This window comes from Somniosus microcephalus, unplaced genomic scaffold (genome assembly GCF_052327205.1).
Source record: "Somniosus microcephalus isolate GS21.2 unplaced genomic scaffold, FLI_Smic_1.0 unresolved_chr1, whole genome shotgun sequence".
Lineage (NCBI taxonomy): Eukaryota > Metazoa > Chordata > Chondrichthyes > Squaliformes > Somniosidae > Somniosus > Somniosus microcephalus.
In genome coordinates, this window is record NW_028225179.1 from 140,273,906 (window position 1) to 140,418,084 (window position 144,179).

General features: G+C 48.1%; 2 protein-coding genes across 8 annotated transcripts; one reads left to right on the forward strand and one right to left on the reverse strand.

Annotated features, from left to right (window-relative positions):
- Positions 1 to 5,491: 5,491 nt before the first annotated feature.
- On the reverse strand, positions 5,492 to 34,954 carry nfkbil1 (nuclear factor of kappa light polypeptide gene enhancer in B-cells inhibitor-like 1). 2 transcript variants are annotated; one of them, XM_085974992.1, is made up of 5 exons: positions 34,817 to 34,954; positions 31,013 to 31,299; positions 29,508 to 29,620; positions 22,577 to 22,700; positions 5,492 to 7,381 (listed from the first exon to the last, which is right to left on the reverse strand). In XM_085974992.1, exons 2-5 carry the CDS (start codon positions 31,281 to 31,283, stop codon positions 6,804 to 6,806), a joined length of 1,086 nt encoding a protein of 361 aa, XP_085831118.1. In that variant the 5' UTR covers positions 31,284 to 31,299; positions 34,817 to 34,954; the 3' UTR covers positions 5,492 to 6,803. The 2 variants fall into 2 exon arrangements, with proteins under 2 accessions (XP_085831118.1, XP_085831117.1); XM_085974991.1 differs by having other exon boundaries at positions 22,577 to 22,703; positions 34,817 to 34,953.
- Positions 34,955 to 38,971: 4,017 nt separating this feature from the next.
- Positions 38,972 to 97,690, forward strand: csnk2b (casein kinase 2, beta polypeptide). Of its 6 annotated transcripts, XM_085974995.1 has the most exons (8): positions 38,972 to 39,162; positions 58,576 to 58,682; positions 61,765 to 61,847; positions 63,786 to 63,888; positions 67,040 to 67,155; positions 71,771 to 71,846; positions 80,342 to 80,531; positions 96,391 to 97,690. In XM_085974995.1, the coding sequence occupies exons 2-8, from the start codon at positions 58,673 to 58,675 to the stop codon at positions 96,479 to 96,481; spliced, it is 669 nt and encodes a 222-aa protein (XP_085831121.1). In that variant the 5' UTR covers positions 38,972 to 39,162; positions 58,576 to 58,672; the 3' UTR covers positions 96,482 to 97,690. The 6 variants fall into 6 exon arrangements, with proteins under 6 accessions (XP_085831121.1, XP_085831123.1, XP_085831120.1 ...); XM_085974997.1 differs by lacking the exon at positions 58,576 to 58,682; XM_085974994.1 differs by lacking the exons at positions 38,972 to 39,162; positions 58,576 to 58,682 and adding an exon at positions 39,169 to 39,269.
- Positions 97,691 to 144,179: the final 46,489 nt, after the last annotated feature.

Below are 144,179 nucleotides of genomic sequence, written 5' to 3' on the forward strand. Positions count from 1 at the left end.
CCAAGTGTCCTCCCACCCAGCAAAAAAAGAGGACACGTTGTGAATCGGATGAGTTGTCGAGCGATGGATTTTCGGAGTCGATACTGCCGCCACAGTGCCAGCCAATCGGTTGGAGGCAGGGGCGGAGCATTTGGTTTTAATTTACGAACTCATGACCGAAACGACAGCACACAGATCCTCCCGACTACAGCAGTGTTATTTCTCCAGCAAAGTGCAGTGAGTGGAGGATAGTTACAGAATACAAATGATGCGCGTAAAATCACTCCCAGTCATTTGCCACAGGCGTGATTGACGGGGGTTTTACGCAATCATCTCCATTGTGGCCAGGACTAACGGAGTTATTATACGCCGCCTTTATTTTTCTAATTTAACAAACATTGCTTTGATGTTATTGTTTGAATATGTCGATCTTTACACAATTGAAACACTAAATGTAAACAGTTGTTTATTTAATCCCGAAGAAGTTAACTGCTTTATTTTACGTACGGATCCATAATAAAAGGAAAAAGAAAGAAAGAGTTGCATTTGTCCTTTCACAGCCTCAGGACGTCCCAAAGCGCCTTACAGCCAATGAAGTCATTTTTTGGAAGTGTCGTCACCGTTGTAATGTAGGGAAACGCAGCAGGCAATTTGCGCTCAGCAAGCTCCCACAAACAGCAATGTGATAATGACCAGATCATCTGTTTTTGTTGTGTGGATTGAGGGAGAGAATTGCAGGGTTCAGGGCCTCAGAGGCTGAACAGTGCAGCAAACATCACAGTTAAGCCGTGACGTCTGTGCCTTGTCCAATTGTGTTTCAGCTTCTGTACATATTTACTCTGGCGTCAGTTATTACACAGTGCGCACTCAAACAGCAATGAGCTCCGTCGGGTTAAAAGGGAAGTGTGACTATTGCCACCTGTTCGCTGCCTGCTCACCGACTGTTGCTAAGCGATCAGCAGAAGCGCTTACTGTTTAAAGGAGAAAAAAAAATGGCCGATAATTGCCTCAGTATTCGAATACTTTGCTTTCACACAAAGGGTAGTGGCAACCTGGAACTCTGTCCCCCAAATGGCTGTGGATGCTGCGGGACAATTGGAGCTTTCAAGACTGCGAGCGACAGATTTCTGTTCGGTAAGGGCATCAAGGGATATGGAGCAATGGCAGGTAAATAGAGTTGAGGTGCAGAGCAGTCACAGCAAAACTGAATGGCAGAGCAGGCTTGAGGGGCTGATGGCCTCCTGTTCTTGTCACGGAGGACAGTAAACTTCTGTAATGAAGGGTTTTGATAGAGTAAATAAGGAGAAACTGTTTCCACTGGCAGGAGGGTCGGTAACCACAGGACACAGATTTAAGATAATTGGCAAAAGAAACAGAGGGGTGAGGAGCATTTTTTTATGCAGCGAGTTGTTGTGATCTGGAACGCACGACCAGCAAGAGCGGTGGAAGCAGATTCAACAGTAACTTTCAAAAGGGAATTGGATATATACTTGAAAAGGAAAAAAATTGCAGAGCTATGGGGAAAGAGCAGGGGGTGGGAAGAAAAGAGTGGGATGAATTGGATCACATGTTAGAGGCCAATAATTTTAATGTTGTCCTTTTTTTAAACACAGCAAGTTGTTGTGATCTGGAACGCACTGCCTGACAGGGAGGTGGAAACAGATTCAATAGTAACTTTCAAAAGGGAATGGGATATAAACTTGAAAAGGAAAAAAAAATTGCAGGGCTGTGGGGAAAAGACTGGATCGCTTTCAAAGAGCCAGCACACAGGGCCAAATGGCTGCCTTCTGTGCTGTATTAGCCAATGATTCTGAAATTACACTCTTGCTGTGACCAGTAATTCTGCAACAGTCTACGGAATCATGCGGGGCACCAACATCATACTATTGCCTGGGAGAAAAAGAAATAAACATTTCAGCTCACTGACACGGGTCAGCTGTCAGCTTAGAACAGAAACCCATTCTTGAGGGTTTAGTCCAGGCAAAGCTTTGTTCTCTCGCTGCCACCTGAGCCCCTTAACTGTAGCGCGGCCGCGCAAGGGAGTTACACCGAGTCTACCGCATGGAAACAGGCCATTCGGCCCAACTGGTCCTCGTCGGCGTGTATGCTCCACATGAGCCTTCTCCCTCTTCCGACTTCATCTCGCCCTATCAGCATATCATTCTGTTCCTTCCTCCCTAATGTCATTATCCAGCTTCCCCTTAAACGCATCCATGCTATTTGCCTCAACCACTCCCTGTGGTAGCGGGCTTCACATTCTCACCACTCTCTGGGTAAAGAAGTTTCTCCTGAATTCCCGACTGGATTTACTAGTGACTAGCTTCTATTTATGGCCCCTGGTTTTTGAATCCCCTTGCTGTTTGTGGTCTACATTAATGACTTGGATATGAATGTAAAAGGTATGATCAGTATGTTCGCGGATGATACAAAAATTGGTAGGGTGGTAAATAGCGAGGAGGGTAGTCTCAGTCTGCAGGACGATATAGATGGGTTGGTCAGATGGGCGGAACAGTGGCAAATGCAATTTAACCCGGAAAAGTGCGAGGTGATGCACTTTGGGGGGACTAACAAGGCAAGGGAATACACAATGAATGGTAAGACCCTAGGCAAGACGGAGGGTCAGAGGGATCTGGGTGTGCAAGTACACAGATCCCTGAAGGCGGCAGAACAGGTGGATAAGGTGGTAAAAAAGGCATATGGGATACTTGCCTTCATTAGCCGAGGCATAGAATATAAGAGCAAGGAGGTTATGATGGAGCTGTATAAAACACTGGTTAGGCCACAGCTGGAATACTGTGTGCAGTTCTGGTCGCCACACTACAGGAAGGATGTGATAGCTTTGGAGAGGGTGCAGAGGAGATTCACCAGGATGTTACCAGGGCTGGAGCGTTTCAGCTATGAAGAGAGACTGGGCAGATTGGGTTTGTTTTCCTTGGAGCAGAGGAGGCTGAGGGGGGACATGATTGAGGTGTACAAAATTATGAGGGGCATAGATAGGATGGATACTAAGGAGCTTTTTCCCTTAGTAGAAGGGTCAATAACTAGGGGGCATAGATTCAAGGTAAAGGGCAGGAGGTTTAGAGGGGATTTGAGAAAGAACTTTTTCACCCAGAGGGTGGTTGGAGTCTGGAACTCACTGCCTGAAAGGGTTGTGGAGGCTGGAACCCTCAACATTCAAGAAGCATTTGGATGAGCACTTGAAATGCCATAGCATACAAGGCTACGGACCAAATGCTGGAATATGGGATTAGATCAGACAGGGCTTGATGGCCGGCGCGGACACGATGGGCCGAAGGGCCTCTATCCGTGCTGTATAACTCTATGACTCTAAGTGGAAACATCTTCCGTCGACCCAATCACACCCCTTCATTGTTTTAAAGACCCTTATCGGTAGCATCGTGGTTATGTTACTCGACTAGTAATCCAGTGGTCCTGGATTAATAATTCCGGAGACGGGAGTTCAAATCCCACCATGGCAGCTGGGGAATTTAAATTCAATTAGTTATATAAATCTGTAATTCAAACCTAGTATCAGTAATGGTGCTCATGAAACGACCGTAAAAACCCACCTGCTTCACTAATGTCCTTTAGGGAAGGAAATCTGCCGTCCTTACCTGGTCTGGCCTATATGTGACTCTAGACCCACAGCAATAGGGTTGACTCTTAACTGCCCGCTGCAGTTCAAGAAGGCGGCTCACCACCACCTTCTCAAGGGCAATTAGGGATGGGCAATAAATGCCAGCCTTGCCAGCGACGCCCACATCCCATAAACGAATAAGAGAAAAAAAAACCCCAATGGGCAACTGCAGTATTTAAAGACATTTGATATCACTGTATTAAAATTAATAATTAAAAAAAAAATCATTTGAATTTATCCATTATTCACCCTGGAAATCTTTTGCAGTAATATTATGTCGATTGAGACAAGTCTTGGACAATGAAAGTAGTGATTTAAATAGCTACATTCCAAATGATTATTTGCTGTCCACCCATGAGAATATGGGCGACATCACAACCATTAATAGTCCCAAAAAAGTGTCAGACTTTTTGGGTAAAGAAGTTTCTCCTGAATACCCTAATGCCTACTGCAAGCACCAGTCGGAAACTAGTATCCAGATCGAGCAATACCAAGGGGGGGCCAGACCGGCGCTGCATATCCGGCTTAAAGGTCAAAATAAAAGGTGGTTAAAAAGGCATATGGGATACTTGCCTTCATTAGCCGAGGCATAGAATATAAGAGCAGGGAGGTTATGATGGAGCTGTACAAAACGCTAGTTAGGCCACAGCTGGAATACTGTGTGCAGTTCTGGTCGCCACACTATAGGAAGGATGTGATTGCATTGGAGAGGGTGCAGAGGAGATTCACCAGGATGTTACCTGGGCTGGAGCGCTTCAGCTGTGAAGAGAGACTGGACAGGCTGGGGTTGTGCAGAGAAGGCTGAGGGGGGACCTGATTGAGGTGTACAAAATTATGAGGGGCATAGATAGGGAAGATAGAAAGGAACTTTTCCCCTTAGTAGAGGGGTCAATAACCAGGGGGCATAGTTTCAAGGTAAGGGGCAGGAGGTTTAGAGGGGATTTAAGGAAAAACTTTTTCACCCAGAGGGTGGTTGGAATCTGGAACTCACTGCCTGAAAGGGTGGTAGAGGCAGGAACCCTCACAACATTCAAGAAGCATTTAGATGAGCACTTGAAACGCCATAGCATACAAGGCTACGGACAAAATGCTGGAAAATGGGATTAGAATAGACAGGGCTTGATGGCTGGCGCGGACATGATGGGCCGAAGGGCCTCTTTATGTGCTGTAAAACTCTATGGCCTAGAAATTGGGTTGGGGCGCCAAAGTGGCGCAAAAGTCGCCTGAGCGCAGGATTTAGCGCAGCGTTCGAGGCTTTAGCGATCGTCAGATATTCAGTTTCATTGCTCGTCGAGGGACACGGGGCGAGGCGCTCCGCGTCCCTCTTAGGGCGCTGAAACTGAGTATCGCAGCGCAACGTGCCGCAGCGCCACACGCTGCGGTACTGCAGGCCTTCCTCCCACTGTTAAGGGGGAGGGGCCTGCAACAGCGCGATCCCCGCTCGCGAGTGCCGGCAAATGAGCCCGGCACCAAGGAGAAGTGCCGGGCTCTCGGGAAACAGCCGGCAATGCCGCGGGGGGATGGTTAGGAGGGCGGGGACGGAGGTGCTGGCAGGCGGCCGCCCCGCACCTCCACCTTAACTTGTGCCGCTGCCGGCACAGTAAGGCCCCGTGAACCGGGCGCGGGTAGCGAACAGCGCAACTGCAGCGTTCGCTACCAAATATCGCGAACGGGGCGCTGCGCACACCGATGACGTCATCGGTGGCGGAGCAGCGCAAATGGCTAACGCCACCATTAGCACCCCTGCTGAATATCGCGGGAGACGCAGCCAGTGGCGCTACAGCCACTGACTGCATCTTTAGGCGCTAACAGGTGGCGCTACTCACCCAATTTCTCCCCCAAAGACTATAAAACAAAACACAAGCAAGATCCAAATGCTGAGGATAAAGTTTAATTTCACTAAACATAGTGCACAGATTAAAATCTCTCCCTGTTGGAACAGTGTGGTGTCATATTAATCTCAACCGATATGAAAACCCGCAGCCATTCCAGACTGCTCCATTTAGTTAAGAACAGGTTGATCTTGTTTTTTTGTCGACAGTAAACTCACAGTTCAAACAACCTGCAGGCAATCCACGTCACACTCGGCTTTGCAACTCCTTCAGCTCGAATGACACTGCTGTGTGGGGGCTGCTCCCTGGAGAAAGAATGAATACCACGCCTTTCACAATCTCAGCACGTCCCAAAGCTCTTTACAGTCAATGAAGTACTTTGCTTGAAATGCGGTCACTGTTGTACTGTGGGAAACGTGGCAGCCAATTTTCACACAGCAAGCTCCCACAAACAGCAATGAGATAATGAGAGAGTGACGTTGGTTGAGCGATAAATATTGGCCCGGGACGCCGGGGAGAACTCCCCCCCTGCTCTTCCTCGGAATAGTGCCACGGGATCTTTTACATCCAGGGCAGACGGGGTCTCGGTTCACCGTCTCATCCGAAAGACGGCAGCTTCAGCAGGGCAGCGCTCGCTCGCTGCTGCACCACCAGTGTCAACCTGGATTATGAGCTCAGGCCTCTGGAGTGGGGACTCGAACCGCAACCTTCTGACTCACAGAGGCGAGAGTGGCTACCCAGTGAGCCACGGCCGATGGAGGTAGTCTAAAACTTTATGTCTCCGTGTGCTTTGCTTTGACTGCCCAATGGCGAGTCCCCATCCAGAGGGCATCCTGTGCCTTTCCTTCCAACTCCAGTTTGAAGCAAGTGGCTCCTGGTTTCTCCAGAGACTTCGGCGCCGAGCGGCCTCGCTCACCCTGGCTGGGGTTGCCAACCCCCCAGGACTGCCCTGGAGTCTCCACAAATGAACGATTAAACCGCCTGGACACTGCTGCGAGCAAACCCAGGGCGACAAATCATAGGGGCATGAAAAAAAAAGTGCGTTTTCTTCATTTTCCTTCAACAGTTTTTGTTTCTTAGTCGTAAAAATATTGGAGGCGGGGTGGGGGAAAAAGATGGCTGTTTGACTAGGTGAGACGGTTGGAAGTGGCAGGTCAGGTGATGAAACGCCCAGGAATACGGCCAACCAGAGTTGGAGCCGCCTCCGACGTGTTGAAGCCCACATCCCTCGACACACTGGCCGATGAAAGCACGTTAGCAGAGGAAGATCCCAAACCCCGCCCTCCCCACCAACGACATCAGAGAACCTTCGAGACGGGACAGAGCCTTAACTTGCCTCCGAGGCAGACGAGACATTAGCGGACGCTTTCGGACAACTTGTTCAAAGCCTGCGAGAGGGCCATCACCGTGTCCAGGATCCTCTGGCGGTCGGCCTCCGCCAGGCGCTCCCCGCAGCGCTGGGCGAAGCGGTCGGGGTGCCAGACCGCTTGCTGCTGCCGCAGGTACCGGCGGTAAGCCGCCCGCTCGCTCCGGTCCACCCCGTGGAGGATGACAGCCACCATTTCCTCCGCCGTGCCCTTGGGGGCGGGCCAGGGGATGTCGGCGTAGGCCAGCCGGTCGCCGCCAGCAACCGCGGCGGAGCCCCGGCCGAAGACGTCAGCGCAGCCGCGCTCGTAGCGCTGCTTGCGGCTATGCGTCAGCTCCTTCTCTTTCCGCCCGGCGCGCTCCAGGTATTGCCGGTGTTTCGCCTCCAGCCGCTCCTGGAACTCCCGCCGTTCCTTTTCCTTGCGCTCCTGCTCTTCTGCCGCCCTTGGGGCCTTCCCCCGCCAGCTGCTGCCCGCCGCCCGGGCCCGCTTGCCCGCGTACTCCTTCGCCAGGCGGTCGGCCCAGTCATCGTACGTCTGCGGCTCAGGATCGGGCAGGAAGAAATCCTCTGATTGAAATGAAAGCAAAGAAAATGAGAATCAGTGAAATCCAATGAACTTGCAGCCCTCATCAACATCAAGGCCGCCTCCAATGAAACCTCGCCGTGTCAGCCTCTGGTTCAGCGGGTAGCACTCTCACCTCTGAATCAGAAAGTTATGGGTTCAAGTCCCACTCCAGAGACTTGAGCACCAAAATCTAGGCTGACACTCCAGTGAAGTGCTGAGGGAGTGCTGCACTGCCGGAGGTGCCGTCTCTCAGACGAGACGTTAAACTGAGGACCCCGTCTGCCCTCCCAGGTGGATGTAAAAGACCCCACGGCACTACTACAAAGAAGAGCAGGGGAGTTATCCCCGGTGTTCTGACCAATATTTATCCCTCAATTAACAGAACAAAAACAGATTATCTGGGTGTTATCACATTGCTGTTTGTGGGAGCTTGCTCCCCAGCTCTTCTCCGAAATAGTGGCCGTGGGATCTTCCACGTCCACCTGAGTGAGCAGGTTTAATGTCCAATCCGAAAGGCGGCACCTCTGACAGCGCAGCGCTCCCTCAGCACTGCAGTGGGGGTGTTAGTTTGGATTTTTGTGCTCAAGTCTCTGGAGTGGGGAATTCAACCCACGACCTTCTGACTCAGAGGCGAGAGTGCTGCCCACTGAACTGTGGCTGCCAGCTCTCGCTAACTTTCAGAATTTCTATCTATGCTTCCATAGTGGGGTGGGGGAATACCCTGGTGAATAATATGTTAAAAATGCTACAACTGAGCTAAGCTTAGCTCTCAAGGGGATAAATTCACAGGGCTGCAGGGACGGGAGATGCAGATTAGAATTTCGAAAAGGCACCCGAACCAGTGTGCGGGCCACAATGAAAAGGTTGTTTCACACTGCAGTGGTTGTTTCTATCTGTTGCTGGGACAACGACATTCCTTTGAACTCAGCTACTTTTGGACTGGCAGATTCTGCTCTTCAGTGGTGGCAATTGGTTTTGACTAAAGCTGAGGGGAAAAGCACTTCTCTGGCGTGGTACAAACTTCTACAATCGGTGGAAGAAGTTTGGAGCTCTCTTCCACAAACGGCAATTGATGCTAGGTCAATTGATAATTTTAAATCGGAGATTGATAGATTTTTGTTAACCAAAGGTATAGAGGGATATGGAGTTAGGTCACAGATCAGCTGGGGGAGGGAGTGAGAGGGAGAGGAGAGTGAGGGGATGGGGGGGTGAGAGGGAGGGGGTGGGGGTGAGTGAGAGGGAGGGAGGGAGGGGGTGGGGGGTAAGGGGGGAGTGAGAGGGAGGGAGGGAGGGGGTGGGGGAGTGAGAGGGAGGGGGAGTGAGAGGGGGGAGCGAGAGCGGGGGGGTTGGGGAGCGAGAGCGGGGGGGTTGGGGAGCGAGAGCGGGGGGGTTGGGGAGCGAGAGCGAGGGGGTTGGGGAGCGAGAGCGAGGGGGTTGGGGAGCGAGAGCGAGGGGGTTGGGGAGCGAGAGCGAGGGGGTTGGGGAGCGAGAGCGAGGGGGTTGGGGAGCGAGAGCGAGGGGGTTGGGGAGCGAGAGCGAGGGGGTTGGGGAGCGAGAGCGAGGGGGTTGGGGAGCGAGAGCGAGGGGGTTGGGGAGCGAGAGCGAGGGGGTTGGGGAGCGAGAGCGAGGGGGTTGGGGAGCGAGAGCGAGGGGGTTGGGGAGCGAGAGCGAGGGGGTTGGGGAGCGAGAGCGAGGGGGTTGGGGAGCGAGAGCGAGGGGGTTGGGGAGCGAGAGCGAGGGGGTTGGGGAGCGAGAGCGAGGGGGTTGGGGAGCGAGAGCGAGGGGGTTGGGGAGCGAGAGCGAGGGGGTTGGGGAGCGAGAGCGAGGGGGTTGGGGAGCGAGAGCGAGGGGGTTGGGGAGCGAGAGCGAGGGGGTTGGGGAGCGAGAGCGAGGGGGTTGGGGAGCGAGAGCGAGGGGGTTGGGGAGCGAGAGCGAGGGGGTTGGGGAGCGAGAGCGAGGGGTGGGAGAGCGAGAGCGAGGGGGTTGGGGAGCGAGAGCGAGGGGGTTGGGGAGCGAGGGGGTTGGGGAGCGAGAGCGAGGGGGTTGGGGAGCGAGAGCGAGAGCGAGGGGTGGGAGAGCGAGAGCGAGGGGTGGGAGAGCGAGAGCGAGGGGTGGGAGAGCGAGAGCGAGGGGTGGGAGAGCGAGAGCGAGGGGTGGGAGAGCGAGAGCGAGGGGTGGGAGAGCGAGAGCGAGGGGTGGGAGAGCGAGAGCGAGGGGTGGGAGAGCGAGAGCGAGGGGTGGGAGAGCGAGAGCGAGGGGTGGGAGAGCGAGAGCGAGGGGTGGGAGAGCGAGAGCGAGGGGTGGGAGAGCGAGAGCGAGGGGTGGGAGAGCGAGAGCGAGGGGTGGGAGAGCGAGAGCGAGGGGTGGGAGAGCGAGAGCGAGGGGTGGGAGAGCGAGAGCGAGGGGTGGGAGAGCGAGAGCGAGGGGTGGGAGAGCGAGAGCGAGGGGTGGGAGAGCGAGAGCGAGGGGTGGGAGAGCGAGAGCGAGGGGTGGGAGAGCGAGAGCGAGGGGTGGGAGAGCGAGGGGTGGGAGAGCGAGGGTGAGGGGTGGGGGAGTGAGGGGGAGAGTGTGGTGGAGTGAGAGGGAGGGGTGGGGGAGTGATGGGAAAGGAGGGGGTGGGGGAGTGAGAGGGAGGGGGTGGGGGAGTGAGGGAGAGGGGGTGTGGTAGTGAGGGGGAGGGGGTGGGGAGTGAGGGGGAGGGGGTGGGGAGGGAGAGGGAGTGGGTGGGGAGGGAGGGGGAGTGAGAGGGAGGGGGAGTGAGAGGGAGGGGTGTGAGAGGGAGGGGGAGGGAGGGGGAGAGGGAGGGGGAGGGGGAGGGAGTGAGAGGGAGGGGAGCGAGGGGGAGTGAGAGGGAGGGAGGGGGGAAGTGAGAGGGAGGGGGAGTGAGGGGGTGGGGGAGGGAGTGGGAGGGTTGGTGGAGGGAGGGGGTGGGTGTGAGAGAGGGAGGGAGGGGGAGAGGGAGGGGGTGGGAGAGGAGGGGGTGGGAGAGGGAGGGAGGGGGAGAGGGAGGGGGAGGGAGGGGGAGTGAGAGGGGGAGGGAGAGTGAAATGATGGGGGCGCAGGGGCTAGCAGTGAGAGGAAAAAAGGGGTGCCGAGAGTGAGGGTGGAAATGTCTAGTCACAATGCGCTGGTCATCATGAGTGCGTGGGGCAGGTTGATGGACAAGCTCATCTTTTCCTGTCCGTCAATTTTGAATAAGAACATAAGAAAAAGGAGCAGGAGTCGGCCATCTGTCCCTTTTTAGCCTTCTCCGCCAGTCAATAAGATCATGGCTGATCTTTGACCTGAACTCCACCTTCCCGCACTATTCCCATATCCCTTGATTCCCTTAGAATCCAAAAATCTCTGTCCTAAATATACTCAACGACTGAGCCTCCACAGCCCTCTGGGGTAGAGAATTCCAAAGATTCACCACCCTCTGAGTGAAGTAATTTCTCCTCATCTCAGTCCTGAATGGCCGACCCCTTATTCCGAGACTGTGACCCCTGGTTCTAGATTCCCCAGCCAGGAGAAACATGAGGGTAAGTCGGTCAGTAGGGACTTTCTGTTGATGAGTAAGTCTCTCCGCGTGCTGGAAATGAGTGGCTTGTTTTCTCTCTATTTTAAGATTTTTAAGTGTTGACGACAGAGGTTGCCCTCGGCTACATCTGGCAGCTGAAGTACGAGGCCGCATCGCAAAACTTCGAGATCACCCTCCTCCTGCACACGTGGCAGCTCCTGCTGTGTACAAAAGCAACGGGAGTTGTGCTAAATCTTTACAAATCACTGGTTAGACCTCAGCTGGAGTATTGTGCTCAAATCTGGGCATCGCACTTTAGGAAGGATGTCAAGGCCTTGGAGAGGGAGCAGAGATTTACTGGAACAGTATCAGGGATGAGAGACTTCAGTTCTGTGGAGAGACTGGAGAAGCTGGGACTGTTCTCCTTGGAGCAGAGAAGGTTAAGAGGTGATTTGATGGAGGTGTTCAAAGTTATGAAGGATTTTGATAAAGTAAACAGTGGCAGGAAGACACAGCGAGTTATTGTGATCGGGAATGAACTGCCTGTAAAGGGTGGTGGAAGCAGATTTGAAGGGGGTAAAATTTACAGGGCTATGGGGAAAGGGCAGGAGTAGTGGGACCAATTGGATCGCTCTTTCAAAGAGCCGGCATGGGCACGATGGGCCGAATGGCCTCCTTCTGTGCTGCATCATTCTATGGCTTCAAAAATTAGCATAAGATATAGTACGGAGTCCAGTTCGACGTAGTACTGCTTCCACGGAGTACTAAACTCGGAATTTGGTGAGTGAGGGAATTTGGTGTATTGAGGTAAGTGGTGCTGTTCTGGTATTTTAAAAAACAAGGAGCGGTCAGAGAGAGGGAGCATGAGACAGCGATACCGGAGAGCTGAGGTCTAGAGATATTCATTCAAATTAATAGATTAAACAAGATACTAATTAGCTTCTGAAAGAGGGAAGAGACGTTTTTTAGATTATGAATGGGCAGCTGATGCCTACTGCTTGCAATTCCTGCGGCATGTGGGAACTTCAGGACACTCCATGGGGGTGATTTTCATTCAGAAGTCGGGAAGGAGGCGGGACTACAACTTTCGGGGTTGTCGTCCCGCCTCCATCGAGATGCGGCCAATCCACGCGATTTTAACTTGATTGACATTGGCCAATTAAGGGCCACCCGGCAACAGGTGACGTCACAGACTGACATTTCATCTGTCAAGACGTTTTGACAGATGAAATATCAGTGTTTCACAGCTGTTTGAAGCTGTCAAACACTGACAGTCTTACTTCTAACCTGAGTCCTTCTACACAGACTCAGTTAGAAATCTCTCGGGCACAGAAAGCTGCAGGCTGTCACTTTTGACAGATCGCAGCCGTTCTGCTTTCTGTGCCAGTTAGATGATGGACTCCCGAAATCTAGAGGAAGGAAGGCTGAAAAGGTAAGTACAGGTCATTTAAACTTCTTTACACATTTTAGACACACCAAACACACTTACCTTTGCACTCATGCACACATCACTCACCTGAACACCGACGTCTCGATCCCTCCAAGTCCTTCAAACCCGACTCCTCTAACTTGGCGTGCTTTGGAGCCGTCGGGAATCCCACACTTCAACCTTAAAAATAGGGATTAGGCTAAAAACTGCCTGTTAACTACCTGTTAACAGGCAGTTAATTGGTACTAATCCCTTCCCGCCTCGGGTAGGCGGGTCCCAGTCCGGGGCTGTTACCCACCTCCTTTGAAACTTACATGGAGGCGGGTTGGGGGCGGGATGGTGTCGGGACCCCTGAATTCGGGACTTTAACCCCCCGCACGCCTCCAATCCCGACTCCACGGGTAAATGAAAATCGACCCCCATGTGTCTCGGGGGACCATGTGTGTAGGAAGTGTTTCCAGCTGCTTGAGCTCGAGCTCAGGGTTTCTGAACTTGAGGGGATGCTGGAGTCACTGCGGAGCATCAGGGAGGCTGAGCGTTTCCTCAAGGGTGGCCACCCCACAGGCAGAGGGAGTTCAGGCTAGTAAATGGGCGGCCATCCGGAAGAGTAGGAAGAGGCAGGAAGTGCAGGAGTCTTCGGGGTGTGTGTGTGTCACTCTCAAACTGGTACTCAGCATTGGAGGCTGCTGGGAGTGACGACCATGGCACCAATGGGCAAGGGACTGCACTGGGTGGGTGGGGTGGGGGGGGGGTGGGGGTGGACAGCAAAGCGTAGAAATGCAGTCGTTATAGGAGATTCCATAGTTAGGGGGACAGACAGGCGTTTCTGTAACTGTCATTGTGAGTCCCGCATGGTGTATTGCCTCCCTGGTGCCAGGGTAAAGGACATCACGGAGAATATTCTGCAGGGGGGAAGGGAGTGAGCCAGAAGTTGTGGTACACGTCGGTGCCAACGACATAAAGAGGGCAGGTATTGAGGTCCTACAGTCAGCCTTTCAGGAGCTAGGGAGGAAGTTTAAAAAGTAGGACCTCAAAAGGTAGTAATCTCTGGATTACTCCCAGTGCCACGCGCCAGCGAGAGTAGAAATAGGAAGACAGGGAGGATCAATGCGTGGCTTGAGGCATGGTGCAGGAGGGAGGGCTTGAGATTCTTGGGGCATTGGGGCCAGTTCTGGGGCAGGAGGCACCTATTCAAAAGGGACGGGTTGCACCTCAACAGGACTGGGACCAATGTCCTCACTGGGAGGTTCACTAGTGTGGTTGGGAAGGGTTTAAATTAAATTGGCAGGGGGGGTGGGTACCAGCATATAGAAGTAGAAAAGAGGAATAAGGTGCATAAAGGAGGGGGAGTGTTGGATAGTACTAGAGAAGGAAGTAGTACCATATTCAATAGGAGCAGACTAAGGACTGTGAGGAATACAAAGACAGGTTTGGAATGTATGTATGTAAACGCTCAAAGTGTGGTGAATAAGGTTGGTGAGCTACAAGCACAATTAGCCATGTGGGAATACGATGTAGTAGCAATAAAGGAAACGTGGCTTAAAAACTGTGAGGACTGGGCACTTAATATTCAAGGGTACAAGGAGTTCAGAAAAGATAGGGAATGAAAAAAGGGAGGTGGGGTGGCAGTATTGATTAGGGAAGACATTGTAGTGTTGGAAAGAGAGGATGTCCTTGATGGGGCAAGGATGGAATCGATTTGGTTAGAGTTGAGAAGCAAAAAGGGTATGATCACGCTATTGGTATTCTACAGGCCTCCAAATAGTGAGAAGATAGAGGAGCAAATCGGCAGGGAAATTGCAGAGGTGTGCAAGAAGTATAGAGTGGTGTAATTGAGGGACTTTAATTACCCAAATATCGATTGGGATAATGTTAGAGTAAAGGGAAAGGAGGGGGAGGAATTTCTGAAATGTGTTCAGGAGAACTTCCTTGACCAGTATGTTCTTGGCCCAACTAGGAAGGAGGCATTGCCAGATCTGGTGCTGGGGAATGAGGTGGGCCAGGTCGACCAAGTGTCTGAGGGAGAACACTTGGGTACGAGTGATCATCGTATTTAGATTAGTAATGGAGAAGAGCAAGGAACAATCTAGAGTGGAACTTCTAAATTGGAATAGGGCTAACTTCAATGGGATGCGAAAGGATCTAGCCAGGGTAAAATGGAACCAAAGACTGACAGGAAAAACTGTAACAGAAAAATGGGTGAACTTTAAGGAGGAGATGATTCAGGTACAGGCTAGGTACATTCCAATAAGAGGGAAAGGTAAGGGAACCAAAGCAAAGGCTCCTTGGATGACGAGGGAGATAGAGAAGATGATGAAACAAAAAAGAGGGTGTATGATGTATGTCAGGTGAATTCTTCAAGTGAGAACCAGGCCAAATACAATAAGTTGAGAGGGGAAGTGAAGAGGAAAATAAGATTGGCAAAGAGAGAATATGAGAGTAGAATGGCAGTTAACATAAAAGGGAACCCAAAAATCTTCTCCCAGCATGTAAATAGTAAGCAGGTAGTAAGAGGTGGGGTGGGGCCTATTAGAGACAAAGAAGGTGATATATGTTTAGAGGCGCAGGGCAAGGCTAGAATACTCAATGAGTACTTTGTATCGGTGTTTACTAAGGAGGTGGATGCTGACAAAATATCGGTAGAAGCGAAGATGGTAGAGGTAATGGAAGGGGTGAAAATTGATAGGCAGGATGTACTGGAAAGGCTGGGTGTGCTTAGAGTGGATAAGTCACCTGGTCCAGATGGCTTGAATCCCAGGTTGCTAAGGGAATTCGGGGAGGAGATAGCGGAAGGGCTTGCCATAGTCTTCCAATCTTTCCTAGATGCGGGGGAGGTGCCAGAGGATTAGAAAGTGGCAAATGTGACACCCTTGATCAAGAAAGGGTGCAAGGACAATCCTAGTAACTACAGGCCGGTCAGTTTAACATCAGTAAGGTTTTAGAAACAATAATCAGGGAAAAAATTAACAGGCACTTGGAGGTTTTAAGTTAATTAAGGAGAGCCAACACGGATTTGTAAAAGGCAGATCAAATTTGACTAATCTAATTGAATTTTTTGATGAAGTAACAGAGAGGATTGATGCAGGGAATGCAGTGGATGTAGTCTACATGGATTTTAAGAAAGCGTTTGACAAAGTACCACATAAAAGGCTGGTTAACAAAATTGAGGCTCATGGAATAGGTGGGTCAGTGGCAGCTTGGATAAGAAATTGGCTTCAGGACAGAAAACAGTGAGTTTAATGAGGCAGGATTAATAAAAAATGTCCTAGTAAAGGATCCCCTTGGAATGAGTGACCATAACATGGTTGAATTCCAAATTCAGTTGGAGGGTGAGAGAGTTGGATCTCAAACCAGTGTACTAAGCTTAAATAAAGGAGACTATGAAGGTATGAGAGCAGAGTTGACTAACGTGGACTGGGAAAATAGATTAAAGTGTAAGACGGTACATGAGCAGTGGTGTACATTCAAGGAGATATTTCACAACTTTCAAGAAAAATATATTCCACTGAGGAAAAAGGGGCGTAAAAGAAAAGACAGCCATCCGTGGCTAAGTAAAGTAATAAAGGATAGTATCCAACTAAAAACAAGGGCATATAAAGTAGCCAAATCTAGTGGGAGGATAGAAGATTGGGAAGCATTTAAAAGCCAGCAAAGAATAACTAAAAGATTAATTAAGAAAGGGAAGATAGATTCTGAAAGTAAACTGGCAAAAAATATAAAAACAGATAGCAAGAGTTTCTACAGTTATATAAAAAGAAAAAGGGTGGCGAAAGCGAATGTTGGTCCCTTAGAGGACGAGACCGGGAAATTAGTGGTGGGGAACATGGAGATGGTAAAAACGCTGAACAAATATTTTGTATCAGTCTTTACAGTAGAGGACATTAAAAATATCCCAACACTGGACAAACAGGGGGCTAAACACGATTAAAATCACTAAGGAGGTGGTACTCGGTAAGATAATGGGACTAAAGGCAGATAAATCCCCTGGACCTGATGGGTTACATCCTAGGGTCTTGAGAGAAGTGGCGGTGGGGATTGCGGATGCATTAGTGGTAATTTTCCAGAACTCCCTGGATTCAGGTAAGGTCCCAGCAGATTGGAAAACTGCTAATGTAATGCCCTTATTTAAAAAGGGAAGTAGACAAAAGGCTGGAAACTATAGACCAGTTAGCCTAACATCTGTGGTTGGTAAAATAAGGAAGCAGTAACAGGACATTTGGATAAGCATAATTTAATCGGACAGAGTCAGCATGGTTTTATGAAGGGGAAGTCATGTTTGACAAATTTGCTCAAATTCTTTGAGGACGTAACAAACAGGGTAGGTAAAGGGAAGCCAGTGGATGTGGTGTATTTGGACTTCCAAAAGGCATTTGACAAGGTGCCACACAAAAGATTACTGCACAAGATAAAAAATCACGGGATTGGGGGTAATATACTGGCATGGGTGGAAGATTGGCTATCTAACAGAAAACAGAGAGTTGGGATAAATGGTTCATTCTCGGGTTGGCAATCTGTGACTAGTGGTGTTCTGCAGGGGTCAGTGCTGGGACCCCAACTCTTTACAATCTATATTAACGATTTGGAGGAAGGGACCGAGTGCAACATATTCAAGTTTGCCGACGATACAAAGATGGGAGGGAAAGCAGTGAGTGAGGAGGACATAAAAAACCTGCAAAAGGACATAGACAGGCTAAGTGAGTGGGCAGAAATTTGGCAGATGGAATATAATGTTGGAAAGTGTGAGGTTATGCACTTTGGCAGAAAAAATCAAAGAGCAAGTTATTATCTAAATGGAGAGAAACTGCAAAGTGCTACAGTACAAAGGGATCTGGGGGTCCTGGTGCATGAAACACAGAAGGTTAGTATGCAGGTACAGCAGGTGATCAGGAAGGCCAATGGAATCTTGGCTTTTATTGCAAAAGGGATGGAGTATAAAAGCAGGGAAGTCTTGCTTCAGTTATACAGGGTACTGGTGAGGCCACACCTGGAATACTGCGTACAGTTTTGGTTTCCATATTTAAGAAAAGATATACTTGCTCTCGAGGCAGTTCAGAGAAGGTTCACTCGGTTGATTCCAGAGATGAGGGGGTTGACTTATGAGGAAAGGTTGAGTAGGTTGGGCCTCTACTCATTGGAATTCAGAAGAATGAGAGGTGATCTTATCGAAACATATAAGATTGTGAGGGGGCTTGATCGGGTGGATGCAGGGAGGATGTTTCCATTGATGGGTAAGACTAGAACTAGGGGGCACAATCTTAGAATAAGGGGCTGCCCTTTCAAAACTGAAATGAGGAGAAACTTCTTCACTCAGAGGGTAGTAAATCTATGGAATTTGCTTCCTCAGAGAGCTGTGGAAGCTGCGACATTAAATAAAATTAAAACGGAGATAGACAGTTTCCTAGCTGATAAGGGAACTAGGGGTTACGGGGAGCGGGCAGGGAAGTGGACGCGAGTCTAGGTTCGGATCAGCCATGATCCTACTGAATGGCAGAGCAGGCCCGAGGGGCCGTATGGCCTACTTCTGCTCCTACTTATGTTCTTATGTGGTAAATGCTTGTTTTTTCAGACTGGAGGATGGTAGACAGTGGTGTTCCCCAAGGGTCAGTGCTGGGACCATTGCTTTTTTTTTGATATATATAAATGGCTTGGATATTGGAACACAAAGTAAAATTTCAAAATTTGCCTATGATACCAAACTTGGAGGTGTGGCAAACAGTGAGGAGGATACCAATCGACAGGACATAGATAGGCTAGCAGAATGGGCAGACAAGTGGCAGATGGAATTTAATACAGAGAAGTGTGAAGTGATGCATTTTGGCAGAAGGGACAGGGAGAGGCAATATATACTTAATGGCACAGTTTTAAAGAGTGTGCAGGGACAGAGGGACCTGGGGATTCATGTGCATAGATCTTTGAAGGTGGCAGGACATATTGAGAGAGTAGGTAGCAAAACATATGAGATCTTGGGCTTCATAAATTGAGGCATTGAGTAAAAAAGCAGAGATGTTATGCTGAACCTTTATAAAGCGCTGGTTAGGGCACAACTAGAGTATTGCATCCAGATCTGGTCGCCACACTTTAGGAAGGATGTGAAGGTCCTCGAGAGGGTGCAGAGGAGATTTACCAGAATGGTTTCGGGAATAGGGAATTTTAGCTACAAGATTAGGATGGAGAAGATGGAGTTGTTCTCCTTGGAGCAAAGGGGAGATTTGATAGAGGAGTACAAGATTATGACGGGTTTGGATAAGGTAGATAGGCTGTTCCCATTAGCTGATGGTACAAGGACTAGGGGACACAGATTTAAGGTTTTGGGCAAGAGATACAGGGGGGATGTGAGGAAGAGCTTTTTTACACAGCGAGTGGTGATGACCTGGAATTCACTGCCGACGGAAGTAGTGGAGGCAGAGACACTCAATGATTTTAAGGGGAGACTGGATAGGCACTTGAGGGAAATAAACCTGCAGGGCTACGGGGATAGAGCGGGAGGAATGGGACTGACTGGATTGCACCACAGAGAGCCGGCACGGACTCGATGGGCCGAATGTGCTGTTATGACTCTAAGAAATAACAGTGAATCTCAAATTGTCACAATCTTCAGTTAACAATACACATATTAGAATTCAGAACGTCAAAACTTTCAACAAACACCACTTATATAAAAATAAACAAGAGTCCAAGGGGGAAAAAATGAGTCGCGCCTCCTTTAGGGTGCTAACTTCAGCGGGGCGCTACTTCTAGCACCCCCGAACAAATTAGCACCCCTGCAGCCAAAATTCACCGGTAGCGCCCCAAGATGGAAGCGGGGTGCTACTGGAAACACCCCGCCTCCCTCTTGGGGCGCTGCGAGTGAATATCCCGGCGCTGCGGCGCCTACTGCAGGCCTTCCTCCCCTTCTTAAAGGGCAGTGTGACCCAAGGCCCAGCTGGGCCACCAGGGATCGGGAGTGCCGGCACAAAAGCCCGGCACTCAAGAGAAGTGCTGGGGTCATGGAGCGCAGCCGGCACTCAGCAAGGGGTGGGGGGGGAGGGGGGGAGGAGTGCTGGCTGCAGAGGAGGCGGAGGCCGGGGACGGCAGGGGGGGACAGGTGCTGGCAGGCGGCCAGCAACAAAAATGGCTGCCCGGCACCTCGCCTTTAATTTGCGCTGCACCGGCCGCAGGTAGGCCCCCCTAACCCTGTCGGGCGTAGCGTCCAGCGGTAAGTCAGGGGGCGCTACCGAAGATCGCGGCCGGGGCGTTTCACTTGGTGATGAAGTCATCGGCGGCTGCACTACACCGCGGGGAGCTACGGTTACCGCCGCCGCTAACCTCCCGCTGTATTTCGCGGGAGGCGTTGGCGGCGCTGCGTCCAGGCGCTAATTGCTTTGCGCCCCATTAGCGCCCTCTTAGGGTGCTAACGGGGAGGCGCAAAGCAACCGAATTTTTAGGCCCAAGTCTGTCACATTAGTAGGGCAAGTGATTTATTATCGGTCAGCAGCTGCCTCATTCATTGCCTCTGGGACATTTTATGCATACATGGAGTTCAGGCGCTGCAAATCTTGCTATGTGCGGTGCTCAGTGTAGAAAAAGGTTTGCTTTAATCATTAATCCGAACCGATCAGGCTCCACCTTTATCAGAACACACCTGAGCTATAGGGGAGGGTGTATGTGCATTGTATGCTAAACAAAAGGAATGAGGAGTGAGTGATGACTGGTGTCCAAGGGACCTGTGATTTACAAAGAATTTTCTAAGAAATGTGCTCAGAAGGAAGTGCTTGGTACAAATTTCCCAGGAAACAGACAAAGAAAGACAGATTTTTGTTTCCCCCGTCCTAGGGACAAGTTCAAAATGTGACGCAAGGCCTGAACTAGGATCCATAAATATAAGATAGTCGCTAATAAATCCAATAGGGAATTCAGGGGAAACTTCTTTGCCCAGAGAGTGGTGATTACATGGAGTGGTTGAGGCAAATAGCATAGAAGCATTTAAGGGGAAGCTAGATAAACACATGAGGGAGAAAGGAATAGATGGATATGCTGATAGGCATAGATTTAAAGTGATTTCCGTTCTTGGATCCCTAAATCTCTCTGCTCCGCCACCGTTCCCAACTTCTCGCCTTTTAGAAAATACTCCTTTCTATCTTTATTAGTTCCAAACTGGATGACCTTACACATCCCCACCTTGAACTCCATCTGCCACAGGTTTTTCCCAATCACTTAATCAATGTCCCAGTGCAACTTTCTGCTCCCATCCACTCCATTTACTGTGCCACCGAACTTGGTGTTGTCAGCAAACATATTGCATTCAATTGGTTCATCCAAGTCATTTATAAACATACTAGCACGGGGTGCCCGGCGTTGCCAGGGCAATTTTGGGCCGCGCGGTCTGCCTGCCCCTGTCTGTCCCCCCTCTCTCTCCCTCTCCCCCTCTCCCTGTGCTGTCCTCTCCCTCCCTCCCCTCCCCCTGCCTAGCACCTGAGGCCCGGTGCCATTGTGATACCTGCCGTGCGGGGCCTAGCGCTTCAGGGCCGAGACGGACCCGAGCTGAGCTCCCCTGCGGATCGCGCGGCTGACGGCCGGCCGCTGCCCCGACCGCTGTGTGTGTCGGGCCGAGCGGTTGCGAGGCACGGCCCGAGTGAGCCCAACTTACCTGCCGCTCCAGCGGGGCGGGAGCGGGATCGGGAGCCGCAATGTGGGGGTTTCTTTTGCTGCTGCTGTCCCTGTGGGGATGGAAAAAATGGCGATGAAGTTTAGGGAGACTGGAGGATTAGGACCCGCCCGTGACGCACTGATTAGTCAACCATCAGGTGAGTGAACTGTAGGATTGGTCAAGCAGCACGTCACTCAACGCTAATGAGAGGTAGGATTGGTCAACCGCTAATGAGTGGATTTTTGAACGTTTTTTGTATACTGTCCAAACAATTTTTGTCTGACAAAAAAGTAAATACGCCTACGAGAGTCCCCTAACGATAAGGTTTCTTTCGATATAACATACGTGTAGGTACGCTCTATAACTTTTGATTGTATAGCTGGACAGACAGAAAGACAGAGACAGGCAGGGAGACATACCGGTTTATATATATATAGTTAAAAACGGAGCACACAGTACTTGGTCGAAGGATTAGAGGGGAGTTGAGGAGAACCTTTTTCTATCCAGAGGGTGGCGGGGGTCTGGAACGCACTGCCTGAAAGGATGGTAGAGGCAGAGACCCTCATCACATTTAAAAAGTACTTGGATATGCACTTGACCTACAATGTACGGAACAAGTGCTGGAAAGTGGGATTGGGCTGGACAGCTCTTTATCGGCCGGCACAGACACAATGGGCTGAATGGCCTCCTTCAGTGCTTTAAATTGCTATGATTCTATGAAGCAGGGTGGGAGGAGACTTGTGTGCAGCATAAACACTGGCATGAACCTGTGCTGTAAATGCTATGTACAGGAAACTTTTTTTATCCGGCACCGACGGGACCGGCGTGGTGCCGGTTGATCAAAAAGTCCGGATTACAGAGAGGTATACTTACCAAGGTACGAGAGCCCCGGTTACACGGCCACAGGTGCAGGAGCCCCGGTTACACGACACTTGTGCACGAGTCCTGGTTACACGGCCACAGATCCAGGAGTCCCTGTTGCACGGCCACAGGGGCAGGAACCCCGGTTACATGGCCACAGATCCAGGAGTCCCTGTTGCACGACCACAGGTCCAGGAACCCCGGTTACACGGCCACAGATCCAGGAGTCCCTGTTGCACCGCCACAGGTGCAGGAACCCCAGTTACACGGCCACAGATCCAGGAGTCCCTGTTGCACGGCCACAGGTGCAGGAACCCCGGTTACACGGCCACAGATCCAGGAGTCCCTGTTGCATGGCCACAGGTGCAGGAACCCCGGTTACACGGCCACAGATCCAGGAGTCCCTGTTCCACGGCCACAGGTGCAGGAACCCCGGTTACACGGCCACAGATCCAGGAGTCCCTGTTGCACGACCACAGGTGCAGGAACCCCGGTTACACGGCCATAGATCCAGGAACCCCGGTTACACGGCCACTAATATAAAGTAAAACTTACCTGAACCTACTCCTGAATTTTGCCGGTTAAGAGAGATTTCCGGATATTAGGTGCTGGTTAAAAGAGAGTTTCCTGTATTTGGGGATTGGGGGGGGGGTGGGTGGGTGGGGGGGAGGGGGCCTCGTATTTTTTATGGTGTTTACATTACTTCACGTCGCCGACCATGCACTCGACCCAATATGTAGCACCGCCCTGAACCATTCCTACAACCTCTCCATTCTTCTCACCTTCGTATCGTCCACACTTCTGGTAGAATTCATCCTCGCATTCCCCGAAGAGCTTGTGATACCACTCCCTGTCGGCGTGATCCTTCCTTGTGTCGTTCCCCTCCTCCGCTACGGCTCCCCGATACTGCTGATCGGTTTAAAAGGAAACAAGCTTTGTAGTGGAGCTGTTTTATTTTTGTACACGATGCACATTTTCGCTGTCACTGTAAATATTTTCACATGCGACGCGGACCCTAGATTTTGTGTTCCTTTCCCAGTGTGAAGCAGTGCGCGTGGAGTGTGAAATTCACTCCGAGGTGAATTAAACACTCCAAGGGTCTGTAAAAAATACCCGTTAATCTATAAATAACATGTGCGAGACGGTATGATCAAACATGAAACGTGTGTCACACTTCAGCCATCACACTTTGTTACTTGCTTAAGTTTGCACTTCTAGAAGAGCGTTCAATCAGAAATAACTATAAGCAGTGTGAAGACTCACCCAATTAAAAAAAAACTCATTGGCAGACCTCCTCAAATTAGCTCAATTTAGTCAAAACTCCCTCCCGCCCAAAATCCTTTTGGTTCCCTTTATCTCAATGACTGAAATCTTATAATATGTTCAAAATAAGGCTTGTGACGTTAAGAATTTAAAAAGTCGTATTCCACAATAACACAATTACCTACAAAATTTATTGCTGCACACCGGCACGGTAGCATGGTGGTTATGTTACTGGACTAGTCATCAAGAGGCATAGGCTAATGATCCGGAGACACGAGTTCAAATCCCACCACGGCAGCTGGGGAATTTAAATTCATTAAATAAAACTTCTATGAAGAGAGACTGGACAGACTGGGGTTGTTTTCCCTAGAGCAGAGAATGCTGAGGGGGGACCTGATTGAGGTGTACAAAATTATGAGGGGCATAGATAGGGTAGATAGAAAGGAACTTTTCCCCTTAGTAGAGGGGTCAATAACCAGGGGGCATAGTTTCAAGGTAAGGGGCAGGAGGTTTAGAGGGGATTTGAGGAAAAACTTTTTCACCCAGAGGGTGGTTGGAATCTGGAACTCACTGCCTGAAAGGGTGGTAGAGGCAGGAACCCTCACAACATTCTAGAAGCATTTAGATGAGCAATTGAAACGCCAAAGCATACAAGGCTACGGACCAAGTGCTGGAAAGTGGGATTTGAATAGACAGGGCTTGATGGCCGGCGCGGACACGATGGGCCAAAGGGCCTCTTTCTGTGCTGTATAAATCTATGACTCTAGTACCTAGTATCAGTAATGGTGACCATGAAACTATCGGATTGTCGTAAAAACCCAGCTGGTTCACTAATGTCCCTTTTAGGGAAGGAAATCTGTCGTCTGGCCTATATGTGGCCCACAGCAATGTAGTTGACTCTTAACTGCCCTGTGCCACTCAGTTGTATTCTAGAAGGCGGCTCACCACAAACTTCTCAAGGGCAATCAGGGATGGGCAATAAGTGCCGGCCTTGCCAGCACCGCCCACATCCCGTGAATGGAAAATAAAACTTTGATTAATGCTTTAGCCAGAGGTTTCAGCCTTTCCAAAATGAACAACTTCTTCAAAGATCCATCAATCTGTCAGCTGAAGACGACAACAACAACAACATGCATTTATATAGCGCCTTGAACAGAGTAAAACGTCCCAAGGCGCTTCACAGGAGCGATTAACAGACAAAATTTGACACCAAGCCACAGGAGGCAATATTAGGACAGATGACCAAAAGGTCAGAGAGGTAGGTTTTAAGGGGCGTTTTAAAGGAGGGAGAGGCAGAGAGGTGGCGAGGTTTAGGAAGGGGAATTCCAGAGCTTGGGGCCTTGGCAACTGAAGGCACGGCCGCCGATGGCGGAGCGGCGTAACATAAGAACATAAGAAATAGGAGCAGGAGTAGGCCAATCGGCCCCTCGAGCCTGCTCCGCCATTCAATAAGATCATGGCTGATCTGATCCTAACTGCCAATCCACTATCACAGAATCGGGAATGCGCAAGAGGACAGAATTAGAGAGCAGCGATCTCTGGGGGGGGGGGGGGTGGGGGGGCTGGAGGAGGTTACAGAGATAGGGAGAGGGATTTGAAAACAAAAGAATTTTAAAATGGAGGCGTTTATGCTAAACTTGTATCGAACCTTGGTTAGACCACACTTGGAGTAATGCGTACAATTCTGGTCGCCATATTATAAAAAGGATATAGAGGCACTGGAGAGGGTGCAGAGAAGATTTACAAGGATAATACCAGAAATGAGAGGGTAAACCTATCAGGAAAGGATGGACAGGCTGGGTCTCTTTTCTCTTGAAAAAAGAAGGCTGAGTGGTGACCTAATAGAGGTCTTTAAAATTATGAACGGTTTTGATAGAGTGGATACAGAGAGAGTATTTCCACTTGTGGGGAAGAGCATAATTAGAGGCCATCAATATAAGATAGTCACCAAGAAATCCAATAGGGAATTCAGGAGAAACTTCTTTACCCAGAGAGTGGTGAGAATCTGAGGAAGGATGTTCTTGCATGGAGGGAGTGCAGCGAAGATTCACCAGACTGATACCTGGGATGCCAGGAATGACGTATGAAGAGAGATTGGGTCGATTAGGCTTATATTCGCTACAGTTTAGAAGAATGAGAGGGGATCTCATTGAAACTTATAAAATTCCAACAGAGCTAGACAGACTAGATGCAGGAAGGATGTTCCCGATGGCGGGGGAATCCAGAACCAGGGGTCACAGTCTAAAGATAAGGGTGAGAATGCGCCGCCGGGCCCCGCTCCCGAGGATGAGCCGCTACTGCGCCTGTACAGGGCCTCGCATTCCGGGTCGGCCCGGGCAACCGTGAGAGTCCAGATCACCGGCAGAAATCCAACACCGGCATCTCCACATCATGGCTACTATCGACACCACAAACTGCCGGCTCAAAGTGGAGAGGATCTCCAAGAAGATCGTGCATATCGACACAGACATCAAGTTTCTACAGAGATGCAAGAAAGCAGCCAAGATCCCGAAAGGACTACAGATCACGAACCCACTCAAGTCGACCTACAACACAGACTACGCTGAGAGACTCTGCCATCGTACCTCTCGCACACTCCTCAACCATCTCATACATCAGCTCTACAGCAGACGCCGCAACTTCGAAACCAAGATAGAGTCCATGTTCTCAGCCTGTGCTCAGGACACAGCAGACCAGCTATGAGACACCGCCAAACAGACGAGGCAATGGAACTACGCTGCATAAATGCACACCAAGAACAGGAAGCTTGAGAAACTCGGCATCACCACCAGCAGCAACCAAGCCTCCCCCGGTACCACGGTTGAAACCACAGGGAAGTCCATCGTCAACTTGTCTGACCACACCCTTCAACCAGACGAAATCGAAGTTCTCAGCGAGGGCTCAATTTCTGCCCCACCACCAAAATGGACCCCATCGGTCTCGCAGCAGACACAGAGGAATTCATCAGGAGAATGAGGCTCCGGGAATTCTTCCACAAATCCCAAGATGTCAGCAGCGAACCCAATGAGACAATCAATGATCCGGAACAGCAGACAGAGGGATCCGCAGTGCAGCAACCGAAGAAGAAAGAGTCAAATTGGACCCCTCCGGAGGGTCGCTGCCCTAAGCTCGACATGTATGCTCAAGCTGTCAGGAGATGCATCAACGCCAGATTCATCAGCCGCACTCACAAGACAGTCCAGAATGTCACCCGAGCACAACACAACGCCATCCACGCTCTCAAGACCAACCACAACATCATCATCAAACCAGCAGACAAAGGAGGAGCCATCGTCATACAGAACAGAATGGGCTATTGCAAAGAAGCATACTGGACAACCAGGAACACTACAGACAGTTACCCGCAGATCCGACCAAAGAACACACCCGCCAACTCAACAGACTGATCAAGACCTTCGATCCAGACCTTCAAAGCATCCTATGCGCTCTCATCCCACGTACTCCCCACGTGGGAGACTTCTACTGCCTCCCAACGGTACACAAAGCCAACACACCCGGACGTCCTATCGTATCAGGCAACGGAACCCTGTGTGAGAACCTCTCTGGATACGTCGAGGGCATCCTGAAACCCATTGTACAGGGAACCCCCAGCTTCTGTCGCGACACTGCAGACTTCTTACAGAAACTCAGCACCCACGGACCAGTTGAACCAGGAACACTCCTCGCCACGATGGACGTCTCGGCACTCTGCACCAGTATCCCCCACGATGACGGCATCGCTGCGACAGCCTCAGTACTCAATACCAACAACAGCCAATCTCCAGATGCCATCCTACAACTCATCCGCTTCATCCTTGACCACAATGTCTTCACCTTCGACAACCAGTTCTTTACCCAAACACACGTAACAGCCATAGGGACCAAATTCGCACCCCAATACGCCAACAAGTTCGAGCAAGACTTCTTTGCTGCACAGGACCTCCAACCAACGCTATACACCAGATACATTGAAGACATTTTCTTCCTATGGACCCACGGCGAAGAATCACTGAAAAGACTACACGATAACATCAACAAGTTCCATCCCACCATCAAACTCACCATGGACTACTCCTCAGAATCGGTTTCATTCTTGGACACACGAATCTCCATCAAAGACGGACACCTCAGCACTTCACTCTACCGCAAGCCCACGGACAACCTCACGATGCTCCACTTCTCCAGCTCCCACCCTAACCACGTTAAAGAAGCCATCCCCTGTGGACAAGCCCTACGAATACACAGGATCTGCTCAGACGAGGAGGAACACGATGGACACTTACAGACGCTGAAAGACACCCTCGTAAGAGCGGGATATGACGCTCGACTCATCGATCGACAGTTCCGACGGGCCACAGCGAAAAATCGCATAGACCTCCTCAGAAGACAAACACGGGACACAACCAACAGAGTACCCTTCGTCATCCAGTACTTCCCCGGAGCGGAGAAACTACGCCATGTTCTTCGCAGCCTTCAACATGTCATTGATGACAACAAACACCTCGCTAAGGCCATCCCCACGCCTCCACTACTCGCCTTCAAACAGCCGCCTAACCTCAAACAGACCATCGTTCGCAGCAAATGACCCAGCTTTCAGGAGAACAGCGACCACGGCACCACACAACCCTGCCATGGCAACCTCTGCAAGACATGCCAGATCATCAATACAGATACCATCATCACACGTGAGGACACCACCCACCAGGTACATGGTACATACTCATGTGACTCGGCCAACGTTGTCTACCTCATACGTTGCAGGAAAGGATGCCCCGGAGCATGGTACATCGGCGAGACCATGCAGACACTGCGACAACGGATGAACAGACACCGCGCAACAATCACCAGGCAGGAGTGTTCCCTCCCAGTCGGGGAACACTTCAGCAGTCAAGGACATTCAGCCTCCGATCTTCGGGTAAGCATTCTCCAAGGCGGCCTTCGAGACACACGACAATGCAAAATCTTCGAGCAGAAACTGATAGCCAAGTTCCGCACTCATGAGGGCAGCCTCAACTGGGATCTTGGGTTCATGTCATGCTACATGTAACCCCACCTGACGTAGAGTCACCCAGACTCGAGTCATCGTTGGCTTGTTCTCTCTACACAGATGCGGCCGGACCTGCTGTGATTTCCAGCAAAATTTTTTTTTAATTTTTTTTATTGTTTTTTGTTTGTTTTTTGTTTTTCATACAGACCCCAGCATCTGCAACATTCGACCCCTTGTGACCCCACCTCATTGTTCTTTGACGTAATGTTTTCCTGACTGACCTGTTTGGACACCATTCACACCTTTGATTACTGTGATTATCTCTCTGCCGAGGTGTGATAAAGGGCAGTTAGAAAGATTACCTGTAATCATCTGGCAGTGTTCTCTGACTATATATGCTGTGCCTATATGCATCCCTTCACTTCACCTGACGAAGGAGCAGCGCTCCGAAAGCTTGTGATTTCAAATAAAGCTGTTGGACTACAACCTGGTGTGTGACTTCTCACATTTGTCCACCCCAGTCCAACACCAGCATCTCCACATTAAAGATAAGGGGTAAGCCATTTAGGACTGAGATGAGGAGGAATTTCTTCACCCAGAGAGTGGTGAACCTGTGGAATTCTCTACCACAAAAGGCAGTTGAGGTATATTCATTAAATATATTCAAGAAGGAGTTCGATCTATTTCTTAAGGCTAAAGGGATCAAGGGATATGGGGAGAAAGCAGGGACAGGGTACTGAATTTGAATGATCAGCCATGATCTCATTAAATGGCGGAGCAGGCTCGAGGGGCCGAATGGCCTACTCCTGCTCCTATCTCCTATGTTTCTATGTTGACAGACCAGGAGCCAATGTAGGTCAGCGAGCGCAGGGGCGATGGGTGAACGGGACTAGGTACGAGTTAGGATACGGGCGGCAAAATTTTGGATGAGCTCGAGTTTCCAGCCCCATCATTCTGTCAGCTGATGACAGTTAAGAACGCTACCCTTGCCTGCAAGTCCCAGGATGCAGGAGTCTATGATTGTACCATGTGGAGCATAATGAGGTGAATCTTGCAATGCTCGTTATAAAATCCGTGCAGACTTCCCTCGCAGAACAGCAACCAGCGTGATGTTAAGATCTTCACAGGTTGCGTCACGTGGCTGGGTTAAGCGCTGCTGTTATCACTGCCCACTGGGGAAATGTTTGCAGCCTGAAGCAAGAAGGCGTTCCCCATTGGCTCAGCGTGTGAATCAACCAATGTGCCATACAGGCCCAGAAGGTCACGGGTTCCATCCCTGGAGCTGGCTCATCTCATCCCAGGCAGCAGCGAGGCCTTTACAACTGGCCTCGGCACCAGCTCCTCCCGAGAAACAATAGGCGCGCCCAAAATCCAAAAGCTGGTTAAAATGTTAACATTGGAAAGCCAGCAACGTCAAAAGGAGGAGGAGGCCAGCCGGGATCACTTTCAAAAACAGCGGTTACCTGGTGCTGCTTCATTGACCTGAGCATGTCTCTTGGAGTGACTCCATCCTCATTGAGCACATCCATAGCAGCCGGGCAACGCTTCCTCAGAGGCACCACGAGGTCCTCGTAGACTGGAAAGAATGAGACGGCGTACAGTTAGACAATAGAGCTCGTTGGAATGTTATAGGTGTCAGCCGCGGCTCAGTGGGCAGCGCCCTCGCCTCCGAGTCAGAAGGTCGTGGGTTCAAGTCCCCACTCCAGAGACCTAAGCACAAAATCCAGGCTGACACTCCCAGTGCCGTACTGAGGGAGTGCTGCACTGTCAGAGGTGCCGTCTTTCGGATGAGAAGTTAAACCGAGTTAATCCTGCGGCTCTATTTTGTCGGAGAGCTGGGGAGTTCTCACCGGTGTCCTGGGCTGATATTTATCCCTCACCCAACAGCACTAAAAAACAGATTATCTGGTCACCATCACATTGCTGTTTGTGGGAGCTTGCTGTGCGCAAACTGGCTGCCGCGTTACCCGACATTCAACACTTCAACAAGTATTTCAGTGGGTGTAAGGCACTTTGCGCTGTCCTGAGGTGGTGAAAGGCGCTGTATAAATGCAAGCCTTTTTTAATTGCTGAATTTCTCTCTCCTCCCCGAACCCTTGCTTCAGTTTGTGGTCCAAGTCGCAGAATCAAGCCCAAAGGCCTGCTGTCACTTTCCGCCACGGCGTCCGCTGATAGCTTCTTACTGCTATGTAAAAGTGGAAGAATCGCACGGCGCCACCTATTGAATGTCAGGCAAACGTACATTTCAAAGGATGGACCACAGTACAGGGTGGCTCAATGGGTAACTGCTCTGTCTGGTGTGACACTGAGCCAGGTTGGACCTCCCTCCCCAGGTGCATTCCTTAGTGTGTGCTGAGTTAACTGGTCTCTTACCAGTGCAATCCGTCAGGTCGGCAAAGGCTCGTGTTCCCAACAGCGAACCGGTGCCCCCTGCTGGGAAAAACAGACCAGACATTCAAGACACAGAATCAGGCTTGGTTGATGGCTGGTGTGGGAAACAGAAAAATGTCACCCAAGGGGGTGTGCTTCCAAGGTTTAAGATACATTATTGGTGCAGAGTGAAGCTTAAATCTGCAGCCAGCCATGAAGTACCTGACCTGCTTAATGGGACAGTGTAGAGGGAGCATTACTCTATCTCTAACCCATGCTGTACCTGCCCTGGGAGTGTTCGATGGGACAGTGTAGAGGGAGCTTTACTCTGTATCGTACCTGCCCTGGGAATGTTTGATGGGGCAGTGTAGAGGGAGCTTTACTCTGTATCTAACCCGTGTTGGACCTGCCCTGGGAGTGCAGTGCCTTATGCTGACAGTGGGTGGTTGAAGTGGGAAGCATTCCATTCCCCAGCTCCTGCATCCCTTGCTTTGATAAGCGCAATATTCAGGGCCAAAAATCTGGGCCTTTCCCCAGCTTGGGTTCTACCCCCCACCCCCCCAGATTCCCACACCTTTAAGTCCACATGTCACATTACCTCTCTCTCCTTTCTTCACTGCCTCCCTAGCTGCCAGGTGCAGTGAGGTATTTCCCTTCTGGTCCTGAATTAAAGGGTTGGCTCCATGTTTCAGCAGCAGCCGGACGACGGTGTCGTCTCTCCGCGCACAGGCCACGTGGAGCAGGGTGCGGCCCTTCCGCCCGGCGAACGTCAGCGGCAGCTCGCGGTGCTTGCGGAGGTAGGACTTCAACTTCAGCACGCTTCCATCCTCCACGTAACGCAGCAGCTTCTTCTGCTTCCGGGAAACCATGGTAATGGTCAAAGGCCTGATGTATGTTTTTAAAAAAAAAAGAGGTAAATAGCCTTGTTCAGGAATAACCAAGATCATGAGAACAACCAGCAAACGACTTCAAGAGCAACTGGGTGTGAGATACAGACTGTAATTGATTACATCGAAATTAGGACTCGGAAATGGGTCCGTTCAGCCCAACCAGTCCATACTCTTAATCGTCCACACGATCAGCAGTCCTAGTCCCATACAACCGTGGCTCAGTTGGTAGCACACTCACCTCGGGGTCAGAAGGTTGTGGGTTCAAATCCCACGCCAGGGACTTGAGTACATAAAGTTAGGCTAACACTCCAGTGCAGTGCTCAGGGAGTGCCGAACTGTCGGAGATGCTGTCATTCGGATGAGACCTTAAACCGAGGCCCTGTCTGCTCTCTCAGGTAAACATAAAAGATCCTGCGGCACTATTTCGAAGAAAAGCAGGGGAGTTCCCCCCGGTGTCCTGGTCAATATTTATCCCTCAACCGACATAACAAAAACAGATTATCTGGTCATTATCACTATGCCGTTTGTGGGAGCTTGCTGTACACAAATTGGCTGCCGTGTTTCCCACATTACAACAGTGATTCCACTTCAAAAAGTACTTCATTGGCTGTAAAGCGCTTTGAGACATCCGGTGGTCATGAAAGGCGCTGTATAAATGCAAGTCTTTCTTTCTGTTATTGCCGTTTCCTTCAACCACCTATCTAACCTGTTCTTAAAATGATATAAATCGATGCTTCACTCACAAAGTGCATTCCAAAGCGTCACAGCCCTCGGTGTATAAAAAAGTTTCTTCCAATTAATCTTATACCTATGTCGAGACCTCCCCCCGCACCCCCACCTCCAATCACTGGAAAAGACTGTTTCAATCTACACTGTCCCATTCCTTCATAATTTTAAATGCCTCGATCAAATCACCCCTTATTCCCCCCTATCATGAAGAAAACAGCCCCAATTCAGATGTGTTTGTATATCCTCATATCAGGCAGCATCCTGGTGAAATAAAAACAGAAAATGCTGGAATCATTCAGCAGGTCAGGTAGCATCTGTGGCGAGAAATAAAGTTACCATTTCAGGTCGATGACCTTTCATCAGACCCGAAACGTGAACTCTGTTTCTCTCTCCACAGATGCCGCCTGACCAGCTGAGTATTTTCAGCATTTTCTGTTTTATTTCAGATTTCCAGCATCCGCAGTATTTTGCTTTAGCATCCTGGTGAATCTGTGCTGTAACCTCTCCATTGCCTCAGCATCCTTCATCTAGTGTGGAGCCCAAAACTGCAAATGGCTGCTTCTTTTTCATCATTTCCTTCAATTCAGACACACGCTTCCCCTATTGTGTGCAATTTCCTGACACTCTTGGTCACAGCAAGTTGCTCATCAGCTGCTCTCGTCACTCCGACCGTTGCATACGAGTTGGGCAGTGCAAGGAAGAGGGTTTATTTTCTGGGAGCACGATGACTCACCTTTGGGAAGTGGTGGATAATTATTACCCCTTCAGATAATGTTTGCTGACTCGAGTGGCATTTCTGATTCAGTCTTGTCCAGGCTCAGTTACTTTTTTCTGCATCAAGTCCTCTTGTCGTTTACTGTGCATTCAGTAAAATGACAAGAGGACTTGATACAGATTCACCAGGATGTTTTAAGGGGATCAAGGGATATGGGGAGAAAGCAGGGACAGGGTACTGAGTTTGGATGATCAGCCATGATCGCATTAAATGGCGAATCAGGCTCGAGGGGCCGAATGGCCTACTCCTGCTCCTATCTTCTATGTTTCTAAGTAGTGTCAGAAAATAATGCATTAAGTGGGCTTCAACAGCAACATCGGAGCAATAACACTTGACATGCTGCTGATGTCTTGATTTCAGTCAATGGGAGTGGGGATAGAACAGCACTGAGTGCAACCAACAGACCCTCCGCTTTGTTCTTTCATCCCCCACCCCCTTTTTTCCCCCTAGCTCTGCACTTGCTTATAAATTGTTAAATCTCTAACTTCTTCCAGTGCTGATGAAAAGTCATCGACCTGTAATGTTAACTCTGTTTCTCTCTCGCTCCACAGATGCTGCCTTACTTGGTTGAGCGTTTCCAGCATTTTCTGTTTTATTCCAGTTACCTCCCAGACAGGGAAAGGAGAGAGGAAGTAAATACAAAAATCAGATCAAGTGTTACCCAGGTCAGATCTCACAAACTGCCTACCAGCCTAAACAATACTGATAGGGCCCAATAACTACATAGGAGTTTACAGCACAGGGTGTCTGATCAGCCTATTATGTATGTGCCAGCTCTTTACAGGAGAAATCTAAAATTAATCCCACTGCCCTGCTCTCCCCTAATAGCCCGATATCTTCCTCTGCTTCAAATACTCCAGGGATGAAGGACTTCAGTTACATGGATAGACTAGAGAAGCTGGGGTTGAGAGGAGATTTGATAGAGGTATTCAAAATCATGAGGGGTCTGGACAGAGTAGATAGAGATACACTGTTCCCATTGGCGGAAGGGTCGAGAACCAGAGGACGTAGATTTAAGGTGACTGGCAAAAGAACCAAAGGCGACACGAGGCAAAACTTTTTTACGCAGCGAGTGGTTAGGATTGGGAATGCACTGCCTGAAAGGGTGGTGGAGGCAGATTCAATCACGGCTTTCAAAAGGAAATTGGCTAAGTACCTGAAGGAAAAAAACTTGCAGGGCTACAGGGAAAGGGCGAGGGAGTGGGACTAGCTGAAGTGCCCTTACAGAGAGCCAGCATGGGCTCGATGGGCCAAATGGCCTCCTTCTTGCTGTAACCATTCTATGATTCTGTGAAATACTTATCTAATTTTCCCTTAGAAGATGCCGTGTTCTCGATCACAACCACTCCCTGTGACAAAGCATTCTGTGCTCCAGTACCCCTCTGGGTTAAGAAATATCTCCTGAACTTCATTCCTCGCTCCTTTGTTGATACTTTTAAATTGATGCCCCCTCCCTCATCACTGACTCCCCAACCGGAGGAAATAGTCTTTCCCCATTAACTCTGTCACCAGTTTTTTTTATTGTGTTTACAATAATCAGTTTTCCCACAACTTTCCAAAACAAAGTTTTCAGGGCAATCCCAATAATAATAGTAATAATAAAGACTATTGGTCGCCACGAGGACCAGGGGAGATCGAGATTTGGAACAGCAAGCAGATCAGGGAACAAGAGATGGTCGGGGGCTAGATATCAAAAGGCTGCTGTTTTCGAATTTAAAACTTACTTTCCCACCGCGCCTCTGCGGCGTGGGGCTATCAGCTATTAAAGTTTCAATGGATTTTCAACGGCAGCAAAAATTAAAGACTTTAAAAACCAAGCCTCAAGTCAGGAATGAGCCCCAAGCCTGGACTGGGGAAAGGGGGTAAACCGTAAAACAACACGAATAACATAGTTCACCATAACCTGTAAATAGGAGATCTGATATAACTAGAAATGAATGTGGATAACAATATGAAAACAGCAATTAATGTGAGAAAGCAAGTCACTGTGGAGGGTGTCTATTGCTACCTGTCTCCTCCGGGTGGCGGGGGGGAGGAAGTATTTCACAACAGGAACTGGTCCTCATCTCACTGAAGTCCGTGTGAAACACACTCCGCAACGATTGTTCCCACCGGAGAGGTAGGGAGACTGACAGGCGAAGGAGGAGCCACAGCTCAGGATTGAATAACTATATCACAACAAATATTTGCATTGGGAAAAAAAATCTTCTACACATAACTAAACATCGCAAATATGTAAAATATTAATAAAACATATACGCATGTAAGATGTGTATAAATATAGGAACGAGTTTAATACGGTTAACAGCTTTTACATTTAAGAATTACGACATAAAAAACACATCATGAAATATATACCTTACAGTAACTATATATATGAAATAGAAAAATCTTCACATATCTATAAAAGCTTTTACAGTCAGTTTTTATGTTCCCTGCAAGCTTACTCTCATACTCTATTTCCCCCCTCTTAATTAATCCCTTTGTCCTCCTTTGCTGAATCCTAAACTATATATTTTAAATTATATATATGATATAAAACTATATATTTAAAACTATATGCTATATAAAAACTATATATAATATAAAAACTACATATACTTAAAACTATATATATAATATATATATATATTATATATATAGAGAGAGAGAGAGGTGTTGTAACTTCTTTAGTACCACGTGCAAGTGACCATTCTTCATCTGTGAAGGTCAGCTTCAAATGTGAGGGCATCACAACTTTGCCAGATCTTTTTTCCCCTGGTGTCCACACATTCACACTTTCCAACTAGAGTCATTTGGATAGTGGCCAGGAGTTGAAACCTTGCTCACCTCCACCCTTGCTCAAAGATTTATCTGAAGATACAAAATATTTTATTTTGAGTGAGTCCAAACTATTTATTTACTTTTACTGCTCTACTGGCGTCCTCGCCAACATTACCACCACCCCCCACCCGCCCTTTTAATTCTGCCAAAAAGCAACGCAGATGCACTGGATATGCATTTCAGGGCTGCTTGTAGGATTTTATTGGTGCAAAACGGCTGCCTATATAACGCCAATGCATTCCAAAAGCAACTCATTGTACGTGAAGTGCTTCAAGATGTTTTTAAGAGGCATGAGAAGGTGCTATATAAATGCAAATACTATGATTATAATGCCATTAAAATGTCAGAACTCAACACTATTCAGCTTGCTATTGATCAAAATATGGTTGCAGTCTGTGTTAGAGACTGGCGGTGTTTTTCTTATTAGCAATACCAAGTTTTTTTACAGCTTAATTGGCTGTGAAGCACTTTGGGATATCCTGAGGTTGTGAAAGGCCCTATATAAATGCAAGTCTTATTTTATTTTCTCCAACATATGTTCAACAGAAAATAAAGAACTTGCATTTAAATAGTGATTTCCATGACCTTTTATTGCGATTATAAAGAGTTATGATAAGGTAAATAGTGATAGATTGTCTTTTATTGGTAGTTGACACGATATCAAGAAAGCATAAAATTAAATTAATGACAAAAGGAATTAAGGCGAGGTTTGGAAAGAGGACAGTTAGAATGTAGAACAGTGTGCCACAAAACATTGTTGAAGCAAAATTCATAAGTAGTTTTAAAAGGGAATTAGGTGCTCTACAAGGACTAAAGGAGACGGAGATGGAGTCTGTTAGATTAGGTGGCTCAAGTTCAGAAAAACCCTGGTGCAGACTTGCTAGCCAACACGCATGTTGCTGTGTTGTAAATTCTATAAATCAAGAGACTAAAATAAGCAAATTTTGTTAACCAAAGCTATTAAGGGATATGGGGCAAAGGCGGGTTTATGAGTTAGGTAACAGATCAGCCATGATTTCATTGAATGGCAAAACAAGCTTGATGGGCTAAATGGCCTCCTCCTTGACAGGGTAGATGCAGAGAGGATGTTTCCCCTCGTGGGGGAATCTAGAACTAGGGGGCATAATTTCAGAATAAGGGGGCACCCTTATAGTTGAGTTGTTTATCAGTTGTGGCCCCTCAAAAACAAGGTGCTTGGTTTTTCTTTGAAGACCCATTGTCTCCTTATTGGTTGATTATGAAAAGGCAAAACTCAGTCCCAACATTTGCCCAGAGTACTCACAACTCTGGTGATTACAATGACCAATAAAATGAATTTAATCACTTTGAATTGTGTGTCACCCTTGCCTCTGAGTCAGAAGGTTAAGGGTTCGAGTCCCACTCCCTAGACTTGAGCACAGAAATCTAGGCTGACACCCCAGTGCAGTACTGAGGGAGCTCTGCACTGTCGGAGCTGCCGTCTTTCGGAGAGACGTTAAACCAAGTCTGCTCTCTCAGGTGGAGGTAAAAGATCCCGCGGCACTATTTTAAAGATGAGTAGGGGAGTTCTCCCCGGTGTCCTGGCCAATAACATCACCAAAAACAGATTATCTGGTCATTGACACATTGCTGGTTGTGGGAACTTGCTGTGCGCAAATTGGCTGCTGCGTTTCTGCCATTAGAAAGAAAGACAGACTTGCATTTATATAGCGCCTTTCACGACCACCAGACATCCCAAAGCGCTTTACAGCCAATGAAGTACTTTTGAAGTGGAGTCACTGCTGTAATGTGGGAAACGCGGCAGCCAATTTTTGCACAGCAAGGTCCCACAAGTAGCAATGTGATAATGACCAGATCATCTGTTTTTGTTATGTTGGTTGAGGGATAAATATTTTCCAACACACCGGGGATAACTCCCCTGCTCTTCTTCAAAATAGTACCCATGGGATCTTTTTCATCCACCTGAGGGAGCAGACGTGGCCTCGGTTTAACGTCTCATCCGAAAGATGGCACCTCCGACAGTGTGGTGCTCCAAAAGCACTGCACTGGAGTGTGTCAGCCTAGATTTTTGTGCTCAAGTCCCATGGAGTGGGGACTTGAACCCACAACCTTCTGACACTGAGCCACAGCTGACACTTGCTACAACAGTGACTACACTTAAAAAAAAAGTACTTAATTGGCTGTAAGGCCGTGAGTGGCACTGTAATAAATTCAAGACTTTCGGGTGCGAGTCTAGGTGGGGTAGAAGAACAAGGGATCTAGGAGTACAAATACACAAATCACTAAAAGTTGCAACACAGGTTAGCAAGGCCATAAAAAAAAACAAGCAAGGCCATAAAAAAACAAGCAAGGTTTATTTCTAGAGGGATAGAATTGAAAAGTAAGGAAGTTATGCTAAACCTGTATTGAACCTTGGTTAAACCACTATTATAAAAAGGATATAGAGGCACTGGAAAAGGTGCAGCGAAGATTTACAAGGATGATACCAGAATTGTGAGGGTATACATATCAGGAAAGGACGAACAGGCTGGATCTTTTTTCTCTTGAAAAAAGAAGGCCTGAGGAGTGACTAAATAAAGGTCTTTGAAATTATGAAAGGTTTTGATAGAGTGGATGCAGAGAAAATGTTTCCACTTGTGGGGAAGAGATAACTAGAGGCCAACAATATAAGATAGTCACCAAAAAATCCAATAGGGAATTCAGAAGAAACTACTTTTTAAAAATTCCTTTGTAGGATGTGGGCATCGCTGGCAAGGCCGGCATTTATTGCCCGTCCCTAATTGCCCTTGAGAAGGTGGTGCTGAGCTGCCTTCTTGAACTGCTGCAGTCCGTGTGGTGAAGGTACTCCCACAGTGCTGTTAGGGAGGGAGTTCCAGGATTTTGACCCAGCGACGACCAAGGATCAGCGATATACTTCCAAGTCCGGATGGTGTGTGACTTGGTGGGGGGGGTAACTTGGAGGTGGTGGTGTTCCCATGTGCCCGCTGCCCTTGTCCTTCTAGGTGGAAGAGGTTTGGGAGATGTTGCTGAAGAGTGGTGAGAATGTGGAACTTGCTACCAGAGGGAGCGGTTGAAGCAAATAATACGGATGCATTTAAGGGGAGGCTGGACAAGCGCATGAGGGAGAAGGCAATAGAGGATAAATACGCTGATAGATTTGGATGAGGAAAGAATGGGAGGAGGCTCCAGTGGAGCACAAACGCCGGCATGGACTGGCTGGGCCGAATGGCCTGTTTCTGTGCCGTTTATCCTCTGTAATCCTTTCTTTAAAAGGAAGGAGTGTGAAGCCTGAGGCCTTGTTTCTGGTTGCCAAGGGGGCTGGTTGCTAAGGAAAGGAGGGAAAGGTCGTCACTTCCCACTGGGAGCGGAAGTTGGGCCTGGCTGGAATTGGGGGGCCGAGCGCGCGGACCGGGACTGAGGACAATCCGGGGAATCGCGGACCCTGTCGCTGGTTATTAGATACACACACACACACACACACACATTCACACAACACAAAAAAAAAATCATAGCTGTGTATAGACAAAAAAAAACCAGCGACTCTCCTGACTGGTAAATCTTTTACAAAATCTTAAATGTATTTCTTTTCTTTATGTCGCCCAACCCGCCAATGGAAAATGCTAGCGATTTAAATCGGAGAGCTGCGATAGCCAAAGAAGGTAGAAAAAAAAGTGAAAAAAAAAGAAATTTGAAGTGATCTTTTAATTTCTCTCGGTCGGCCAAGCCTGTCTGAATTAGGCCGCGTTGCTAGGGGGGGGGGGGGGGAAGGGAGGAGCTTCGGGACCTGCGCCCGCCCCGTCTGGCCAATGGGAAGGCGAGGTGTGAGGGGATGCTGTACGCTGATTGGCCCAGGCTGCTGTCAGTGAGGCAGCGTCGCGTTTCCGCTCGTTAAGATGGGTCGACCCGTGTCCGAGACCAGTTGATGCAGATTGCAGATTAAAAAAAAATTGTTGTTGTTCGCGAACGATTTTCTGATTATAACAGTCGAATTTAAATTCGCGGTTGACTCGTAAATCGTCGTGTGTTACGCGGTGTTGAAAACCCCGTTTTAATCGGGCCCGAGTTGTGTAAGCGGGCGGGCGGGTTGGCGAGTGTCTGCCGCAATGCATGCCGGATCTTGTAGTTCACTGGGTTGACGGTGATGGCACCGGTAGTAGAGGCGACGTCAGCCTCGGACTACAAACCCCGGTGTGTAGTGCGCTCTATCTTCCCTCCCCCAGCGCAGGCGCAGTGGGCGGAGTGCCGCATTCTTCTCTTTCCCTCCCCTGCCCCCCACCATCCATTCCAAGGAGAGCTGAGCCACATTTTGTGGCATTTGAGGTATATAGCTGGCCCCCTCGGTGCCAAGCCACCACGATATCGCGTGTAAATTCAAAGATTGCAAGGAATAAAGCGGCTGACTCTCCCGCCGCTTTCCCTTAGAATCCCCTAGTGCCTTTTGCTCTCATTTTGTGAGGTATTGCTCTATAACTTCTGTATCCATTTCATCAATACCTGTTTCAAATTTATTAATGTCTTTTTTGGTGGGGGTGGTGGTTGTTGGCTTTATAGCAGTAGCAATGTTTATAGTGAAAACCAGAAAATAGAGTAATTATAAGTAAGCATAACCTTTTATTTAAGTTATAATTTAGGATTAGAAGGTTCGTGGTATAACGAGGTGAGTTTTTCATTTCACAGTAACCCAATGTAGAAGCAATTTAATTCAATTGTTTTATTAATAGAAATGCAGGCTTGTGCATAATTAGATATTTTGAAGTTTCTCTTGGGTAAAAAATACTTAACTCAGAAGTGTTTAATTCGTACGAACTAAGAGTTTGTCCCTCATTGCTGCGTGTTTAGTTTATGTGAGTGCTAACAGCTTATCTTCAGATCTGCACTCGTGTGATTTTTGTGTTTCTTTAATTGCAAAATAACGTTTTACGATTGGAAGTAGGGGCCTTTTAGTTATTGCTGTGTTTCTAGATGTATAACATGCACTCAATGTTACATGTTTAAGTATTTTTAGTCAGTAAATAACTTACTGAAAGGGTTTCTGTAGGTTATAAAAATATGATCAAAAAAGACTATCCTCCAGAGTAGGATTTCTTTTGGGGTCATAGCGCCAAACGATGTACCTAACTCTGCAAATTCAGAACTAAGTCAATCATCTGTGGCAGACTTGGTAATCCAATACATGAGCTAGGCAGGTCAGCAGTCCTTTTTGAGCAGTGTTTATGATTGACCATCCAGCCTGGCTTGTTAATGTAACGTGACGGTGTAGTATGGCCTGGAATTCTTCCCACTCAGTGAGCTCTGCATGGGAGCACCCAACAGGTTACAGCAGTGGAAAGCTCACCAGTCCTCTGTGTGCAGTTTTAACTAATTAACTTCTAGCCGTACGTTTGCGTGCACTCTAAACCTGTGCCTACCCTAAACTGAGCTTGGGGTGGTGGGCTGTGTCCCTACAAGGCGAGATTGTGCACTCTGTTAGGCGAACAAACTGTACACGTGTTGATTTCTTGGTAGCTTGCTTTGGCAACTTCTAACTGGGACTCTCACAAGCCAAACTCCTGGCTTTAAGAATGTTATGCAGCTTTCAAGATTTTATTATTGTGGAAACAATATCTTGTGAGCGAGGTCCATGAAATTTTACAGATAAAGAAAGACATACATTTCTATAGCGCTTTTCACAACCTCAGGACGTCCCAAAGTCCTTTATAGCCAGTGAAGTACTTTTGAAGTGTAGTCACTGTTGTAATGTAGGAAACACAGCAGCCAATTTGCGCACAGCAAGATCCCACAAACAGCAACGTGATAATGACCAGATAATCTGTATTTTAGATATGTTGATTTAAGGGATAAATATTGGTTAGGACACCAGAGATAACTCCCCTACTCTTCCTCAAAATAGTACCATGGGATATTTTACATCCACCTGAGAGAGCAGACAGGGACTCGGTTTAACGTCACATCTGATAGATGGCACCTCTGACAATGCAGCACTCCCTCTGTACTGCACTGGAGTGTCAGCTTAGATTTTTGTGCTGAAGTCTCTGGAGTGGGAACTTGAACCCACAACCTTCTGACTCTGAGACGAGGGTGCTACCCACTGAGTAAAGGCTGAAAGATGTCAAGCTTTCAAACAGCAACAGCACCACATTTAAAAGTAGCCATAACCAGGAAGATGGGGAAGCTTTCATTTATAAATAAATAAATTAACATTCCACAGTGCTGCTTAATGTCAAATTAAACGTCTGGACTAAACCTTCCTTTGTAGTTGGGCGTATCACTTCAAATGAGGTGAAGGCTATTGAGGCTTTCTAACTCGGAAATTCCTGGAGGGTTCGCAAGTTAGTTCCTTGAAAGGCAAGCAGCAGCTCGAGATTTCATTTTTAATGAGATGTTAATTTGTTGTTTTTAATTAAAACTCATGGTTTTGAAACTGCCCAACTCTGTGTGGTGACAGTGCACTTATTGACAGGAATTTAAAAGGGAACATGGGGAAGCTTTCATTAAAAAAAATGACAGCAGTATACTTACCATTCCTCCTCCTCCTCCTCCTTAGGCAGTCCCTCGGAACCGAGGATGACTTGCTTCCACATTAAAAATGAGTTCCCAGGTGACTGATGAGTCCAATGCAGGACCTACAGCCTCTGTCACAGGTGGGGCAGACAGTGGTTGAAGGGGCGGGTGGGTGGGGTGCTTGGGTTGGCGTGCGCTGCCTGCACGTGACTTCCGCTTGCTCCCGGCGAAGAGACTCGAGGTGTTCGGCATCTTCCCGGATGCTTCTCCTCCACTTTGTGCGGTCTTGGGCCAGGGATTCCCAGGAGATGTTGCACTTTTTCCAAGGAGGCTTTGAGGGTGTCCTTGAAGTGTTTCCTCTGCCCACCTGGGGCTCTCTTGCCATGCCGGAGCTCTGAGTAGAGCGCTTGTTTTTGGGAGTCTCGTATCGGGCATGTGGACAATGTGACCCGTCCATCGGAGCTGATCGAGCATGGTCAAAGGTTCGATGCTGGGGATGTTGGCCTGAGCCAGAACACTGATGTTGGTGCACCTATCCTGCCAATGGATTTGCAGGATCTTGCGGAGGCAGTGTTGGTGGTACCTCTCCAGTGCTTTGAGGTGCCTGCTGTACATGGTCCATGTCTCTGAGGCATACAGCAGGGCGGGTATCACTGCTGCTCTGTAGACCATGAGCTTAGTGCCGGGTTTGAGGTCCTGATCTTCAAACACACTCTTCCTCAGGCGACCGAGCTCACTGCATTCCACAGTGTTTCTTAACATTGGATAAAAATAGAGGGTGCTCAAAAGGTTGGCAGTCCTCAAAGTATCCTAGGTAACTGAGGGAAGTAAGGGTCAACAATGCAGAAGGTCTGGCCACAATCTTCCAATCGTCCTTGGATATGGGGGTGGTGCCAGAGGACTGGAGCATTGCAAATTTTACACCGCTGTTTTTCTAAAATGAAAGGGAGGGGGATAAAACCTGGCCACTACAGGCCAGTCAGCTTAACATCTGGTGGGAAACTTTTAGAGGCAATAATCTGGGGTAAAATTAATTGTCACTTGGAAAAGTGTGGGCTAATAAATAAAAGTCAGCACGGATTTGTTATTGGCCAATCGTGTTTGATTAACTTGATCGAGTCCTTTTGAAGTAGTGGAGAGGGTTGATGAGGGTAGCGTAGTTGATGTTGTGTACATGGACTTTCAAAAGGCGTTTGACAAAGTACCACATAATAGACTTGTTAGCAAAATTAAATCCCATGGGATTAAAGGGGCAGTGGCTGCATGGATACAAAACTGGCTGAGGGACAGAAAGCAGAGAGTAGTGGTGAATGGTTGTTTTTTAGACTGGAGGGAAGTGTACAGTGGTGTTCCCCAGTGGTCGCTATTAGGACCAATGCTCTTTTTGATATATATTAATGACCTGGACTTGGGTATACAGGGCACAATTTCAAAGTTTGCAGATGACACGAAACTTGGAAATGTCATAAACAATGAGGAGGATATCAACAGACTTCAGGAAGGCATAGACAGACATGGCAGATGAAATTTAATGGCAAAATGTGAAGTGATGCACTTTGGTTGGATGAATGAGGAGAGGCAATATGCACTAAATGATAGCATTTTAAAGGGGTGCAGGAACAGAGACCCCTGGGGGTGTATGTACACAAATCTTTGAACGTGGCAGGACAAATTGAGAAGGCTGTTTTAAAAACCACATACGATCCTTGGCTTTATTAATAGAAGAATAGAGTACAACAGCAAGGGAGTTATGGTAAACCTTGATAAAACATTGATTGGGCCTCAGCTGGAGTATTGTGTTCAATTCTGGGCACCACCCTTTTTGGAAGAATGTCAAGGGCGCAGTAGAGATATCTGGAATGAGGGACTTCAGTTATGTGGAGAGACTGGAGAAGCTGAGGTGGTTTTCCTTGGAGCAGAGAAGGTTAAGAGGAGATTCGATAGAGGTGTTCAAATTAATGAACGGTTTTGATAGAGTAAATAAGGAGAAGCTGTTTCCAGTGGCAGGAGGGTCGGTAACCAGAGGACACGGATTTAAGGTGATTGGCAAAAGAACCAGTGGCGACATGAAGAAACTTTTTTTTTACACAGCAAGTTGTTGTGACCTGAAATGGCGGTGGAAGCAGATTCAATAGTAACATTCAGAAGAGTATTGGATAAATACTTGAAGGGAAAAAAATTGCAGGGTTATAGGTGACGAGCAGGGGAGTGGGATTAATAGGATGGCTCTACCAAAGAGCCGGCACAGGCCCGATGGGATGAATGGCGGCCTCCTGTGCTGTATCATTCTGTGATTCTATGAATTCTGAGTAGATAGTTTTCAAATGACGCTATCGGTAGCAATTTCTTCAAAGCTTCACAGAACCGCATGGGGTAATTACAACTTCAGGAAACGGATCGAGCTTTGTGGTGCGACAGCTTCCTGGCTGCTGGATGTAAAATCTATTTGCGTACCCAAAAAAAATTCTTAGTAAAAAAAAAACATTAAATCATGGATGTCTTTTTAAAGAACGGAACTGCTTCCAAAGGCACTCATGACATTGCTAATACATTCAGGTTCTATCTCAATCAGTGACGTGAATATATATGGCAAGTGATCTTCGGGCTGTCTGAAAGGGGTGGTGGAAGCAGATTCAAAGTACTTTTCAGAAGGGAATTGGATATACTGTACTGTACTTGAAAAGGAAAACTTTGTACGGCTAAGGGGAAAGGGCATCGCTCTTTCAAAGAGCTGACACAGGCAAGATGAGCCGAATGGACTCCTCCATTCTAGTATTCTGTGTGTTGCCTATTGCTGGAACAGAAGCAACATTAAGAATTATTAATGATGCAGTCAGCAAGTTTGCTGAACTAGGAAAAAGCTGGTTCATAATTCTAAATGTAACGTTGTCTAAAGCAGAGGTTTGTGAATGGGAGTCTCTGGACTTCAGGGTGTTAGCGGAGAGGATCAGAAGGTGTCCGTGCTGGTCCCCCAGGAAGTTAGGGGTTCCTGGGACACTGAATATTTGTAGGCCCCCCCCCCCCCCCCCCCCCCCCAATTCAAAGGTTTGGAATTCTCCGGTCTAAGATCTTTTCCTCCTTCACCCTGCTAAAATTCGCGTTTTAAGTGAAAGTTGCGCAATTAAAATTGCGTGGATTTTACAGCGCAAACAGGTCATTTGGCCCAACAGGTCCATGCCGGTCTTTATGCTCCACACGAGCCTCCTCCTACTCTTCATCTAACCCTATCAGCATAGTCTTCTAAAATAACAACAGAAAACGCTGGAAAAACTCAGCAGGCCAGGCAACATCCGTGAAGAGAGAGAAACAGAGTTAACGTTTCAGGTCGAAACCCTTCTTCAGCATAGTCTTCTGTTCTTTTCTCACTCGTGTTTATCCAGCTTCCCCACAAATCTATCTACGCTACTCGCCTCAACTCCTTGTGGTAGCGAGTTAGCTAAGTTATTTACTATTTCCCCTGCTTCTCTTTCTCTTCCCCCCCCCCCCCCCCATTTTTCAGGTTACAGTTGTGAAATACAGAAGAGCCTCCAATGTTTGTGCTCCAGTTATCCAGCAGCCTAATTTTTCTGTAGAAATTCTTGCAAATTCACCCCACTTGTACAGCCCATGAACATCCAATCTCTCCACTTTTTTTGTGTCCGATTATGCCTCTGTAAAGCGCCTTGGGGCCTTTTTCTACATTTTAAAGGTACTATTATAAATGCAAGTGTTTGTGCTGACATCAGCCTCGCAGTACTTCTCAATTGCTGTACCTAGAATATTTGTTGAAGGCCAAAAATCTCGAGGCTCTGCGCCACCTGTTAATCTCCATTGTTCACTGTGGGGGAGGGTTGTCTGCATTCTGGGCCATGGCACAGGCTCCAGTGGATTATAACTTATCTCTAATGCTGCGCTTGCAATCTTCATCTGCAGACACCTGTCACAGGGGCTTGCGCAGCCTGCAGCAATGTGAAGACAGATTTACTGGCTTGCTTTTTTTAAAGTAGGTTTCCCCAACTGTTGTTGGTTTTCCTGTAGTCTGTAAACATGTTGCTTCTTGTGTGTGCCCCCCCCCCCCCCCCCCGCCAGTTTCTTCCCTCTGGTCTGGTCTTCCGCTGCCTGCTGTCCAAATCGTTGCTCGATGTCCTCTGGTGCTTGCGTGCATTCCATACTCGCTGACCTATATTGGCTCCCGGTCCGGCAAAGCCTCGACTTTAAAATTCTCATCCTTGCCCCTCCCTATCTCTGCAACCCTCTCCGGCCCCACAACCCTCCGAGATCTCTGCGCTTCTCCATTCTGACCTCTTGGTGCAATGAAAATCGGGGGGGTGCACATCATTAGCGGCTCTGCCTGAGTCCTGGAATTGCCTCCCTAATCCTCTCGGCTTCTCCACCTCTCTTCCATTAAGATGCTCCTTAAAACCTACATCTTTGACCAAGCTTTTGGTCACCTGTCTGAATAGCTCCTTAAGTTGCTCGGTGTCAGATTTTTGTCTGATAACGCTCCTGTGAAACGCCTTGGGACATCCTACTATGTTAAAGGTGCTATATAAATGCAAGTTCTTTATAGGCTTTACAGCTTCGGCCTCAGCTCTTCAAACTCCTCAGCCTGGAGGACTGTTGAATGTTGCTCATCATTGCTACAAGCACCATTCATGGCGCTAAATCCACCAATCGGGGAATTTGAAAGAGCGGAGGCTGTAAGTTTTGCATTTCAAAGAGAAACAATAACAATAAGAATAAAACCGCATTGACCTAGGCACTGCCTTCGGACACGACAACGGCACACCCAGCCCAGTCGACTCTGCAAAGTCTCCTCACCAACATCTGGGGACTTGTGCCAAAATTGGGAGTGCTGTCCCACAGACTAGTCAAGCAACAGCCTGACAGTCATACTCACAGAATCATACCTTTCAGCCAATGTCCCAAACTCCTCCATCACCATCCCTGGGTATGTCCTGTCCCACGGGCAGGACAGACCCACCAGGAGTAGCGGCACATGGTATACAGTCAGGAAGAGTGGCCCTGGGAGTCCTCAACATTGACTCCAGACCCCATGAAGTCTCATGGCTTCAGGTCAAGCATGAGCAAGGAAATCTCCTGCTGATTACCACCTACCGCCCTCCCTCAGCTGATGAATCAGTTCTCCTCCATGTTGAACACCACTTGGAAGAAGCACTGAGGGTAGCAAGGGCACAGAATGTACTCTGGGTGGCGGACTTCAATGTTCATCACCAAGAGTGGTTTGGTTGTGTCACTACTGACTGAACTGGCCTTGTCCTGAAGGACATAACTGCCAGTCTGGGCCTGCAAAAGGTGGTGAGAGAACCAACACGAGGGAAAAATCTACTTGACCTCGTCCTCATCAATCTACCTGTCGCAGATGCATCTGTCCATGACAGTATTGGTAGCAGTGACCACCGCAAAGTCCTTGTGAAGATGAAGTCCCATCTTCACACTGAAAACACCCTCCATCGTGTTGTGTGGCACTACCGCCGTGCTAAATGGGATAGATTCAGAACAGATCTAGCAGCTCAAAACTGGGTATCCTGTGGGCCATCATCAGCAGCAGAATTGTACTTCACAATCTGTAACCTCATGGCCCAGCATATCCCTCACTCTACCATTACCATCAAGCCTGGGGACCAACCCTGGTTCAGTAAGGAATGTAGAAGAGCATGCCAGGAGCAGCACCAGGCGTACCTAAAAATGAGGTGCCAACCTGGGGAAGCTGCAACACAGGACTACATGCATGCCAAACAAGAGCAGCATACTACAGACACAGCTAAACGATCCCACAATCAACAGATCAGATCAAAGTTCTGCAGTCCTGCCGCATCCAGTTGTGAATGGTGGTGGACAATTAAACAACTAACGGGAGGAGGAGACTCCATGAATATCCCCATCCTCAATGATGGTGGAGCCCACCACGCGAGTGCAAAAGTCAAGGCTGAAGCGTTTGCAACCATCTTCAGCCAGAAGTGCCAAGTGGATGATCCATATCAGCCTCCTCCTGAGGTCCCCACCATCAGGAAGCCAGTCTTCAGCCAATTCGATTCACTCCACAAGATAGCAAGAAACAGCTGAGCGCACTGGATACAGTAAAGGCTATGGGCCCCGACAACATCCCGGCTGTCGCGCTGAAGAACTAGCTGCGCCTTTAGCCAAGCTGTTTCAGTACAACTACAACACTGGCATTTATCCGACAATGTGGAAAACTGCCCAGGTAGGTCCTGCCCACAGAAAGCAGGACAAATCCAACCCAGCCAATTACTGCCCCATCAGTCTACTCTCAATCATCAGTGATGGAAGGTGTCATCGACAGTGCTATCAAGCAGCACTTACTCACCAATAACCTGCTCACTGAAGCCCAGTTTGGTTTCTGCCAGGACTACTCGGCTTCAGACCTCATTACAGCCTTGGTCCAAACATGGACAAAAGAGCTGAATTCCATAGGTGAGGTGAGAGTGACTGCCTTTGACATCAAGGCAGCATTTGACTGAGGAGCCCTAGTAAAACTGAAGTCAATGGGAATCGGGGAAAACTCTCCACTGGCTGGAGTCCTATCTAGCACAAAGGAAGATGGTTGTGGTTGTTGGAGGTCATATAAGAACATAAGAAATAGGAGCAGGAGTAGGCCATACGGCCCCTCGGGCCTGCTCCGCCATTCAATAGGATCATGGTTGATCTGAATCTAGACTCCTGTCCACTTCCCTGCCCTCTCCCCGTAACCCCTAATTCCCTTATCTGCTAGGAAAAGGTCTATCTCCATTTAAAATTTATTTAATGTCGCAGCTTCCACAGCTCTCTGAGGTAGCAAATTCCATAGATTTATTACCCTCTGAGTGAAGAAGTTTCTCCTCATCTCAGTTTTGAAAGGGCAGCCCCTCATTCTAAGATTATGCCCCCTAGTTCTAGTCTCACCCATCAGTGGAAACATCCTCACCGCATCCACCCGATCAAGCCCCCTCACAATCTTATATGTTTCCATAAGATGGCCTCTCATTCTTCTGAACTCCAATGAGTAGAGTCGCAACCTACTCAACCTTTCCTCATACGTCAACCCCCTCATCTCTGGAATCAACCGAGTAAACCTTCTCTGAACCGCCTCGAGAGCAAGTATATCTTAAATATGGAAACCAAAACTGCATGCAGTATTCCAGGTGTGGCCTCACCAATACCCTGTATAACTGCAGCAAGATTTCCCTGTTTTTATACTCCATCCCCCTTGCAATAAAAGCCAAGATTCCATTGGCCTTCCTGATCACCTGCTGTACCTGCATACTAACCACCTGTGTTTCATGCACCAGGACCCCCAGATCCCTTTGTACTGTAACACTTTGCAGTTTCTCTCCATTTAGATAATAATAACTTGCTCTTTGATTTTTCCTGCCAAAGTGCATAACCTCACACTTTCCAACATTATATTGCATCTGCCAAATCTCTGCCCACTCACTTAGCCTGTCTATGTCCTTTTGCAGGTTTTTTATGTCCTCCTCACTCACTGCTTTCCCTCCCATCTTTGTATCGTCGGCAAGCTTGGATATGTTGCACTCGGTCCCTTCCTCCAAATCGTTAATATAGATTGTAAAGAGTTGGGGTCCCAGCACTGACCCCTGCGGAACACCACTAGTTACTGATTGCCAGCCCGAGAACGAACCATTTATCCCAACTCTTTGTTTTCTGTTAGCCAATCTTCCACCCATTCCAGTATATTACCCCCAATCCCGTGATTTTTTATCTTGATCAGTAATCTTTTGTGTGGCATCGTCACAGCCCCAGGACATTGCTGCAGGAGTTCCTCCGGGCAGTGTCCTAGGCCCAACCATCTTCAGCTGCTTCATCAACAACCTTCCCTCCATCATAAGGTCAGAAGTGGGGATGTTCGCTGATGATTGCAGTGTTCAGTTCCATTCGCAACTCCTCAGAAAATGAAGCAGTCTATGCCTGGATGACATTCAAGCTTGGGCTGATAAGTGGCAAGTAACATTCGCGCCACACAAGTGGCAGGCAATGATTGTCTCCAACAAGCGAGAGTCTAACCACCTCCCCTAGGCATTACCATCGGCAAATCCCCCACCATCAACATCCTGGGGGCCACCATCGACCGGAAACTTAACTGGACCAACCACAGTGGCAATAAGAGCAGGTCCGAGGCTGGGTATTCTGCGGCGAGTGATTCACCTTGTAACAGGATCTAGTGGCTTGGAATCAATCCATGTGCCTTTTATTGGATACTCCAGGTGCGAATAGAAAAAGCCTTTTCACTATTTACAAGGCGCAAGTAAGGAGTGTGATGGAATACTCTCCACTTGCCTGGATGAGTGCAGTTCTAACAACACTCAAGAAGCTCGACACCATCCAGGACAAAGCAGCCCGTTTGATTGACACCCCATCCACCACCATAAACATTCACTCCCTCCACCACCGGCGTACTGTGGCTGCAGTGTGTACCATCTACAAGATGCACTGCAGCAACTCGCCAAGGCTTCTTCGGCTGCACCTCCCAAACCCGTGACCTGTACCACCTAGAAGGACAAGGGCAGCAGACGCATGGGAACACCACCACCTCCAAGTTCCCCTCCAAGTCACACACCATCCTGACTTGGAAATATATCGCCGATCCTTCATTGTCGCTGGGTCAAAATCCTGGAACTCCCTCCCTAACAGCACTGTGGGAGCACCTTCACCACACGGACTGCAGCGGTTCAAGAAGGTGGCTCACCACCCCCTTCTCTAGGGCAAGTAGGGATGGGCAATAAATGCTGGCCTTGCCATCGACGGCCACATCCCGGAACGAATTTTAAAAAATTTCAAGAAGTAACGACAGTCCGGATAACAATCTCATGGGTTGGAATCAATCCACGTGTCTTTTATTGGATACTCTGGGTGCCAATAGAAAAAGTGCTTGTCGTGTGCAACATTCCCCTGCCCATTGCCTGTCACTGAAATCCCAGTGACGGTGCTGTGATGTACTGGAACCTCCTGGAGGTAGCCTGGAATAACCGAGTAAAGAATTGTAAATGGTACATTTGGGAGGGAAGGGGGAGGAGAAGCAGCTTTTACTGAACCTAAAGTAATTTTGCAAAACTTCTTTTACCTGTCCCTATATACCTTCAGTTATTGAATGGTTGAAGCACGTTAAATTCTCCCCGTGTGTAGCTGAAATGGCAACTGATGCAGACAGGCTGACTGTGCACTGGGATCTTTTCGTGTTTGAGTAAACCCTCCCCTATTTAAAGATACATTTAAGCTGACATCTGCTGTTTGCGTCTGCTATGTACCGTGCTTAATCAAACACCACAAACCTGGCTGGGAAGCTTGTCCCAGTGCTGAGCAATCAGTTTGTATTTGTTCACCTTTCTCTCCTTCCATTGTGCTTTTTTTTGTTCCGTACAATTCTGTAGTCAGCATTGTCACCGGGCATGTTTCGTGTAATGGTACCAATCAGAAGAATCAAACATAAGCCAATATATTTTAATGTGGGATGCTCTTAATTTGTCAACTCGCACTGCTTGCATTGGTAGCGCACTCCGCCCCGAGTCATGCGTTCAAGCCTCACTCCAGAGTCTTGAGTGGCAAACCTAGACTGGCACTTCAGTGTACAGGAAACTCTTTATTATCCGGCACCAACGGGACCGGTGTGGTGCCGGTTTATCAAAAAGTCCGGATTACAAAGAGGTATAGTTAAAAGGTGCGAGAGCTCCGTACGCAGCAACAAATCCAGGCTTCCCTGTTGCTTAGCAACATGTGCAGGAACTCTGGCCACAGACCAAGCGTCCCTGTCCCAGGAACTGCCACTAATATGAAGTAAAACTTACCTGAACCTACTCCTGAATTTTGCCGGTTAACAGAGATTTCCGGTTATTTAGGTGCCGGTTTGAAGAGTTTCCTGTATTACTGAGGGAGTGCTGCACTCCGAGGTGCCGTTCTTCGGATGAGTTGTTAAACTGGGACCCCCCCCCCCCACCTTCTGCCCCCTTAGGTGGGCGTAAAAGATCCCGTGGCTCTGTTCGAAAAAGAGCAAGGGACAAGGTTCTCTCTAAGCTGCGCGGCCGTGCAGCTCTCTGCCACGCCTGCGCCCGTTTTCTCTAAATGTTAAATTTCGCACACTCGTGAAACTGAGTGTGCCGTGCAGCCCCTTAAAGGGGCCGCGCACCCAAAAAAATAAAATTTAGGAGGGACATTGGCAGTGGAGTTCCCCTGGTGTCCCGGCCAATATTTATCTCTCAGCCAACACTCCCAACAGATCTGGGCATTTATTTCACCGCTGTTTGTGAGATCTTGTTCGCGGATTGGCTGCTGCGTTTCCTACATTACAACAGTGACTACACTTCAAAAAGTACTTCATTAGCTGCAGTGCACTTTGGGACTTCCTGAGGCCATGAATGCCGCTATATAAACGCAAGTTCGTTCTTTTGACAAACCTGCAACCTTCGCTACCGTTGCCCCGTGTTTGTGATACGGCTCAGACTGCTCCCTGCAGACACAACCCAAGTCTGGCTGTACTGCTGAGTGTTTTTCACACTTCAAGTGGAAACCGCATGGATATTTCGCGCACCTGAGCATTTACTGAAATCCTTGTTGCGACAATTAGTAAATTGTCTGTTACTGTTTCGTTCAAGCTATGTTCAGGTGACAAGTTCTGGGGGGTTGGGAAGTACAGTAATCCTTGCCCTACCTACAGTCTTTATTTTGCAATGAAGTGACTAAAAAGGAAGTTTTCAGGGCCCTGTGGAAAGAGCAGGGGAGTGGGACGAATTGGGTAGCGCTTTCACAGGCGCGATGGGCTGAAAGGCCTCCTCCTATGCTGTTTGATTCGAAGTTAATCCTTTCACCTTGCTGATGCACGGGGGGGTCTCAATCCTGATGGCCTCTGCTGCCGCTACATTTGCGACATGTCATGCATACAAACGTACGAGCAATTACCGACAGGGCCATCGATGCTGTCCCACACAATTGCGATACCTTGTGTGTCTCAATATATACTTTCCACCCCACCTGAAACCACATGATCCCCTGGGAGAGGCAAAAAAAACAGATTTAAAGAAAACCCAGGCCAATTTGGGGAGAAAAATCTGGGATATTCCTCTCCGACCCATCTAAACGATCAAAACTAGTCCAGGAGATCGATCACTCTGGCCCTGAATTCACTGCAGTACCTGCCTTCTGTAAGAGGTGATCTCCGCCCCAGCTAGAAACAGGTCCAGCTCTCGCTTGAAGGAATTCAGCGAGTCTGCGTCCACCACACGAGACGGCAGACTGTTCCAGAGGTCCACTATTCTCTGGGAAAAGAACCATCTCCTGACCTCTAACCTAGATCTAGCCTTATACAACTTAAATGTGTCCTCCCTAACCTATTTAATTGGAACAAACTGTCAATTGGAACACAATCTATTCCCTTCAACATCTTATAAACCTCAGTCAGATCACCCCTAAGTCTACGCTTCGCTTAAAGAGTCCCAACTTCTTTTTTTTGCCTATCTTGACAACTAAGATACAGGGGTCCCCTGCGTGGTGTAGTTACAGTTTCGATTGACTGAGCAGATTTTCGTCTTTCCAGTATGTCGGTGAATAAAGGATGGTGATGAGTGCCATCACTAGGATTTCAATAAAGTGCAGTAGTGAGAAGCCAATTTCTGTCCCTGTAGTTGAAGGGGAAAGTTTGAAAGTAGAAAGGAGGTTGAATCTGATAAAACTGTGGCCATGTGATTTTGATAGTCTTTTTGCATTCCACTTAGAATGTGAGAATTGGCTACGACACTGTATCTGACCAGAACGAGTGCGTGGCCAAAGTGGTTCTCCTTGGTGGCCGTCTCGTACACAACATCCCAGAAATTGTCTTACGAATACTGTGTGCAGGCTACATTTCTTTCAAAGTAAAAGTCATTTTCAGTTGGCGCTGTGTAGTTAATCTTTAGGTGTGCTGCACTTGCCAAATATAAATGACAGGTCACCCTGGGAGAAAGGCATAGACGATTATGCTGCTAGGGTTACATGAAGAGGGGTGGGAGGAGGCTCGTGTGGAGTGTTGGGCCGAATGGCCTGTTTCTGTGCTGTTAAATTCTGTGTAATCATTGAGCAAGATTTCTGTGCAACAGTGCAATGATCAGTTCTGTCCATACTTGGAGGCTGTGCCTGTAGAACATTTTGAGCTATATAACACGAGGGGTAACTACTGGTGGTTATAGGTCCTTTGCTGGTGGTGGGAATAGCAAGAGCAATTTAAGGCGATGAATTAAGGGCAACACACCAAAAAAAATGCATTACCCAACGTTAATCAGATTGGCCAAAGTGCAGTTCTTGCTGTAATATAGGAACAAGAGCAGGCCATTCAGCCTCTCGAGCCTGTTCCACCATTCGGTGAGATCAAGGCTGATCTGTATCTTGATTCCATCCACCTGCCTTGGCTCCATATCCTTTTATACCTTTGTCTAGCAAATATCTGGCGAGCTCCGATTTAAAATCATTAATTGAGCTTGCAGCTACAGGAAACTTTTTTATCCGGGACCGGCGTGGTGTCGGTTTATCAAAAAGTCCGGATTACAGAGAGTTATAGTTAAAAGGTACGAGAGCTCCGTACACAGCAACAAATCCAGGCTTCCCTGTTGCTTAGCAACAGCTGCAAGAAGCCCGGCCACAGACCAAGTGTCCCTGTTGCTTAGCAACAAGTGCAGGAATCCCAGTCACACAGCCAAGAATCAAGAAACGGACACGAATATGAAGAAAAACTTAACTGAACCTACTCCTGAATTTTGCTGGTTAACCGAGATTTCCGGTTGTTTGGGTGCCGGTAAATCGAGAGTTTCCTGTACTGCTTTTTGCGGGAGCGAGTTCCAGACTTCTACCAGCCTTTGTGCGAAAAAAGTGGGGAGTTGAGGAGTGCAGACGCAGATAGTCCCATCGACCCCTTCTGCGTGCTAGAGTGGAGAGCAGGCTCACTCGAGGCCCTAATTTCAGCCAAAAGCGTGCAGCGTCATTATCATTCATATCGGAAGGACTGTAAATCTCACTTATGGCGGAATTCAGTGCTTGCCCGCTCTTGGGCGTGAGGCCCTGGCGGTTGATGTCCGTTGCCGGCGATTTGAGAGCAATTTTGATGTGACGAGTTAAGAGCATCGAAGTAGAAGTGCCGCACTTGCCTGTTCATTGTCAGCTCAGTGACATCAGGCAGCTGCCAACGCTGTGACCAGCTGATGACGTCAGCTAGCTGCCAGCACTGACATCACTGTGACCAGCTGATTACAGCTGCCAGCACTGTGACCAGCTGATGACATCAACTAGCTGCCAGCACTGACATCACTGTGACCAGCTGATTACAGCTGCCAGCACTGTGAGCAGCTGATGACATCAACTAGCTGCCAGCACTGACGTCACTGTGACCAGCTGATTACAGCTGCCAGCACTGTGACCAGCTGATGACATCAACTAGCTGCCAGCACTGACATCACTGTGACCAGCTGATTACAGCTGCCAGCACTGTGACCAGCTGATGACATCAACTAGCTGCCAGCACTGACATCACTGTGACCAGCTGATTACAGCTGCCAGCACTGTGACCAGCTGATGACATCAACTAGCTGCCAGCACTGACATCACTGTGACCAGCCAGCTGCCAGCACTGTGACGTTGCTGTGACCAGCTGGTGACATCAGCCAGCTGCCAAGACACTGACATCACTGCGATCAGCTAGCTGCCAGCACTGTGACCAGCTGGTGACATCTCTGCCCTGTCTGCACTGCACTCGGTAACTGCGCCAAGGAAACCATCTTCCTCTGCTATTCAGGCTTCAGCTAACCATGCCTAGGCACAAGAACGTGGACAGTTCTTTTCTGCCAGATGGCGATTTTCAGCCCATGGTCTCCACTGAAAGACACAGTAGGTTATTTAATCACCATTTTCAGATATACATGTGCAGCAGATTTCTATCCCTAGTATGTATGTGGAAACTAAATTTAAGGCAACACGGTGAGGGTTTTTTAATGGCCTCGCTGTTCCTACCAAATATTTGTATCTCTACCTGTGCCACTGTCTTGCAGTTAATACCGCACAACTAGTCTGAGACTAGTTGATACGCTGCAGCACCTCGCCAAGGCTTCGCCAACAGCACCTCCCAAACCCGCGACCTCCACCACCCGGAAGGACAAGGGCAGCAGGCGCATGAGAACAACCATTGCCTCCAAGATCCCCTCCCAAGTCATGCCATCCTGACTTGTAATTATAACACCGATCCTTCATCGTCACTGGGTCAAAATCCTGGAACTCCCTCCCTAACTGCACTGTGGGAGTACCATCGCCACACGGACTGCAGCGGTGCAAGGGCAACTAGGAGTGGGCAATAAATGCTGGCCTTGCCAGCGATGCCCACATCCTGAGAATGAATTTATTTTAAAAAAATGGAAGTGTGAAATGCAGCCGGCATGATCCATCTAATATATCAGGAATGCGGATGGGATTCTATTCATAAGGAAACCCTGACAAAATCAGAGCCTTGACTTCACTTGTAGAATAAATCCCATATTCCACAGTATTTCATTGAGCATTGAAATAGTATGGTAGTATTGAATGCCTATGTATTCAGGTCCATGTACACCCCACTGGTCAATGGACTAATCCCATGTCGCCACCCTTCCTCCTCGAAGGGCAAACAAAGACCTGTAGCCACTTCAAGAAACCTCTGTCAAAGATTCCCATTTTTGTTTTCTAATCTTTTAAGCAGCCCTTTCTGGAGTAGCTTTTAGGAGGAAGACTTCAAGTGTGTAGGTTTTGAAATTCCATTTATAACCAGTGTGTTTCAGATTCTTATTTCAACCTCATGTAGTGCTGGAATACTATCGTAATTGATGTTTCGAATATCTCGATTTATTGTATTACAGCTTTGAGCAGGTGGTCTGCATTGTAGAGCTCGGATGTTAACAGAATTGTCACAGGATTGGAAATGTTTGATGAGAGATGTGCGTACGCTTTTAGTGCTGCCTCCGACCCAATTGATGCTGCAGTATGGTACAGCAATGACTCTCTTTAGCTGGAGTCTGTTACCAGGAGTGGGGTATAGCTGCTTTAGTACGTGGTACTGGAAGAAAGCGCTGTGTGGTTTTAGGAGTGGCTTGGGTGCGTCTGCAATTGACGCCAAACCGTTTGTGTTTTGGGGGATTGTGTTTACCTTAATGCCGTTGCGCATTCCACGTGGTGGATTGTGTGGTGACTTGTGTGTACAACCTGAAACTCATTTCCTATCCTCCTCTTGTTTCCTCTCCTGAAAGCTGTGACTCCTCCCTGGTTATGCCTCCACGGGCAGTAAGCTGCAGTCTAGACTTCATTCAAAGCTGCTTAATTCACGTTAATCTGATGATTCCGTTTTATTTTAGCACGAAGTTTCCCACTTGTGTCAGCCGTGGCTCAGTTGCCAGCATCCTCGCCTCTGAGTGAAGGGTTGTGGGTTCAAGTCCCCACTCCAGAGACTTGAACCCACAAATCTAGGCTGACACTCTAGCGCAGCACCGAGGGAGTGCTGCACTGCCGGAGGTGCAGTCTTTTGAATGTTAAAACCAATTGGCGAAATGTCTGCCCTCTCAGATGGACATAAACGTCCACTATATTGAAAAAGAGCAGGGACGTTTCTCCCCGGTGTCCTGGCCAATATTTATCCCTAAAACAGATTATCTGGTCATTCTCACATTGCTGTTTGTGGGAGCTTGCTGTGCGCAAATTGGCTGCCACGTTTCCCCACATTACAACAGTGCTTGCACTCCAAAAGTGCTTCATTGGCTGTAAAGCGCTTTGGGACGTCCTGAGGTTGTGAAAGGCGCTATAAAAATGCAAGTCTTTTTTTTAAAACTAGCAATCTCTTCCATGGGCCCAGTGGATCAGCTGTTCAGTATGGATTGAGCACTAAACCGAGGACACTCTGATCTGGTGAACTCACTGGTGCTCATCCACAAGTGCTGCCAAGAGTCTGAGCTGTTTGCTGACGACCTTCGAATCCAGTAATAGAATCATACAGCAAAGGAGGCGGCCATTCGGCCCATCATGCCTGTGCCGGCTCTTTGGTAGAACTATGCCATCAGTCACACTCCCCTGCTCTTTTTCCCCGCATAGCTCTGCAAATTTCTCCTTTGCAATTAATTATCCAATTCCCTTTTGAAAGTTACTTTTGTATCTGCTTTCCCCCCCCCCCCCCCCCACCCTTTTCAGGCAGCGCATTCCAGATCACAGCAACTCGCTGTGTTTATAAAAAAAAAAAAAAACTCCTCTTTTCCCTCCTGGATTTTTTGTCAATGATCTTCAATCCGTGTCCTCTGGTTACTGAAACCGTTCCCTCCAGTTTGAGTTTGGCTGCAGGTTTTGTGCGCCAATCGCAAGGCTTGGCGTTTCAGCCTGAGGGGCTATCATCGGGTGTGTGTGTGTGTGTGTGTGTGTGTGTGTGTGTGTGTACGCAAATCTGGCACACCGAGGGAAAACTGACTTCTCCATCTTCCCCCACAGCAGGCAATGGTTCCTGTCAGCTGATCAGAGGGATATCAGGTGGGGCAGTAAGTTGTGAGAACATTCCTCTTGTTGCCCTCCTCCTTGGTGAAAGAGGATGTGTGGTGGTGAGTTCAGTCATTGTGTAAGGGTGGAGTTATTATCACGGGAACTAATCAGGGTTTCCAATCACGCAATCCCTTGCTGTTAATTGCTCAAAATTGCAAGATTCCACGCACTCTGATTCTGCCGTTCATGCTTGCTGTGCTAGTGATTTTTTTCTCTGTGATCTATCTTTCGTGTCTGGGAGAGTTGTAAGAAAATATTACAGCGATTATATTTATAAAAAAAAAAAGCGAAACTATATATATTTCTCGTTCTTGCGCTCGCTCTCTATATATACACGCGCACACACACACTAGATCCATATCCTCAGTGAGGAGGTTGTCTCTAATATACTTTCTAGTTCCTAGCATCATCCCATTAGTGAAGAGCCTATCCCGATCCGCTCTAGTCTCAATCTTGTCCTGTTCTGGCGTAATTTGGCTGCAATTCCCGTCGTATTTAGTGAATCTGTTTAAAAGGAATGGTGGCGAGTCTGTGGCGGGGTATCTGGTCGGGAGTGCCGTCTTTCTAGACGGGTCTTGGCTAGGTTAGTCAATCGCTGGTAGCTGGGATTTCATTCTAGTCTCCCTACAAGCCAGTGCCCGAATGGCTTGGCTCTGATGCTGCCTGCTCCAGTATCCTGCCGCTCCTACCACCTGCTGAGGTGTACACATGAAGGACCACTGGAGTGAGGCTTCAGGGGAAGTCTGTGCTGCAGGAAGCTCCGTATCCCTTCATGATGGGATGGAATGGCCATTGGCAATACGTTGTGACTGGTTTCATTTGTCTCTCTCTTTCATTTGTCTCTCATTTCTCTTTCTCTCATTTCTCTTCCATTTGTCCCTCTCCATTTGTGTCTCTTTCTCTTTCCGCCGCCCCCCCCCCCCCCTCCCTTTCTATGTCGGAATGCCACTTTTAATGCTATTTATTTTCCTGTACTGCTTCAAACTGCACAACCTGCGGATTGTCAGGAGCGCTCGATTAAAGCGAGCTTCTCTAAAGACAAATTGGTTTTTAACATCTCTTGAAATAAAACTGGCTGCTTTGCTAAAAGCCAATTTCCCCCCCCCATCACCAAGAAGTAGCTCGGGATGTAGCAGTGAGTTTTTTTTTAAGGGTTTGTGTCCAGACAACGGGAATGGTGCCAGACACTGCTCATCGCCCCCAAAATTGAAAGCGGTGTAGTAAATTAACCCTGGCGGTCGGTGGTGCTTGTTGTTTAGAACGAAGTGCCCACTAGGGGCAGATGCTGCCACCACACGGTCCTTTCGTGCCAGCCGTATAAACGTCAAGTCAGCTGGCGGCTTTGGGATCCGGTAACACAATCTTCTTGCAAGCGTCAACCGTGAGGGCCGTGGTTACGGTTTCGGCAGACTTGGATTGGCGCACGTGAAATTGTCAGTGGGAGTGTGAATGAGCCCCGTAGTCACAAACCCGAGTCGTGTCTGAAAAGAGCGCGTTTCAAGCTGTGTTAACGTTCAGGTTTCTCGCTGGCGATGGAAGCCATCTGAGATGAAGAATTAAGCATTTCGTACATTGAAGTGTGTTGGGTTACCACCAGAATGGTACCGGAGCTAAAAGGGTTAAATTATGAGGACCGTTTGCAGAGACTAGGCTTGATTTCCCTTGAACGTAGACAATTATGGTGTGATCTAATCAAAGTGTTTAAGATGATTAAAGGATTTGATAGGGTAGATGGAGAGGAACTGTTTCCTCTGGTGGTGTGTGGGGTCCAGAACAAAGGGGCATACCCTTGAAATTAGAGTTCAGGAGTGATGTCAGGAAGCCCTCCTTCACACAAAGGCTAGTGGAAATCTGGAACACTCGCTCAAAAAGCTGTCGAGGCTGGGAGTCAATTGAAAATTTCAAAACCGAGATCGAAAGACTTGTTAGGCAAGGGTATTAAGGGTTATGGAACCAAGGCGGGTAGATGGAGTTAAGATGCAGGTCAGCCATAATCTCATTGAATGGCGGAACAGGCTCGAGGGGCTGTGGTTATCTCCTGTCCCCATGTTCTTAAGTGCTGTTTTCCTGCTGTCTATTGATAACAGTATAGCTGAAGAGACAGCGCACTGCACTCATTGACATTGTCCATTGGAAGATGCCAGCATGACATTTCTTGTTGATTGCTGCTTTGACTTGTCCTTAAACTCTGCTGGAGGACGATGGAGGTGGTTAGGCATTGAAATCATGGAATTTGGATTTTTAAATCTTTAATCTGTCAGTGACAAGTGGAGACTTCTATTGTCAAGCACGTCAATGAATGGTGACGGGGCACCAAAGGAATTGGCAGATTTTAATTGCAGCAGCTTTAAAGGGGAAGCGCAGTGTGGCGTGTGTGTACCTTGTCTCTGTCGTTAGGGAACTACTGGTCAGGGGCTGCCTGGCAACAAGTGGGTTTGTGCAGAACTCCTTCTGTGATCAGCCTGTTCAGTGATGATCAGCGGCGCTGCCCACAACTCGCCTGTTGGCCCCGTTTATAACTTCAACACAGATTAGGACGGAAATAAGACTTGAAGGACTTGCATTTATATAGCACCTTTCACAACCACCAGATGTCCCGAAGCGCTTTACAGCCAATGAAGCATTTTTTTGGAGTGTAGTCACTGTTGTAATGTAGGAAAATGCAGCAGCCAATTTGTGCACAGCAAGCTCCCACAAACAGCAATGTGATAATGACCAGATCATCTGTTTTAGTGATGTTGATTTAAGCGACAAATATGGGCCAGGACACCGGGGATAACTGACAACTCTCTCCCCCCTCCCCCCCCTCCCTTCAGAGGGATAATGTATGAGAGGATGAGGGCAGGATTGGACTCGGTTGTGATGCCCTTCATGGGAGAATATACCGATTCAATGTGTCGGCTGACATGCAAAGAATGGCCATTCGAGGACAGGAGAGCGCCTGGTGGCCAGCAGGAGAGGTAAGAATAATGAAGGGGGTGCAGTTGAGGCCAAGGAGTACAGTCGGAGGATGAATAGCATCTCCAGGCACTGCTGTTTAGTTGAGTGGAGTACAGGCCAGACCGTGTAAGCAGTGGGGGCTACGAGGGGCCTTGGCCTTCCTGGTTACTCACTCTTGTCTCCTTCTGTCCCTGCTTTCAGAGGATACGAAGATGAGCAGCTCGGAGGAAGTGTCGTGGATCTCCTGGTTCTGTGGACTGCGTGGCAACGAGTTCTTCTGCGAGGTGAGTTTTCCCCAACGAAGACCGCGCTGCCGCTCGGCTGGCTTCGTGTCCACCTGGTGCGGTAACCCGCTGCCCAAGGGCAGGGCGCCACGGGCTTTTACACTCTTCCTCGTGGGGGCGCAAGCTCGTCGCCCCGCTTAGTGTTCGGGTGGCCACTTCAGTATACAGATCTGCATTGGAAAGTTAGGGGGAATTTGTAAATGTTCTAAATGTAACCCGACCTTCCAGTACACCAGTTGTTAAATGCGTTGTGCTAATGGCAACTGTTATCGTGGTGTGGCACTGAGCCAAGAAGGCCCCTGGTTTAACAGTCAGCCACAAACGACCGGACTTGTTAAATCCAGTTTGCCATCTTTGCAAGGTGGGATTTGACCTCGCAACCTCTGTTGTGTAACTTCACTCGCCTGTGCTGCCTATGTTAGCCATTTGCTACGATTGTGTCTCCTATCTTTTCAACCAGTTAGGCACCTCCCAGGTCTGCACCCTCTAAGGCTCTGCGTCACTTAGTCCAGTATCGGAACCACTACAATACCATACCCACTGAATTCCGAGGGAGTAGCTGGGAAGCTTTTCACAAGCAGACACTGAGAACGTCGAATTTTTCTGGTGAATTCTCATCCGAATGAGACAAACCTTTTGCATGCAAAAGTGCTATTTTGGAACTATGCATGCTTGGCATTCCCTTTGAGCTGATGGCACTTCCTAATTTCTCAGGTATGCATTGTCCTGTTCCCTTTTGTATTCCCTTGAGGAGAGGAGATTAAGGGGTGATCCAATTGAGGTGTTTATGACGATTAATGGATTTAGTAGGGTAGATCGAGAGAAACTATATTTCCTCTGGTGTGGGGAGAGGAGGAGTCCAGAACAAAAGAGGCATAACCTTCAAATTAGAGCTCAGCCGTTGGGGGTGGTGTCAGGAAACACTTCTTCACACAGAGTGGTAGAAATCTGGAACACTCTTTCCCCGGCACCCCCCCCCCCCCCCCCCAAAAAAGCTGTTGAGGCTGAGGGTCAATTGAAATTTTCCAAACTGAGATTGGTAGATTTTTGTATTAAGGGTTAAGGAACCAAGGCAGGTGGATGGAGTTTAGATACAGATCAGACGGAACAGGCTCGAGGGACTGAATGGCCTCCTCCTGTCCCTATGTTCCAAAACCGACGCTTAAAACAGATTTGTATTTTTTTGTTCTGATTTGCTGCAGGAAGTTCCCTACAAAAGCAAGGGCTGCTTAATCTGTCCAACAAATAGAAACTTCCAATCTATGCAGGACGACGAGTACAATTTTCCCAGATCAGCATTAATCCTTTTCATAATCTTAAGCTTCACTTGGGGCACCTTGAACTTACTTTCCCTCTTTTCCAAGCCAAGCTTCCCCCTTGAGCTGTCCTCGCCAGTTTGAATGCCCAAAGCTTAGGCTCGCTGTTGGAGAGCCCCGAGTGGGTTTAATCATTGGCCAGTGTGAATCTCGTGGTGGCAGAGGGGCGAGTCAGAGTGCGCTTGTTTTGCCTAATGCAGCTTATGGTTAAGATAAGAATTGGAAGCCGGCCATTCGGCCCCTGCGAGCCTGCTCCACCATTCAAATAAGATCATGGCTGATCTTCTGCCTCAACTCCACTTTCCTGCCCGATCCTTTAGTGTCCAAAAATCTATTGATTTCAGTCTTGAATATACTCAATGGCTGAGCATCCACAGCCCTCTGGGGTAGAGAATTGCACAGCTGTAGGTGGCTGTTTCACCACCACCCCCCCCCCCCCAAAAAAAAAACTACGTCTCATCTTATTTTTGTGTTTCACCAATATATAGGTTGATTATATTTGGTGGGGTTGAATATTTAGTGGGTGTGGGGTGGTATATTTAGTAGCTGTGGGTAGCTGTTTCCATTCCTCCCCCCACCCTCCCAATGCTGTGTCTGTTACCCCTCTCTTTCTCTAATCCAGGTTGATGAAGATTATATTCAGGACAAGTTCAATCTGACTGGACTGAATGAGCAGGTGCCTCATTATCGTCAAGCATTGGACATGATTCTTGACCTTGAGCCTGGTAGGTTGTAAAGCTGGCGCTAATAATGTCTTGACATTGGGCCTGTGGTGTTTGGAACAGTGCCCATGGTCGTCCGCAGCCCGCCTGCCCTGTCCCTGTGGCCCCCCCTCAGCAGACGCCTGTCGCTGCTACTCCAGGTGTCTCTAGGCTGCGGGATATTGTTGGAGCTGGGGTTCAGTGCGGATCCATCTCCCCTCTCCCCCTCCCCGGCCGCTGAAAGGCAACAACGGAATGCTGCTCAGAACTTCCTCGGCATCTGTAGAGTTGGGACTAAGGCACATTGTTGACTAAGTGTAGAAGGCAAACCAACCATCTCTTGCAGAAATGCTGGGGAATAGCATACACTTCGTTTCCCTAATCTCAGCAACAAGCACTCCCCAAGGTCCAGTACAGTGCACTTGTTTCGTATGAGGGGGAAAGCTTATAATGGGATGTCTAGTTTGGCTATCCATTCGATGGCCTGAGCAATATTCCCCATAATTATTTTTTTCTCCAGTGCGCAACCCACAACAGTTTCGCGCATGCGATAACTTTTAACATTGCAAAAAGCCGGACCCGGGCTGCACGGGACCGGCAGTGAGCTGCGTAGCTTACAGGGAACGTTGCTGCTGAGATGCCGAGTGGAGAAATGAAGGGCTTCCCGGGCAGGTTGATGTAATCTGTTCCATGGTCTGGGACTCATGGCCACTGTCGCACTTCGGCTCGTTCCCTCATCTTCCACTTGTGGAGCAGGTGGCCGCGTCCCATGCCCTGTGCTGTCCACGGTCTTCCAAGGACTGTTTACAAAGGTCCTCTATCAAGGTGGGAAGTTTGGGAGAGAAGGGGGGAAACCCTGCAGTACACTATTTGTACCAGAAGGTGGTGCAACTGCCAGCAATGTGCCTCCGCTCCAAACGCCGACGAGCCCCTGCTTGTACCAGTGTAACATTTTCCATTTCCCCACGGCGGCCATCCTGCCGCCTCTCTGCCTGAGATTGCCAACTTAGAGCAGAACTAAGTGCAGCATTGTGCTGTGGGCCTGTGCCCATTTGGAATTGGTTTTGAACTGTCTGACCAAATTTCCTTTGGACCCATGCAGCTGGCAGGCACACAGAAGGAATATTCATCTCCCCAGTCTGGGCGTGGATTTGAACCCGTGTCCCAGAGGTGAAAAGCTGGCGTGCTCATCAGCCATTTAACCACGGGTAACTTTTTCCCTGGTTCCAGTGCCTGCCCACTTGCGTTGTGTCGACTGCTGCGTGTGTGCGTTTTTAAAAATTTTTTTTAAAACATGCTTTCTCAGTCGCGCTGCTGTCACTGCCATCTGGCCTGTGCTTTGCTGACTTGAGATCAGCATTTCAGACCATCGCTCTGTTGCCGCTGGGCTCGTTTAGTGCAGAATCTCCCTGCCTTCTGTGCTTCGTGGGGGGGAAACTGCGCAGTCAACAAGCGGTGCCAGGGCGCCAGCCGCCGATCATGTATCCCCCCCCCCCCCCCCCCCCCCTCGCCACGCGGAGCAGCAGCTGGCATTTTGCTCAGCAGTTCCCCGCGGTGACTCAAGACCAGGAACTCAGTGAAAAGAAATAAAGAGCTTGCATTTCTACCGCGCCTTTCAGTGGCTCGGGGTGTCCTAAAGCGCTTTACAGCCAATAAAGTACTTTTTTTAATAAAGTGTAGCCACAGTTGTGATGTGGGAAACGCGGCAGCCATTATGCGCACAGCAAGCTCCCTTAATAAACAGCAATATTGAGAATGGCCAGATGTTGTGTTTTTAGTGATGTTGCTTGAGGGATAAATATTGGGCAGGGCTCCCAATGGGAAATAGTGCCCTGGGATCTTTAACGTTCACCTGAGAGGTCAGGCGGGGCCTCGGTTTTAATGCCTCAACCGAAAGTCGGCGCCTCCTACAGTGCAGCGCTCCCTCGGTACCGCACTGGGAGTGTCGGCCTGGATTTTGTGCTCATGTCTCTGGAGTGAGCCTCGAACCCCGTGACCTTCCGGCTCAGAGGCGAGGGTGCTGCCCACTGAGCTACAACTGAAGACTTTTGAGACCAGGCCTCCATCCTAGAATTCCTGTGAGGCACGTGTCTGTGTTCCAGCAGCCTGTGCTGCTGCCCTGGATGTGTGAGAACCTCCCAAAAGTGACCCATTTGGGTGTGAAATTTCCATAGCAACCTGTACATTGAGCAGTATCGAGCACCCTTAACCGTGCTTTGTGAATGAAGAGTCAGCCAGGCCCACGAACGTGCCCATGAGTTCACAAGAGCTTTTAGTCAGTGAATGGAATATCTTGAGGTTGTTCCCTGGATGTGCAGCTCACTTAGCATTTTGGTAGCAGTCCGTGTAGCAAAAATGCAACGCTTTCAACCAGTATGCTTCAGTGTAGAATCCACTTCTTTTGTAATGCTCTTACATCAACCTGTTCATTTCACCCGAGTGTACAGCTCTAAATGCTCTCCCCAAACACACCCCGAGTTGGGAAGGACAGAATTTTTAACCATCCCGTTGAGGCATTTCTCACAGTTCGTAGAACTTGCAGGGCACTCGGCCCAACAGGTCTGTGCTGGTGTTTATGTTCCCCACGAGCCTCCTCCCACCCCTCTTTATCTAACCCTATCAGCATATCCTTCAATTCCTTTCTCCCTCGTGTGTAGAAGGTAGCTTCCCCTTAAATGCATCTATGCTGTTCACCTCAACTACTTCCTGTGGGAGTAAGTTCCACATTCTCGCCACCCTCTGGGTAAAGAAGTTTCTTTTGAAATCCCTTTTGGGATTATTAGTGACTGTCTCATATTGATGGCCCCTAGTTTTGGTCGCCCCACAAGTGGAAACATCTTCTCTACATTTACCCTATCAAACCCTTTCAGAATTTAAAGCTCTCTAACAGGTTGGCCCTCAGCCTTCTCTTTAGAGAGTAGAACCCCAGCCTGTTCAATCGTTCCTGATGGGTATATTTGTTGCCGACAGATTAAGGATCTCGTGGGTTTTTTTTTAACCTCCATTATATGATTCCAAGGGCTAAACAGTTATTAAAGTCAGGTGGACACGATATGAAACTTTTGTGCATGCTGCACCATTTTGCTGATATGCGCTGGTGATGAGAGCTGCCCGCTGTGGAGAGGCACTGTGTTGGTGTGAAGTTCCTTGACATTTCAATGTTCCCCGTCACCAGATGAGGAGCTGGAAGACAATCCCAACCAGAGCGACCTGATCGAGCAGGCTGCCGAGATGCTGTACGGACTGATCCACGCCCGCTATATTCTCACCAACCGAGGGATTGCACAGATGGTAGGTTGGCTAAAAGCCTTTCCTTTCCCCTCCCCCGCCCAGGTGAAAGTCAGGGAGCTTTTGAAATGTAGGAGGCAAAAAGAGGAAATCAAAACCCATAAAAGGTTAGAGACCCGCAATGAAAAGTCTAGAAACACGCAGCACCGGAGAGAAGAATGGGTTAATGTTTTGGGTGGGACCTTTCATTAGAGCCTGTTTAGCTGCATTATACGCAAGCGTTGTGTTTGAACTGGGAAAGGAGCCAGAAGAAAATTCCCCTCTCCCTGCGGTGCCACTCTTACAGCAAGTGGTGGCATGGGTGCATTGTGGGCTCCAGCATCTTGTAATAATTTCCTCGGCTGGCCAAACAGAACACGACAGTTTTAGAACATGTGCGGACTCCATAACTTCTGCTAACCTCGTTTCCTTTAACCATCGAGAACCATCAGTCGTTTCAGTGCATTGAAGCTTCAAGCTATTGTAACGTTCCAAGAGGCAACAGAGGTGAGCTGATTGATGCCCAGCAGGAATTAGGAGATCTGGTGGAGGGGGGGGGGGGCGGGGGGGAGGTCGTGTAGTCAAAGAGGGAGAGAGAGATGTTTAGAGACACTGCCATCATTGGTGGAGTCAATAAATGGACAGTGACATTGTCCGTTATTATAGGTGCCCATCTTTATCAACCCCTTGTCAACGAATCCATTCCCCCTCCCTGGCCGCTGTCTCGGCTGAACAAGCCTGTTCATATCAGTGACACCAAGCTGTGCTTCTGACCTCCTATCCACCTCCCTCGCAAAGACCGCTTAGGCCCACCCCTTAACATCGCCCACCTCTGTCTTCGTCGCCACACATCTGCAGCTGAAATCCTCATCCCTGTTCTTGTCGCCTGCAGATCCGCCTATCCCAATGCTCTCCATCCGGCCACTCATCCTCCGCCTTCCATGAACGCGAGCTCATTCAAAAACTCTGCTGCCCTATCCAGCGCCAAGTCCTGCTGGCCCGTCGTGCCTCTCCTCGTTGACCTACATTGACTCGTGGTTCTGACTCAAGTTTTAAAATACTCTTTTTTTTGCATTTAAATCCCTTTGTGGCCAGGCCCCTCCCTATCTCTCTGACCGCCCTATAACCCTTTCCACTTCCCCCCACCCCTTCCTGAGCTCTCTGTTCCTCAAACTCTGGCTTCTTCTACATTCCTGATTTCGCTCCACCATCAACGGCTGTGCCTTCAGCTGCCTAGGTCTGTAGTCCTGGCATGAACATAAGAATTAGGAGCAGGAGTCGGCCATACAGCCCCTCGAGCCTCAATAAGATCATGGCTGATCTTCTACCTCAACTGCACTTTCCTGCCCGATCTCCATATCCCTTGGTTCCCTTCGAATCCAAAAATCTATTGATCTTGGCCTTGAATATACTCTGATTCAGCATCCACAGCCCTCTGGGGTAGAGAATTCCAAAGATTCACCACCCTCTGAGTGAAGAAATTCCTCCTCATTTCCGTCCTAAATGGCCGACCCCTTATTCTGAGACTGACCCCTGGTTCTAGACTCCCCAGCCAGGGGAAACATCCTCCCTGCATCTACCCTGTCAAGCTCTAAGAATTTTGTATGTTTCAATGAGATCACCTCTCATATATTAACTAAACTCCCACGGCAGGCACAAAATTCAGTTAAAATAGCAGGACATCTGAAAGAAGAGAAAAAAGGTACTGGAAATGCAAGTGTAGGTCGTTCAGCATTTGTAAAGTGGCGAGACTGGTTATCGACAGTTTGGGCAGCTAATACTTCATCAGTAACTGATAGCTACACACCCAAAAAGTCAGGAACCCGTGAGCAGGTGAAGTCTAGCCTGTGTAGCTTGTGTGCTTTTACTTGGAAAGAATCTATTGTCACTGCTTGTCTGTTGCTCCTCAGTCTTTCTCGAGGCTCACTCGCACTTATGCCCTCTCTTGTGTCTCCTTCCCCACCCCCCCTCCCCTCAAACTCTCCAAAGGTCTCCAAAGCAGTGGTGCGTGTTGAGGGCTCGCACTTAGGCGTGAGCACCCTGCCCCGTGCAAACTGAACAGCACCTCGCAACAATCGGGTGCACAATGGTACTCCCGTGGGGCAGTGGAGCTGTCTCCAACATTGGGTGCTTGTAAAGCCCCTCCCCACCCCCTCCAAAGCAGGGGACGATTGATTAACGATGTGGCGGGCCTTTGAGTACAAGTTAGTAATTTTGTATAATTACATCCTCAAAGCATTTGCAAACAACCGTGTGCGTTTGCTATAGCGCCATTGACGTAATAAAACTTCACAGGAATGTTAACGGACAAGAAATTCGCATCGAGCCCATGAGATATTCGGGCAGGTGACCAAAAGCTTGATCAGAGGTGTGGGTTTTTAAGGAGCAATTAGGAGGAGAGGCTTAGGGAGGGAATTCCAGAGTTTGGGGGCAGAGACAGCTGCCAACGGGGGAAAAAGCATTGGCACGCACCCCCCTCTCCCAAACCAAGAGTACTCAGTCAAAAAACCATGTCTTGGATCTAAATGAGAGAGAAGTCCTAGACCTGCTGAGAGGTCGCTAAAGAGCAGTGTACCCTGGGTTAGATCTTGCTTAACCCTAGTGTGTTTGAGAGTGCCAACAAGGAGATTCGATTCACAAGGCACTGGCAAGAGTGAGTGAATCATTGGACACTGGGGGAATTGCCAGTAAATAAAAGCAGTAAATAAAAACCACAACAATGCACTTGCATCAATTTCATATTGATTAATGGAATAGATTAGTAGCAGTAAACTTGAGCGTTCTATGTGCAGCAGCCACCACCTAGGAAACAGCAGTCAACATGGCTTTAAATGAGGAAATTCCAGCTTGACCAGCCCCCTTGATTTCCTTTATATATAAAAGCAAAATACTGCGGATGCTGGAAATCTGAAAGGCAAACAGAAAACGCTGGAAATACTCCGCTTGATTTCCTTTATTGAACTCGCAAGCCGGCCACATCATGTGCTTCGACTTCCGCAAGGAATTCACCGAAGAGCCGCTTTGTGTGAGCTCAGGTGTTACTGTTAACGCCTTGGGTGCCGAACCTCGCAACGGGTACTTGTTAACGCGTCCGTTTTGCCACAAGTGAGGTGCGGAGATCGATCCTTGGTAACCACATGGATGAGGGGGAGCCAGTCTTGCATGCGTACTGTGCACCAATCACAATGGGCAACAACAGACCAGAATATAATGTCTATATATGGAATTGCACATTATATGGTATTTACAGCACAGAAACGGGCCATTTGGCCCAACTGGTCCATGCTGGTGTTTATGCTCCACACGAGCCCACTCCCATCTTCATCTCACCCTAACACCATCCCTCATGTGTTTATCCGGCTTCCTCTTAAACGCATCTGTGCTATTCGCCTCAACCATTCCCTGTGGTAGCGAGTTCCACATTCTCACCACTCTCTGGGTAAAGAAATTTCGTCTTTAATTTTCCTTTGGATTTATTAGTGACTATCTTATATTTATGGCCCCTAGTTTTGGTCTTCCTCTACGAGTGCAAACCTCTTCTCTACATCGACCCTATCAAACCCTTTCCTAATTTTAAAGACCGCAAACAGGTCACTTTTTTTCTAGAGAAAAGTGCCCCAGCCTGTTGAGCCTTTCCTGATGGGTATAAGCTCTCCGTTCTGGTGATATCCTTGTAAATCTTCTTTGATAAAAGCCATTTCTCAAACTTTTATTTAATTAAAGATACTCCCAGTGAAAGGAGGGGGGGTGGTGGTGGTTGAAATGCCACTGCTGTTGGCTGCTTGTTTCCCGCAGTGGGACGGAGTTTAACGTGGGGCAGCAAATGGCTGTTGGCAGACACCACTTTGTGAGCAGTAAATACACGACTGATTTGTCCACATTAACCAAGGTCACGGATGGATTTAGGACAGAGTTAAGGTACTCTGAGGATGGTGAACCTTTGGCATTCTCTACCCCAGAGGGCTGTGGATGCTCCGTCATTGAGTGTATTCACTGCTGAGATCAATAGATTTTTGGACTCTAGGGCGATCAAGGGATGTGGGGATGGGGTGGGGAAGTGGAGTTGAGGTTGAAGATCAGCCATGATCTTATTGAATGGCGGAGCAGGCTTGAGGGGCCGTATGACCGGCTCCTGCTCCTATTCCTTATGTTCTTATTATGGATCAGCCACCAGTGACCCGGCCGTTGCTTCTTATTTATTGTTGCCTGTTTACTGCCGCCCTCTCCTGAAGGTGTTGGGGTACAATTCCACGGGCTCAGGCAGCAATCGGACACCCTCAGCCAGTCTTCATGAGTGTGCAGAAACTATTCGTCCGCGGGAAGAATTATAGCTGGTTATTGATCCACTGCTCGCCCAGAGTGTGTGCGTGTCATTTTAGTGCCTTTAGAAGGGACATGGGAACAGGAGGAGGCCATTCAGCCCCTCCAGCCTGTTCCGCCATTCAATGAGATCATAGCCGATCTGTATCTTAACTCCATTTACCTGCCTTGGTTCTGTAACCCTTAACACCCTCGCCTAACAAAAACCTATCACTCTCAGTTTGGACATTTTTAATTCACCCCCAGCCTCAACAGCCTTTTCCTGTGAATAGAACCTGCCTCTTGCTGTGCCTAATGGGACTCGTGTGCTTGTTTTCAGCTGGAGAAATACCAGCAGGGAGACTTCGGCTACTGCCCTCGAGTGTACTGTGAGAACCAGCCCATGCTTCCTATTGGTAAGTAAAGAAAGAACCTGCATTTATATAATGCCTTTCATGCCCTCTGGAGGTCCCAGAACGCTTTACAGACAATTAAGTACTTTTTGAAGTATAGTTACTGTTGTAATGTAGGAAGCTCTGCAGCCAATTTGTGTACAGAAAGATCCCACAAACAGCATTGCGATAATGGCCCGATAATCGGTCTTTAATGATGAGTTGTGGGATAAATATTGGCCAGGGTGCCAGGGAGAGCTCCCCAGCTCTTCATTGAATAGTGCCGTGGGATCTTTTACGTCCACCAGAGAGCGCAGACGGGACCCCTCGGTTTAACATCTCAACCGAAAGACGGCACCTCCGACAGCGCAGCACTCCCTCAGCGCTGCGCTGGGAGTGTTTGCCTAGGTTTTGTGCTTGTGTCTCTGTTGTGGGGCTGGATCCCACGACCTTCTGTTTCAGAGGTGAGAGTGCGAGCCACGGCTGAACACCTAAAGGAGCAACTGCATTAAATTCTGCACCGTTGTGAATAAGGGCTCGAAAGACCGGCCGTCGTCCTCGACTGAGGACGTGACTGCCCGAGCGGGCTGTGGCAAGGCCCTGTGACGTGTACTTTAGCTTCAGAAAGCACTTGACCAATGTTGCGTCTGTGTTTTCAATTGCAGTTATACTGAATAACAGGACACAGACTACAGAAGTAAGTAAACAGGTCTTTAGTGATTGAGGGTCAGGGCTGAACTGGGATACACTTTGCTCCGCAGGGTTTATATACCGATGTGGTCACCACCGGTACTACAATGTACAGGAGCCATCAAAAAGTAGTCCATCACCTTGAGGTATCCTCTTACATACACTACAATTCCTCCCCTTTTAGCTTAACAGTGTACACCCCAAATTAAACATTACATGGATAACATATATACAATTTACACACAAAACTGTTCAAAGATTCAGTCTCTGAGGAGGCCTCCTGATCCGGGCCAGATAACGCCTTTCAGGGGTCTCTGGTTCTCGTTGCTGGGGTGACTCATCCACTTGATCTCCTATGGATTGAACATCATCAGGTACGTTCGAGTCTGAGGTAGATGCTACAGGCTCAATAAGTTCTTCAACTGGTGTCTCTGCCATAGACATGGGGTCAACCCTTGTCCTCGATTCCACAAGCTGGTCAGCATGACATCGTATTCCGTTCTCTCCAACGTCTACCGTGTACATCAAGGGTCCTTGCCGTGCACGAATTGTTCCAGGTTGCCATTTATCATCCCTATAGTCCCTGGCCAACACTGGTTGTCCTATTTCGAAACTACGAGTGGCCTTGTTATTTACATGCTGGAATTGCTCGTTTTCGACTTCCCTTCGCACATTGGGTCTTAACAAATCCAACTGGGACCGCAACCTTCTGTTATAGAACATTATGGCAGGGCTTTGATTTGTCACTGAATGCGTGGCGTTTCGATACGCCATCAGGAAATTGTCCACCTTGTGTTGTAGTGGAATATGGTCTTCACTCATGGCCTTTATCGCCTTTTTGAACGTTTGTACAAATCTCTCGGCCAACCCATTTGTAGCCGGATGATATGGGGCAGATGTATAGTGTTTCACCCCATTCTTTTTCATGAATTTCTGGAATTCTTCTGACACGAACTGTGGTCCGTTGTCTGAACATATTTGCTCCGGCAACCCATTCCTTGCAAATATGGTTCTTAGAACTGCGATCGTCTTCTCGGAGGTAGTGGTCGACATCTTAATCACTTCTGGCCATTTAGAATGTGCGTCTACTGCTATCAAAAACATGGAATCCATGAATGGACCTGCAAAGTCGATATGCACACGTTGCCATGGGGCTGAAGGCCATTCCCACGGATGCAGCGGTGCAATTGGAGGTGCATTTTGAACTTTTTGGCACCCTGAGCAGCTTTTAGTCAGATGCTCTATTTGTTTGTCGATACCTGGCCACCACACATAAGCCCTAGCAAGGCTTTTCATCTTGACACCCCCCAGATGACCTTCGTGCAATTCTTTCAGAACTCTCTCTCTTAATTTCGGAGGAATAATCACCCTTGTTCCATACATCAATGTTCCTTGACATACGGACAGCTGTTTTCGTCTGGCTGAGAATGCTGGTAACAGTGATTCGCCATGTGCTGGCCATCCCTTCACTGTCAAGTCGTAGACCCGAGACAGTGTCGGGTCATTTCGGGTCTCTCTCAATACCCGCATTGGTGACTGGTAAGCATTCGATGATGGTCGAGTGAAATATCTCTACAGGGTCAACTGCCGGTGCCTCTTCCGCTGTAGGTAGTGGCAGGTGCGACAGCCCATCAGCATTACCATGTTGCTTTGTACCTTTGAATTCAATATCATACTGATGTGCCCCTAGGAAAAGGGACCATCTCTGAAGCCTCTGCGCCGTCATTACCGGAACACCCTTCTTAGGGTTGAAAATGGAAACCAACGGCTGGTGATCTGTCAGCAGCGTAAACTTTTGGCCTTGCAGGTAATGGTTAAATTTCTTAACTCCCCACACGAGGCTGAGAGCCTCCCTCTCCCTATCTATCTGAGCATAGTTGCGCTCAGCGGAGGTCAATGATCTGGATGCGAAAGCGACTGCCCTTTCCGAGCCATCTGGAAACTTGTGAGAGCACTGCCCCGATACCATATGGAGAAGCATCACAAGCTAAGCGAATAGGCAGCGTTGGGTTAAAGTGAGCCAACACTTCCTTAGAGGTGATCAGTGCTTTGCTCTTTTGAAAAGCCCGCTTACAATCATTGCTCCACTTCCATGGTATTCCCATTTGCAAAAGAGTGTTTAGCGGGTGTAACACCGTGGATAAATTTGAAAGAAACTTATGATAATAGTTAACCAACCCGAGGAACGACCTCAACTGGGATACATTTTCCGGTGCAGGAGCTTTTACAACAGCTTCGATCTTGTCAGGTGACTTATGGAGCCCCTCCCAGTCAATGACGTGGCCGCAGTACGAGATTCGCTTTTGAAAGAACTTGCATTTCTGGCGATTAACTCTGAGCCCATATTCTTTCAATCTGATGAGCACCTGCTCCAAATTCGCGAGGTGATCGTTATCGTTATCTCCTGTAATCAGGATGTCATCCAGGTAGCATTGTGTGCCTGGAATTCCCTGCAATACCTGCTCCATGGCCCTTTGCCAAATCGCTGGAGCCGATGCCACTCCAAAAACCAGTCTATTATACCGATATAAGCCCTTATGCGTGTTGATCGTGAGATACTGACGTGACGCTTCATCAACTTCCATCTGTAGGTACGCCTGCGCCAGGTCTATCTTAGTGAAGTGTTTCCCGCCAGACAGCGAAGCAAAGATATCTTCAATCCGCGGAAGCGGATATTGCACCGTGTGAAGAACCGGATTAACAGTGATCTTGAAATCGCCACAGATGCGAACCTTCCCAGGTTCCCCCGGCTTGTTGCTCAACGAACGCATCATGACAGGACACATACAAGTCCATTTTCTGACTTTCTTTACCATTGTAGACCACGTTTACTTTTATCTTTCCTTTGGGGTATACTATTTGCCCCGTATATGTTTTCAATACAATCTCCGTATCCCTCGGGAATGTGCGAGAATAACCTTTTGTAATCTTGCTTATTCATGACCGTTAATGCCGACCCAGTGTCCAATTCCATCTTCACTTGGACTCCTGCTATCCGAAGCGTGACCCAGATAGTTTGGTGGTCTGCTGTGTTACCCATATTATGTATTTTCAGACAACCCAGTTGCTTACTGCTGGAGTCTGAATCCATCTTCTGTTCATCCGAACTGTTCTCTGTCACCTTGTGTACTTTTTTGTACTTCTCCTGCGGTGACTTTTTGCTGCTGGTCTTCTTTCCTGACCGGCATACTCTCGCTATGTGACCAAGTTTGCCACATTGCCTGCATTCTTTATCTTTGAACCAGCACTGGTTCTGGTCATGCGTTGTCCTTCCACAACGATAGCACTTTACTGTGCCCAATGCCATTTCATTGGTGCTGAATTCCAATGGCCTTTGCTGTATCTCTGCAGCGCCTCGTGCTGCTGCCTCGTGGGATGCTGCAATGCTGAAAGCTTTGTCCAGCGTAAGGTCCTTTTCCTCTAGCAGTCGCTTCTGGGTTCCTTCCCTTAGGAGCCCACACACAAACTTATCTCTCAGTGCGTCTGCTAGTCCTGTTCCGAACTGGCAGTACTTTGATAACTTGCGCAGTTCTGTTAGGAATTCAGCGTTGCTTTCTTCTTTAAGTTGAATTCTTTTGTTCCGCTATCAGCAGCGGCGTGGGGTTTAAATGCTCCTGCAGGATAGTAACAATATCCGCGAAACTCTTCCCTACCGGTTTGTCTGGTGTTACAAGGTTCCTTAATAACCCGTACATCTTCGCACCCATTGAGTTTAATAGGGTTAGTGCTTTCTTATCATCCGGTACCTCATTCGTTGTACAGTAAACTTCGATGCGTTCCACATAAGTGGCCCAATTTTCCACATCGTTATCAAAAGCAGTGATGTTACCTGTTTTTGGCATCCTTGCTGAGTTTCTCCTTCCCCTTTGGATATTATTATTTTTTTTTCAAAATGGCGGCTTTTCCCGCGCTTGGCGGCTTTTCCAGCGCTTGTCTTCTTCCCCCGCCGACTCAAAATGGCGATTCCGCGCTGTTGCCATCCACGCCCCCCAGCGGTCCTTCATTTTCCCCTGCGTTGCTGCTCTTGTTCCCCTGCGGTCCTTGTGGCCATAAACGCTTTTCTGGCTGCTGCGCGCCTCTGCCCGATTGCAGTCCGGCCCCTGACACCGGCTGCGGTCGTGTTCTCCGCCCTTTTCGTCTTTTTCCCTCCCCTTCTCCCACTGACAACTCGGCCGACTCCCCCCACCCCCCCCACCCCCCCCCCCCCGGGGTGCCGCTCGATCGGGCTTACCCGCCGCTGTCGTAGAAGGGATGCTCACTGATGCTTGACTTCGTGGTCAGCAAACCAACCCGGGTTTCCGATGGCCTCCCGTGCGATGCAGGATGTTGAGGGCGGATGCCCTTTTTCGACGTCAGTGTCTGAGGACAAAGCTTCCTTTGATGCAAAACTGCCGCAAGGTAAGATCAGACTCATCGCCACTGTTGAGTCTGTGTTTTCAATTGCAGTTATACTGAATAACAGGACACAGACTACAGAAGTAAGTAAACAGGTCTTTAGTGATTGAGGGTCAGGGCTGAACTGGGATACACTTTGCTCCGCAGGGTTTATATACCGGTGTGGTCACCACCGGTACTACAATGTACAGGAGCCATCAAAAAGTAGTCCATCACCTTAAGGTATCCTCTTAAGGTGGTACAGTTTACATACACTACAACCAAAGTTCAGCAAATAGCCTTTCACGTGGAACTTGGAGCCATGGGTGATTCGCGGCCAATGGCTGGAAATGGCCAACTAGAAATTGTGTTGAAGCAACAAGCCGATGCTAAAATGGGATGGGGAAGGTAGCTTCTTTCCAGGTGGGTGAATTAAGATGGGCTGACTGGCCTTGCTCATTTGCAATCATCTTATAATACCGTCCATGCGCAAAGATGCTCCTTCGACCAAATGTGCCGCTTGAATTAGCTATCGGATCAGTTGACATTTCGATTCATTTGTCTAATGTGCATGTTCTTCGTGTCACAAACAACAATTTTGAGTCACCAGTTTAAAAATTGTATGTAATGACTCAATCGATTGCTCCTGCTCTGAATCCAGATTCATAGAAACATAGATTCATGCAGATCTTTGTGTTTCTCTCCTCTCTCTCTTACCCCCCCGGCGTGGCGCCTTCTGGGTACAATCCCAGAACTGCTGGTCACCCACCAGTACCACGTGGGAGTGGTGGCAAACTCTTCCACCAAAGGTGGCGTCGCAGCCGTGCCCAATTTTCTCCGTCCTGAAATGCACCCCTTCTCCCCGCCCCCCCCCCCCCCCCCCCCCCCCCTCCACTGGTGTGGTTTTTTGTCAAGGGAGTGGTGTCGCTCAGACAGCAAGCAGGAATCCCTTGCTTGCCACCCATCTTCCCACCCCCCGTTCAGTATTTGCATGCTTAAAATGCAGCCTGATAGAGATCAGCAAATTCGACGCCAATACATGAGTTCTTCCTGGTGTTTGTGGTTCGAAGGAATGTCCAAAGGGGTACGTGCATATAACTGAACAACTGCGTGGGGTTTTTTTTGTTAATGTTCAGGTATTTTCTTCCTCCTTTTACCGGCGCACTGCCAGTTCTTTGCTAACGCTGCTGTGAAGTTGGCCACTAGGTTCACTACCTGCACCTGCCCCAGTAAATTAACCGAGTTAAAAAAGAACATCTTAAAATATTTGCGTTGAGCTGTGTCTTGTCTGCGGGCCATCTGGCTCGACAATTAGGATTCAAATGCTGCTCCTTTTGCACGACAGCTCTTCCTCCGTGGGTGCAAGTGAACACTCCTGAGTTCCCACAGCAGCCGCACCGCACATCTGGGCGCCAGGTTAACTTTCTGTGACCTGCCAACCCCAACTCCAAACAGTAGAAAGGCACTCCACCGGGGGGGGGGGAGAGTGTGCGTGTGCGTGCGGGGTGTGTGTGTGTGGGGGGGGTGTGTGTGGGGAGGTGCGCGCGGGGGGGGGGGTGCGCGCGGGGGGGGGGGGGTTTGCGCGGGGGGGGGGTGTGTGCGTGTGGGTGGGCGTGTGGGCGTGTGTGGGTGTGGGTGTGCGGGTGCGTGCGTGTGCGTGTGGGGGTGCGGGTGGGTGTGCGGGTGCGGGTGGGTGAGGGTGTGTGTGTGTGGGGGGTGGGTGTGCGTGCGTGGGGGGGTGTGTGGGTGTGGGTGTGCGGGGGCGTGGGTGTGGGTGGGGGGGTGGGGGTGGGGGTGTGGGTGTGTGTGGGGGTGCGGGTGGGCGTGTGTGTGTGTGGTGTGGGGGTGGGTGTGGATGTGGGTGGGTGTGTGTGGGGGTGCGGGGGTGGATGTGGGTGGGTGTGGGTGTGCGGGTGTGCGTGCGGGCGGGTGTGTGGGTGGGTGTGCGTGCGTGTGTGTGTCACCATTCGCTCGACTGAGCGAAAGGTGGATTCTGGCCCGAAGGAATCCATTTGCGTCCCTGCACCTAATTCTGACCTGCTGACGCGGTTGTTACAAATTGCTGGCGTGGATACGGCAAATGCAAAATATGTACGTGGACTGTTCTTTGTCTTTCCCCTCCTTTCTCTCTCTCCCACGCCAAGCCAGCTACAGCAACAGCTGTCGGGCCACATGTAGGTTTCCTCAACTGCCCATCTTTCAGGAATACCCAGGTAGTGCCACAGACTATTTCTGGGGGGGCATAACCAAGCCTGGCCACCTCCCCCCATCCCCCTCGCCTGATGGCCGCACACTCGCAAGTGTTTTCTCCGTATGAACAATGACCGACAGGTAAAGATCCCCATGTCCATCCAGCCTGTCTCCCACAACTGCAGTAGCTTAAGTATATCACAATATATACACTCTCCATCCACCCGGAAAGCATGTGATCCCCTGGGAGAGGCGGAAAACCAGATTTAAAAAAAAAAAAAAAAAACCAGGCCAATTTGGGTGGAAACAATCTGGGAAATTCCTCTCCGACCCATCGAGGCGATCGAAACTAGTCCAGGAGATCCCTCTGACCCTGAATTCCCTGAAATGCCTGCCTTCCATAAGAGGTGAAGTCTGCCCCAGTCAGAAACAGACCCAGCTCATGCTTGAAGGAATTCAGCGACTCTGCGCTCACCGCGCGAGACGGTAGCATGGAATCATTGGGTTGCAATCGGGAGAGAGAGCCCCACTAGGTTTTAATTTCTACCCCCCCCCCCCCCCCCCCCTCCCTCCCTCCTTCACATTAGCACAGTGTCACTGTGGCTACATGTATTCCCAACCGCAATTCAGCCAGTCCTACTGGGACAGAGTGTGAACTGCGGGTGAGGACGGCACTGAACTTGACTCTGATGCCGTCCGCGGTGAGCAGCCTGCCAGCGATCCCAGCAAGTGTCTGTGCCCGAGGAGGAGGAGGAGGGGAAAATCCTCTCGTCCTGCCGTAAAGTTGTGATGAACCATTGGTGACGAATAAAGCAATGACGGTAATAATTTGATGAAGAGTAAATAAGGAGAAACAATTTCCACTGGCAGGAGGGTCGGTAACTAGAGGTCACAGATTTAAGATAATTGGCAAAAGCGCCAGAGATGAGCATTTTGTTTACGCAGTGAGTTGTTGTGATCTGGAATGCGCTGCCTGAAAGGGTGGTGGAAGCAGATTCAGTAGTAACTTTCAAAAGGGAATTGGATAAATACAGTACATGAAAATTAAAAAGTTGCCGCGCTATGGGGTAAGAGCAGGGAAGGGTGATTAATTGAACAGCTCTTTCAAAGTGCTGGCATTGTTCTATGATGATTGATCATCAAAGTTCTGTGGTTTTTCTGAGAATTTGGCAAGCTGGAAACCAAAGTAACCAGTTTTTATCTGCTCTGGTGTTGATTTAGCTTCTAACCTCTTCCCTCTCCTTCTCACCTTTTTTTCTCACCAGGTCTGTCTGATATTCCCGGCGAGGCCATGGTGAAGCTGTATTGCCCCAAGTGCATGGACGTGTACACGCCAAAGTCCTCGCGGCACCACCACACGGACGGGGCTTACTTCGGCACAGGCTTCCCCCACATGCTCTTCATGGTCCATCCAGAGTACAGGCCCAAGAGGCCAGCTAACCAGTTTGTTCCAAGGTAAGGGGGTGGCGTGGGTGCTGGCTGGATACCTCTCAAGACAAGTTGAGACTTGTCTTGCAGCTGTGGGACTTGCAGAGAAATTAGCTCAAAGCAAATGGATTATTTCCACTTGCTTTCTGTCTTAACAGTGCACCAGACTTTGATGTTACCGAATGGTCTAACCTTGATCAGCTGCTAAAACAAGATGTTTTAAATCTCTACTTACTAACTCAAACAATGTTTAATGAAGTAAACTCATAGTTTAGAGGTTTACTACACTGGCGCCCCAGCCCATTCTCATTGTGTCCACACATCCACACAGTTTACCTCAGGGCTCACTGAATATCAATCTGGGCAGGCACTTGGCTGAGTTTATTTCCCCTCTAGCTCAGGAGCACTGGTGATGAATGAGAGATGTCTACATCGCCAAGGCTTTTTCGACAGCACCTCCCAAACCGGTGACCTCTACCACCTAGGATGACGAGGGCGGCAGGCGCATGGGAATACCATCACCTGCAATTTCCCTCCGATCGCGCACACCATCCTGACTTGGAAATACATCGCCATTCCTTCATCATGGCTGGGTCAAAATCCTGGAACTCCCTCCCTAACAGCACTGTGGGAGTACCTTTGCCACACTGACTGCAACGGTTCAAGAAGGTGGCTCACCACCACCTTCTCGAGGGCAATTAGGGATGGGCAATAAATGCCAGCCTTGCCAGCAACACCCATATCCCGTGAATGAAATTAAAAAAAAAAACATTTTAATTGGGTCGTTTTTAAATGGTGAAAGATTGGGAAATGTTGGTGTTCCGAATCACTGAAAGTTAACATGGAGGTGCAGTAAGTAATTTGGAAAGCAAATGGTATGTTAGCCTTTATTGCAAAAGGATTGGGGTTATAAGAATAAAGATGTCTTGCTGCAATTATATAGGGCCTTGGTGTGACCACACCTTGAGTACTGTATAGTTTTGGCCTCCTTACCTAAGGAAGGATATATTTGTCTTGGAGGGAGTGCAATAAAGGTTCACCAGACTGGTTCCTGGGTTGGAGGGATTGTGCTATGAGGAGAGACTGAGGAGACTAGGCCTATTTTCTCCAGAATTTGGAAGAATGAGAGGTGATCTCATTGAAATATATAGCATTCTTACAGGGTTTGACAGGGTAGATGCAGGGAGGATGTTTCTCCTGGCTGGGGAGTCTAGAACCAGGGGTCACAGTCTCAGAATAAGGGGTCAGCCATTTAGGACTGGGATGAGGAGAAATTTCTTCACTCAGAGGGTGGTGAATCTTTGGAATTCTCTACCCCAGAGGGCTATGGAGGCTCAGTCGTTGAGTATATTCAAGACAGATTGATAGATTTTTGGATATTAAGGGGATCAAGGGATATGGGGATAGTGCAGGAAAGTGGAGATGAGATAGAAGATCGGCCGTGATCTTATTGAATGGCAGAGCAGGCTCGAAGGGCCAAATGGCCAACTCCTACTCCTAGTTCGTATGATCTTATCAGCTAACGCCGCATAATCTGGGGATGGAAGTTGCGATGATCCCACTGTCTGAAAAGACAGAAAAGGCTGGCGCTCCCAGAGTGCTTGCAATGTAGAACTTTCTATCACAGGGAGTAGCTGAGGATCATAGCATTGATGCATTTAAGGAAAAAGGAATAGAAGAATATGTCAATAGGGTGAGATGAAGTTGGGTGGGAGGAGGCTCGTGTGGACAGGCCAGTTGGGCCAAATGGCCTGTTTGTGTTGTAAATTTTATGGAAAAATTATGAAGACCTCTGTTAAAGCCACAGGGGAGCTGCCACACGCAGTGTGTACAAATTTTTTAATGACAAGGGATTGCTGCCTATTTGGTCTCCCCAAGTGTTCCCTAGCCCTTTTAACTTTCGTCGCAAAGCGCGCACAAACTGCAATCGTAAAACGGGGCGACGCGGTGGGTTAACACTTTACCCCCACCCCCTGAGACCTGTATTGGAATCCAGACCAGACTGATGGGCTGAAAGCATCCTCTCTCTTTTCCTAAGCATCGTATGTGAAATGAGGTTGACTCAGTTCAATCCACTGAGCATGGGTCTGGAGCTGCAAACTAATGTCACAAGGGCACAGTGGGAGCCACTCTACTGAAGGTTAGTCAGAGGCAGCTTCACAGTGTATCCACGAGCCCTATATCTATCGTGAGCGTGCTGGACACTGGGTGCCTGAGATGGGAAGGTTTTCTGTTCCCCAGTGCTGAACCATAACGGTGATTAACATAGGGCCAGGAGTCAGCCATTCAGCCCCTTAGACCATGGCTGAGCCGCACCTCAACTCCATTTACCTGCCTCAGTTCCATATCCTTCTATACCCTTACCCAACAAAAATCTATCGATCTTGGTCTTGAAAGCTCCAATTGACCCCAAGCATCCACTGCATTTTGGGGAAAGAGTTCTGGATTTTCACTACCCTTTGTGTACAAAAGTGCTTCCTGATTTCCCTCCTAAATGACCTGGCTCTAATTTTAAGATTATGTCCCCTTGTTCTGGATTCCCCCACCAGAGGGAAAGGTTCCTCTGTATCTACCCTATCGAACCCTTTTAACATTTTAAACACCTCGATCAGATCACCCCTCATTTTTCTATGCTCAAGGGAATACAAGCCACGTTTGTGCAACCTGTCCTCCGTAATTTAACCCCCTAAGCCCCAGTATTGTTCTGGTGAATCTGCACTGCAGCCCCTCCAAGGCCAATACATCCTTCCTGCGGCGCGGTGCCCAGAACTGGACGCAGTTACTCCAGATGGGGTCTGACCAAGGCTCTGTACCAACTGAACCACAACTTCCTGCCCTTTGTATTCCAGCCCCCTGGAGATGAAGGCCAACACTCCATTAGCCTTTTTAATTGCTTTTTGTACCTGTGCACAAGCTTTAAATGATTTGTGTACTGTACTTAGACTCCCAAATATCTCTGCTGTTCCAAAGTTCCTCACCATTTAGAAAATGCAGTCCCCACCGCTTTTCAGGGGGTGATGGTGCGAGCGCCATTTGCCCACTATACGCGATGGCCAGTATAACCAAAGCACGCTGAAACTGATGCTTTTAGTGCCTAAATAACACACCGGCCATTTGTCCTGTAACATTTGACAGAGGTTATGGCAAGTGAGCGTTGGTGCATGAAATATTTACTGCACTTCGATCATTTACAGTTGGGCACAGTTTAATGTAACAATTTTAGGTAATTTATGTCTGGAGCTTTAGCTTTGCAATAGATCACGGAGAACGTTTTGCTGTTCCATGTCTTGATGACGTTGGTCTGGGCAGAGTGTACATGTCATTGCCTGTTAAGATAGGCAGCCAGTTAAGCAAGATGGTTCGAATTACGCCGGGGGCAAACACTGGTGTTTGGATAATGTCACTCATCCAGCTGCTATTGCACAATGCCATCACCTTCAGGCGTTGCCTATGATACTTCCCTTTCTGAGAATTTTTCAAGTCCCATCAGCTAAAGGAGTAATTTGAGACAGATTCACACTTTTCTGCAAGTCGAGGAAAAGTACACCATTAGACATAAAGAAATTTTTTTTTTTTGTAAGCCTGTGTGATCAAGGATTTCTCCCATGCTGGATGTTTATATTGAGTAAGCACAGCTGTTTCTTCCCGAAATAAATGGAGCACTTGAGATGCTATAGAATCATACAGCACAGAAGGAGGCCATTCATAGAAACATAGGAGATAGGAGCAGGAGTAGGCCATTTGGCCCTTCGAGCCTGCTCCACCATTCAATGAGATCATGGCTGATCATCCAAATTCAGTACCCTGTCCCTGCTTTCTCCCCATATCCCTTGATCCCTTGATCCCTTTAGCCTTAAGAAATATATCCAACTCCTTCTTGCCTTCTGTGGTAGAGAATTCCACAGGTTCACCACTCTCTGGGTGAAGAAATTCCTCCTCATCTCTGCCCTAAATGGCTTACCCCTTATCCTTAGACTGTGACCCCTGGTTCTGGGCTCCCCGACCATCGGGAACATCCTTCCTGCATCTAATCTGTCTAGTCCTGTTAGAATTTTATAAGTTTCAATGAGATCCCCTCTCATTCTTCTAAAACTCCAGCGAGTACAAGCCCAATCAACCCAATCTCTCCTCATACGTCATTCCTGCCATCCCAGGTATCAGCCTGGTGAATCTTCGCTGCACTCCCTCCATGGCAAGAACATCCTTCCTCAGATAAGGTGACACACAATAAGGCACACAATACTCGAGGTGTGGTCTCACCAAGGCCCTGTACAACTGCAGCAAGACATCCTTGTTCCTGTACTCAAACCCCCTCGCTACGAAGGCCAACATGCCATTTGCCACCTTAACCGCCTGCTGCACCTGCATGCTTACCTTCAGCGACTGGTGTGCAAGGACACCCAGGTCTCGTTGCACTTCCCCTTCTCCCAATCTATTGCCATTCAGATAATCTGCCTTCCTGTTTTTGACACCAAAGTGGATAACCTTGCATTTATTCACGTTATATTGCATCTGCCCAATCACCCAACCTGTCCAAATCATCCTGGAGTTTCTCGGTATCCTCCTCAGCACACACGCCCACCCAGCTTTGTGTCGTCTGCAAACTTGGCGATATTACATCTAGTTCCCTCGTCCAGATCATCATTAATATATATTGTGAATAGCTGGGGTCCAAGGACCGATCCCTGCGGTACCCCACTAGTCACTGCCTGCCACTCGGAAAAAGAGCCGTTTATTCCAACTCGGCCCATCGTGCATGTGCCGGCTCTTTGGTAAAGCTGTCCAACTAGTCCCACTCCCCCTGCTCTTTCCCAAAAGTTCTGCAAATTTACTCCCTTCAAGTATTTTTAAAAATTTATTCCTGGGATGTGGGTGTCGCTGGCAAAGCCAGCATTTATTGCCCATCCCTAATTGCCCTTGAGAAGGTGGTGGTGAACCGCTGCTGTCCGTGTGATGAAGTTACTCCCACAGTGCTGTTAGGGAGTTCCAGGATTTTGACCCAGCGACGATGAAGGAACGGCAATATACTTCTAAGTCAGGATGGTGTGTGACTTGGAGGAGAACTTGGAGGTGGTGGTGTTCCCATGCGCCTGCTGCCCTTGTCCTTCTAGGTGGAAGAGGTCGCAGGTTTGGGAGGTGCTGCCAAAGAAGCCTTGGTGAGTTGCTGCAGTGCATCTTGTAGATGGTACACACTGCAGCCACGGGGCGGTGGTTAGACTCTCGCTTGTTGGAGATAGTCATTACCTGGCACTTGTGTGGCGCGAACGTTACCACTTATCAGCCCATGCCTGAACATCGTCCGCGTCGTGTTGCATGCGGGCATGGACTACTTCATTATCTGAGGAGTTGTGAATGGCACTGAACACTCTGCAGTCATCAGCGAATATCCTCATTTCTGATTTTATGTTGGAGGGAAGGTCATTGATGAAGCAGCTGAAGATGGTTGGGCCTAGGACACTGCCCTTAGGAACTCCTGCAGTGATGTCCTGGGGCTGTGATGGTTGAGCTCCAACCACCACAACTATCTTCCTTTGTGCTAGGTATGACTCTAGCCAGAGCGAGAGATCTCCCCCTCTCTTTTTCCACCCCCCCCCCCCCCCCCCCCGATTCCCATTGACTTCGGTTTTACTCGGGCTCCTTGATGCCAGACTTGGTCAAATGCTGCCTTGATGTTAAGGGCAGTCACTCTCACCTTGCCTCTGGAATTCAACTCTTTTTTTGTCCATGTTTGGACCAAGGCTGTAATGAGGTCTGGAGCCGAGTGGTCTTGGCGGAACTCGAACAGCATCAGTGAGCAGGTTATTGGTGAGTAAGTGCCGCTTGATAGCATTATCGATAAAACCTTCCATCACTTTGCTGATGATTGAGAGTAGACTGATGGGGCGGTAATTGGCCGGATTAGATTTGTCCTGCTTTTTGTGGACAGGGCCTACCTGGGCAGTTTTCCACATAGTTGGATAATTGCCAGTGTTGCAGCTGTACTGGAACAGCTTGGCTAGAGGCGCAGCTAGTTCTGGAGCACAAGTCTTCAGCACGATAGCCGGGATGTTGTCGGGGCTCATAGCCTTTGCTGTATCCAGTGCGCTAACCGTTTCTTGATATCACTTGGAGTGAATCGAATTGGCTGAAGACTGGCTTCTGTGATGGTGGGGACCTCAGGAATAGGCCGATATGGATCATCCACTCGGCACTTCTGGCTGAAGATGGTTGCAAACGCTTCAGCCTTGTCTTGCACTCACGTGCTGGGCTCCACCATCATTGAGGATGGGGATATTGATGGAGCCTCCTCCTCCTGTTAGTTGTTTAATGGTCCACCACCATTCACGACTGGATGTGGCAGGACTGCAGAGCTTTGATCTGATCCGTTGATTGTGGGATCTCTTAGCCCTTTCTATAGCATGCTGCTTCTGCTTTTTAGCATGCATGTAGTCCTGTGTTGCAGCTTCCCCAGGTTGGCATCTCATTTTTAGGTATGCCTGGTTCTGCTCCTGGCATGCTCTTCTACACTCCTTACTGAGCCAGGGTTGGTCCCCTGGCTTGATAGTAATGGTAGAGTGAGGGATATGCTGGGCCATGAGATTACAGATTATGGTCGAATACAATTCTGCTGCTGCTGATGGCCCACAGTGCCTCATGGATGCTCAGATTTGAGCTGCTAGATTTGTTCTGAATCTATCCCATTTAGTACGATGGAGGGTATCCTCAGTGTGAAGAGGGGACTTTGTCTCCACAATGACTGTGCAGTGGTCACAGCTACCAATGCTGTCATGGACAGTTGCATCTGCGACAGGTAGATTGGTGAGGACGAGGTCAAGTAGGTTTTTCGATCGTGTTGGTTCCCTCACCACCTGTCGCAGGCCCAGACTGGCAGCTATGCCCTTCAGGACTCTGCCAGCTCGGTCAGTAGTGGTGCTACTGAGCCTCTGTTGGTGATGGACATTGAAGTCGCCCACCCAGAGTACATTCTATGCCCTTGCTACTCTCTGCTTCTTCCAAGTGGTGTTCAACATGGAGGAGTACTGATTCATCAGCTGAGGGAGGGCGGTCGGTGGTAATCAGCAGGAGGTTTCCTTGCCCATGCTTGACCTGAAGCCATGAGACTTCATGGGGTCCGGAGTCAACGTTGAAGACCCCCAGGGCCACTCCTTCCCGACTGTATACCACTGTGCCGGTGGGACAGGATGTACCCAGGGACGGTGAAGGAGGAGTTTGGGACATTGGCTGAAAGGTATGATTCTGTGAGTATGTCTCTCCGACTAATGCTTGACTAGTCTGTGGGACAGCTGTCCCAATTTTGGGACTATGCAGGATCGACTGGGCTGGGTGTGCCGTTGTGTCTGTAGCTGGTGCCAATGCTGGGTGGTCCGTCCAGTTTTATTCTTCTTGTGTTTTGTAGCTGTTTGTTACAACTGAGTGGCTTGCTAGGCCATTTCAGAGGGCAGCTAAGAGTCAGCCACATTGCTGTGGGTCTGGAGTCACATAGAGGCCAGACCGGGTAAGGACGGCAGATTTCTTTCCCTAAAGGACATAAGTCAACCAGATGGGTTTTTAACAACAATCTGATAGTTTCATGGTTACCATTACTGATGCTAGCATTTTATTCCAGATTTTTATTTAATGAACTGAATTTAAATTCCCCAGCTGCCGTGGTGGGATTTGAACTAGTGTCTCTGGATCATGAGTCCAGGCCTTTGGATTACTTGCTCACTAACTTTACCACTATGCTACCGTTCCCAAAAGTATTCATCTAATTCCCTTTTGAAAGTTATTATTGAATCTGTCTCCACCACCCTTGCAGGCAGTGCATCCCAGAACAACTTGCTGTGTTTAAATAAAAAAAAGGTTTCCTCATGTCGCCTCTGGTTCTTTTGCCAATCACCTTAAATCTGGGTCCTCTGGTTACCGACCCTCCTGCCACTGGAAACGGTTTCTTTACTCGATCAAAACCTTTCATGATTTTCAAAACCTCTATCAAATCTCCTTTTAATCTTCCCTGTTCTAAGGCGAACACAACCCCAACCTCTCCAGTCTCTCTACGTAACTGAAGTCCCTCATCCCTGGTACTATTCTAGTAAATCTCCTCTGCAACCTCTCCAAGGCCTTGACATCCTTCCTAAAATGCAGTGCCTAAAATTGAACACACTACTCCAGCTGAGGTCTTACCAGTGGTTTTATAAAGGTTTAGCATAACTTCCTTGCTTTTGTACTCTATCCTTCTACAGTAAACTCTTGTTTAAACGGCACTTAATCATCCGGAATACGTTAATAACCGGCAAAATGGATAACCGGTAATCTTGCCGAATCTATCCAGCACTTGTTTTGCCGAGTCCCAGTCTCCCGCGGTGGCCGAGTTAGTCAGTGGTTTTTATTTTTGTTTGTGTTTAAAAATTGCCTTGGTAGGTATACCTCTCTGTTATCCAGAATTTTTCATCAACCGGCACCATGCTGGTCCCATAGGTGCCGGATAAGAAAGAGTTTAATGTATTAATAAAGCCAAGAATCCCGTATGCTTTTTGAACAGCATTCTCAACTAGTCCTGCCACCTTCAAGGATTTGTGTACGTACACCCCCCACCCCCCCCCCCCCGTCTCTCTGTTACTGCACCCTCTTTCAAATTGTGTCATTTAGTTTATGTTGCCTCTCCTCATTCTTAAATAAAGACTGCATTTCCTACATTACAACAGTGGCTACACTTCAAGAAGTACTTAATTGGCTGTAAAGTGCTTTGGGATGTCCGGTGGTCGTGAAAGGTGTTATATTAATGCAAACCTTGTCTTTTTTTTTCCAATTTCCAACCCAAGTCAAGAGGCTACCTCCAATTCTGTACACTCTCATTCTTTGCCAATCATCTTCCGTGTGGAACCTTACCAAACCTTACCTTCTGGCAGTCCATATAGATCACATCCACAGACACTCCCTTGTCTATCTTATTAGTGACCGCCTCTCAAAAAAATGCAATTAGATTAATGAGGCATGACATATCTTTAATTAATTGAGGCATGTTGGCCCTCCCTGATTACCTCATATTTGTTACATAACATAGATGTAGAAACATAGAAGCTAGGAGCAGGAGTAGGCCATTCGGCCCCTCGAGCCTGCTCCGCCGATCAAGGCTGATTGTCTAAATTCAGTACCCTGTCCCTGCCTTCTCCCCATACTCCTTGATCCCTTTAGCCTTAAGAAATATATCCAACTCCTTCTTGAATATATTTAATGAATTGGCCTCTACTGCCTTCTGTGGTAGAGAATTCCACAGGTTCACCACTCTCTGGGTGAAGAAATTCCTCCTCATCTCTGTCCTAAATGGCTTACCCCTTATCCTTAGACTGACCCCTGGACTCCCCGACCATCGGGAACATCCTTCCAGCATCTAGTCTGTCCAGTCCTGTTAGAATTTTATAAGTTTCTTCTAAACTCCAGCGAGTACAAGCCCAATTGACCCAATCTTTCCTCATACGTCATTCCTGCCATCCCAGGTATCAGCCTGGTGAATCTTCGCTGCACTCCCTCCCTGGCAAGAACATCCTTCCTCAGATATGGCGACCAAAACTGCACACAATACTCAAGGTGTGGTCTCACCAAGGCCCTGTACAACTGCAGTAAGACATCCTTGTTCCTGTACTCAAACCCCCTCGCTATGAAGGCCAACATACCATTTGCCTTCTTAACCACCTGCTGCACCTACATGCTTACTTTCAGCGACTGATGCACAAGGACACCCAGGTCTCGTTGCACTTCCCCTTCTCCCAATCTATTGCCATTCAGATAATCTGCCTTCCTGTTTTTGACACCAAAGTGGATAACCTCGCATTTATCCACGTTATATTGCACCTGCCATGCTTCTGCCCAATCACCCAACCTGTCCAAATCATCCTGGAGTTTCTCAGTATCCTCCTCACAGCACACACGCCCACCCAGCTTTGTGTCGTCTGCAAATTTGGAGATATTACATCTAGTTCCCTCGTCTAGATCATTAATATATATTGTGTATAGCTGGGGTCCTAGCACCGATCCCTGCGGTACCCCACTAGTCACTGCCTGCCACTCGGAAAAAGAGCCATTTATTCCAACTCTTTGCTTTCTGTCTGCCAACCAGTTCTCTATCCAAGTCAATACCTTGCCCCCAATCCCATGTGCCTTAATTTTACACGCTAATCTCTTATGCGGGACCTTATTGAAAGCCTTTTGAAAATCCAAATACACCCCATCCACTGGTTCTCCCTTATCTATTTTAACAGTTACATCCTCAAATTCCAGTATATTAGTCAAGCACAATTTACCTTTTGTAAATCCATGTTGACTTTGTCCAATCCTGTCACTTTTTTCCAAGTGTTCTGCTATTACATCCTTTATACTGGACATTTTCCCCACTACCGATGTCAGGCTTACCGGTCTGTAATTCCTCGTTTTCTCTCTACCACCCTTTTTGAACAGTGGGGTAACATTAGCTACCTGCCAATCCATGGGTACTATTCCAGAGTCTATCGAATTTTGGAAGATGACCCGCAATGCATCTACTATTTCTAGGGCCACTTCCTTAACTACCCTAGGATGTAGATTATCAGGCCCTGGGGATTTATCAGCCCTCGATCCCATCAATTTCCCTAACACCGTTTCCCTACAAATACTGAATTCTATCAGTTCCTCCCTGTCATTAGACCCTATGTTCCCCGACACCTTTGGGAGGTTATTTGTGTCCTCCCTTGTGAAGACAGAACCAAAGTATGTATTTAATTGGTCTGCCATTTCTTTGTTCCCCATTATAAATTCCCCTGGTTCTGACTGCAAGGGACCTACGCTTGACTTCACCAATCTTTTTCTCTTCACATATCTATAAAAGCTTTTAGTCGGTTTTTATGTTCCCTGCAAGCTTACTCTCATACTCTATTTTCCCCCTTTTAATTAATCCCTTTGTCCTCCTTTGTTGAATCCTAAACTGCTCCCAATCCTCAAGTTTATTGCTTTTTCTGGCCAATTTATATGTCCTCTCCTTGGATCTTGTTATCCCTAATTTCCCTTGTTAGCCACGGTTGAGTCACCTTTTTTGTTTTATTTTTATGCCAAATTGGGATGAACAAATTTTGTAGTTCACCCATGTGATCTTTGAATGTTTGCCATTGCCCATCCACCGTCAACCCTTTTGAGTGTCATTCCCCAATCAATCCTACCCAACTCGCACCTCTTACCATCGTAGTCTCCTTTATTTAAATTCTGGACCCTAGTCTCCGAGTCAACTATTTCACTCTCCATCTTAATGAAGAATTCGATCATATTATGATCGCTCTGACCCAAGGGGCCTCACAACAAGTTTGCTAATTAATCCTTTCTCGTTACATAATACCCAGTCTAAGATGGCCTGATCTCTAGTTGGTTCTTCGACATATTGGTCCAGGAAACCATTCCGTATACACTCCAGGAATTCCTCCTCCACAGTATTGTTACTAATTTGGTTAGCCCAATTTATATGTAGATTAAAGTCACCCATGAGAACTGCTGTGCCCTTACTGCACGCTTCTCTAATTTCCCGTTTGATGCCATCCCCGACCTCCACATTACTGTTTGGAGGTCTATATACCACTCCCACTAATGTTTTCTGCCCCTTGGTATTTTTCATTTCTACCCATACAGATTCCACATCATCAGAACTAATATCCTTCCTTTCAATTGTATTAATCCCCTCTTTAACCAGCAATGCTACCCCACCTCCTTTTCCTTTTTGCCTATCTTTCCTGAATATTGAATATCCCGGGATAGTTCCCAGCCTTGGCCACCCTGGAGCCATGTTTCCGTAATCCCAATCATATATATTCGTTTACTTCTATTTGCGCAGCTAATTCATCCACCTTATTACGAATGCTCCTTGCATTAAGACACAAAGCCTTCAGGCTTGTTTTTTTTAACACTCTTCGATCTTTTAGAATTATTATTTACTGTGGCCATGTTTGATTTAAACCCCTGATTTCTCTGACTGCCACTTTTGGTTTTTCTCCTTCCTGTCTTTTGCTTTTATCCTTGTTTCCCTTTCCTCTGTCTCTCCGCTCAGGTTCCCAACCCCCTGCCATTTTAGTTTAAACCCTCCTCCAGAGCACTAGTAAACACTCCCCCTAGGACATCGGTCCCGGCCCTACCCAGGTGCTAACCGTCCATTTTGTACTGGTCCCACCTCCCCCAGAACTGGTTCCAATGTCCCAGAAATTTGAATCCCTCCCCCTTGCACCATTCCTCTAGCCACGTATTCATCTGAAATATCTTTCTATTTCTACTCTAACTAGCATGTGGCACTGGTAACAATCCTGAGATTACTACCTTTTGAGGTCCTATTTTTTAATTTACCTCCTAACTCCCTATATTCAGCTTTTAGGACCTCATCCCGGTTTTTACCTATATCGTTGGTACTTATATGCACCATGACAACTGGCTGTTCACCCTCCCCTTCCAAAATGTCCTGCAGCCACTCCGAAACATCCTTGACCCTTGCACCATGGAGGCAACACACCATCCTGGAGTCTCGTTTGCGGCCGCAGAATCCCCTATCTATTCCCCTTACAATAGAATCCCCTATCACTATAGCTCTCCCAGTCTTTTTCCTCCCATCCTGTGCAGCAGAACCACCCCTGGTGCCAGGAAGTTGGCTGCTGCTACCTTCCCCTGGTGAGCCATCCCCCATCAGTATCCAAAGCGGTATATCTGTTTGAGAGGGGGATGGCCACAGGGGACCCTTGCACTACCTGCTTGCGCCTACTACTTTGCCTGTTAGTCACCCGTTCCCCCTCTGCCTGTGCCAACTTTACCTGCGGTGTGACCAACTGATCAAACGTGCTATTCACGATGTCCTCAGCATCGCGAATGGTCCAGTATGTATCCAATCGCTGCTTCAGCACCGTAATGCGGTCTGCCAGTAGCTGCAGCTGGACACACTTCCTGCACACATGGTTGTCAGGGACACAGGAAGTGTCCCTGAGTTCCCACATAGCGCAGGAGGAGCATACCACGGCACCGGGCTGTCCTGCCATGACTTACCCTTTAATTAATTGCAATTAAGTTAAACAAACGAATCCCACCAATTTCACTACAGTTAAATGATATATTTAAGGGCCCTGGTTTACAAACTGTCCCGCTACACCACAGAGACCTTAAAAACTATAAACCACAGAGTTAAAGTTTTAAAAAAGAGAGAAATACTCACCAACCAATCACTTACCTGCTTTGTGGTGACATCACACCTCGATTACTTTTTACTTCTCTCCCTCTGAGATTGGAGATTGGTACGCCTACCCGTGCCTCGGACTTACCTTTTATAGGTCGCTGCCACTCGGATTCCCGCCGCCGCCGCTCTGAGGCCTACTCGGGCTTACCTTTTATAGGTCGCTGCTGCTCGGATTCCCGCCGCCGCCGCTCTGAGGCCTACCCGCGCCAAGCTGAATAGACAAACAAACAAAATGTGTTTTTTTTTAAGAAAAAGAAACTTACAAGAATTTAGGCGGCCTGCTCCCAAGGGCCCGACCAAGGCGGCTCTATGGCAACCGTAAACTGTAAGGGAGGTCATTTCCCCCCCACACACCCCCCCAAAGGTCCGTGGCCGCAATCTCAAAAGTCAAACTGTGCCTGCGGCTGCAGCTTCTACCTCGCACCATTCATGATTCACTAGGTTAATTCCAGAGATGAGGGGGTTGACTTATGAGGAAAGGTTCAGCAGGCTGGGCCTATACTCATTGGCGTTTAGAAGAATGAGAGGTGATCTTATTGAAACATATAAGATACTGAGGGGGGCTCGACAGGGTAAATGCACAGAGGATGTTTCCCCTCGTGGGGAAATCTAGAACATGGGCATAGTTTCAGAATAAAGGTTTGCCCTTTTAGAACTGAGATGAGGAGGAATTTCTTTGAGGGTTGTAAATCTGTAGAATTCTCTACCCCAGAGAGCTGTGGAGGCTGGGTCATTAAATACATTTAAGGTGGAGATGGACAGAGCTATTGCGGTGTTTTGCCGATGCTTTGGATCTGCCTGAGCAGCACTCCAACCTGCAATGCAGAGAGCTGCAGCGTTAAAGGGGCTTTGATGTGGTGGTGCCTTTTTAAGCAGCACCTGAGGCCAGTTGGTAGACTTTCGGGTGCGCCTCGGAGAAGTGCTTCTCCCAATTTGATGTTCCAGTGTCTGAATTGTGGGTGCCAGTTTTATGTCTGCAATCTAAATATAAACTAAATGGTTTAATTTTAAATGTGGTACAGGAAGAGAGAGACCGGGGAGGGTGTATGTACACAAGTCTTTAAAGGTGGCAGGACAAGCTGATCACAAAGCATATGGGGCCCTTGGCTTTATAAATAGAGTTTTATAGAGTGCAAGAGCAAGGAAGTTATGGTAAACCAACTTTGCAGATGATACAAAGATGGGTGGGTAAGCAAGTTGTGCAGAGGACCCAAAGAATCTGCAAAGGGATATAGACAGGCTAAGTGAGTGGGCAAACATTTGGCAGATGGAGTATAATGTGGGAAAGTGCAAGGTTATCCACTTTGGCAGGAAAAATAAAAAGGAAATTATTATTTAAATGGAGAGAGATTATAAAACGCTGCAGAGGGACCTGGGGTCCTTGTGCATGAAACACACAAAGTTAGCATGCAGGTACAGCAAGTAATTAAAAAGGCAAATGGAATGTTGGCCTTTATTTCAAGGGGGTTGGAGTATAAAAGCAGGGAAGTCCTGCTACAACTGTACAAGATATTGGTGAGACCACACCTGGAGTACTGCGCACAGTTTTGGTCTCCTTATTTAAGGAAGGATACATTTGCATTGGAGGCAGTTCAGAGACGATTCACTAGGTTAATTCCAGAGATGAGGTTGACTTATCGGTTGAGTAGGTTGGGCCTATACTCATTGGAATTTAGGAGAATGAGAGGTGATCTTATTGAAACATATAAGATACTGAGGGGACTCGACAAGGTAGGTGCAGAGAGGATGTTTCCCCTTGTGGGGAAATCTAGAACTCGGGCATAGTTTCAGAATAAAGGTTCGCCCTTTTAGAACTGAGATGAGGAGGAATTTCTTCTGAGGAAATCTGTGGAATTCTTTGACCCAGAGACCTGTGGAGGCTGGGTCATTAAATACATTTAAGGTGGAGATAGACAGATTTTTGCAAGATAAGGGAGTGAAGGGTTATGGGGAGCGGGCAGGGAAGTGGCTTTGAACCCAAGATCAGCCATGATCTTATTGAATGGTGAAGCAGGCTCGAGGGGCCAAGTGGCCTATTCCTGCTCCTATTTCTTATATTCTTATGTTCTTAAAACACTGATTAGGCCCCAGCTGGCGTATTGTGTTCAATTTTGGGCACCCCACTTTAGGAAGGATGTCAAGTCCTTGGAGAGGGTGCAGTAAAGGTTTACTAAAATGGTACCAGGGATGAGGGACTTCAGTTATGTGGAGACTCTGGAGAAGCTGGGATTGTTCTCCTTGGAGCAGAGAAGGTTAAGGGGAGATGTATCAAAATCTTGAAGGCTTTTAATAGAGTAAATAAGGAGAAACTGTTTCCACTGGCAGAAGGGTCAGTAACCAAAGAAAACAGATTTAAGGTAATTGGCAAAAGAACCGTGGTGGGGAAGGAGATGAGAACTCCTGTGATCTGGACTGGTCTGCACTGCTTGGAAGGGTGGTGGAAGCAGATTCAATCGTAACATTCAAAAGGGCATTGGATATAAACTTGAAATGGAAACATTTGCAGGGCTGTGGGGAAAGAGGCTGGGGGAGAGTGGGTCAAATTGGATAGCTCCTTCACAAGTACGATGGGCCGAATGGCTGCCTCCTATGCTATATCATTCAGTGACCTAAATCTGCTGGTTCTTCTGACCTTTCTGCGTTTTAACTTTTTTTTTTTCTTCTCCTTCCACCCCTTAGGCTGTACGGTTTCAAGATCCACCCCATGGCCTACCAGCTCCAGCTGCAAGCAGCAAGCAACTTCAAGAGCCCCGTCAAAACTATCCGTTAAAAAAATTGGCAACGCCTCCGAATGTCCACATACTACAGTGCGTCGACAGGCGCGAGATATGCCACAGGGCTGTAGATGGTGTCCACTTTAAACAAAAAAAAAACTGCTTTCTTTCCCCCCACACCCTCTCCCCTTCAATTTTTTTTTTGCCTCCCAAGTTTCCCACCCACACCCCCGTGTGTCCCATTTACAGAGTCATGAACTGAAGTTGGTGCCAATGGATTTCTTTCAGTGGAAAAATACTTAAATGTTTTGTCACAAAAAAAGTGTGTGTCAGGCGGAGTAGTTATTTTCGTTACAAGCCGAAGCCGCGTCTTTCCGGCCTACAGTAGCGGACGGTTTCGAGTCACCTCGAGGCTGGTGTCTCGTTCCCCGAGGCAGTGTTGTCACTGGGATCTCACTGGAGTGTGACGGAGCGGAGGAAGCTTTCTCATTGTGTGTTGACTTTTGACGCGGGAACGAATCGCCCAGCAGGTACGGTTCAGACAATCGGGGCTGTGTCTGGAAAGGGAGCATTTTGAGCTGTCCACCGCCAGGGTGTGGGATTGGTGCTTACCAGGCCTGCCCTGTCTCTGCTGGTGGTTTGGGGTGACAATTTGAAGTGAAGAATTAAGGGCATCACAGCAGAAACGTATCGCACTGCATTTTAAAGTGTGTTCATTGAACTGCCATTTTTCTATAACCTATTGGTACTATTGCAAAATTACCCACGTGACGAAACTGTTTGGGGGGAGGTGCGAGTTCAGAGGTCAAAACCTTTTGAGTGTAACTCGTGTTCTCTGGGCTCCACCGTTTTTGCAGCCTCAAAGTTGCTCGATGCCATTTTCTTTCTGTATAATCTATAAAATACAGCATGTGTGTGTGTGTGTGTGTGTGTTGAATAATTTTCAAGAAATCCTGAACATTCACTTCAAAAGCAGAACCCCATCTTGTCATCCAGTCGTTGAATGAGTGACTAATTTTATTGCTCGCCTAGCCCAGACTGAAGGGTATTCGGTTCCGTTATTCTTTGCCCCCCCCGCCCCCCCCCCCCCCCCTCTCTGTCTACTCCAGGTAAGTTGAGGTCATTCACTGTATTGTATGTATTGTATAAAGGATCTTGACTTGGTAAAAGCTGCCTGTGTATGTTTTTTTAAAAAAAAAACATGTTTAATTGGTTTAGGGATTGTTATTGATGTTTATTTCTGAATAAACACATACTTGATTGAAGTGATGAATTTCAATGTACCATTCCTGTTGGAGAAGGGCATCCCAATGCAGATGTCAGCCCTTGCTGAAACTACTTGAGTTTATTATCGTCTAGAAAAAGGTGTTTCTTTTCCCACATTCAGTTGATGAATACTTGTACTTTTTCATGTAAAAGATGGTGACAGAGTTGGAAGAGAGACTTGCTCCACAGAGCCACCTGGTGGCCAAAGCCTGAAATTGTGTTGTGACTGTTGACTTAGCAAAATTGAATGGGAATTCTTGACAGCAGCTTGCTTTTTATACAGCACCTTTAACATAGTAAAATGGTCCAAGGCGCTTCACAGGAGCATCGTCGGACAAAAATTTGACACCGAGCCACATGGGATATTCGGAGACGTGTGACCAAAAGCTTGGCCAAAGAGGTAGGTTTTAAGGTGCCTCTTGGGAGGAAGAGAAAGATACAGAGCAGTTTAGGGAGGTTATTCCAAAGCTGAGCGCCGAGACCGCACTAGGCATGTCCACCAATGGTGGAGCGAAGGAAATCGGGGATGCGCTGGAGGCCAGAATTTGACCACGCAATTTACAATGGGAAATGTTGTTGTAAAGGCAGGACCAAAATTCACGGCGACTGGAAGTAATGTTTGTGGTCCGTACATGCCCTGCACAAGATTTTGACTTTCAAATGATTCTGTTCTGAAATCTTTACTTTGCTCTGGGTGAGGGCTAATTCCAGAGTCTAAAAGCTGCAAGTCATTATATATTCATGAAATGCTGACCTTGATTACAAATGTTCACTAACTAACAAAATCATGCTTGCTGCCCACAGAAAAAATTCCACAGGACTGTTGTAAAATAGAAGATGGATTTTGCCAGTAAGTTTTGTGGGAGGGAGGTAGGGGGTCAAAACCTAGCCTGCAATAGGGACATTGCATAAGTAACTCCTTTATATTTTTATAACAGTGAGTCACCATTTTGGCGGATGCTTTTCAATATTGGTGTGCAGCTTTTTCATCCCTCCCCTCCCTCGCAAATGCCCCAAGAGATTTTAAGATGAGTTTGCCACTTGTCTGCAGTAAATTATCTCCTCCTCCAGATTGGGTCGATTGGGCTTGTACTCGCTGGAGTTTAGAAGAATGAGAGGGGATCTCATTGAAACTTATAAAATTCTGACAGGACTGGACAGACTAGATGCAGGAAGGATGTTCCTGATGGTCGGGGAGTCCAGAACCAGGGGTCACAGTCTAAGGATAAGGGGTAAGCCATTTCGGACTGAGATGAGGAGGAATTTCTTCACCGAGAGTGGTGAACCTGTGGAATTCTCTACCACAGAAGACAGTGGAGGCCAATTCATGAAATATATTCAAGACGGAGTTAGATATATTCCTTGAGGCTAAAGGGATCAAGGGATATGGGGAGAAGGCAGGGACAGGGTACTGAGTTTGGATGATCAGCCATGATCTCATTGAATGGCGGAGCAGGCTCGAGGGGCCGAATGGCCTACTCCTGCTCCTATCTTCTATGTTTTTCCCCTTTACAAAACCTTGCTTTCACCCAGGTGGCAAGGCACTGTAGTCAGACATTAGGTGAGGTGGGTCGTGCCTTTGAACTTTTTTCTTTATGTATAGCCTATCCGATGACCTGGCAAATATTTATCCCTCAACCAAGATAACGTAAACCGATTACCTGGTCATTATCAGATTGCTGTTTCTGGGACCTTGCTGTGCGCAAACTGACATTACAACAGTGATTCCACTTCAAAAAAGAAAGTACTGTATCCAAGATCCCACATGTGTTTTGTCATATAGGGGCTGTCATGCCATTGTGACAGAGGGACATGGAACACTGGGTAACTCCAGGCCAACTATCTGCTTTGAGAACCAGAAAAGTGGATCTTGCTGGACACGAGATGTTTTGATGAAGATGTTGATCAAATTGCCTTGACTATAATAAAGCAAATCAACTCGTTTTATACACTTGTTTACAAAGTAATACCCATTGCTCAGGAAAATGAATGAAACCAGTCCTGAATCACGGCCTGATCATTGTTCATTTCCTATCCTGTGAGCCAAGCTATTTACTTGGCAATAGTCGTGACAATTTTTAAAATCCCATTTTGTCTTTCTTGTATTTCTGTAACCATTTTTGCTGTTTCACACTTTCTAGTCCATGCTCTCTTTTTTTCTCTTCCTCTTTCTCATCGTGCTGTGCAGCACAGAGAGGTTTGTTTATAACAAGTACTCATGCTATGAAAATACTGCGGTTATTTGAATTTCCAAGATTTAACTTCATTCATTGTAATCCAATCCAGCAGCAGTCAAATCTGACACAACTAACATGATTTGTATTCTTTTTAATAATGTTGTTTGAGATCATTGTTGGCCTGTACACTGGGAGAACGCCCCTGATCCACTTCGAATAGTGCCCATGGGATCTATTCCGTCCACCTGAGAGGGCAGGCATCTCCACTAAAAGTGCTGCACCCCTTCAGTAATGCACTTCTGTATCAGCCTAGTACCTAGAATTTACGGCTCGGAAACAGTCCATTTGGCCCAACCAGTCTATGCTGGTGTTTATGCTTCACACGAGCACCCACCCCTTCATTTCACCCTATCACCATATCCTTCTGTTCCTTTCCCCCTCGTGTGTTTATCCAGCTTTCCCTTAAATGCATTATTATCCTATCAATTTCTGAAAGCTTACTAATTTATCTCAGATTTGGTGTCTGAGAGAAATGTCTTCGTGTCCACCAGTGGGTCTTGAACTTGTGGACTTAGACTTGGATCAGTGGTAACTCTCTCACCTTAACACCAATGTCCTAAAGACCTGGAGAGGAATTGATGTTCTAAATGAGGGAGTTGAAAAGTAATCTTCAGTTGATTTTTTTTTAAAGCAGAGAGGGGAGGGATTTTCAGTCCAGTGGCAAGATGGCTGAAAACAGCCAGCAATGGGGGAGGGAAGAGGACAAGGAATGTGAATAAACCAGTCAGACAGTCAAAGGGTATGAGTAAAGAGACAAGGCTGAAGTCCATAAAGGAATTTTAAAGTGAGGCGAATAATCTTGGCATTAATTTATTGGTGCGCAGGTAGCCCGTGGAGAAAACCCCTCCAGTTCGGGGTAGATGAGGGTGATTTACACACAAGCTGTTTAAACTACCTCAGTGTGTTTGCTGACTAGAAGTAGATTAAGAAAGAAATTGTCCCATTCTAACATCCCTTGGCATAGGCGCATAGGAATTGCTAGATGGAAAAAGGCCACGCTCCATCTAGTTTGCCTTCTGTCATCCTGGTTGTCTCCGGATACAATGATAATGGATATTGATGATGGGATGAGATGAAGTAAGGTGGGAGGTGGCTCCATGAGTTTCAGCTCGTGCGAGACTCTGCTGCCCGTGTCCTAACGCGCACCAGGTCCCGCTCGCCCATCACCCCTGTGCTCGCTGCCCTCCATTGGATCTCAGTCTGGCAACGCCTCGATTTAAAAATTCTCCCCTTCATGGCCTCGCATCTTCCCTATCTCTGTGACCTCTTCCAGCCCAACAACCCGCTGAGATATCTGCGCTCCTCCAATTCTGTCCTCTTGCGCATCCCCCATTTTAATCGCGTCTCCGTTGGCGGCCGTGCTTTCAGCTGCCTGGGCCCAAACCCCTGAAATTCCTCCCCTCCCTCGCCCCCCAAAACCTCTCCAGCTCTCTACCTCTCATTTAACACACACTGTAAATCCTACCTCTGTGAGCAAGGTTTTTGGTCATCTGTCCTGATGTCTGAAATATAGAATATAGGAGCAGGAGTAGGCCATTCAGCCCCTCGAGCCTGCTCCGCCATTTAATGAGATCATGGCTGATCATCCAAATTCAGTACCCTGTCGCTGCTTTCTCCCCATATCACTTGATCCCTTTAGCCTTAAGAAATATATCCAACTCCTTCTTGAATAAATGTAATGAATTGGCCTCCACTGCCTTCTGTAGTAGAGAATTCCACAGGTTCACCACTCTCTGGGTGAAGAAATTCCTCCTCATCTCTGTCCTAAAAGGCCTACCCCTTATCCTTAGACTGTGACCCCTGGTTCTGGACTCCCTGGCCATCGGGAACATCCTTCCTGCATCCAGTCTGTCCAGTCGTGTTAGAATTTTATAAGTTTCAATGAGATCCCCTCTCATTCTTCTAAACTCCAGCGAGTATAAGCTCAATCTCCTCATACGTCATTCCTGCCATCCCAGGTATCAGCCTGGTGAATCTACGCTGCACTCCCCCCATGGCAAGAACATCCTTCCTCGGATAAGGTGACCGAAACTGCACACAATACTCAAGGTGTGGTCTCACCAAGGCACTGTACAACTGCAGCAAGACATCCTTGTTCTTGTACCCTAACCCTCTCGCTACGAAGGCCAACATACCAATTGCCTTCTTAACTGCCTGCTGCACCTGCATGCTTACCTTCAGCGACTGGTGCACAAGGACACCCAGGTCTCGTTGCACTTCTCCTTTTCCCAATCTATTGCCGTTCAGATAATCTGCCTTCCTGCTTTTGCCACCAAAGTGGATAACCTCACATTTATCTACATTATACTGCATCTGCCATGCTTCTGCCCAATCACCCAACCTGTCCAAATCATACTGGAGTTTCTCGGCATCCTCCTCACAGCACACACGCCCACCCAGCTTTGTGTCATCTGCAAACTTGGAGATATTACATCTAGTTCCCTCGTCTGGATCATATATATATATATATATATATATATATATATATTGTGAATAGCTGGGGTCCTAGGACCGATCCCTGCAGTACCCCACTAGTCACTGCTTGCCGCTCGGAAAAAGACCCGTTTATTCCAGCTCTTTGCTTCCTGTCTGCCAACCAGTTCTTTATCCAAGTAAGTACCTTGCCCGCAATCCCATGTGCCTTAACTTTACACGCTAATTTCTTATGCGGACCTTATTGAAAGCCTTCTGAAAGTCCAAATACACCACATCCACTGGTTCTTCCTTATCTATTCTACCAGTTACATCCTCAAAAAATTCCAGTAGATCAGTCAAGCACGATTTACCTTTTATAAATCCATGTTGACTTTGTCCGATCCTGTCACTGTTTTCCAAGTGCTCTGCTATTACATCTTTTAGAATGGACTCTAGCATTTTCCCCACTACCGATGTCAGGCTTGCCGGTCTGTAATTCCCCGTTTTCTCTCTACCACCTTTTTTGAATAGTGGGGTAACATTAGCTACCCTCCAATCCATGGGAACTGTTCCAGAGTCTATTGAATTTTGGAAGATGACCAGCAATGCATCTACTATTTCTAGGGCCACTTTCTTAAGTACCCAGGATGTAGGTTATCAGGCCCTGGGGTTTATCAGCCTTCAATCCCATCAATTTCCCTAACAACATTTCCCTACAAATACTGATTTCTTTCATTTCCTCCCTTTCATCAGACCCTATGTACCCCAAAATCTCTGGGAGATCATTTGTGTCCTCCTTTGTGAAGATAGAACCAAAGTATGTATTTAACTGGTCTGCCATTTCTTTGTTCCCCATTATAAATTCCCCTGATCCTGTCTGCAAGGGACCTACGCTTGACTTCACCAATCTTTTTCTCTTCACAATATCTATAAAAACTTTTATAGTCAGTTTTTATGTTCCCTGCAAGCTTACTCTCATACTCTATTTTCCCCCTCTTAATTAATCCATTTGTCCTCCTTTGCTGAATCCTAAACTGCTCCCAATCCTCAGGTTTACTGCTTTTTCTGGACAATTTATATGCCTTCTCCTTGGATCTTATGCTATTCCTGATTTCCCTTGTTAGCCACGGTTGAGTCACCTTTTTTGATTTATTTTTATGCCAAACAGGGATGAACAAATTTTGTAGTTCATCCATGCAATCTTTAAATGTTTGCCATTGCCTATCCACCGTCAACCCTTTGAGTAACATTCCCCAATCAATCCTACCCAACTGGCGCCTCATACTATCCTAGTTTCCTTTATTTAAATTCAGGACCCTAGTCTCTGAGTCACCTACTTCACTCTCCATCTTAATGAAGAATTCTATCATATTATGATTGCTCCTCCCCAAGGGGCCTCGCACAACAAGATTGCTAATTAATCCTTTCTCATTACATAATACCCAGCCTAAGATATCCTGATCTCTAGTTAGTTCCTCGACATATTGGTCCAGGAAACCAGCCCGTATACACTCCAGGAATTCCTCCTCCACAGTATTGTTACTAATTTGGTTAGCCCAATCTATATGTCTGCTTATGTGGCTCAGTGTCAAATTGTCTTTGATAATGCAAACTGTGAAGCACTTGGGATGTTTTACTACATTAAAGGTGCTATATAAATGCAGGTGGTTGTGTGCAGCATTACCACCGTTATAGATCGGTTGGGCAGAATGGCCGGTTGCTCTAAATTCTATGCAACATGAGCAGCAACAATCTAGCATTTTGATCAAACCGAGAAATAAACCCTAGTGCTCGGTTTGCTTTTTTTTTATGGCCTTGCTAACCTATGTCACAACTTTTAGTGATTTGTGTGTTTGTACTCCGAGATCCCTTGCTCCTCTACCCCACCCAGACTCTCACCCTCCAAGTAATAAGTGACCTCGCTATTATTTCTACCAAAATGTAATACCTCACATTTATCTGTTGAACTTCATTTGCCATGTATATGCCCATTCTGCAAGTTTATTAATGTCCTCCTGTAATTTGTTGCAGTCCTCCTCAGTATTGACTATCCCCTCCCCCCCCCCAAAAAAAAAAATTTGGTGTCATCCGCAACTTTAGAAATTGTGTTTTTGATTCCAAAGTCTAAATCGTTAATATAAATTGTGAACAGCAGTGGTCCCAGCACTGATCCTTGTGGAACACCACTACCCAACTTCTGCCACTGTGAATAGCTACCCTTTACCCCAACTCTCTGCTTTCTGTCTTGAAGTCAGCCAGCTATCCATTCTGCTACTTGTCCCCTGACTCCGCATTCTCTGCCTTGTTCATCAGTCTATTACGGGGTACCTTATCAAAGGCCTTTTGAAAATCTAGATATATTACATCTACTGCATTACCATTGTTTACTCTGTTACCTCTTCAAAAAATTCAATGATGTTGGTCAAGCATGACTTTCCCTTTTGAAATCCATGCTGACTATTCATTATATTTTTGGTTTCTGGATGTTCTATTTTCTCCTTTTAGTAGAGATTCCATTATGATTCCTACCACTGATAAGCTGACTGGACTATAATTCCCTGGACATGTTCTATACCCCTTCTTGAATATAGGTATTACATTAGCTATCCGCCAGTCCTCTGGCACGACACCCTTTTCTAATGAATTATTAAATATGTGTAGTAATGCCTCTGCTATCTCTTCCTTAGATTATTTTAAAATGCGTGGATGCTATTTAAAAGAATTTTAGAGTTTTAGGGGTTTTACCCTCTGAGTTTGATTAGTTTATTTAATATATCCCCTGTTTTTATTTTAAATGTACTTATCTCAATACTAATTCCATCATCCAATGCCATGTGCAGTTCTATCTCCCTGGTAAATACTGAAGCAAAATAATTATTTAATATTTCTGCTATCGTTACCTGTGGTATTATCCTGTCTATCCCTTAATGGTCCTATTCCCATCCCAACCTTTTTTTATTGATGTGCCTGTAAAATCTTTTACTATTTTGTTTTATGGTCTTTGATAATTTAATTTCATAGTTCCTCTTTGCTTTTCTAATTGTATTTTTTTTAACTTCTCTCTTAATCTCTTTGTATTCTCCCTTACTATGCTCTCCCCTATTGTCCATGTACTTAATGTATGCCTCTTTCCTTACCCTCAGTTGTTCCTTTTATGGCTTTATTCATCTATGGAGTCTCATTAGTGTTTAGTTTGTTCTTTCCTTTTAGCAGAATATATTTTTCCTGCACTCTGATGAGCACCATTTTAAATGTTTCCCATTGCTGTTCTACATCGATGTTTGCCAATATTGTTGCCCATTTTATTTTCCCAAGTTCTATTCTCAGCTCCTCAATCAGCTTTTCTCCAATCTATTAACCTGGTTTTTGTTATGCTTTAAGATGACAATTGAGAAGGACATATATTATGGTGACTATTGCTTAGATGTTCCCCTACTTTTACTTCTCTTATCTGCTCTGGTTCATCCCCCATTACTAGATCTGATATTGAATCCTCCCTTGTTGGCCTTTTTACATATTGGGTTAGAAAGGAGTCCTGTACACATTGTAGGAACTCTTATCTATTTAACCTACCTCTTCTGTCCAATTAATATCGGGATAGTTGAAATCCCCCATGATGATTATTCTATTTTTTTTACTAATTTCCCTAATTTGTCTGCATATTTCTTCCTCCACCTCCCTTCCACTATTAGGTGGTCTGTAGACTACACCTATCAGTGTGATTGATCTTTTATCTCTATCCATATGGATTCTATTTTTATCTTGCTGATAGCTGTCCCATCTTTTCTACTGCCATTGTTATCCCTAATAAGTACAGCTACTCCACCTCCCCTTTTTCCCTGTCTGTCTTTTCTAAATATGTAAACCCAATAATTGAATCCCCTGAATGCCATAATTTTTTCTGCTACTGTCTCTTTTGCCCTCCTTCCCTGACAGGCTACTGGATTGCCGCAGTAGATGCCAGTGTTGTAGTTGTACTTGAACAGTATGCCGGTTCACTCCACGTGACATTAAGAAACGCCTGAATGCACTGGACAGAGCAAAGGCTATGGGCCCAGACAACATACCGTCTTTAGTGCTGAAGACGTGCTCCAGAACTAGCTGCGCCTCTAGCCAAGCTGTTCCAGTACAGCTAAAGCACTGGCATCTAGCTGACTAAGTGGAAAATTGCACAGGGATGTCCTGTCCACCAACAGAAGGACAAGTCCAATCTGGCTAATTACCACCCCATCAGGCTGCTCTCAATCATCAGCAAAGGCTTCATAAATAGAGGCATAGAGTACAAAAGCAAGTAGGTTATGATGAACATTTATAAAACACTGGTTTGACCTTAACTGGACTATTGTGGACAATTCTGGGCACTGCATTTTAGGAAGGATATGAAGGTCTTGGATGTAAGATATTTGCAAAATTTCTACATTTCCCCGAAGGCTGTTATTAATAAACGGGACCCTGCGTGGACTTTGTAAATCAAAAAGGGTACCCAAGATGGCGTCCATGCCTTGTGGCAGAAAGCCTGTGAGATTTTAAAATGGACTCTGCAATGGAGACAGCTTGTGGATCGAAACCCAAGCTGCAGGTTTCTGTGAAGAGAGACTTTATATTTTGAAACCAGACAGGACTCTGAATTATGTATTAGACGGAATTGGAGACAACTCTAAATTCAGTTTAGGCCTATAGTTAAGGCCATCAAGCAGTCTACATATATTATCGGAAACAGATTAACAGAGCCATCGAGGATGGACAGGCCCATCAAGGAACTTTCATGACGATACAAGTCAATTATCGGGCCGGTAGATGCGATTACTGGCCATCTAAAAACAGTTAGTATGGATTGCTACCATTATTTAAAATAGCCTGCCAAGAGTAAGACAAAGAACTAACCTGATTTGGCGCGCAGATAAGGGTTTTCGACAAAGGTATAATTGAATGCCCCCAGGTAGCAATCGGTGTGTTCTTTGTTCGTTGGTGTGCTGCTGCTCTTCGGCCCCTCGCCCTCGTGGCTGCTGCACTTTCCCCGTCCCACGCTTACCCCCTGGCCTTTGTCCATGCCTTTTTCCCACTCCATCTGGAATTAGCCCCGGCACCGGGTCGGGCGGACACGGAAAATTCAGGCCAGGCAAGGCGGGACGCGACGAGGGGAGGAGGGAAGACCACCGGAGGGAAGGCCACCTGAGGAAGACCGGCTGAAGACGACCAACTGAGGAGATGAACTGAGGGGAGGCTTCGAATTATTGGGCCTTCAGCCTCAGTCGATCTTCGAATATCTGCACGCCAACTCAATCTGTCGGCTGTTGACGAAGAATCATCCCTGCAAGGTAAAGTACCCAAACAGAGACTTTAACTGTGGGGTACGCGAACTTGGACAACGCCTTTGCAGCGCCCAGAAACCACGTGACGACGGCAGGCTTCAGAGCGCACCAAGAGCGAACCCCGAACCCAACCGCTGTTTTGAGTGTAACAAACCTTTTGATTGGTGAGCATGAAGTTCTGACCCCTCAGCTTAACCTAGTTAGGTATAGGGGGTGGGATAAAGATAAGGGGATTGTTAAGATAGTTGTTCTCCCTCGATGCCAGGGTAGGAGGCAGGAGAGAGAAAATATTGCAAATGGGGATGGCAAAATCATAAACAGCCTGAAAAATGGGGCAGGGGCTATAGTTTGAAATTGTTCAACTCAATGTTGAGGCCAGAAAGCTGTAAATTGCAAGTAGTACAAGTAAATCGCTGTTTCACCTGGAAGGAGTGTTTGGGGCCCTGGACAGTGGGAAGGGGGGAGGTAAAAGGGCAGGTGTTGCACCTCCTGCGTTTTAACGGGAAGGTGCAAGCGCGGGAAATGGAACGGACACAGTCAAGGGCCGTGTCAACCACAGTAGAGGGGAATACCTCGGTTGAGGAAAAAGGAAGACATATCGGAAGCACTGGTATGGAAGGTGGCATCGTTGGAACAGATGCGACGGAGATGGAGAAACTGGGAGAATGGAATAGAGTCCTTGCAGGAGGTGGGGTGGGAGGAAGTGTAGTCCAGTCAGTGGGCTTGGAGTGAATGTTTGTCGATAGATGATGTTTGATGAAGGGTCCCAGACCTGAAACGTTAACTCTGTTTCTCTCTCCACAGATGCTGCCTGGCCTGCTGAGTGCTTCCAGCATTTTATCTTATTTCAGATTTCCAGCATCTGCAGTATTTTGCTATTGCTACAGATTTAAGGTGATTGGCAGAAGAACCAAAGGTGACAGGAGGAAAAACCTCTACCGAGCGAGTGGTTAGAGTGAACTGCCTGAGAGGGAGGTGGAGGCAGATTCAATCGTGGCTTTCAAAAGTGAATTGGATAAGTACCTGAAGGAATAAAATTTGCAGGGCTACGGGGAAAAGGCGGGGAGTGGGACTAGCTGAAGTGATCTTGCAGAGAGCCGGCATGGGCTCGATGGGCCGAATGGCCTCCTGTGCTGTAACCATTCTATGATTCTATTCTATGATTCAAAAGTGATGGAAGGTGTCATCAACTGTGCTATTAAACAACACTTAGCAATAACCCCACTGATGCCCAGTTTGGATTCTGCCAGGACCACTCGGCTCCCGACCACATTACAGCCTTGGACAAAAGAGCTGAATTCCAGAGATGAGGTGAGAGTGACTGCCCTTGACATCAAGGCAGCATTTGACCGAGTGTGATATCAAGGAGCCCTAATAAAATTGACGTCAATGGGAATCGGGGAAAACTCTCCACTGGTTAGAGGCATGAAGGAAGATGGTTATGGTTGTTGGAGGCCAGGACATTGATGCATATGTTCCTCAGTGTAGTGTCCTAGGCCCAACCATGTTCAACTGCTTTATCAATGACCTTCCCTCCATCATAAGGTAAGAATTGGGGATGTTCGGTGATGTTTCCACAGTGTTCAGTTCCATTTACAATTCCTCAGATAATGATTTTATTCCTGCTCACAAGCAGCAAGACCTGGACAACATTTAGTCTTGGGCTGATAAGTGGCAGGTAACATTCGCACCACACAAGTCCCAGGCAATGACCATCTCCAATAAGAGAGAGTCTTACCACCTCCCCTTGACTCTAGAAAAGAGTCGACAGAGGGGTGGCCTGATAGAGGTCTTGAAGATAATAAGAACAGAAGAACAGAAGAAATAGGAGCAGGAGTATGCCATTTGGCCCTTCGAGCCTGCTCCGCCATTCAATAAGATCATGGCTGATCTTCTACCTCAACTCCACTTTCCTGCACTATCCCCATATTCCTTGATTCCCTTAATATTCAAAAATCTATCGATCTCTGTCTAGGATATACTCAACGACTGAGCCTCCACAGCCCTCTGCGGTAGAGAATTCCAAAGATTCACCACCCTCTGAGTGAAGAAATTTCTCCTCATCTCAGTCCTAAATGGCCGACCCCTTATTCTGAGACTGTGACCCCGGTTCTAATCTCCCCAGCCAGGAGAAACATCCTCCCTGTCAATTCCTCCCACAGAATCTTATATGATTTAAACTCTCATTCTTCTAAATTCTAGAGAATATAGGCCGAATCTACTCAATCACTCATCAATGTCACTGGGTCAAAATCCTGAATGAATCATTGTCACTGGGTCAAAATCCTGAATGAATCATCGTCACTGGGTCAAAATACTGAATGAATCATTGTCACTGGGTCAAAATCCTGAATGAATCATCGTCACTGGGTCAAAATTCTGAATGAATCATCGTCACTGGGTCAAAATCCTGAATTAATCAATGCCACTGGGTGAATGAATCATAGTCACTGGGTCAAAATCCTGAATGAATCATCATCACTGGGTCAAAATCCTGAATGAATCATTGTCACTGGGTCAAAATCCTGAATGAATCATCGTCACTGGGTCAAAATCCTGAATGAATCATCGTCACTGGGTCAAAATCCTGAATGAATCATCGTTACTGTGTCAAAATTCTGAATGAATCATCGTCACTGGGTCAAAATCCTGAATGAATCATCGTCACTGGGTCAAAATCCTGAATGAATCATCATCACTGGGTCAAAATCCAAATTGAATCATTGTCACTGGGTCAAAATCCTGAATGCATCATTGTCACTGGGTCAAAATCCTGAATGAATCATTGTCACTAGGTCAAAGTCCTGAATGAATCATCGTCACTGGGTCAAAATCCTGAATGAATCATTGTCACTGGGTCAAAGTCCTGAATGAATCATCGTCACTGGGTCAAAATCCTGAATGAATCATCGTCACTGGGTCAAAATCCTGAATGAATCAATGTCACTGGGTCAAAATCCTGAATGAATCATCATTGGGTCAAAGTCCTGAATGAATCATCGTCACTGGGTCAAAATCCTGAATGAATCATTGTCACTGGGTCAAAGTCCTGAATGAATCATTGTCACTGGGTCAAAGTCCTGAATGAATCATTGTCACTGGGTCAAAGTCCTGAATGAATCATCGTCACTGGGTCAAAATCCTGAATGAATCAATGTCACTGGGTCAAAATCCTGAATGAATCATCATTGGGTCAAAGTCCTGAATGAATCATCGTCACTGGGTCAAAATCCTGAATGAATCATCGTCACTGGGTCAAAATCCTGAATGAATCATTGTCACTGGGTCAAAGTCCTGAATGAATCATTGTCACTGGGTCAAAGTCCTGAATGAATTATTGTCACTGGGTCAAAGTCCTGAATGAATCATTGTCACTGGGTCAAAACCCTGAATGAATCATTGTCACTGGGTCAAAATCCTGAATGAATCATTGTCACTGGGTCAAAATCCTGAATTAATCATTGTCACTGGGTCAAAACGTTGAAACTCCCTACGTAGAGCACCTTCACCACACGGACTGCAGCGGTTCAAGAAGAAGTGCCCATCACCACCTTCTCAAGGGCAACTAGGGTTGAGCAATGCATGCCGGCCGTGCCAGCTCCGCCCACATCCCGTGACTGTCTATAAAAACAATGTGGGCGTCAGCCAGAACTTAGGCATTTACTTGCTGAAAGACAGGCCGGCCCACATACGCAGGTGACACTGAACATTGGAATCAGATGACGGTCCTGGTGGTTGGCGCCTTCCCTCGTGATTCACCCACAAACAAAGTTCGGATTGACATTTTTAAACACTTGAAAGCAGCTTCCCCCAGGCTTGGCTTCAAGCGTGTGAAGAGACTCCACGCAGCAACAACAATTAAAACGTTGGCATGCCACACCTGTTTTCACCCCATTTGGCCTCTATTCCAAGAAGTACTCACTATTATTATATTGAGAGATTTTCCCTGGCTGGAGAGCCTTGAACTAGGGGGCATTGTCTTAGGATAAGGGGTCGGCCTTTTAAAACTGAGATGAGGAGGCATTTCTTCACTCAAAGGGTTGTGAATCTTTTGAATTCTCTGCCCCAGTTGAGTTGTTGAGTATATTCAAGGCTGAGATCGATAGATTTTTGGACTCTTGGGGAATCAAGGGATATGGGGATGGAGCAGGAAAATGGAGATGAGGTAGAGGATCAGCCATGATCATATTGAATGGTGGAGCAGGCTCGAGGGGCCGTAGCGTCTACTCCTGCTCCTATTTCTTATGTTATATTCTGACTGAGGCCAAGCCAGTCGGTTTCTTTTGAAGACTGTGACACAAATGACTAGAACAGGTAGAACAGGCGAGAGGGGCTGAATGGCTTCCTCCTGTTCCTACTTTCCTGAGACAACAGCAGGGGAGTGCTAATGAGGAGCTAAACACACACAGCCTGATGCTGAAGTACTCACTAAAGCCCTTACGGGAAACACCTCATCCAGATCTACAGCGAAAATCTTGACTAATTGTTGATCAAGAAAAAATTGCCCCTTCTCCTAGCGTGTCCCATTTTCGATTTACTAGAAAGTGAAGGAGAGGGTGGGCTGCAGTGCACAAGGAGCAGTGTGTGTGCAAAGTAAGTTGCAACGTAAACAAAGCATCGAGTGAATGTTTGCTACGGATTGAGGTCAAGATCATTTCAGCGTCAAAATTGTAACACTCCTCAGTTGCTAAGGGATTGCCCTGGTCATAGTTTGACTTTTGAGATGTCAAGTGCAACCTAATTGGATTTTTTCTGGGGAGTGAACCGTGCACATTAAAAAGGTATGCGGTGCGTGCCTCCAATTTAGTATAATAATAGTGAGTACTTCTTGGAATAGAGGCCAAATGGGGTGAAAACATGTGTGGCATGCCAACATTTTAATTGTTGCTGCGTGGAGTCTCTTCACATGCTTGAAGCCAAGCCTGGGGGAAGCTGCTTTCAAGTGTTTAAAAACATCGATCCGGAACTTTGTTTGTGGGTGAATCACGAGGGAAGACGCCAACCACCAGGACCGTCATCTGATTCCAATGTTCAGTGTCACCTGCGTATGTGGGCCGGCCTGTCTTTGACCCAGTGACAATGATTCATTCAGGATTTTGACCCAGTGATGATTCATTCAGGACTTTGACCCAGTGATGATTCATTCAGGACTTTGACCCAGTGATGATTCTTTCAGGATTTTGACCCAGTGACGATGATTCATTCAGGATTTTGACCCATTGACAATGATTCATTCAGGATTTTGACCCAGTGACGATGATTCATTCAGGATTTTGACCCAGTGACGATGATTCATTCAGGACTTTGACCCAGTGATGATTTATTCAGGATTTTGACCCAGTGACGATGATTCATTCAGGATTTTGACCCATTGACAATGATTCATTCAGGATTTTGACCCAGTGACGATGAAGGAACGATGCTGCGTTCGAACCCTGGTTGGCGCTGAGATAGGTGCTCTTGAGCAGATTGATGGCAGCGCCGCTGACCTCTGACCTCTCTGGATCAGGGAGGAGAAAGCCTCCCAGGATTGCCAATCCTGACTGCCGACCCATGATCCCTGCTGAAAAGAGTGCATGGGTGGACACTAAGATAGGAGAAAATTGAGGTCGGTGGTGAAGTTGTTCGTGTTTGCCCCAGACTCGAGCACAGAAGAGCCAGTTGGGCAAAGTACTGATGTATGCCTGGCCCTTTGTGAAATGGGGAGACTGAAGGGGTTAAAATGAAGCCTCTCAGAATTCAGACAGCTGAGGTAACCACTAATTAAGTGGTGCCAGCAAAATTAAAATCAGAACAAATGAGTGGGGGTCATGTGCAGATGAGCAAGAGCTAAAAGGAACCAGGTGGCGATAAGAAGTTTCACAATAACAACTGACTTATGTGAAAAAGTAGAACTAAAACAGTACAGACTGGAAAAGTGCCACTTCCTTATGTGAAAAAGCAGAACTAAAACAGTACAGACTGGAAAAGTGCTACTTTCGCGAGTCCTGTACAAGGACAGTGTGTAGAAGATAAGACGCAGTTGCGGGACAAGACAGAATGTGTGTGTTTAATGTAAAAAGAACAGTCTAGAGGCTTTCTGAGTAAGCGATAAGAAATGTGCTGCTTTAGCTAAATTTATAGACACAGCAGAATATAGAGGTCATGGGAATTTGACCTGTGACCAAAGGCATAGTAAGATGCAACTAACCTTTAACCACACAAGCATGACTAATACTGAAAAGAATAAATAAGCCATATGTGATCAGGTGATTATTGTAATACAATGTGATTGGATGAAAATGGAATAAAAAGCTGTACCAACCAAGAGAGAACGAGAAGGGTATAACTAGATTGCGGGGTCTATGGTTTTCTCCCAGAACGTTCTGTTAATAAACTGTGTACTTTTACTTTAAGACAGACTCGAGTGAATTTATTTTTCACCAACAGGGACCAACAAGCCCCCTTGCCCAGAAAGCTCACTATTGGAGGTCAGATTGTAGCCCTGAGGTTAATATCTGTAACCTCATGGCCCGGCATATCCCTCACTCTACCATTACCATCAAGCCAGGAGATCAACCCTGGTTTAACGAAGAGTGCAGGAGAGCATGCCGGGAACAGCACCAGGCATACCAAAAAATGAGGTGTCAACCTGGTGAGGCTACAACGCAGAACTACTTGCATGCCAAACAATGGAAGCAACATGCGATAGACAGAGCTAAGCGATCTTACAACCATTGGATCAAATCAAAGCTCTGCAGTCCTGCCACATCCAGTTGTGAGTGGTGGTGGACAATTAAACAGTTAACAGGAGGAGGAGGCTCCAAAAATATCCCCATCCTCAATGATGGTGGAGCCCAGCACGTGAGTGCAAAAGACAAGGCTGAAGCATTTGCAACTATCTTCAGTCAGAAGTGCCGAGTGGATGATCCATCTCGGCCTCCTCCTGAGGTCCCCAGCATCACAGATGCCAGTCTTCAGCCCATTCAATTCACTCCACGTGATGTCAAGAAACGGCTGAAGACACTGGATACTGCAAAGGCTATGGGCCCTGACAACATTCCGGCAATAGTACTGAAGACTTGTGCTCCAGAACTAGCTGCGCCCCTAGCCAAGCTGTTCCAGTACAGCTACAACACTGGCATCTACCCGGCAATGTGGAAAATTGCCCAAGTATGTCCTGTCTACAAAAAGCAGGACAAATCCGACCCGGCCAATTACCGTCCCATCAGTCTACTCTCAATCATCAGCAAAGTGATGGAAGGTGTCGTCGACAGTGCTATCAAGCGGCACTTACTCAGCAATAACCTGCTAACTGACGCCCAGTTTGGGTTCCGCCAGGGCCACTCAGCTCCTGACCTCATTACAGCCTTGGTCCAAACATGGACAAAAGAGCTGAGCTCAAGAGGTGAGGTGAGAGTGACTGCCCTTGACATCAAGGCAGCATTTGATCGAGTGTGGCATCAAGGAGCCCTAGCAAAACTGAAGTCAATGGGAATCAAGGGAAAACTCTCCATTGGTTGGAATCATACCTAGCACAAAGGAAGTTGGCTGTGGTTGTTGGAGGTCATTCATCTCAATCACATGACATCACTGCAGGAGTTCCTCAGGGCAGTGTCCTAGGCCCAACCATCTTCAGCTGTTTCATCAATGACCTTCCCTCCATCATAAGGTCAGAAGTGGGGATGTTCGCTGATGATTGCACACTGCTCATGCACCATTCGAGACTCGTCAGATACTGACGCAGTCTGTGTCCATATGCAGCAAGACCTGGACAAAACTCAGACTTGGACTGACAAGTGGCAAGTAACATTCGCACCACACAAGTGCCGGGCAATGACCATCTCCAACAAGCGAGACTCTAACCATCTCCCCTTGACATTCAATGGCATTACCATCGCTGAATCCCCCACTATCAACATCCTGGGGGTTACCATTGATCAGAAACTGAACTGGACCAGCCATATAAATACTGTGGCTACAAGAGCAGGCCAGAGGCTGGGAATTCTGCGGCGAGTGTCCCAGCTCCTGACTCCCCAAAGCCTTTCCACCATCTACAAGGCACAAGTCAGGAGTGTGATGGAATACTCTCCACTTGCCTGGATGAGTGCAGCTCCAACAACAATCAAGAAGCTCGACACCATTCAGGATAAAGCAGCCCGCTTGATTGGCACTCCATCCACCACCTTCAACATTCACTCCCTCCACCACCGGCGCACTGTGGCTGCAGTGTGTACCATCTACAAGATGCACAGCAGCAACTCGCCAAAGCTCCTTCAACAGCACCTTCCAAACCCGCGACCTCTACCACTTAGAAGGACAAGGGCAGCAGACGCATGGGAACATCACCACCTACAAGTTCCCCTCCAAGCCACACACCATCCTGACTTGGACCTGTATCGCCGTTCCTTCATTGTCGCTGGGCCAAAATCCTGGAACTCCCTTCCTAACAGCATTGTGGGTGTACCTACACCATATGGACTGCAGCGGTTCAAGAAGGCGGCTCACCACCATCTTCTCAAGGGCAATTAGGGATGGGCACTAAATGCAAGCCTAGCCAGCCAGTGACGCCCACATCCCATCAATGAATTAAAAAAAAAAACTGCCTCTCAGTCAGCACTAAGAAAACGGGAAGCAGACTTCCTTTCAGTTCCTCCATGTCTCTCTTTCCCAACCTGTTTGCAAGTGCGCAGCCTTAAGTTGCAACCTTTGAAAGAGAGGGTTCACATGAAAGTTGCCCACCAACCCTGGAGGCCTCGCCCAAACTGCACAGCACTGGAATAACTTACATCTTAAATGAACATACTTCAGTGCATTGCTGAGGGAGTGCTGCACTGTCTGAGGTGCCGTCTTTTGGATGAGACGTTAAATCTACAAATATATAGGGCCCTGGTGAGACCATACCTGGAGTACTGTGCACAGTTTTGGTCTCCTTACCTAAGGAAGGATATACTTGCCATAGAGGGTGTGCAACAAAGGATCACCAGACTGGTTCCTGGGATGGGGGGGATTGTCCGATGAGGAGTGATTGAGTAGATTAGGCCTATATTCTCTAGAGTTTAGAAGAATGAGAGTTTGAATCATATAAGATTCTGTGGGAGGAATTGACAGGGCAGATGCAGGGAGGATGTTTCTCCTGGCTGGGGAGTCTAGAACCAGGGGTCACAGTCTCAGAATAAGGGGTCGGCCATTTAGGACTGAGATGAGGAGAAATTTCTTCACTCAGAGGGTGGTGAATCTTTGGAATTCTCTACCCCAGAGGGCTGTGGAGGCTCAGTTGTTGAGTATATTCAAGATAGAGATCGATAGATTTTTGAATATTAAGGGAATCAAGGAATATGGGGATAGTGCAGGAAAGTGGAGTTGAGGTAGAAGATCAGCCATGATCTTATTGAATGGCGGAGCAGGCTCGAGGAGCCGAATGCTCCTATTTCTTATGTTCTTATGTTCTAAGTCCCACACCCTTAGAAGTTATGTTGGCTAGATTTATTCATAACTAAAAATAACTCACAGAAGCAAAGACATAGGCACAATACTTGTTTGTGCGAACAGTGACCGGTCCGCAAGGGGTTAACATAAAAATCATAGAATCATAGAAACTTACGGCACAGGAGGCCATTCAGCCCATCGTTTCTGTGCGGGCCCAAAAAGAGCTATCCAGCCTAATCCCACTTTTCAGCTCTTGGTCCGTAGCCCTGTAGCTTACATCACTTCAAGTGCATGTCCAAGTACTTTTTAAATGCGATGATTTCAAGGACCAGGAAATATAGAGATGTCTGATTAGTCATTTTTATGAATGACTGAACGAACTCGTGCGATCCGTTCCACACGGTGCTTATAAAACAGTTGTCACAACACTTGCCAACACTTGAGAACTCATCGTGTGGTTTGCAAGCCATCTCGTCTAGGCTCTTTACTCCAGCCCCACACCAAACTAGTAAGAATTCCTAAAGGGGTACCAGTGTATCATTCCTTTATTGGGTTAACTACGTAGCTTAAGAGTAAGGCTAATCCGTAAGTGCCTCCTTGTTACGTGCTGTTGGTGTGTGCATACGTTTCATCAAATATATCATTATGTTATTCAACGTAATTAGCTCAACCCCCTCCACTCCGCCCACCGCTCCATCTGCGTTTGTGTGACTATCTGTTTATTGTTCCCAGACATACGTCACTCTCGACAGACCGCAGCTTACCATTGTGGCCATCACTTCCTTATCTCTTTAGATATTTATTACAGAGGATGTCTATTATTCTTACATGCTCCCAATCTGGTTCCCGACATTATGCCACCAGGCCATCATAAAAATGCATCATTTTTTAAATTCGTTAATGGGATGTGGGCATCGCTGGCAAGGCCAGCATTTATTGCCCATCCCTAATTGCCCCGAGAAGGTGGTGGTGAGCCGCCTTCTTGAACCGCTGCAGTCCATGTGGTGAAGGTGCTCCCATGGTGCTGTTAGGGAGGGAGTTCCAGGATTTTGAACCAGTGACGATGAAGGAACGGCCGATATATTTCCAAGTCAGGATTGTGTGTGACTTGGAGGGGAACTTGGAGGTGATGGTGTTCCCATACGCCTCCTGCCTATGTCCTTCTAGGTGGAAGAGGTCACGGGATTGGGAGGTGCTGTTGAAGAAGCTTTGGTGAGTTGCTGCAGTGCATCTTGTAGCTGGTACACACTGCAGCCACGGTAGGCCGGTGGTGGAGGGAGTGAATGTTTAAGGTGGTGGATGGGGCACCAATCAAGCGGGCTGCTTTGACCTGGATGGTGTCGAGCTTCTTGAGTGTTGTTGGAGTTGCACTCATCCAGGCAAGTGGAGAGTATTCCATCACACTCCTTACTTGTGCCTTGTAGATGGTGGAAAGGCTTTGGGGAGTCAGGAGGTGAGACACTTGCCGCAGAATACCTAGCCTCTGACCTGCTGCTCTTGTTGCCACAGTATTTATGTGGCTGGTTCAGTTAAGTTTCTGGTCAATGGTGACCTCCCAGGATGTTGATAGTGGGGGATTCAGCGATGGTAATGCCGTTGAATGTCAAGGGGAGGTGGTTAGACTCTCGCTTGTTGGAGATAGTCATTGCCTGGCACTTGTGTGACGCGAATGTTACCTGCCACCTATCAGCCCAAGCCGGAATGACGTCAAGGTCTTGCTATACGTGACTGCTGTAAGATGTGCGGAAATCACCCCTCGCCCCATCCAACAGTTTCCAAAGTTCAGACCCGTCGAACAGACAACACACAACCCAATGGGCAGGATTTTCATTGTGCCGTGGAGTCGGGATTGGAGGCGTGCAGGGGGTTAAAATCCCAAAATCGGGGGTCCCGACACCATCCCGCCCCCAACCCGCCTCAATGCCAGTTTCAAAGGAGGCGGGTACCCGCCCCGCACTGGGACCCGCCTACCCGAGGCGGGAAGGGGATTAGTGCCAATTAACTGCCTGTTAACAGGTAGTTAACAGGCAGTTTTTAGCCTAATCCCTATTTTGAAGGTTGAAGTGTGGGATTCCCGACGGCTCCAAACCACGCCAAGTTAGAGGAGTCGGACTGTCGGGTTGAAGGACTTGGAGGGGTCGAGATGTTGGTGTTCAGGTGAGTGATGTGTGCATGAGTGTAAAGGTAAGTGTGTTTGGTGTGTCTAAAGTGATTAAAGAAGTGTAAATTACCTTTTCTTACCTTTACAGCCTTCCTTCCTTTAGGTCCTGGGAGTTCCTCATCTCACTGGCACAGAAAGCAGTATGGCTGCGAACTGTCAAAGGTGACAGCCTTCAGTTTTCTGTGCAGGAGAGATTTCTAACTGAGTCTGTGGAGAAGGGCTCAGGTTAGAAGTAACACTGTCAGTGTTTGACAGCTTCAAACAGCTGTGAAACGCTGATATTTCATCTGTCAAAACGTCTTGACAGATGAAATGTCAATCTGTGACGTCACCTGTAGCCGGGTGGCCCTTAATTGGCCTGCTGAGCCTGCTGGGCTCGAGTGGGTTGGCCACAGCTCGATGGAGGCGGGACTACAAACCCAAAAGTTGTAGTCCCGCCTCCAACCCGACTCCTCAATGAAAATCCAGCCCAATGAATCTGTGGAACTTCTTTTACTGAAAAATCAGCAAGAGATTACAAGCAAGCATCCAATAGTTAAGTAGTATATAACAATTCCCAATTACTATACCTCAGCATACACAGAGCTTTCCATTTGCTGTAAGCTCAAGCAAAACTCCACATACGTACTCACACCAACGAGTGGTCAATTCAGCAGTGATTAGACGTATGATTCCTGGCAACTGACCAAGTCGCCCCGCTGCAGCAGTGAGAGGTCTGAAACAATTATATCCCCAAATTTGGCAACCCTCCCACTGCCTACGTGTCCCTCACTAGACGGCATAATGGTCATCAGTTGTTTCTCAGACCCTCTTATCAATAGTCCATTCAGCATCTGTGGGTCTCAAGGCTGGGTACATTCCATAGTCTGAAGATGTTTCTGTTATTGCACTGATTTCACGGTTCAATAGCTAATAGCTTCTTCTTCACCACAAAACTTTTTGAAGGTCTATTTCCCTTATCTGCTGAAAGACAGTTGGCAGACTTTCACATTTTTTTTTAGCAGAAAGTCTCTGTTCATGTTCAAGGCCTCTGTAATCTGTGAACAGTTTTTCTTTCGCACAAGTTCCCACAGGAACCTCTCGAAGCATGCTGGTATATCAAAATGTGATCAAGTCTTTTTTTTCAGTTTTGGTCAAGTTACAGCAAATGGCTTATTCTTACAGTGCCAGCCTGCATTGTCCCTTAGGTAGTTTGGGGACTACTTTAACTCTGTCATCCATGTCTTTGTTACCTTTTGTAGTGTATGTGCCTTTAAGAGCCCCATGTGTACTGTAATGCCGGTAATGGCCACTCGGGCTATATAAGCCTGAGTATTGTGTTGTATCCGTTAGTTCCCCTCCAGACTTTGTTTAGTAAACACCTATCAAACCAACTCCTGTCTTCAGTGTCTCTATCAACACACAGACACAACAGTGGCGACGAAGTGGAAACGGACTTACCTACGATTCGGCAGCACCTCAAGGACATCGATTCCTCTGGCGTCCAGAAGAATCAAGAAGTGAAAGAAGCTGTTGTTTCACCAGCTGGCCAAGCTGGTGGCAGGTACTGCGGTAATCCTTCCTGGGCGTCAGGCTGGGGCTCCAGCGGCTGGCTCTACAGCTGGGCCAAGCAGCGAAAGCGGAGGCAAGCAGTAACAGACGGGTAGGGAGCACTCGGGAGACGGCCGGCGCTGCAAGCAGGTGGGCGTTCAGACCTAGAGAGAGATTCCGGCGGGAACGAGTCTCCAACTGTAAATAAATAAATAAATAAAAAAGAACGGAAACCGCGGGAAACAGCGTTGTCATCGGCAGCAGCGGCGGGAAAGCGCAGGAAGCGCCATATCTTTTCTGCAGAAAAGAAAGAAAAACGCGGGAAGCGCCATATCTTTTCTAAGATGCCTAATTCCGGCAACATAGTTGCTTTTGATAATGAGATAGAGGATTGGACCACATATGTGGAAAGAGTGGAGGTATATTGCACCGCAAATGGAATAGAAGATGAAAAAAAAGCTTCTGTACTTCTAAATCTAATGGGCGCAAAGACATACAAGCTGTTATGAAACTTAATCACTCCAGCCGAACTGATGGACAAGAATTTTAAGGAGATTGTTGATACCCTACACTGCCAATTCGAGGCAGGACCGGCAGATTCTCTATGAGACATTCGTCTGCGGTCTCCTAAGTGTAGGAACACAAAAAAGGCTATTTTCTGAGAAAGATTTAACACTGGACAAGGCTTTCAGTGAACGAGGAGCTGCAGAGATACAGCAAAAGCCACAGGACTTCGGCACCCATGAAATGACACGGGGTTTCGAGAGATGTTATCGCTGCGACAGATCCACCCATGACCAGAGGGACTGCTGGTTCAAGGACAAGCATGCAGGCAATGCGGAAAGATGGGACACATTACACGTGTATGCCGATCTGGAAACCAAAAATCCACTAACAGGAAAAAAATCAATAAGGAAAAGCACAGAAAGGTACAAATGATGACGGACAGTAGCTCCGAAGACCAGAAGAGCGATAGCGACTCCAGGAACAAGAGACTAAGCTCTCTCAAATTACATAATGTAATTGCCAAAGAAGATTACCAGACCATTTGGGTTACCCTCACAATAGCAGGGTCCCCAGTTAAAATGGAGCTAGATACAGGATCAGCTCTGACCGTCATAAATCGACGGGATTACGAGCGGCTATTTCCGCATATACCTTTAAAAGACACATCCATTATCTTGAAAAAATATACAGGGCAGAAAGTATACCCCAAAGGAAAAATAAGGGTGCCTGTTGTATACAACGGCAAGGAAATACAGAAGTTGTATTTATACGTTCTACAAGATGGTGGTCCACCGCTATTGGGACGTGAATGGATCAGGAAAATACGTTTAGACTGGCACTCCATTCAGGCACTGACGGTGACCAGTAAGGAAAAAAATGATGATGACGTCATACCTGAACGATTGAAAGACATCTTGGCCAACGCCAAGGAAGTGTTTCAAGAGAAACTAGGAACCTTGAAAGGCATCACCGCCTCAATAAAAGTGGAAGATGCAGCAATTCCCAAGTTTTTTAAGGCAAGACCGGTGCCATACGCAATTCATCCAGCAGTCGAGGCAGAGCTGGAGAATTTGGAAAAGGCAGGCGTATTATCTAAAATAGATTGGAGCGAGTGGGCAACACCCATCGTCCCAATCATGAAGAAAGCATTGAAGAATGATAAATCTGAAGAACAGAGAAAAATTTGCATCTGTGGAGACTTCAAGGTGACTGTAAACCCGGTCCTTCACACGGTACAGTATCCTCTTCCGAGCATAGAAGATATTTTTGCCTCACTATCCGGAGGGAAACGTTTCACCAAAATTGACTTGGCACAGGCATATCTACAGATGGAGGTTGAAGAGGCCTCTAAAAAATATCTCACGATAAATACACACAAAGGTCTGTACCAGTACAATCGACTGGTTTTCGGAGTAGCATCCGCTCCAGCTATCTGGCAAAGAGCTATGGAGCAAGTCCTCCAAGGGATTCCGGGGACTCAATGCTACCTAGACGACATCCTTGTAACAGGAGAAAACGACAATGAGCACCTTGCCAATTTGGAGCAGGTGCTCACTAGGCTGAGAGAACGGGGCCTACGAGCAAATCGCCCCAAGTGCGAATTTTTCCAGAATCAAATATATTGTGGCCACATAATTAATAAAGAAGGGTTGCATAAGTCACCTGAAAAAATTGAAGCGGTCATAAAAGCCCCAGCACCTGAAAATGTTTCACAATTAAGGTCGTTCCTGGGATTAATAAATTGCTATCATAAATTTTCACCAAACTTATCAACTCTTCTACACCCTCTTAATGAACTGCTGCAAATGGGAGTAATTTGGAAATGGAGCGAAGACTGTAAACGTGCCTTCCATAAATGCAAAGACTTAATCACATCCAAAGAAGTTTTGGCTCATTACAACCCATCACTGCCAATCAGACTGGCGTGCGATGCATCCCCTTACGGCATAGGAGCAGTATTATCGCATAAATTTCCTGATGGCTCGGAACGGCCGATAGCTTTTGCGTCACGCTCATTGAACTCAGCTGAGCGTAACTATGCCCAAATTGACAGAGAAGCACTCAGCCTGGTATGGGGAGTGAAGAAATTCAACCATTACCTACACGGACAAAAATTTACCTTGTTGACTGACCATCAACCCCTCATCTCCATATTCAACCCTAAAAAGGGTGTTCCCATTATGACAGCGCAAAGGCTACAGAGGTTGTCCCTTTTTCTAGGGGCACACCAATACAACATAGAATACAAAGGATCAAAACAGCATGGGAATGCTGACGGTTTATCGTGCCTACCGTTGCCAACGGTAGAAGAGGCACCTACAGTAGACCCAGTGGAGATGTTCCACTCAACCATAGTGGAATGTCTACCAGTAACAAATTCTGCCATTGAAAAGGAAACTAGAAATGACCCGACTCTCTCACGAGTCTACGACTTAACGGTGAAGGGATGGCCAGCACATGGCGAACCATTGTTGCCAGCATTCTCGCAAAGAAGAGAACAGCTGTCAGTGTGCCGAGGAACCTTGATGTGTGGATCCAGAGTGGTGATTCCACCCAAACTCCAGGATAAAGTGCTAAAGGAGCTTCACAAGGGGCATCTGGGTGGAGTGAAAATGAAGAACCTAGCCAGAGCATTTGTATGGTGGCCAGGTATCGATGGAGACATCGAAGAAATGACCAAGAGCTGCCTAGGATGCCAGAAGGTCCAAAACGCTCCACCCCAAGCCCCTCTACATCCATGGGAGTGGCCCTCATCTCCCTGGCAAAGGGTACACATCGACTTTGCTGGTCCATTTATGGTGTTGGGGAAACACTGTGTGTATGTAGATAAACCTGTATAATCCCCTTTTAACTGCTGTATTCCCCTCCCCCGCAAGACAGTTGCAAGCTGAGGGGAATAAGGCATGTTCAGACTTGCCTGCTGCTGAGAGAAGGAAAACCAATCAGGTTCCAGCAGGTGACCAATCCGTGAGTCATCACAGGTTCGCGGGCTTTACGAATTCAGTACTGTATTGTGAGAGTTGGAGTAAAGACCTATTTCTTGTAGCTCGCTGTGTTGCCTATTTCTTTACGCGGGAGACTGTAGTCTCCCACATTGGTGACCCTGAATGTTGGCGGCCGAAGCCCCCGACTCACGTAGCCCTACAGAGGCCAGCAACGACCCGATGGCAACCAGCAGCAGCCCGATGTCGGCCGGCGCCGTGTCCTTGAAGCTTCCCACCTTCTGGGAACACCAAGCATCAGCTTGGTTTGCGCACACGGAGGCCCAATTCACCCTTCGCAGGGTTCAAGACGATGAAGAAAGGTACCTCCACGTAGTCTCAGCACTAGCAAGCTCCACCGCCGCTGAAGTTCTCGACCTGCTGGGGAACCCACTACAGACCGGCAAGTACTCAACCATTAAGGGCCGCTTGCTGCAGGCTTACGGCCTGACCAGGGAGGAGAGGGCCCGTAGGCTTCTGTCACTATCAGGCCTCGGCGACTCTACCCCGACCCAGTTGATGAGCCGGATGCTTGCGCTCCTGGGCTCTGAACCGCAGTGCTTCTTGTTTCGGGCCCTTTTCCTCAGCCTGCTTACTCAGCAGGTACAGACTGCCCTCGCGGGGTCCCCGATCACGGACTGCGTACAACTGGCAGCCGCCGCGGACAAAGTGTTCGCCGTCGCCCAACTCGGCTGTGCAGCCGCGAGGCTCCCCGACACCACCGAGCGCGCGCCGCCACGCCAGGCCGCAGAACTATGCTACTACCACGCGCGTTTCGGCCACAAGGCACAATGCTGCAGAGCACCCTACTCTTTTGATCAAACCAAGATGGCCACCCGGCCCAACGCGCCAGCCCCGCGCCACCGTCTAGGCCCGCTCGACCACACCCCCGCCGCCACGATGGCCATCGGCACTGCAGGTAAACTGCTGTACATAACCGACTCCCTTTCAGGGCGCAGATTCCTTTGCGACACCGGAGCCCAATGCAGCATAATTCCTGCCTCCCAGCTCAACATCCAGGCAGGCTGCAGCGGCCCACCCCTCGTGGCTGCAAATGGCGCAGCCATCACTACTTTTGGAAAGCGACGGGCCGAGGTTTGTTTCAACGGCCAGCGATTTACGTGGGATTTCGTGACGGCCTCGGTGGCACATCCCTTGCTGGGCGCCGATTTTCTTTGCGCCCACGGACTCCTGGTCGACGTCCGCGACAGGCGCCTGATTGACGCAGCAACTTTCGCTTCACTGGCCTGCCAGCAGAGCAACAGCCCGGCCCTCGTCGGGTCCTGTCCTGCCCCGGCGGATGACGACTGCGCCCGCCTACTCGCAGATTTCCCGAGGCTCACACAACTGACCTTCTCAGCCGTGGCAGCCAAGCATGGTGTCGAGCACCACATCGCTACTACGGGACCACCAGTGTTCGCCCGAGCCAGACGCCTGGACCCAGCCAAGATGGCGGTGGCCAAGGAAGAATTCGCCATGATGGAGAAACTGGGCATCATCCACCGCTCGAACAGCCCCTGGTCGTCCCCCCTCTACATTGTGCCCAAGCCGGGCGGTGGCTGGCACCCCTGCGGCGACTACAGATGGCTCAATGATGCCACCACGCCCGATAGATACCCCATTCCGCACATCCAAGACTTCTCGGCACATCTAGCAGGAAAGTCCGTCTTTTCCAAGGTCGACCTGATTCGCGGCTACCATCAGGTCCCCGTCCACCACACAGACGTCCAGAAGACGGCGGTCATCACCCCCTTCGGACTGTTCGCGTTCCTGCGCATGCCCTTCGGGCTCAAGAACGCCGCACAGGCCTTCCAACGGCTCATGGATTCCGTTCTACGGGACCTGAGCTTCCTGTTCGTCTATCTGGACGATATCCTCGTGGCCAGCACCAGCAAGGCCGAGCACATCGCGCAATTGCGCTCTCTTTTCCAGCACCTCAGCCAACACGGGCTAATCGTCAACCCGGCCAAATGCCAGTTCGGAGCAGCCCAAATTGACTTTCTCGGCCACAGAATCTCACCAAGGGGAGCCATTCCCCTACCTTCCAAGGTGCAGGCGGTGGCGGACTTTCCCCAGCCCACCTCGGTGAAGGCGCTGCAGGAATTTTTGGGGATGGTCAATTTCTATCACCGTTTCGTGCCCAAGGCCGCCTCACTCATGCGCCCCCTCTACGAAGCCACCAGGGGCAAAACTGGCAAAGAGCAACTCACCTGGTCCAGCGAGATGGCGACAGCCTTCCACCAGACCAAAAGCGCCTTGGCCAACGCCACACTACTGGCCCACCCCATCCCAGGCGCCAAGACCGCCCTCACCATGGACGCCTCGGATTATGCCGTCGGCGCTGTCCAGCAACAGTGGGTCGAAGGCGCGTGGCAGCCACTGGCATTTTTCAGCCGACAGCTGCGCAAGAACGAGCAGGCCTACAGCACGTTCGACAGAGAGCTCCTGGCCCTGTTCCTGGCAATCCGGCACTTCCGTTTCCTCCTGGAAGGCCGGCCGTTCACCGCATTCATGGACCACAAGCCGCTCACTTTCGCCATGGCCAAAGTAACCGAACCCTGGTCCGCGCACCAACAGCGCCAACTCAACTTCATCTCGGAGTTCACCACGGACATCCGCCACGTCGCCGGCAAGGACAATTTGGTGGCCAACTGCCTCTCAAGACCCTCACTCCACGCAGTGCACCTGGGCGTCGACTACGCCAGCATGGCGAGAGACCAGGCTGCCGACGCGGAGATCCAGGCCCTCAGGACGTCAACCACCAGCCTCACTCTGGCCGACATCCACTTCCACGCAGCCGGCACAACCCTCCTGTGTGACGTCTCAGTCCCCTCGCCTAGGCCGGTCGTTCCATCCACCTGGCGCAAGCGCGTTTTCGACATCATCCACGGCCTCTCACATCCAGGGATGCGTGCGCCTCAGAAACTCATGTCCGCCAAGTTCGTCTGGCCTGGACTCCACAAGGATGTGAGAGACTGGACCAACACATGTGTGGCGTGTCTGCGCGCTAAGGTCCAGCAGCACATCAAGGCGCCATTGGAGTGTTTCCCGGTGCCCGAGAGGCGTTTCGACCATGTCCACGTCGATCTGGTAGGCCCCTTGCCGCCGTCGCATGGTTTCACACACCTGCTCACGATCGTCGACCGCACCACCAGATGGCCCGAGGCGGTTCCCCTCGCCTCCACCACCACGACCGACGTCGCGCGAGCATTCGTCTCGACATGGGTGGCCCGGTTCGGCGTGCTGACCGACCTATCCTCGGACAGAAGGCCCCAGTTCACCTCCCACTTGTGGAATGCCATCACCGCCGGCCTCGGCACCAAGTTGCACAGGACAACAGCCTACCACCCGCAGGCCAACGGGCTCTGCGAGCGCTTTCATCGTTCCTTGAAAGCCTCCCTCTGCGCCAGCCTGGCCGACACCAGCTGGATTGACAAACTACCCTGGGTCCTCCTGGGATTGCGCACCGCGCCCAAAGAGGACCTCCGCGCCTCCGCGGCCGAGATGGTCTACGGCCAACCGCTCAGAGTACCAGGCGACTTCCTCCCCCTGACAACGGAGCCGTGGTCGGCCGTCAGACAGCTTTCCCTGCATCAGGACGTGGCCCAGCAATTCCGTCCAGTGCCCACTTCGCAACACGGCCCGCAGCCGTCCTACGTGCCTCGAGACTTACGACATGCGGAGTTCATCTTCCTGCGCCGGGACGTGCACAGAGGCCCGCTGCAGGCACCATACACCGGCCCCTTCTCAGTATTGGAGATGGGGGACAAAGCTTTTCTTATCGACGTCGGCGGGAAGCCGGACCTTATTTCAGTAGACCACCTCAAACCGGCGCACCTGGACCTCAGCTTCCCATTTCGTCCGGCTCTTCCCCCACGGCGGGGCAGACCTCCCGCGTCGGCGGCGGCCCCACAAGAGGACCAAGACACGCCAGAACCTTACTTCCCGGCCGCCGCCCCACCTTCGCTGGCAGCCCGTCCAGCCAGCCCGCCGGTAGACCAGCCGCCAGACCAGCCGACGAACCAACCGGCCGACCTCCCAGACAGCCGTCCTCACACGCCAGATGGCTACTACAGCCGCTACGGCCGTTTGGTCAAACCTCCGCAGAGACTGACTTTTACAGTTAACGAGGATTCTGGGGGGGCGTATGTGGCGTTGCCACATTGGGGAAACACTGTGTGTATGTAGATAAACCTGTATAATCCCCTTTTAACTGCTGTATTCTCCTCCCCCCGCAAGACAGTTGCAAGCTGAGAGGAATAAGGCATGTTCAGACTTGCCTGCTGCTGAGAGAAGGAAAACCAATCAGGTTCCAGCAGGTGACCAATCCGTGAGTCATCACAGGTTCGCGGGCTTTACGAATTCAGTACTGTATTGTGAGAGTTGGAGTAAAGACCTATTTCTTGTAGCTCGCTGTGTTGCCTATTTCTTTACGCAGGAGACTGTAGTCTCCCACAATGGACTCAATGTTCTTAATCGCGGTTGATGCACACTCCAAGTGGCCGGAGGTAATCAAAATGTCCTCCACCACCATGGAAAAAACCATCACAGTATTAAGGACCATATTTGCCAGGAATGGGCTGCTGGAACAGATCTGTTCTGATAATGGACTGCAATTTGTGTCCGAAGAATTCAGGAACTTCTTAAAAAACAATGGGGTTAAGCACTACACGTCCGCCCCATACCATCCCGCCACCAATGGATTGGCTGAAAGGTTTGTCCAGACCTTCAAGAAGGCCATAAAGGCCATGGGTAATGAAGACATAAAACTTCAGCACAAGGTGGATAACTTCTTGTTCGCATACAGGAATGCAACACATATGGTTACAAACCAAACTCCTGCCATGATGTTCTTCAATAGAAGCCTAAGATGCCGGCTGGATTTGATCAAGCCCAACATCAGAAGGGACGTGGAGAACCGGCAATTTCAAGGCATGAATGAAAGGCCAACTAGAACCTTCCAGATAGGTCAACAAGTTTTGGCCCGGGACTACCGTACCGAGAAATGGCAGCCTGGAACTATCTGCACACGACTAGGACCGCTGATGTATACCGTGGACATCGGAGAAAGCATAATAAGGCGCCATGCTGACCAAATCATAGAGTCATCCGAAAAGGGACAACCTACACCACAACTCTATATGCCTAACGATGAAGTAGAGATACCCATATTTACCTCCGATCCGGTGATACTGGAACCCGATGAACCCGACACTGGCATTCAAGCCGAATCAGCCTTGCCAAAAGAACCTACTACACCACCAGAAACTACTACACCACCGAGGCGTTATCCGGACCGAGTCAGGAAGCCTCCAGAGAGACTGACTTATAATTAATTAACTGCAGCAATGTATAGATTATTTTTCTTGTAACATGTAATTAATAATTACTTAAAATATTATGCACTGGTTAGCTAAAAGGGGAGGAATTGTAGTGTATGTGCCTTTAAGAGCCCCATGTGTACTGTAATGCCGGTAATGGCCACTCGGGCTATATAAGCCTGAGTATTGTGTTGTATCCGTTAGTTCCCCTCCAGACTTTGTTTAGTAAACACCTATCAAACCAACTCCTGTCTTCAGTGTCTCTATCAACACACAGACACAACAGCTTTAGACTTGACTATTCCAACGCACTCCTGGCTGGCCTCCCACATTCCACCCGACGTAAACTTGAGGTCATCCAAAACTTGGCTGCCCATGTCTTAACTTGCACCAAGTCCCGTTCACCCATCACCCCTGTGCTCGCTGACCTACATTGGCTCCCGGTTAAGAAACGCCCTGATTTCAAAATTCTCATCCTTGTTTTCAAATCCCTCCATGGCCTCGCCCCTTCCTATCTCTGTAATCTCCTTCAGTCCCACAACCCCTCTCCCCCCCCCCGTGAGATATCTGCGCTCCTCTAATTCTGCCCTCCAGATTATAATTGCTCAATCTTTGGTGGCCGTGCCTTCTGTTGCCTAGGCCCTAAGCTCTGGAATTCCCTGCCTAAACCTCTCCGCCTCTCTACCTCTCTCTCCTCCTTTAAGACGCTCCTTAAAACCTACCTTTTTGACCAAGCTTCTGGTCACCTGCCCTAATTTATCCTTATGTGGCTCGGAGTCAAATTTTTTGTCTTAAAATACTCCTGTGAAGCGCCTTGGGACGTTTTACTATGTTAAAGGCGCTACATAAATACAAGTTGTTGTTGTTATTGTTAACCTCTTCTAACACTACAGTTGCCCGGCTAATATGAGGCTGGCTGTTCTCCCTTACTCTACCTATTCTTGTACTGCTCGCCAGGGTTGCTTTGGTTGACATGTTGAAATTTCTACAGCATGCCAAAGCAGGATTTTGGCAAAGAACCAGATCTACCTGAAAGGGAGCCTTCCTTTCGACACATTGTACCACAAGCTCAGCATCTTCTGCACAGCTCATCGACTGCAGACAATGCTCGAGCTGCAGCTGAACTTTCACAACAGGGTGGGGCCTACTGACCTTTAGCAATATATTTCAGGTATGTTTTCACAGGACATAAATTTGTTTTTGGGGGGGACTGATCTTTTGAGTTGACATTTGGCTCGGTCTTGGGAAGGCAGGCCAAGGATCTCGCATTTCCCAATTTACTTCTGAATTAAAAGAAAGAAAGACTTTTTATGAATCTCCTTTCATGACCACTGGACGGTCAAAGCGCTTTACAGCCAATGGAGTATTTTTTAGAAGTGCGGTCACTGTTGCAATGTGGGAAACGCGACAGTCAATTTGCGCACAGCAATCTCCCACAAAACAGCAATGTGATGATGATCAGATCATCTGGTTTTAGTGATGTTGATTGAGGGATAAATATTGGCCCCAGGACACCGGGGATAACTCCCCCTCCGCTCTTCTTCGAAATGGTGTCCGTGGCATCTTTTACATTCACCTGAGAGGGCAGACGGAGCCTCGGGTTTAATGTCTCGTCCGAAATGACAAGGGAGAGCGTGAACAGGGTGGCTGTGAAGCTTTGGCCAGGTTTACCTGTATGTCAACACGAGCTGCCATGCAAACTGCTAAACAGCTTAGTTGAAAAGAAGATCGTGGATAACTGTGTCAGCGATAGCAAAACTTTTATTAGCTATGTTAGGATTCAGAAAGCAACAGAAGACTGCATAGGAAGAAAGAACTTGCATTTATGTAGCACCTTTCATGACCTCAGGACCTCCCAAAGCGCTTTACAGCCAATGAAGCACTTTTTGAAGTGTAGTCGCTGTTGTAATGTTGGAAACGTGGCAGCCAATTTGCGCACAGCAAGATCCCACAGGCGGCAATGTGAAAATGCCCCGATAATCTGTCTTTAATGTTGTTGGTTGAGGGTTAAATATTGGCCAGGATACCAGGGAGAACTTTCCTGCTCTTCTTCGAAGTCGTGCCGTGGGATCTTTTACAGCCACCTGCGAGGGCCTCAACTACTCCTTGTGGTAACGCGTTCCACATTATAACAACTCCCTGGGTAAAAAATATAGGAACAGGAGTAGGCCAGTTAGCCCCTTGAGCCTATTCCGCCAAAGAAGTTTCTCCTGAATTCCCAATTGGATTTATTAGTGACTATCTTATATTTATGACCTCTAGTTTTGGACTCCCCACAAGTGGAAACAGCTTCTCTACATCTACCCCATCAAACCCTTTCATTATAAGGTGCCACACAAGAGGTTATTAAACAAAATTAGGGCTCATGCGATTGGGGGTAATATACTAGCATGAATTGAGGATTGGTTAACAGACAGAAAACAGAGAGTAGGAATAAATGGGTCATAGAAACATAGAAACATAGAAGATAGGAACAGGAGTAGGCCATTCGGCCCTTCGAGCCTGCTCCGCCATTCAATGAGATCATGGCTGATCATCCAAATTCAGTACCCTGTCCCTGCCTTCTCCCCATATCCCTTGATCCCTTTAGCCTTAAGAAATATATCCAACTCTTTTTTGAATATATTTAATGAACTGGCCTCCACCACCCTCTGTGGCAGAGAATTCCACAGGTTCACCACTCTCTGGGTGAAGAAATTCCTCCTCATTTCAGTCCTAAATGGTTTACCCCTTATCCTTAGACTATGACCCCTGGTTCTGGACTCCCCGGCCATCATAAACATCCTTCCTGCATCTAGTCTGTCCAGGCCTGACAGAATTTTATAAGTTTCGATGTGATCCCCTCTCAATCTTCTAAACTCCAGTGAGTATAAGCCCAATCGACACAATCTCTCCTCATAGGTCACTCTGTAGGGGGTTTCTCTTGCTCGTTCTGGTCTCCTGCCAGGCTTTGTGCAATAATTACCCTTGAGTGGTTCGACCCACTCTCCCCTACGGTTCTAGACCTTGGACTTAGATGCAGAGAACTGTAGTGCAGAGAAAAGGACTCAATAGACCAGGTTGAATAGCACGAAATGGATGCTTTTATTTTTAAACAGTTTGAAGCATTACAAAATACATGTCATAGGCACAGATTAAAGTAACTACAATCATGCACAAATTTATGAACTTGACTCTATGGAAATGGGGAACACACGGCACGTCGAAAAAGGGGAAACACATTACGATTTAACCTTACTCCCTCCCCTAATACCTAAACTAAGTTTCGACTTGAGGAACTCGGGATCATGCTCACTACTATCAGAATCGCAAAAGGAGGGGTTCGCAGCCTTTCTGGCACAGCTTTCCATCGTCACGTGGATTTGGAAACTTCTGGCGCAGCTTGTTTTTCTCTCTCTCTCAGGCGATGAGGCAGTGGACACAGCCTCGGTGAGCGCTCGTCATGGCTGAAATCCACTAAGTCTGTTGTGGATTTGGGTACATGGAACAGAACAACACCTCGATGGGATGTTGAGGCACGGAAGTGCTAGGCCCGGAGTGTCCTTTTCTCCGGCCTGGATCGTCGTTTTCCCGAGGGTGTCTTCTCCTTCGGCCTGGGTCGTCGATGATCTCCCGACAACAGCACCCGGGCCACCCTCGTCGTCTTCCCGTCGTGGCCGAGCCTTGTCTGGCTGAACACCGACCACGTTGTCTTTTCACCGAAATTGTCCGTCCGAAGCGTCTTTAAAGAGAAGAAGCGTCTTGATCGATTCCGAAGCTACCGAGGTAGAAGAGGTGCTGATGGACTTTTCAAAATCCATATTTATACCCTTTTTGGGCCAGCCTTATCTCCCGCCAGATCATAGTCCAGTCTTTGTAAGATTTTGGCGGGCAGAAATCTCTGCAGGGGCGCTTTGTCTTGTAACGGGAGCTGGTGATAATTAACTGGCCTTCCTGGCCGATAATGTCTTTTAATGTCTTTTACATTGTCACCGTGACTCGGTTCGCATATTGATCGGTCTGGAGATTTCCCTTGATGGCTGTTAAACGGTTTCTCCTTTGTACATTAAATGGGTTTAAGTGTTCATGCATTGTCCGCCCATATCTTGATGGGCCCCATCCTGCTTGCCTGAAACTGTCTTGTACTTAGAATCCATTGAATATGTATGCTGTTTCCCTGAGTTTCGGTTTCCCGATACTGGCTTTCGCGGGCTTACTGTCTTCAATCCACAAGCCTGTCTGGCTTGCAGTAACAGAAATCAAATGGTCCAGAAACTGATCACGAGGCCCGGCGGCCATTTTGTATGCCCTTTTATCAAAGGTTTTTCTGTGCAAGATTACTTTGGTCAATAAACTGTCTTATTTTATCCTGTTTTCTTGCGTGATTATTGCTGAAAATTTTGAATCTTACATTCCTGCCATCCCAGGTATCAGCCTAGCGAATCTTCGCTGCACTCCTTCCATGGCAAGAACGTCCTTCCTCAGGTAAGGTGACCAAAACTGCACACAATACTCAAGGTACGGTCTCACCAAGGCCCTGTACAACTGTAGCAAGACATCCTTGTTCCTGTACTCGAACTCTCTTGCTACGAAGGCCAACATACCATTTGCCTTCTTAACCGCCTGCTGCACCTGCATGCTTACCTTCAGCGACTGGTGCACAAGAACACCCAGGTCTCTTTGCACTTCCCCTTCTCCCAATCTATTGCCATTCAAATAATAATCTGCCTTCCTGTTTTTGCCACCAAAGTGGATAACCTCACATTTATCCACATTATAGTGCATTTGCCATGTTTCTGCCCAATCACCCAATCTGTCCAAATCGTACTGGAGTTTCACGACATCCTCCTCACAGCTTACCCTCCCACCCAGCTTTGTGTCGTCTGCAAATTTGGAGATATTACATCCAATTCCCTCGTCCAGATCATTAATATACATTGTGAACAGCTGGGGTCCTAGGACCGATCCTTGCGGTACTCCACTAGTCACTGCCTGCCACTCGGAAAACGACCCGTTTATTCCAACTCTTTGCTTTCTGTCCGCCAACCAGTTCTCTATCCAAGTCAATACCTTGCCCCAATCCCATGTGCCTTAATTTTGCACGCTAATCTCTTATGTGGGACCTTATCGAAAGCCTTCTGAAAGTCCAAATACAACACATCCACTGGTTCTCCCTTATCTATTTTACCAGTTACATCCTCAAAAAATTCCAGTAGATTAGTCAAGCATGATTTACCTTTTGTAAATCCATGTTGACTTTGTCTGATCCTGTCACTGCTTACCAAGTGCTCTGCTATTACATCTTTTATAATAGATTCTAGCATTTTCCCCACTACCGATGTCAGGCTTACCGGTCTATAATTCCCTGCTTTTTCTCGACCACCTTTTTTGAATAGTGGGGTAACATTAGCTACCCTCCAATCCATGGGTACTGTTCCAGAGTCTATCGAGTTCTGGAAGATGACCAGCAATGCATCTACTATTTCTAGGGCCACTTCCTTAAGTACCCTGGGATGTAGATTATCAGGCCCTGGGGATTTATCAATTTTCCTAACACCATTTCCCTACAAATACTGATTTCTTTCAGTTCCACCCTTTCATCAGGCCCTATGTTCCCTGGCATCTCTGGGAGCTTATTTGTGTCCTCCTTTGTGAAGACAGAACCAAAGTATGAATTTAGTTGGTCTGCCATTTCTTTGTTTCCCGTTATAAATTCCCCTGATTCTGACTGTAAGGGACCTACGCTTGACTTCACCAATCTTTTTCTCTTCACATATCTATAAAAGCTTTTACAGTCAGTTTTTATGTTCCCTGCAAGCTTACTCTCATATTCTATTTTCCCTTTCTTAATTAATCCCTTTGTCCTCCTTTGTTGAATCCTAAACTGCTCCCAATCCTCAGGATTATTGCTTTTTCTGGCCAATTTATATGTCGTCTCCTTGGGCCTTATGCTATCCCTAATTTCCCTTGTTAGCCACGGTTGAGTCACCTTTTTTGTTTTATTTGTTAGCCACGGTTGAGTCACCTTTTTTGTTTTATTTTTATGCCAAACTGGGATGAACAAATTCTGTAGATCATCCATTCGGGCTTTGAATGTTTGCCATTGCCTATCCACCGTCAACCCTTTGAGTGCCATTCCCCAATCAATCCTACCCAACTCGCTCCTCAGACCATCGTAGTTTCCTTTATTTAAATTGAGGACCCTAGTCTCTTAGTCAACTACTTCATTCTCCATCTTAATGAAGAATTCGATCATATTATGATCGCTCAGACCCAAGGGGCCTCATACAACAAGATTGCTAATTAATCCTTTGTCGTTACATAATACCCAGTCTAAGATGGCCTGATCTCTGGTTGGTTCCTCGACATATTGGTCCAGGAAACCATCCCGTAAACACTCCAGGAATTCCTTCTCCACAGTATTGTTACTAATTTGGTTGGCCCAATCTATATGTAGATTAAAGTCACCCATGATGACTGCTGTGCCCTTATTGCACGCTTCTTTAATTTCCCTTTTAATGCCATCCCCAACCTCCGCCTTACTGTTGGGAGGTCTATATACCACTCCCACTAATGTTTTTTTCCCCTTAATATTTCTCAATTCTACCCATACAGATTCCACATCATCAGAGCTAATATCCTTCATTACAATTGTATTAATCCCTTCGTTAACCTGTAATGCTACCCCACCTCCCTTTCCTTTTTGCCTATCTTTCCTGAATATCGAATACCCCTGGATGTTGAGTTCCCAGTCTTGGCCATCCTTGAGCCACGTTTCCGTAATCCCAACCAAATCGTATTCGTTTACCTCTATTTGCGCAGCCAATTCATCCACCTTATTATAAATGCTCCTCGCATTAAGACACAAAGCCGAAACGTCAACTCAAATTTCTCTCCACGGATGTTGCCTGACCTGCTGAGTTTTTCCAGCATTTTCTGTTGTTATTAAGCCTTCAGGCTTGTTTTTTTAATGCTCTTAGACCTATTAGAATTATTATTTACTGTGGCCACATTTGATTTAAACTGTTGATTTCTCTGACTGCCACTTTGGTTTTTCTCCTTCCTATCTTTTGCTTTTATCCCTGTTTCCCTTTCCTCTTTCTCCCTGCTCAGGTTCCCAACCCCCTGCCATTTTAGTTTAAACCCCCCCGAACAGTGCTAGCAAACCTCCCCGCAAGGATATTTGTCCCGCTCTGGTTCAGGTGCAACACGTCCGACTTGTACAAGTCCCACCTTCCCCAGAAGCAGGCCCAGTGATCCAGGAAACTAAAGCCCTCCCTCCTGCACCAACTCTTTAGCCACGCATTCATCTGCTCTATCCTCCTATTCCTATACTCACTAGCACGTGGCACCGGAAGTAATCCAGAGATTACAACCTTTGAGGTCCTGCTCTTTAATCTGCTACCTAGCTCCCTAAATTCTTGCTGCAGGACCTCATCCCTCTTCCTACCCATGTCATTGGTCCCAATGTGAACCACAACCTCTGACTGTTCACCCTCCCCCTTCAGAATGCCCTGCAGCCGTCCAGTCATTTTTGGGCTGGCAGGCTGTAACTAGTGGGGTACCACAAGGATCAGTGCTTGGGCCTCAGCTATTCACAATCTACATCAATGATTTGGATGAGGGGACCAAGTGTAATGTATCCAAGTTTGCTGATCATACAAAGCTGGGTGGGAATGTAAGTTGTGAGGAGGATGCAAAGTGGCTTCAAGGGGATATAGACAGGCCAAGTGAATGGGCTAGAACATGGCAAATGGAATATAATGTGGAGAAATGTGAAGTTATCCACTCTAGTAGGAAAAATAGAAAAGCAGAGTATTTTTAAATGGTGAGAGATTGGGAAATGTTGGTGGGACCTGGGTGTCCTTGTACATGAATCACTGAAAGGTAACATGCAGGTACAGCAAGCAATTAGGAAAGCAAATGGTATGTTGGCCTTTATTACAAGAGGATTTGAGTATAAGAGTAAAGAAGTTTTACTGCAATTATATCAGGCCCTGGCGAGACCACACCTGGAGTATTGTGTACAGTTTTGGTCTCCTTACCTAAGGAAGGATATACTTGCCATAGAGGGAGTGCAATAAAGGTTCACCAGACTGGTTCCTGGGATGGGGGGATTGTCCTATGAGGAGAGATTGAGTAGTCTAGGCCTATATTCTCTAGAGTTTAGAAGAATGAGAGGTGATCTCATTGAAACATATAAAATTCTTACAGGGCTTGACAGGGTAGATATAGGGAGGATGTTTCTCCTGGCTGGAGAGTCTAGAACCAGGGGCCACAGTCTCAGAATAAGGGGTCGGCCATTTAGGACTGAGATGAGGAGAAATTTCTTCACTCAGAGGGTGGTGAATCTTTGGAATTCTCTACCCCAGAGGGCTGTGGAGGCTCCGTCGTTGAGTATATTCAGGACAGAGATCGATAGACTTTTGAATATTAAGGGAACCAAGGGATATGGGGATAGTGCAGGAAAGCGGAGATGAGGTAGAAAGTCAGCCATGATCTTATTGAATGGCGGAGCAGGCTCGAAGGGCCAAATGGCCGACTCCTGCTCCACTTTCTTCTGTTCTTCTGTTCTTATTATCTTCAAGACCTCTATCAGGCCACCCCTCTGTCGACTCTTTTCTAGAGAATAGAGCCCCAGCCTGTTCAGCCTTTTCTGATAAGTATATCGTCTCAGTTCTGGTATCGTCCTTGTGAATCTTTTTTGCACCTTCACCAATGCCTTTATATTCTTCTTATAATATGGGGACCAGAATGGTGCACAGTACTCCAAGTGTGGTCGAACAAACGTTTGATACTAGTTTAACATAACTGTGCTGCTTTTCAATTCAATCCCTATAGAAATGAGCCCAGTGCTTGGTTTGCTATTTTTTATGGCCTTATTAACCTGCGTCACTGCTTTTAGTGATTTGTGAATGTGTACCCCTGGATCCCTTTGCTACTCTACCCCATTTAAACATTTAAAGATTTGCACTTATATAGGGGATGTCTCAACGTCAGCCCAGTAGACAGTGCTCAGTTCCATACACTTGAGCTCACCTGCCGCCCGTGTCCCAACTCGCACCGAGTCCCGTTCGCCCATTGCCCTCTGTGCTCGCTGGCCTGCGTCGGCTCCTGGTCCAGCAGTGCCTCGATTTTAAAATTCTCATCCTTATTATCAGATCACTCCATGGCCTCGCCCACTCCCTATCTCTGTAACCTCCTCCAACTCCACAACCTACGTTCCCCTTGATGAGCATGGGCGCGTGGCCGTGCATCAATCCAGAGGTCCCGTGCAGGCCGCTCACAAGCTGGAAGAGACACTGTGACTGTGTAGCCGCTGCAAATTTAAACACAGAAACATAGAAACAAAGAAACATAGGAGCAGGAGTCGGCCATTCGGCCCTTCGAGCCTGCTCCGCCATTCAATGTGATCATGGCTGATCCTCTGTCTCAATACCATATTCCTGCTCTCTCCCCATTACCCCTTGATACCTTTTGTGTCTAGAAATCCATCTATCTTCTTCTTAAATATATTCAGTGACTTAGCCTCCACAGCCTTCTGTGGTAGAGAATTCCACAGGTTCACCACCCTCTGAGTGAAGACATTTCTCCTCATCTCAGTCCTAAATGTCCTACCCCGGTCTACAGAGCAGCAGTGATACCCGCCCTGCTGTATGCCTCAGAGACATGGACCATGTACAGCAGGCACCTCAAAGCACTGGAGAGGTACCACCAACGCTGCCTCTGCAAGATCCTGCAAATCCATTGGCAGGATAGGCGCACCAACGTCAGTGCTCTTGCTCAGGCCAACATCCCCAGCATCGAAGCTTTGACCACGCTCACATTGTCCGCATGCCCGATACGAGACTCCCAAAACAAGCGCTCTACTTGGAGCTCCGGCACGGCAAGAGAGCCCCAGGTGGGCAGAGGAAATGCTTCAAGGACACCCTCAAAGCCTCCTTGGAAAAAGTGTAACATCCCCACCGACACCTGGGAATCCCTAGCCCAAGACCGCACAAAGTGGAGGAGAAGCATCCGGGAAGGCGCCGAACACCTCGAGTCTCTTCGCCGGGAGCAAGCGGAAGCCAAGCGCAGGCAGCGCAAGGAGCGCACGTCAACCCAAGCACCCCACCCACCCGCCCCTTCAACCACCGTCTGCCCCACCTGTGACAGAGACTGTAGGTCCCGCATTGGACTCATCAGTCACCTGCGAACTCATTTTTGATGTGGAAGCAAGTCATCCTCGGTTCCGAGGGACTGTCTAAGAAGAAGGAACGCTGTTACTGTCCCTGGAATCCCACAGCAGCTGGATTTACCACATTGCGGATGAACGAGATAGCTAATCACTGCATCACGTCTGTTTGAAATAGCTGAATGTGTTTTGCCTACATTGATTTATTGTGAAGTTTGATGACCCGAGCCAAGGGAACGTCACCAAGGGAAAGAACGTTCGACAATGTAAACATTTTCTGGGCACAACGCAGCTGAGGATGTGGCAAGGCGGGTGGCACAGGACAATGAATGTTGCCATAAGTGTCTCGGTCGTGGCACTGAAATGGTGAGTTTTTTATTTGCTTCCTCCCTCAGTCTTTATAAACTCACTCAACCTTGAAAGATTATCAGAAGCAACTGAAGATTTCAGCTACTCAGGTTGGATATTTCCCACTTGGTCGATAGACGCATTTCTGTTCTTTCCCCCTCCGATTGTATCTAAATCTCAGCGGGTAAAGTCAAAAAATGAAGTATCTCCTGCTTCTAGGATCTGCTCTCGTTCTCTGCATCTCTCTGGGTAAGAAAACCAAACTATTTCAAAATACTTCTCTGGCTGACCATTATGTGTGTTTTTTTACTTTTTGACTTCCAGTAGTATTAAGGACTTTGCTTAAAATAAAATTCCAAACTAATGGACAGGTAAAACAAAGTAATTTAAGAGGCTAATGGAATGTTGGCCTTTATCTCAACAGGGCGGGAATACAAAGGACTGGAAGTTATGCTCCAGTTGTATGGCGCACTGGTTAGATCCCATCTGGAGCACTGTGTTCAGTTCTGGGCATCGCACCTCAGGAAAGGCATATTGGCCTTGGAGGGGGTGCAATGCAGATTCACCAGAATGATACTGGGGTTATAATGGTGCAATTAATGAGCACAGGTTGCATAGAACAGGCTGGTATATACCCTTGAGTATAGAAGATTAAGAGGCGAGCTATTGAGGTGTTAAAAATGAGTTGATAGGGCAGATGAAGAGAAACTATTTTCTCTCACAGGGTAGTCGAGAATAAGGGGACATAACCTTAAGATTAGAGCTAGGCAGTTCAGGGGTGATGTCGGGAAGCACGTCTTCACACAAAGGGTATTGGAAATTTGGAACTCACTCCCCCCAAAAAAGCTGTTGAGGCTGGGAGTCAAACACAAAATTCAAAACAGAGATTGATAGATTTTTGCTGAGGAAGGGTTATGGAACCAAGGTGGGGAGATGGAGTTAAGGTAAAGATCAGCCATGATCTAACAGGCTTGAGGGGCTGCATGTCCTACTGTTCCTATGTTGCAAAGCACCCAAGTTTCAATCCCCTGATTCCTGCCTGTGTCCAGTGGAGTTTGTATTGCCAGACCCATCAAGCCATATCTTGTAGAGCCTATTAGCGACGAAGTGAACAATTTTAACCTAACCCGCCTGTTTGGAAACTGACGGGGTCGGATGTGGTGCTGGTTTTACGCCCCGCCCGATTTTTGCTCATCATTGAAGTTGACGGAGGGTGATATCGGGCGGGGGTGTCAAACTGGTATTCCACCCGATCCCGTGGGATTCCTGCCCCGAGAGTTAGGTTAAAATCACTGATTGAGAAATAGTAAAACAATCCATTTATATTTGGTTCCATATGGTACAGTTCCGCAGTTAAAAACTTAGAATCAGAAAGCTGAAAAGCAGCTGCACTGAGGTTAGCTTCAGGCTGCTTACATTTAGATCTCTGCTTTATCACACTCCAAACTGGAGACTCAGGGCTAGATTTTCAGTTGATAGCGCCAGCAGTTAGCGCCTTAAGAGAAGTGATTTTCGGGCGCTATGCGTGTAGTGCCCGTGCACAGCGCAGTTTGCGCCCCGCCCCAAATTAAGTTGCCCGTTAGCGCCGGCGCAAAGTTTAGCGCCCGCCCGGATGCGCGCGCAGAAAATGACGTCACATCCTCGTGCAACGCCCTTTGTGCGCCCCGATTCCAAACTTCAGTCGGACCGCCCCATTGTGCGGCTGGCGGCCGGAGCGTTTGGAAAAAGGAACGCAACACAACCAGCGCGGGCCCCGGGGGGCGCAAATTAAAGGGGACGTGCTCTCCAGTATAAAGGCCAGCCTTTTTTCAGAAAACACTCTTGTGCAACGCATTTCTGGAGACACAACAAGGAGGATAGCTAACTGGTTTCAAGCAGCAAGAGCTCAGGTATTTTTGGACTCAGGCCAGAGCACTGCAAGTGGCCTTTTGGAAATTTGAGTGTTTGCCAGGATTTGATGGGGGTTGCATGGGGTGCCAACGCGGAGCTGCAGCTCCATGTCCGTAGGGCTCGCAGACGCATTGTGAGAGGGGCAGCCCTGGCTAGAGGCAGAGGGGGCTACAGGCGTCGGCCACGTAGGCCTTACCCAGTCAGGCTATACCGCCAGCAGCGCTCCTACCTAAACATGAGTGCCGCGCGATGTGTTAAAAGGCTCCGATTCCGAAAGGAGGTGATTGCAGAGATCTGCCACCTGCTTCGCCGAGATCTGCGGCCAAAGCTCAGGTGCAGGACGTCTCTGTCGGTAGAAGTGAAGGTGACGGTGGCATTGAACTTCTATGCCACCGGCTCCTTCCAATACGCTGCTGGGGACATAGCAAACATCTCCCAGTACGGCGCACATCGCTGCATCCGCCAGGTGACCGAAGCACTGTTCAGAAGGAGAAGCCAATTCATCTCCTTCCCCATGGCCCTGGAGAGCCAGCATCAGCGCGCATTGGGATTTTCCAGACTCGGGGAATTCCCCTTGGTGCAGGGCGCCATTGACTGTATGCATGTGGCTTTGCGGGCCCCTCTGGAGCATGGCGAGCAGTATCGCAACAGGAAGGGCTACCATTCTCTGAATGTGCAGCTGGTGTGTGACCACAAGCAGCGCATCATGGCAGTCAATGCCAGCTTCCCAGGCAGCAGCCACGATGCCTTTATCCTGCGGCAGAGTACTGTGCATGACATGTTCCAGGCACAGCCTCCCCCAAGAGGATGGCTACTCGGGGACAAAGGCTATCCTTTGTGCACCTGGCTCATGACCCCGCTCCGCGCGCCCAGGACCGCTGCTGAAGAGGCCTACAATGAGAGCCATAAACCACCCGCAACATCATCGAGCTAACTATTGGGGTCCTCAAGCAGCGGTTCCGCTGCCTTGATCGCTCCGGAGGAGCTCTCCAGTATTCGCCGGACCGGGTCTCCCAATTTGTGGTGGTTTGCTGCATGCTACACAACCTGGCTGTCCGCAGGACTCAGGCACTGCCACCTGACGTTGGACCAGCACCTCAGGAGGAGGAGCAGGAGGAGCATGAGGAGGAGGAGGAGGAGCAGGAGTACATTCCCAGGAGGGAGCGACCAGGGCCAAGGGCCACACGACGCCACCTTATTACACGGTACTTCTAAGCCCCCTGTCAGGGAATGGCCAGGGGCCATGAGGGAAGATGAATGCAGCCGCTCCGCAAGCCCTCAGCCGGCGAAGCCAACAAACACTAAGAAGAACAACCATGGAGACTGCATGAATAAAGATAATTTTTTATTACACAAAAATGAAAAGCCCTTCCCACATGAATCCCCAAAAACAATAAACGGGCCCCACAAAAAGCCCAACAAACGACTCACTCCCACAAACTGGGGAGGAGTCACTCCACCTTTCTTCAAACCGGGCCTCAACGTCGGCCTAATGCAAAAAATAAGCCCTCCAACAACACAACCATGGGCAAAATAAAGATGGCCACCGCCATATAAAAGGAAAGCTGGCCACACCCTCTACTGAGTGGCCCGCGAGGGCGAGACCTTGCCCAGCCTTTTGCCTCCCCTGCCCGGCCTGCTGCTCCTTCGCAAGCTCTGCCCAGTGGCTGCTGCGAGGCTGGGGGAAGGTGCCTGAGGCTCAGATGCCCTTCCGCCAGATGCCGCTGGGGGGCGGCCTACACGGCGTTTGGGCCTCGAGGGGCCGTCTGCTGAGTGGCGCACCTGAGCCTGGCCACCATCAGCTGCAGCCGCTTGCCCTTGATGCCCCAGTGGGGGAATGGCGGCGACGGATGGCGCAATGTGGGCCAGCTGGCGTCTGGGATGCGCTGGCTGGTGCTGTGGCGCGGTGGCACTCGGCCGGGCCCGCACTGCAGGATCCGCAACAATCAGCCGAGGGGCGGCTTGCTGGGATGGTCCAGCGCGGCGGCTGCCCTGGCGATGCCTGCCTGAGACAGCGCGTGTGGCAGCAGTGAGTGCCCCTGTTGTCCTGGTGTGCACGCGCATCACATCCGCCAGGGTCTTGACGGCATCAGTCAGCATGCGGCCACTCGCGGCAGTTGCTGCCCCGAACTCGCGCACACTGGTCGCCAGCGACTCGATGGCCTCAGGCATGCGCCCCACCACGCTCATGAGCTCCGTGTGGCGCCGGTCCGAATCCTCGGCCA

What these genes read in the sequence shown, in the direction of transcription:
- nfkbil1 (XM_085974991.1), bottom strand. Translation starts at nt 31,283, where the DNA reads ATGGTTTCCCGGAAGCAGAAGAAGCTGCTGCGTTACGTGGAGGATGGA. An exon ending in AGTGAAGAAAGGAGAGAGAG is followed by an intron (nt 29,621 to 31,012) that starts GTAATGTGACAT and finishes CATTCTTTCCAG; the next exon opens with TCTACGAGGACCTCGTGGTG. An exon ending in GGTCAATGAAGCAGCACCAG is followed by an intron (nt 22,704 to 29,507) that starts GTAACCGCTGTT and finishes TAAACCGATCAG; the next exon opens with CAGTATCGGGGAGCCGTAGC.
- csnk2b (XM_085974994.1), top strand. Translation starts at nt 39,203, where the DNA reads ATGTCGCCCAACCCGCCAATGGAAAATGCTAGCGATTTAAATCGGAGA. An exon ending in AGCTGCGATAGCCAAAGAAG is followed by an intron (nt 39,270 to 61,764) that starts GTAGAAAAAAAA and finishes CCCTGCTTTCAG; the next exon opens with AGGATACGAAGATGAGCAGC. An exon ending in GCAACGAGTTCTTCTGCGAG is followed by an intron (nt 61,848 to 63,785) that starts GTGAGTTTTCCC and finishes TCTCTAATCCAG; the next exon opens with GTTGATGAAGATTATATTCA.